This window comes from Hemiscyllium ocellatum, chromosome 28, assembly GCF_020745735.1.
Source record: "Hemiscyllium ocellatum isolate sHemOce1 chromosome 28, sHemOce1.pat.X.cur, whole genome shotgun sequence".
Classification (NCBI taxonomy): Eukaryota; Metazoa; Chordata; class Chondrichthyes; order Orectolobiformes; family Hemiscylliidae; genus Hemiscyllium; species Hemiscyllium ocellatum.
This window is the reverse complement of record NC_083428.1, coordinates 3,244,721-3,388,899: the sequence shown is the minus strand read 5'-3', so window position 1 is coordinate 3,388,899 and position 144,179 is coordinate 3,244,721. Positions and strand designations below refer to the sequence as shown.

The 144,179-nt window shown below is 44.6% G+C and overlaps 4 protein-coding genes across 6 annotated transcripts in view; 2 read left to right on the top strand and 2 right to left on the bottom strand.

Annotated features, from left to right (window-relative positions):
* Nucleotides 1–7, bottom strand: part of dda1 (DET1 and DDB1 associated 1) — a 12,737-nt gene extending 12,730 nt beyond the window's left edge. The window contains exon 1 of the mRNA XM_060846201.1: nt 1–7. This exon is cut by the window's left edge and continues 43 nt beyond it. The gene's annotated coding sequence lies outside the window, so the exon portion shown is untranslated.
* Nucleotides 8–2,364: 2,357 nt separating this feature from the next.
* babam1 (BRISC and BRCA1 A complex member 1) lies at nt 2,365–18,352 on the bottom strand. Its single transcript, XM_060846024.1, has 8 exons — nt 17,672–18,352; nt 14,856–14,914; nt 12,710–12,830; nt 12,327–12,405; nt 11,488–11,512; nt 9,921–10,050; nt 4,431–4,517; nt 2,365–3,766 (listed from the first exon to the last, which is right to left on the bottom strand). The coding sequence occupies exons 1-8, from the start codon at nt 18,335–18,337 to the stop codon at nt 3,566–3,568; spliced, it is 1,368 nt and encodes a 455-aa protein (XP_060702007.1). The 5' UTR covers nt 18,338–18,352; the 3' UTR covers nt 2,365–3,565.
* A 6,361-nt stretch (nt 18,353–24,713) lies between these two features.
* Nucleotides 24,714–57,431, top strand: LOC132828938 (colorectal mutant cancer protein-like). 3 transcript variants are annotated; one of them, XM_060846151.1, is made up of 15 exons: nt 24,714–24,917; nt 30,837–30,988; nt 32,055–32,197; nt 35,517–35,668; nt 38,299–38,505; nt 40,162–40,305; nt 41,295–41,443; nt 42,612–42,752; nt 43,400–43,488; nt 47,796–47,952; nt 48,902–49,181; nt 50,452–50,631; nt 50,940–51,016; nt 52,175–52,297; nt 55,452–57,431. In XM_060846151.1, the coding sequence occupies exons 1-15, from the start codon at nt 24,912–24,914 to the stop codon at nt 55,624–55,626; spliced, it is 2,175 nt and encodes a 724-aa protein (XP_060702134.1). In that variant the 5' UTR covers nt 24,714–24,911; the 3' UTR covers nt 55,627–57,431. The 3 variants fall into 3 exon arrangements, with proteins under 3 accessions (XP_060702134.1, XP_060702136.1, XP_060702135.1); XM_060846153.1 differs by lacking the exon at nt 38,299–38,505; XM_060846152.1 differs by lacking the exon at nt 50,452–50,631.
* Nucleotides 57,432–61,944: 4,513 nt separating this feature from the next.
* Nucleotides 61,945–93,153, top strand: ccdc124 (coiled-coil domain containing 124). Its single transcript, XM_060846105.1, has 5 exons — nt 61,945–62,009; nt 78,030–78,202; nt 87,129–87,318; nt 89,821–89,932; nt 91,341–93,153. The coding sequence occupies exons 2-5, from the start codon at nt 78,044–78,046 to the stop codon at nt 91,540–91,542; spliced, it is 663 nt and encodes a 220-aa protein (XP_060702088.1). The 5' UTR covers nt 61,945–62,009; nt 78,030–78,043; the 3' UTR covers nt 91,543–93,153.
* The last annotated feature ends 51,026 nt before the right edge of the window (nt 93,154–144,179 follow it).

The following is a 144,179-nucleotide window of genomic DNA, read 5'->3' as shown; positions in this document are numbered from 1 at the left end:
GCTGCACCTGCCACGCCAGGCCCGCCTACTCCCGTACCGGCGCCCATTGGTCGGTTAGCGACTAGCGTCGAGAACGCGTACATCCATTGGATAGCGTGCCCGTCAATCAAAACCGTCCTGCTGCCATCAAGTTTAGCTGCGCCGGTTTGACGGCATTTCTGGTGAGGCACGTGATATAACCCAACCATTCTATTGGACAGCCACTATGCATTCTGGGCGTTGTAGTCCCGGTGGGACAAAACCCACTTCCGATCTCAACAGACGGAAGTACACAGAAACGACAACTCCCAGTAGACACTATGTTCAACGACCCCAGATACAATAGGAAACCCTAACACATTGTCTTGACCCATTCCCAGTTGTGATACATATCCAGTTATTTAATTTCTTCTTGTACTTTGTTCCATTTTACACCATGCAAATATTTTCTTCTTTTAGCAATCTGTATAGGTCTAAATCCCCCCACCATTGATAGGGTCTCCACTCATTAACCTCCCACAGCCCTGCTGTAGGTCAAAAGGAGATTTTAAAGCTATATTCCCTTGAACTATAAAGTTTCTATTGACATATTGATTATTTTTAAAATTCTACAGGATTCAATCAAATCATCCCACACCTTGTTCTTTTTGAGAAATAAGCTTGATTTATGTAACTACCGTTTCTAGACTAACCCTTGAAACATGGCAACTTTCAGCTCAATCTGTGTTGTACTCAGTAGGCCAATAAACCTTTTCAAAGGCATAAGCCCCAGCCACTTCAGGCATTCGCGATGTGGTCTAATAAGATATTGCAACTCTCCTACTTCATTGTCCATGATATATCCAACAGTGCAGCACAGATTACATGCTCAGGTCTCTGGAATAGCCAAGATCTATCAGTAAGTGTACCATGACTAAACCAAGGTCATTACTACACCAAAGGGTAAAGTTATCACAGTCTTACCAGACCACAAGGCTGCTCTTTCACGAGTGGGAGAGAGACACACAACTGGTGGTGGTTTAACCTGAGTCACCATACCTCAGGCAAGGGGAGTAGTTGAGAAGGAGAATACTTCATAATAACATTAGCTGGTGCAGAAATTGAACTCACACTGTTGGTGTCACTCTGCATCACAAAATGGCCATGTAGCCAAATGACCCCTAATACACAAGACACGTTTGCAAATGTACTTTGAATTGCATATAGCACAATCCAAACCTAATACAAGACAAATTCAGGTCAGCAAGAAATGAATCTTGGAGGGTTGAGAGACTTTGGACCTCTGCTTCAGATGGTGATGGAGGTAGGGTCATTGAATATTTTGTAGACCAGTGGATAGATGTGGTTAAGTTGGGCAATCAAGAGTTATTGAGGCTAGATGGGAATGTGGAATTCAAAACACAATCAGATCAGCCACAATCTTATGAATGCAGGCTCGGGGCACCTCAGCTCCTATTTCACATGTTTGTGCTTAAGAAGCAATCGACTTCTGCAGTGTAAAGGAATTTTAGGATCCCCTACTGAATAGCCTTTCTTCTCTGGTATTATCTGGTGATCTCTCTTCCTGGATCCAATATGAAAAATCTCACCAGCGCCACTCTCCTAAATGGCTCACTGTCTCTCCTTAAACAGCAATAAATACACTTCTCTATTGAAAGTACAACACTCCCAATCAACTACTCACTCTATAAGCAGCACCATAGCCTTGTCACATTTCATCACTGCAACTTAAGCCAACGTTATATCACCTTCAATGGAAAGACAGTAACAAAGAAGTAATGGCACTGTCTGATTATTCAGAGGCCCAGACTAATCAAGGTCATGGATTCAAATACCATCATGGCAGCTAGTGTTACATTCAATTAATTAAGTCTGGAATATGAAATTTAGGAATGATGATCGTGAAATAATAATCAATTATTGTACCAATCTGTCGGTGCTATGTCCTTTAGGGAAGAAAATCTGCCATTATTACTTCATTCCACCTTTTTGTAACTCCAGATTCTCAGCAATGTGGTTCACGGTTAACTTCCCTCTGGAATGGCCAGAGTAAGCCATTCAGTTCAAGGATAATTAGGGATGGGCAAGAAATGCTGACCCCTCCATCAATACCTATCTTACCTATAAATAAAAAAATCCTTCAGTTCTCACTCCACCACCATCGCTGGCAGAGCCCAGCAGGAGGATGAGAGTGTCAGACCAACCATTCAGATTTGTTTGTGGTGTTATACACCAGCAATTAGTAAGACAAGTTAAAGTACTCGAAGTGAAATAAACACACAATACAAAGGAATAGAAGAGGAGGATTAGGAGGACACTCATATGACATGGAGCTGGAATATCTATTTTTTAAAAACATTTGTATAACGTTGAAGATACAGAAAACACTTTCAGTAACTTTATTTCCTTGTTAAGAGCAAACAGAAATTAGCAATGAATGTTTTCCTTCAACAAAATTGTGTGGTTTAAACCATTTGAAACCCTTCACATCTAATGAGTTTGTCAACACAGCAGCCATGACACACAGTACTGTCACAAACACACTGGAATGGCACATTGGCCAGTTTGCATGCTTCAAGAGTGAACCAGATGTTAGAGGCCTCCGTGGTCTTTATCCAATAGTCCCATTAAATCTTGAACATCAACTGGAATCGGCAGACAAGATCCTGGTTGAATACCATGTCCTAGCCTGACACAGTGAGGTTATGAGCTCAAATCTCTGGAGAAGATCCTGAAGGCAAAGTGTTCCATCATAATCTGTAGTCTGCAGGAAGTGAGGATCCTCTTCATGCCACGGCTCAACCTCTTAATGTGACAGCAAGGAAAGCCCTTCAATGCACAAGTACCCAATGTGGCACTAAATGACACATCTAGCCAAAGCCAGAATTCACTGGAATTACAGGATCAGGCACCTATATAAAACTCTTACAGCCATTCCAGCACAGTCACTGTTTTCATGTGCAGAAATGTGGCAGCCACTTTGAGCACAACATCCCATCAGCTATATGACAGGAGGCAGAATATCTGTATTTTTATTGATGCTGATTAAGGGATAAACATTGGACTAGAGACTGGTCTGCACTCTACTGCTCTTCTTCAACAGCATTATAGATAGATGTCCATTACTGTGTAACCCTAGACAGAGCTGGGGTGAGGTGGCTGCATTCGTCGGGGAATAATCCAGATTGCCAGTGTTGGAGTGCACTCATTTGTGAAAATCTGTCCCATTATGTTTTGATGCCAATTTACCAACGATACTCAGCAGCAGCACTGCTTCAACCGTGCTGATCTCCAGTTTCACAGGAAAGTGTCATGAGTTATTATAGGCTGAATTCAACCCATAAAATCAGAATAATCCACTTGGAACTGAAGGGACGAAACAGCTTCATGATAAAGTTGATCGTGCATTATTGACGATTCAACTGAAGGAACACTCAGATTTATTAAGGATCTGAGTTTCTCTGGAGTAAACACTTGCACGTCAACTGTAACCAAGACAGCGTAATCACCCTGACCCACACAGAAACTTTCCTAATGTACAGATAGAGAGAGAATCTTAGTTCACTTCCCTTGTCATGTTCCCCTGTCAAACAGTTGCTTCTACTTCTACTCCTTCCTCATCTTCAAGCAGGCTATAAACCGCATGCATTTGGACTGGCCTCTGCAGCGGGTGTGCGAGTAACTTGGCCATGCAGTTGTGCAGTTCCACAGCCTGTCCAGCGAGTGACACATCATACTTGTAGCTGGTCCCCTTTGTGTCCAGGTTATTGAAAAACAAACAAACTTCCTGTACAACAAAAAATTCAAAAATTAAATGTGCATTCTGGAATCTCCCAAAAAAAATTAACTGTGATAACAGGAATTGTATTGATGGCAATTATATTTTCTGCTTCACTATATATTCTTAGCATTAGGATAATTCTAAGAATTAGGATAATAAGCAGGTCAAAGTTTTATGGTCGTGCTCCCCACTCCAATGACATGGACTGACCCTTCGCAGGGCAGTACCATATTGCACTGTCAGGTGGGGGAAAGACAGAAAACCAAGACTCCGCCTGCTCTCGCAGATGGACGGAAGAGATCCCATGGTACTACTAGCACAACAGCAAAAGAGCTCGCCCAAAATTTATAACCAATGTTTAATCCTGAGCTGAAAAAAAAACAAACAAGAGATTAACAGATCATTTATCCATTCACCGTTTGAGAAATTTTAGTGGCTACAACTTGGCGACTGTGTTCATCTCCAATTGTGACTACATTTGAAAAGTACTTCTTTGGTGTTGAAGGAATGTGGGACCTAGTGACACTCTGAAGATGCTGCATTAATATTCATCCCTGAGGAGAACACCTGTACCAAATTGGTTAAAAACAACAGAAACCGAGTGAGCATAGGAGCAGAAAAGAAAAAAAAGCATGAGATAGCATACACAAAATAACAAAACACACCCGACCTTACAGCTGGAGTCTTCGTCCATTTCCTCAGGGCCGTTGTGAATGTAAATCGTGTCAAAGAAAAAGTAAGGAGATTGCAGAATTTTCTGAGGAAAGAAATGAAGAAAATGCAAAGATTTTATTAAACATTGAGTAAAGTGTGAGAGTCACACTGACTAACAGACTGGCTCCTAATACAAATGTTTTTCTTTACAGTAGAAACTAAATTCGCCGTTCACTGACCAGTTAAACATCTCAGAATGTTTCACTAAAGGGACTGCAACTATTACAGATTTGTGACAGTAAAGGCAGCCCATTCCACCCACTGTATCTAGATTGGCTCTCTGAGCATTTTAACGTAATGCCAACCTCTTGCTTTTCCCCCACAACACTGCACACTGCTTCTATTTAAATAACTATCTATTGCCCCTCTTGAATGCTCCAATTGAACTGGCCTCTACCACGTTTCCAGGCAGTGCATTCCATGCCTTAACTTAGAACATGAGACCATAAGATACAGGGGAAGAATTAGGCCATTCAGCCAATCATGATTGCTCCATCTTTGATCATGGCTAATATGTTTCTCCAACTTCCTCCTGCTACTAATCAGGAAGCTATCTATCTCTGTCTTAAAGAGAGTGACTTGGTCTCTCCAGCCTTCTATGGCAATGGTTTCTACAGCTTCATCACACTCAATTTCTCCACATCTCAGTTCTAAAAGGTCACCCCATCACTGATGCTGTGTCCTTGGGGTCCAAGTCTCTCCTATTCGTGGAAACATCGTCTTCACATCCACTCTATCCAGGCCCCTCAGTATTCTATAATTTCAATCAGATCCCCACATCCTTCTAAATTCCATCAAGTATAGACTTGGGTCCTCAACTGTTTGTCATATTACAAGCTCTTCAGGCCTGGGATCATTCCTGTGAACTGCCTCTGGATTCCTTCCACATCCAGCACATCCTTCCTTATATACATGGTCCAAAACTACTCACAATATTCCAAGTGCCATCTGACCAGAGGCAGATTCAGCTTCAGCAGCACATCCCTGCTCTTGTAAGCTACAACCTCTCCAAGTGAATATTAACATTGCATTTCCTTTCCTAATTGCTGACTGAACCTTCAGGTTAACCTTAACAGAAGTCTGAACTAGGACTCTCTTAGACTTTCCAAAGCCTTTCACAATTTAGAAAATAGACTACGCTGCTATTCTTCCTACCAAAGTGCACACATTCTCACTTTTCCACATTGTGTTCCCTCTGCCACTTCTTTTCCCACTCCAAGCCTATTCAAAATCTTTTTGCAGCCTCCCCATTTTCTCAACACTAGTTGTCCCTCCCACCTATCTTTGTATCATCTGCAACTTAACAACAATACTCGCAGTTCCTTCGTTAATATATAATGTGAATAGTTGAGGTCCCAATACTGGCTCCTGCAGAACTTCACTAGTCACTGCTGCTATCTTGAAAAAGAACCCTCTATCCACACACTCTGACTCCTGCCAAAGTCATAAGTCACATGACTCCAGGTTATTGTCCAACAGGTTTATTTGAAATCACCAGCTTTCAGAGCACTGCTCCTTCATCAGGTGAAGTGACTTCAGACTTTGTCCACCCCAGTCCAACACTGGCATCTCCACATCATTCTGCTAATGCCAACCACTCCTCTATCCATGCCCCTAACAGCATGGACTGGGGTCTTATTCAGCAGTCTTCTGTATGACACCTTGTCAAAGGTCTTCTGGAAATCTAAACAGATCATGTCCACTGGCTCTCCTTTATCTAACTTGCTTGTTACCACAAAGAATTCTAACAGATTTATCAGGCGTAGCCTCCCCTTGACAAAGCCCTGCTGATCCCACCCGATATTACCGTGTACTCCCAAATACTCTGCAATCTCATCCTTAATAATACACTCTAAAATCTGAAAAAGGGTTCTCTCACCTCACATTTGCTTCTTTTGCAAATCACTTTAAAACTCTGCCCTGTGAACCCAATCTGTTTTTGGGTGGAACAGTTTCTCTCTATTTACTCTTTAGAGGCACCTGATGATTTTGAAATCTTGGATCAAATCCCCTCTTAACATTCTCTTTACAAGGAGAACAAGTCCCACTTCTTGAATCCTTCCTCATGAAGTTGTTCATCCCAGCAACTCTTCTCTAAAACCACTCCTGCACATTTTCAATGCATTCACATCCTTCACACAATGTATGCCCAGAATTGTACACAAAACTCCAGCTGAGGTCTAACCAGTGTCCGATATAAATTCACCATAACTTCCTGGTTGTGTCTACCATATCCCTAATTATCTGATGAAGGAGCAGCACTCCGAAAGCCTGTGATTTCAAAGATACCCGGTGTGACTCTGCCCCTATTTATGAAGCCTAGGATACTGTGTTTTGCTAACAGCTCTCTCTACCGCCTGGGCCCTTTAACTACATATTTATCCAAAACTCTTTGCTTCTGCCGAATCTTTTAAAAACATTCTGGAGCCCGTTTACAAATCAATTTGTTCACATGTCAACACAATGCAGAACAATGGAAAAATGCCGTTCGTAAGTACAGGAAATGTTCACATGTTGGGTTTTTCAAATTTAAAAGCAGTATATAGGTTGGCCTTTGTAAGTGCAAACATTTGTAAGTCAGGTATTCGTAAATCAGGGATTCCCTTGCCGTGTCTCTCCACACTCCTTGGACCTCACATTTTTCCACATTGAACTGCACTGACATCAATCTGCCTACTCCATCAAGTTGCCAATGTCCATTTGAAGTTCTGATGTGGAGGAGCCAGTGTTGGAACAGTAGGGACAAAGTTAAAAATCACACAATACTACGTTCTCGCCCAACAGGTTTATTGGGAAGCACTAGATTTCGGGGCGCTGCTCCTTCATCAGGTAGCTGTGATAAAGCTAGACAGCTACCTGACAAAGGAGCAGTGCTCCAAAAGCTACTGCTTCCAAATAAACCTGTTGGATTATAACCTGGTATTGTTTGATTTTTAACTTTTGAAGTTCTACACTGCTGTCCTCAGAGTTTCCAACTCCCCCAGGATCTGTGTTATCCACAAACTTTGGAACTGTCCCCTGCACAGCAAGATGTGAATCATAGAACATAGAACACATTCACAAAATATAACAGCAAAGGCAAGTGTTTCAATACTGACACCTGGGGAGAAGGAATAAGAAAATAACAAGAAAGGAACAAAAATTTACAAGAACGTTGTTGGAGACAAATATTGAGACTTATGAAACCAAGGAAAAGAAATGAGGTTGAGCTACAAATTAGCTTTAATCTAACTGAATGATAATGCAAAGTCAAGGGGCTAAATTGGATCTTATTCTAATCAACTGTAGATTCAGTCTCTTGGGAAGTTTTTAAAAGGTTGGTGCACAATATAGGGTAACATTGTTTTACATCATGGCACAGAAACAGGCCATTTGGCCCCACCAGTCCATGCTGGTGTTTATGCTCCTCTCAGACCTCCTTCCATCTTTCCTCATCTCAATCCATCATCATAAATTGATGGGAGAGTAGACATGATGTTATCCAAGATTACAAAGAAATCTTGATCAATTGGACCAATGAGCAGAGGAGTGGCAGATGGAGTTGAATTTGGGTAAATGCGAGGTTTTGCATTTTGGTAAAATAACCAAGGGCAAGACTTATACAATTAACGATAGGGCCCTGAGTATCATTGTAGAATAGAGAGAGCAGGGGTTCAGGTCCATAATTCTCTGAAATTTGCATCATTGTGCATAGGGTGTTTTGCACGCTTGTCTTCATTGCTCAGACTTGGAGTATAAGAGTTGGGATGTTATGTTGAGGTCGTGGAGGATGTTGGTGATGCCTCTTTTGAAATACTGGATACAATTCTAGTCAACCTGTTACAGGAAGAGAATTATTAAATTGGAGAAGGTTCAAAAAAGATTTATCAGGATGCCGCCAGGAATGGGACGTTTGAGTTATAAAGATAGGTTGGATCTTTTTCGTTGGAGGTTGACGGGTGACCTTATAGAAATTCATAATATCATGAACAGCATGGATAGGGTGAAAGCAAAGGTTTTTTGCATGGGTTAGGGAGTTCAAAACTAGAGGGCATAGTTTAAAGGTGAGAGGAGAAAAATTTAAAGGGAACCGGACAGGCAACATTTTCATGTAGAGGATGGTTTGTATTTGGAATCAACTGCCATAGGAAGTGGTGGATGCATATACAGTTACAGCATTTAAAAGCTATTTGGACAGGTACATGAATGGGAACGGTTTAGAGAGATAATGGCCAAATGGTGCTAGTTTAGTTTTGGAAACTTGGCTGGCATGAACTGGTTGGATTGAAGAGTCTGGTTCCATGCTGCATGACTGTGTGACTTTATTCCCTGCTCCCTCATGGACTTGTCCAACTTCTCCATACCCCATAAATATATTAATACAATAACTACATTCTCATCACTCTTTAGATAAAGAACTTTCTTCTGAATTCACTATTAGATTTCTTAGGGACTACCTACAGAGGAACCTAGATTATCCAGCAAGATCACAGTGTGCTGGTGCTCAGCTAAACTATGTTATGCAGCATTTGATTATCTGGAATTTGATTAACCAAACAAAATACTCCCCACCTGTGTCCTTCGGATAATCAAGGGTCCTCTGTATATGGACAGCCTTGAGTTCTGTTCTTTATGTAAAAGACAACATTTCCCTTATTTCCAATCCATCAAATCCTTCTATCATTCTATATACCTCAATTAGGTCACCTTTCAAAGTTCTTCTCAGTTCAAGAGATGAGACACCCAGCATATTAATTCTTTCCTAATACATAATCTCACACATTTCTGCTATCATCCTTGTAAATCTTCTCTGCACGTTCTCTAGTGCGTCTGTATCATTTTGCATATCAGTACTGCACGCTGGATCCAAGTGTGGGCTAAACAAGGCTGAATTTCAGATTAGCACAATTCCTACATTTCAATTCTATTCCTCTCAGAATAAAATGCTTAGACTTTTTAAAAACAGTCTTGCTATGCTCTTTTAATGATTTCTGTATTTATTCCAAGGTCCCTTGGTTCCTCTAACTGACTTTCCCACCCTATTTCTAAGACCCGAGTGATCTCAGTCTTGGATCCAATTAAGGATGGAGCATCCAGTGCCTTCTGCAAACTGAAGCAGAGAATTCCTGATTCACAGCCCTCTGTGTGAAGTCCTAAGTGGCTAACCAAGGAAATCCCAAAGCACTTCACAGCTAATGAGGTATATTTGAAATGCACAAACGAAGGGAAAGGTGGCAACCATACCTATGCATACAGCAGGATTGTGCAAATACATAGGATCATCATCCAGATAACTAACGTTTCCCTTTTGAACTCTTTCAGGAAGATTGGTCATGAGTGAAGCTGCAGAAAGTGGGTGCCCCTGTCCCAACATCATTCAGCTAAATTTTGGCTGTGACTGGGGTGGGAACAGAGACATGAACAAAACAAGGTTCAAGCAGGAACAGAAAACTGTTTTGTTACTCACATTGAGTCGCTCGATGGAAATAGACTGCAGGTGGCAGGGTGTTCGAACGTAGACCAGGATCATCCGTATGATGTACGGTGGTGGGATAGTCTGAATATTTTCCGTTACTGGCAACTCAATCTTCTGCTGTCTACAGGATTAGATTTTTAAAAAAAGATTTGATCAAAGTAATAAACTCAAAGTAGATAATGTCCTGTGTGAGAGTGAGAGAGAGTGTAGATCTCAGATCAACAGTGTCAAAGCTCCACCAATGGTCTCAATTTGGCCTATTCCTCAAGTTGGCTGAACATTGGGAAATTAAGCTGTTTGGCTGTGATTTCCTCTCCAACTCCCACACAACAATGTCAAATAGCATGTAGACTTCTCAATCTAAATGTGGCTCTATCAAAGGCAGGCAATCATTGCTGAAACATCATTCTCCAGTATCTGCTGTACTAGACACTCTATTGGGTTTTGTTAAGACTGGTAACCTGCTTCTAATATTTTCCTCATACATCATATTCAGCCATTGCTCAATGGGTAGCACTCTCCAGTTTCCAAAGGTAGAAGTTATCGTCTCACATCCAGAGAATAAAATCTTGTCTAATACCCAGTATAATAGCAGGGGAGTGCTGCACTGTCAAAGGCGTTGCCTTTCAGATGATTATTAAACAAATGTCCTGTCTAACACTGCTTCCTTAATGTCATTGTGGGTGTACCTACATCAAATGGACAGTAGCGGTTCAAGGAGGCAACTCACCCCACTTTTACAAGACCATTGAGAGATGGGAAACAAATGCTGGCCCACATCCCACAGGTGATAATAAAAAGATGAATGTAAAAGATAAAACCAAAAACCTGCGCATGCTGGAAATCAGAAACAAAAACAAATTGTTGGAGAACCTCAGCAGGTCTGGCACTATCTATGGAGAGAAAACAGAGGTAACATTTCTGGTCCAGTAACCCTTTATTAGCATTTGTTCCCCATCCCCAAATGCCTTCAAACTGATTGGTTTGCTCAGCTGCCTGTTTATGTGGGACAGACCAGGCAAGGACATTAGTGAATCAAACAGGTTGTTACAATAATCACTGATAGTTTCATGGTCACCTTTACACTTATTAAACTAGATTTGTTAAATGAATTCAAATTTCACCAGTTGACAGTGGGATTTAAATGCATATCCTTAGGACCCTTTCTAGATTACCAGCTCAATAACATGACCACAAAACCATCATCACTCCATCATTATTATACCGTTGTTCCTAAACAATTGTTCTCCACAACTTGCAGCTATTTCTCTTCCATTACAACACTCATTTGAAGTTCTGAACGGTGCTACATAAATGCAAGCCTGTCTCTCATATGATCTCTGAGGGAAGACCCTTTCTTCAGCCACCAAATTGCAGCATCCTAATCTGAAGTCAGCTTGAACCAGATTTAATTCCACACCGATCAGTAAGCTCCAAGGTTAGCTAATGTTTATCTTTTTAAATAATGAGAGAGACCAGAACAAAACTAAAAGATCAGCAGAAACCTAAACAAATTCCATATTCAGCTAAACTTCACATCATAATCACAAACACTCACATGAGGTTAAATAGTCCATCCAGATCTGAAAATAGACTTTAAGGAAAACAACAAAGAATTATATATCATCAAAACAGAAACAGACCATTCAGTCCAAAAGATTCAGCATCCACATTTTACAATGTTAGATCTATCCCCACCAGTACTGTACCCCAGAGCTATACAGTAACAGACCTGTCCCCACCAGTACTGTACCCCAGTGTTATACAGTAACAGACCTGTCCCCACTAGTACTATTACCCCAGTGTTATAGTGACAGACCTGTCCCCACCAGTACTGTACCCCAGTGTTATACAGTAACAGACCTGTCCCCACCAGTACTATTACCCCAGTGTTACAGTGACAGACCTGTCCCCACTAGTACTGTACCCCAGTATTATACAGTAACAGACCTGTCCCCATCAGTACTATTACCCCAGTGTTATAGTGACAGACCTGTCCCCACCAGTACTGTACCCCAGTGTTATACAGGGACAGACCTGTCCCCACAGTACTGTACCCCAGTGTTATACTGGGACAGACCTGTAACCAAAAGTAATGAATCTCAGTGATTGGAAATTGCAAATGTTCTCTTCAGACTGAAGCCAGGTTCAGAAGGCCAGAACTATATCCACGCTAATGGAGATTATTTTCACGATATAAAACTTTGCTATCTGGTTGCGCTTTAGTGAGTTCCTGATAATAATAACGCAAATAGCATCCTGGAGCGGGGGATTCTGAAGCAGTGTGCCCTCCGGTCTACACATTAAATGGATACATAATTGGAGAGAGTTTGAAGTAAACAGCCTGCAGTATTTTACTCCATCTCGGGAGTTTTGGGATCTGTGACAAAAGGATACTGAAGGACTCACAGACATTTGTATCCAGGTCGTACAGGCAGCTACAAACTTCCCGAGGGTCCGAAGTAAATCCCGACAACTAAAAAGTGAGAGAGGGGGATGAGTAAGGAGGAAAATACTGAATGTTTCTAATGTATACGACATAGATACTGCATTGTAACACGATCTTGAGCCATTTCTGTGCATTTAGTTTCATTCTTGAGCCTTCCTATGGCCTGATCTTAGCAATACACAAACAGGGGGAGACAGACCGAGAATCGCGCTCTGAACAATAGGGTGAATTTAAATGTTGACCATACCACGGTGATTACATTCGGGATTTGTACAATTGTGCAAGTTCTCTCTGATCCCTCCCCTAATTTACAGCAGTACATTGTTCTTACCCAGGTCACCTCGTCATTAACCACCACGAGAGCGAACTCATGACGTTTGTCAATCTTGTGCTTTGTCCGGACAAACATTTCGATCATTTTCTGGGCAATGTTTAATGCGTTTGTTTTTGAACTGAATAGACAAAAAATAAATTAAACCAAATCAAATCCAATCTAATCCAATGCTCCCAATCTTAAATCACAGTCAGCCCAATAACACCTCCACAGACGAATAACCTCACTATGCCAAGGGCACAGTAAACCTAACCAGTATTATAGAATGTTTCAACAGGAGGCCAATCTGTCCATCATAACATCTCTCTTAAGAGCTACCCATGTGCCTCTCTTTCTGCCCATTTTTCCCTTCTGAGTACCCATCCAATGCAGCCCTGTAATTTACTACTGAATCAGCTTCTGTCTCTCGCTTATCAGCCGGAACCTGAGTGTAGTCAGGGTCTTGCTGTGTGTGGTAAATTGTTTCAATATCAGAGAGATTCAGGGCGGTGCTGGATGCAACATCACCATGTCTGATCTTTTGGAGAGGCAAGAGAAGGTCATTGACAATGCAGCTGAAAATTGGTGAATCTACAGCAATCTTCAAGCATCTCAACCACTCACACAGCAATGCACTGGATCCAAGATGATTGGTCTCCAACAACCACCACCTGCCACCCCAGCCAGTACAGAGCTTGCTGTGATGTCTATAACAATGTTACTAGAATTTCTTGATGCCTCATTGGATTAAATGCTGCTTTGATACAAAAGAAGAGACTCATCACCTCCTGGGATGCAGCTCTTTGATCATGTTCGAGCCAAGACTATGAGATCCTGACTGCCAACAATCAGTTTTGGGTCTATCAGGTTGTTAGTGACTGTGGCTCTGTCAATAATTGACAGGGGCAGTAGTTTGTCGATTGCATTTGTCTTGCTTGTTGAAGACAATAAACTGGGCATTTGTTTAAAACTTTGTTAGATACAAGACAGCGTTGTAGCTGCACTGGAACACCTTGTCTAAAGCTACAGCTAGTTTGAGTACATAACCCTTCAGTATTACAGCCAGGTTATTTCCAGAGCCCAGAACCTGGATGCACTCCGTATATTCAGCTGTTTCTTGCTATTCTGTGGAGTGGTACAAATTGGCTAACGACTGGCATCTGTCGTGTTGGGGTCTCAAGAATAAAACCAAAAAACTTTATATCCAGAGACTTGAAGTCAGATCCAGCACAGAACAGCAGTTCCATATTAAATTGCTTTCCCCAGATTAGATTCCATACAGTGTGGAAACAGGCCCTTCGGCCCAACAAGTCCACACCTACCCTAATCATAGCTCCACTCTTTAGCCAGTTCTGCAGTAAAACACTGTTGAAACTACCTTCCCCTGTGGCAGCACACTCACCCCACAGCCCAATTCAACTGTTGTCAAACCTAAGTTTTCACTGATTAGGTTAGAATCAAACTCTACAGCCCAGAAACCACTGGACACAGACATACCATCAAGTTCGTCCAATTATTGCCAACAAAGTGGAACTTGCTATCTCAGGGAATAATAATGAAGATACATTTAAGGAGGAGCTAGACTAGCCTATGAGGGAGATGGGAATATAGGATTGGGGGGGGGGGGGGGGGGGGGTTTAGATGATGAAAGATGGCAGAAGGCTCAAATGGAGCATAAACACCAGCACAAACTGGTTGGGCAGAATGGCCTGACTTTGTGTCGCATATCCAATGCAATCTGATGACAATCTTTCATTCCCAGTTCACATGGGACAAACCAATCAAATAACGAACACTGATTCCCAAAATCACATTTCACAATGTGACTTATAAAAGATCCTCAGTACAAGGCAGTTATACTCCACATGAACTTCCTACTGTACAAATCTAAAATATTTTTCCCTTCCTTTCCCAATTTCCCCTTAGGATATTAATACAATTCACCCTGACTGCTCTCTGTGATTCTTCCACATTCTCACTGCTCTCTAGGAAAGAAGTTGTATTTCCAGTTGTTTTTAGTTTTATGAGCTGCAGTTTTGCTTGCCACAATTTACCCATCAAACACTACTATACTGTTAAAGAACTCTAAGAGGTCATCCCTCAACTCCATGTTTTCCAGCGAGTCCATTAATTGGCTTCAAGTATTCACAGCAAGCAGACTAACCCATTCATCGAATCCAGCTTCTGCAGTGACATCTCTTCTGAAAGGTCCAAACAGATGATCTGTAATGAGAATGGAAGGGAGCTGGAGGTGTGTCTCTTCCTTTTCATGCAATAAGCAAATAAATGACACACAAATCAACTAGAGTAACCCAAACAAATCACCCATCTAGTAATCCCTGAACAAGTGATGAGAGAGGAGACTAAAAGTAGACAACAGGAGCAGCAGTAGGCCATTCAACCCCTCAAGCCTGCCCTCCCATTCAATATAATCATGGCCCCTTGACCCCTTTAGCCACAAGAGCTATATCTACCCCCATCTTGAAAACACAATGTTTTGGTATCAACCACGTTCTCTATAAGAGACTTCTGCTGGCTCACTACTCTCAGGATGAAGAAATTTTTCTTCACGTTAGTCCTAAAGTGTTTATCCTTATCCTATGACCTTTGATTCTGGGCTTCTCCACCATCATGAACATCCTTCCTGCATACTGCACATCATATTTATTTTCTTTGACATTTAGAATATTTAGAAGAATGTTAGAAATATTCTTAAGAAGTGTAAAACAGAATCAACATTTCAGAACTTAAGAACTTAGTAGCAGGAGGAGGCCGTTCAGCCCCACAAGCCTGCTCCACCATTCAATACAATTGTGGCTGATCTCATCTCAACTTTCCTGCCCACTCACCATAACCCTCTTCAACCGGTCACTAATTAAATATCTGTCTATTTCCTCCCTCAAATTATTCAGTATCCCAGCGTTGACCAAACTGTGGGAGAGGGAATTCCATAGATTCACCGTCTTCGAGAGAAGCAATTCCTCTTCATCTCTGTTTTACATCTGTTCTAACCTTCCAGCCTCTGAAATTCCATCAGATGTCTCCATTGACCTGAAATATCATTTTATGTTTCTCTCCATACATGCTGCCTGACCTGGTAGGTATTTCTAGCATTTTCTGCTTCTATTCCAAATTTTCAGCACTCCCAGTATTTTGTTTTTGCCACTTGTTTTGGTTTTATTCTTTAATGCAATGTTATTGCCCATCCCAAACTGCTCTTAAATTGTCCAGTAAACTGATAACACCACTATACCACCACCAACTAACAAAATATTTAAAGTCTTCACAGATTGGAGACTGGGAGGATGTGCCCCTCTGAATAGAGAACCTCTGAAAGGGTGGCACAGTGGTTAGTACTGCTGCCTCACAGCGCCAGAGACCCAGGTTCAATTTCCAACTCAGGCGACTGACTGTGTGGAGTATGCACGTTCTCCACGTGTCCGCGTGGATTTCCTCCGGGTGCTCCGGTTTCCTCCCACAGTCCAAAGATGTGCGGGTTAGGTAAAGGGTAAATGTAGGGGTAAGGGTGGGTTGCGCTTCGGCGGGTCGGTGTGGACTTGTTGGGCCAAAGGGCATGTTTCCACACTGTAAATAATCTAATCTAGAATTAGTGGTCGCAGAATAAAAGTTCAGACAAATTAACACCAAGATGAGGAGAAATTATGAATCTTTGGAATTCCCTAATCAATACATTATGGATTCTCTGTTGTTGAGTATCCTAAACACGGAGTTTGATCAATTTTGGGGATGAAAAGAATTAGGGGTATGGGATAACATAGGAAGGGGGAATTGATCAGAATCCCTACAGCATGGAAACTGGCGCTTCGGCCCAACAAGTCCACACCAACCATCTGAAGAGTAACCAACCAAACCCATTTCCCTCTGACTAACGCACCTATGGGCAATTTAGCATGGCCAATTCACCTGACCTGCACATCTTTGGACAGTGGAAGAAAACTGGAGCACCCGGAGGAAACAGGGAGAATGTGCAAACTCCACACAGGCAGTCACCCAAGGCTGGAATTGAACCTGGGACCCTGGTGCTGTGAGGCAGCAGTGCTAACCACTGAACCACCGTGCCGCCCCAGATCAATTATAATCTTATTGATTGGAGCAGACATAAAGACCTGAATGGTTTATGACTTCTATCTAGCAGCTGCTATACTGCTCAACTTGCTCTCTCCAAACAGAATACCCGTTAGGGAAACAGAAGAATTTTAGACTATGTTGTAATTCATGGTTTGGGTGCTGCTAGTGAGTCCACATCTCGAACTGAGTCAGGAAAAAAAGGTGTAACTCAACAGTTCCAATCAGGATCCAGTACATAACTACCAATTAATGTCTGTGCTATACTGATTGCCAGTTATTCTTGCCTATTTCCCAGGTGATCTATTTCTTTCATCTCTCCTATAAAGTAGTGTGTACCTTCAGCTTACTCTTGCTGCACACAACTAGAACACATGAATTTTCAGACAGAATAATCCATTCAGTTCAATTCTCTTCTAAAAAATGCCTAAATTCCACAATCCGCCTAAATCATTCAAGTGATTGTGATCTTATCTCTCAACTACTTCAGATAAATAAGGCAACACTTTAAAATCTTATAATACACATCTCTGATGGCTGAAGTTCCTTTGATCAACAATAAATCGCATTTGATAGGACATAGGATCATTTTTAACATCTACAATATCTTAGCAAGTTTTGAGAAGATTTGTAGCTAAGGTTGAAGTTCTGGACGTAGGTGTGACACCACAGGAAATGACAGCACTAACCGAAAGAAAGCCAAACATATAAATAGAAAGCAGGAAACATCAGCAGTGCTTTGTCCAGAGGCTCACTGCAGATGTTACCTAGTATGGTGACAGAACACCTGAAATTGAACCTTGCAGCTCAGAGAGCAAACCTACATCCATTTACAATGTCTGCTACTTTTGGTGAATCAAAGAGTTCCTGAAATACAACCCCAACAGAACTCACCACTTTCTCTGGGCAGTTAACTTTTGGAGTCTTGATCTGAGTCTCAGACAGGGCCTGGCTCTGGAATTGTGTTGGTAGCTGGAGTTGAGATTGAAATTGGGGTTGACTTTGGGATTGGGGCAGGAATGAAGGCTGCCCTGTGGTCGCCGACTGGTTTTGAAACTGGGGCTGGCTTTGAGACTGGGGCAAGGTCTGGGTCTTGGACAGGAATTGGGTTTGAGATTGGGATTGGGGCAGGGACTGGGTTTGGTTTTGGGGTTGGCTTTGACCTTGATATTGGGATTGGGATTGATTTTGGGTTTGGGTTTGGAGCTGAGGTTGAGGTTGTGGTTGTATTTGGGGTTGGGTTTGATTTTGGGGTTGGGGTTGGGGTTGGGGTTGGAATGGGGGCAGGCTGTGACCCTGGGCTTCCTGCTCCTGAGGCCTCCTGCGGCTGCTCCTGGTCCTACCCCCAGTCCCTGGGCTCTCAGTCCCGGCTTCTCCATCCCCTTCCCTACTGCCGCCGCCGGCCTGCGCCCCTTGCCCGGGCGGATCCTGCCTGTCCTCCGCGCCCTCGGGGTTGGAGCGAGTGCTGGGTCGATGCTCCATTGGGCCTGAAGCCTCGGACTCAGGTTCAGGTTCAGAGCCAGCAGGAGCCTCCCTCCCATCTTCAGCGGCCGCCGCCATCTTCGCGACCGTCCACAAACCGGAAACGCTGGGCGAGGGGAGGGGTGGATACAGACACGCCATGTCTTCTGGGAGTTGGAGTTCCAATCGCATCTACTCCTTCCTCTGTGGCTCGGAATGGACTACAATCCCAATGTGCAACGGGGCTCCGGCCCTGGTCGCAGGACCTTCTGGGGGTTTTTGTAGTTCTTCAGCCCTTTCGCCCAATTGCAGCCAAAGGGGATTAAACTACATTTCCCAGAAGACACTTTGGCCTTCTGCCTATTTCCAAGTCTATTTAATTATTGATCCCTGCAAAACCAATTTCCTTTTAATGCACATTATTAATTCCTGCATAAAATATTAATAAATGTTAGCAAATAAGATACTGGTCCATTATTTCCACTTTAATTGAAGATGAAAGTGGACTTATTGTTTCTCAAGCTGTACAATTGTTAGTAGGGAGCAGGGAGGTTGATCAATTCTGTTTGTACGAGAAAGTGAGGTCTGCAAATGCTGGAGATCAGAGCTGAAAATGTGTTGCTGGAAAAGCGCAGCAGGTCAGGCAGCATCCAAGGAACAGGAAATTCGACGTTTCGGGCATAAGCCCTTCTTCAGGAATCATTCCTGAAGAAGGGCTTATGCCCGAAACGTCGAATCTCCTGTTCCTTGGATGCTGCCTGACCTGCTGCGCTTTTCCAGCAACACATTTTCAGCAATTCTGTTTGTAATCAATCATAGAATCCATACATTGTGGAAGCAGGCCATTCGGCCCATGGAGCCCACACTGACCTCACTGAATACCATCCCACCTCTAATCCCTGTATCCTTCCAATTAGTATGGCCAGGTCACCTAGCCTGCTCGTCTTTGGACTGCCCCCCAGTCCATCACCAGCTCCTCCACATCACCTTTGGACTGTGGGAGGAAACCCCGGCACCGAGAGGAAACCCACGCAGACATGGAGAGAATGTGCAAACTCCACACAGTCACCCCAGGGTGGAATTGAACCCAGGTCCCTGGCACTCTGAGGTGGCAATGTTAACCACCCTCCATTGTGCTGCCCTGGTCTATTACAAAGACATGGGATTTTCCAGCATTGCCTAATGCCTGTGTTTCTCCTGTTAAAAACTGCTTGCAGATGTACTTGAAAATGTGAAAACTTTCAGCAGTAAGACCATCTGGTTCACTCTTGTTGTTTAAGGATGGAAGCTGCCATCCTTAGCTGGTCTGGCCTACATGTGACTCCAGACCCACAGCAACGTAGTTGACTCCTAACTGCCTTCTGGGCAATTAGGGATGGGCAAGAAATATGGAATGGAGAGTGTGGTGCTGGAAAAGCACAGCAGTTCAGGCAGCATCCAAGGAGCAGGAAAATCGACTTATCGGGCAAAAGCCCTTCTATGAGGAGGAGAACTTCTTCAAGGTCAGCATCCTTGGAGGAAGAAGTTCTCCTCCTCTCAGAAGGGCTTTTGCCCGAAATGTTGGTTTTCCTGCTCCTCAGATGCTGCCTGACCTGCTGTGCTTTTCCAGCACCACACTCTCAACTCTAATCTTCAGCATCTGCAGTCCTCACATTCACCTAAGAAATTTGGAATAACCAGCGATTCCATCATCATGTGAATGAATAGAAAAAAGGAACAGATGTATGCCATTCTGCCCCTTTCACCTGCTACGCTATTGAATCGGATTGTGGCTGCTCCCACATTCCTCATGTCCATTTTCCTGCAGTATCCCAATGATCCTTGATTCCCCTACTGATCAAGAATTATCTAGCTCAGCCTTAAATATACACAAGGAATATAAATATCACCATTCCTCCACTATCACTGGATTGAAATCTCAAAACTCCCCTCCTAATAGCACTGTGGGTATTGCCATGCAACATGGACTAAACTAGTTCATAAAGGCAGCTTATCAAGGGCACTTAGCAAGAGGCAATAAATCGCTCCATCATTAGCATCCTTGTCTTCAGCTGCCTGGATCCTAAGTTCTGAAAGTGGCTTCAAAAAGATCTGCACCCTATTACCCTTCTCTCTCCCTCTCCTTTAAAATGCTCCTTAAAACCTACCTCTTTGACCATACTTTGAACGAATACCTCCTAATATGGCTTGTGTTAAATTCTAGGCAAAAGTCTGGATTAGAGTGGCGCAGGAATTGAAGGGCTTTTGTCCGAAACTTCGATTTTCCTAGTCCTCAGATGCTGCCTAGCTTGCTGTGCTTTTCCAGCGCCACTCTAATCTGGACACTTGTGCTAAACTCTGTCTGGTGATGGCACTGTGAAGCACCTCAGGACTTTAGCACCTTAAAAAGTGCTGTATAAATACAAATGGTTGTATAACGTGAGGCGTTTATATTATTCACCAATCAATTAAATAGTGCGTGTCATTTCAGCTACAAGCTATAGTCCAGACTTTCACCTCTCTTTAGCTGAAACCCTCAACCCTGGCAACATCCTTGTAAATCTTTCTATAAAGAAAGAATAGTCATTTCGTTGCTGCAAAAAGAGACATACTGTTGAAGCTTTTCCTTTTGTACACATCAGGACAGATGCAAAAATGGCCAATTCCAATTTATTTGGCAATGACAAAAGAGGCTGACTGTTAGTCAAGTTCCCACAGATCGGGCAAGGCACTGCTGTGAAAATTATGCTTTAATTTCCAAAATATACAATATCTGGAGGTGTATAAAATTATGAATGGATTATGACACTCTGGAGGCAGGAAGCATGTTTCTGCTGATAGGTGAGTCCAGAACCAAAGGACACAGTTTAAAAATAAGGGATGGGCCATTTAGAACAGAGTGGAGGAGAAACTTCTGCACCCAGAGAGTGGTGGGTGTATGGAATGCTCTGCCCCAGAAGGCAGTGGAGGCCAAGTCTCTGGATACCTTCAAGGAAGAGATAGATAGAGCTCTTAGAGATAGTGGAATCAAGGGTTATGGGCATAAGGCAGGAACAGGATAATGATTGCAGATGATCAGCCATGATCATAATGAATGGTGGTGCTGGTTTGAAGGGCCGAATGGCCTACTCCTGCACCTATTTGTCTATTGTTTCTATTTCCTGATTAGGGTAGGTCCTTTATACGACTATATGTAACTTCTACCAAGTGTAAGTCAGGAAAACCTTGTGAGCCTGACTAATCATCCCAAACTGATTCATAGCGAACCCTCAGGATTAGTCAGTAAATGCTGTGAAATTGTGGAATCACAGGAATGATCATTGGAGTGCTGAGAGGTAATTCCCATCGAGATAGGCTGAAAGGGTTAGAGCCTTTATTTCGAGGAGAGAGCTGAAGGGTTAACCTGCTAGAGGTTTTTAAAATTCAGCACAATATTTTTAGCAAAAATGTTTCTGCTTGTGGTGGAGACCAGAACTAGACATCAGTAACGTACAAATAAATCATCAGGGAATTCTTCAGAAAATTCTTTATGCAGAGAGTGTTTAGAATGTGGGACTCTCTCCCCCACAGGAAGCAACTCATTGGTTAGGTCACGTTTGGGATACTGTGTTCAGTTCTGGTCTCCCTGCTATAGGAAGGAGGTTTCTAAACTTCAAAGGGTTCAGAAAAGATTTACAAGGATGTTGCCAGGGTTGAGGGTTTCAGCTAAAGAGAGGGGCTTTTTTCCCTTGAGCTTCGGAGGCTGAGGGGTGACCTTATAGAGGTTTATAAAATCATGAGAGGCATAGATAGGATAAATCCCTGGGGTGGAGGAGTCCAGAATTAGAGGGAATAGGTTTAAAGTGAGAGGGGAAAGATTAAAAGAGATCTTAGGAGAGATCCAAGATGGTGGCGACTCAGCAAGTCTGAGTCTACAGAGCCCTTCCCAAAACCTGGGAAAAGTGGGTTTCCTGCCCCCATCACACTTGCCAAACCACCCAAAAAATTTCTTTAATCTTAATTAGTTGCTGAATATTATATTTAAACAGTCTAATACTGAGTGGATAATGAGTAAATCAAAGGGACCCCGCAGCTCTCAGAAAACAAAGACCCCTCCCCCACCCTCCTCTCCTCCTCCGGCTGCAGCTGATGTAAAAACAGGCCTTGAAGAGATGATTGCCAGGCTGGAAACGACACTCGTCAATTTCATTGTAGAATCCAGACAGAGATGGAATGCATTCGAAGAAAAGCTGCAGAAACAGAATCACTCTATCGGAGAATTACAGGGCCGAGTGGAGGGGGCGGAACTAAAGGCCACGACCTCCGAGGCTGCAGCTCAAACAGCTGCAGAACAGGTGCCAGCTCTGGAGCAGAGAGTCCGGGCCTTTGAAATCTACATGGATGATATTGACAACAGAAATCGGAGAAAGAAAATTCGGTTGCTGGGCCTTCAAGAACAAGAAGAGAAGGGACAGTTAGCAGTATTTCTGGAGCGATGGCTGCCCCAGCTTTTAAACCTGGGGGCTGAAACTGACCGGGTAAGGGTGGAGTGGGCCTACCGGGTCGCAGTACGCGGATCTGGCCCAAACCAGCGCCCACGCCCGGTCCTGTTCCGGCTGCAGAGTTATAGGGAGAGGCAGATACTCCTGGATGCCTCCAGAAAGCTTGGAAAGGATCCTAAAGCTATGATTCATGAAGGATCCAAGATTATGTTATTTCAGGACTTCTCCCCGGCTCTGGCACGAAGGAGGAAGGCGTTTGATGAGGTGAAGAAATGTCTAAGGAACTTAAATATTCAATACACCTTACGATACCCAGCGACGTTATGCTTTAACCACGAAGGATCCGAGTATAATTTTAGATCATCGGAAGAGGCCAAGAAACTTTTAGACTCGGTTAAATAAATCGTAAGAGACAATTTATGTTGGCTTGCCTCTCCCACACTCCGTGGGGAGAAATGGATACTTTATTCTACGTTACTTTTGCCTCTGGGAGCGGGGTTGTCTTCCTTGCTATGTTATTATACTTAACTGTAATCTGTTGGAGTTGTAATTTTATAGTTATGTGTGTTTGTACGTGGCATTGATGCTAGCAGATATACTCAGGTATGGGTGGGGAGGGGTGGGGGTGGGGCGCTCACTGTTAACTCTAGCTCGGTATTATATCTAAATCCTATTAAGGAGCGCCCGGGTTGAGGGTGGGACACTGTTTGGGAGAGGATATGGTGGAACATTGGAAAGGTAGTAAGGCCCCCTGAGAACAAGGGGGAAGATCTCCATTCAAACATGTTTAATTTTTTTTTGTTCTTATTGTTTGGAAATAACTTCCTTTTTATCATACTGTTATGAGTGTATTAGAGAACATTTTCTCTTATTTGAAGGATGTAAGCGACTCAACTATACACTCTGGATGATTGTGGATTAGTTGAATTTTGATGATTATATATTTAAGATCTATTTTTATATTAATGTTTGTGCTTGAAAATTCTGCTTATTTTTGTAAATTTGTCAAAATGTTAAATTCCCAATAAAAATATCTATAAAAAAAAAGAGATCTTAGGAGCAACTTTTTCATGCAGCGTGTGCGTGTATGGAACGAACTGCCAGAGGAAGTGGTGGAGGTTGGTACAATTACAGCATTTAAAAGGCATCTGGATGGATATATGAATAGAGGAGGGGTTTAGAGGGATATGGGCCAAGTGCTGGCAAATGGGACTAGGCTGGGTTGGGATATCTGGTCGGCATGGACGAGTTGGGCCGAAGGATCTGTTTCTGTGCTGCACATCTCTAGGACTCTATGTCTGCATTGAGGTAGCTGTCGGTGGTAAAGCAGTGGTCAGTGCTGAGAGCGGTAGTGAAACCTGGTATTGATCAGCAGCAAAGGGACCATTGAGTCTAAGCAGGACTTAGCCCAGTGTGGAGGGAGGGGGGAAGGTGTGTGTCTGGTGCAAGGAGGCCAGGGTCTGGGGGGTGGGGGAGGGGGGTGGGGGGAAGTGGTTGGGTGTGGCAGCAGAGGGAGCTGAAGCCCAGCGTCTGCAGTCCCATGTTTAAGAAAGGACTGTAATGTTTCATTTTTTTAAACTTCTTTGTTTTTCTACCTTTATGTGAAGAAGAATTTTTTTAAAAACTTATTTCATTATTTTTCCAGTTCTGTCTCAAGGTACCAAGATACTTTGCACTTTCGATGGCTCCAGGAATGGTGACATGGTAAATCTTGATCAATTCAAATCAATATCAATATATTTAAGAGAAATCGAGCCACGTAAGTGGATAAGGACTTGAAAAATATGTTGGTAGCATAGGGTGTAGGGACTGGGAGGAGGCTCATAGGGAACATTAACACCAGCAGCAAGTTGATGGATTGAGTGACTTGTTTCCAGGCCTTTGTCTTTCTGACAAAGTGATCGTCTACCTTTGACCTGAAAGAGGAAATTCAAATTCAAAGGATGTTGACTTGCAACAGCCCCAGAGGAAGGGCGATTCTGAGTTTTGTTGAGACAGGAAATCTCCGAGTTTGCTGTTTCCATGGATTGTGTTTGCCAAGTCCCAAAAAAATCACATTTGGTCGAGCAACCCGACAGTCAGTGAAGGGAAAGGAGCAGGAATAGCGAGAGGTGACCAAATTCCAACCTAACCTTTACCCTTCACCACTGGACCTCCCAGAGGAAGGCTCAGCAGGAGGAACTGGACCATCGAAAGTGCAGTTACCATTCACAATGGAGGTACAATCCTGCAAATATCGCGCAATCTATCGCTCAGATCTGTGGCTCTTCAATAAATCAGCGAACAAATCCCTAAGCCATTGGGATCTGTTGCTGTGTGTGGGGGTTGGTTAGCCCTGAAAGTGAGGTTTTAGCCCGGATTTATAGAATGGTTAAATTTCACAGTGGCTGTGTCCATACACACCCACAGAGTGTGGGTCCAATCAGAGCTGGGATGGTGGACTCCCCGCAATACAATCTTCATTCCCACAAGGGGTTGAACACTGGACTGTTTCCAGGGATGAGAAATTTAAGTGACATGGAGAGACTGGACAGGCTGAGATTGATCTCCTTACAGCAGAGAAGGTGAGGGGGTTTAATAAAAATGTTGCTAGGATTTGATGAGACCCTTCTGTTAAATGGTAAAAGAAAACTACAAGTAAGTGATCTGCATTTCTATAGCAACCGAGGAAGTCCAGATGTGCTCTCCAGCTGATAAAGAACTTTTTAAAAATGTTGTGACATAGGAATCACAGCAGAGACTGCAGTGATTCAAGAAGGCAGCTCACCACCACCTTCTCAAGAGGCAGCTAGGGACAGGGCAATAAATGCTGGGCCCAGGCAGCGATGTCCATGCTCCGCAAGAGAATTAAAGTTTGCGTAAAGCAAGATCCCACAAATAGCAATGGGAATAGATCACCGGTTTACTTAGTGACAGTGTAAATTTATTGTCTTCTCCTTGATCTATGGGGAGCTAGGGAAGAGTTAATAAAGGTGTCAGCGACCAGAAGGATACAGATTTAATTTGTTACAATCAGTGAGGAGTCGTGGAATACCTCTGCTCCCTTCCCACTCTGTGTTTGACCAGATCGGGTTGTTAATACTTTTAAACAATGTATTAAGATGCGTTCGTCAACACCTCTGGAACAGGTGAAACCTGACCTAGAGAATGGGACATTACCATGAGGTCTAATAGGTTATTGTAAAATGGATGCACTCACCAATTCACTGAATGTTTGATGATTTAAGTGCTAAATGTTACACAAACAAGTTTCCTTGTGTTTTAAAAGAAGTGTTTATTGTACTTAATGCGGTGTAAGTAAAAATAATTTTTAAATGCTCCAATATACTCACTTACACACATTTGCCAAGCTCAAACACAGAAAAATAGGTGGCAATGGGGAAGGATAGATTAAATGATATTTCAAAATCCAAGACCTTATAGAGGTTGAAAAAATCATGAGGGGCATGGAGACAGTAAATAGACAAAGTCTTTTCCCTGGGGTGGGGGTGTCCAGAACTAAAGGGCATAGGTTTAAGGTGAGAGAGGAAAAATTTAAAAGGGACCTCAGGGGCAACACTTTCACACAGAGGGTGGTGTGTGTATGGAATGAGCTGCCAGAGGAAGTGGTGGAGGCTGGTACAATTACAACATTTAAAAGGCACCTAGATGGGTATATGAATAGGAAGAGTTTAAAGGGATATGGACCAAGTGCTGGCAAATGGGACTAAATTAATTTGAGATACCTGGTCAGCATGGACGAGTTGGACCAAATGGTCTGTTTCTATGCTGTATAGCTCGATGACTCTCTGACTCTGAATCGGACATAACTGACATGATTTTGAAAGGTTGATGATTTGTGTGGATCCAGCCAAGCTCAGTGGTCCTTCTGGTTTAGTGTTGAGGTAATTCTCACACTATATCTGTCCTGCTGGAGACTACAGCTGTTGGGTGAAATTATTTAAAGATATTTGCCTGTGCCACATATGGACAGTCACAATGCAGACAGAGCTTGAGCTTGTAAAATAGACCAGACCGCCTCAATATAATTTAAGAAGGTAGTATAGACCCGCATGTTTTCTTATTTTAAAGGTAGATGTGAAATGCCATGTTCCAGATGAGAAGCTGCTGGTCAAACTACTCAATGTTAAGCAAAACACAATTTATTTAGACAAGAGACCTTGGAGAAAGTGAGGACTGCAGATGCTGGGGATCAGAGCTTAAAAATGTGTTGCTGGAAAAGCACAGCAGGTCAGGCAGCATCAAAGAATGGGAAAATCGACGTTTCAGGCATAACCTTGGAGTGCAGGTTCATAGCTCCTTGAAAGTGGAGTCACAGGTAGATAGGATAGTGAAGAAGGCGTTTGGTATGCTTTCCTTTATTGGTCAGAGTATTATGTACAGAAGTTGGGAGGTCATGTTGTGGCTGTACAGGACATTGGTTGGGCCACTGTTGGAATATTGTGTGCAATTCTGGTCTCCTTCCTATCGGAAAGATGTTGTGAAACTTGAAAGGGTTCAGAAAAGATTTACAAGGATGTTGCCAGGGTTGGAGGATTTGAGCCTCAGGGAGAGGCTGAACAGGCTGGGGCTGTTTTCCCTGGAGTGTCGGAGGCTGAGGGGTAACCTTACAGGGATTTATAAAATCTAATTGCCTTTATAGATTATCTAGAGTGTGGAAACAGGCCATTTGGCCCACCAAGTCCACACCAACCCTCTGAAGAGTTACCCACCCAGACCAATGCACCTAACACTATGGGCAATTTAGTACGGCCAATTCACCTGACCTGCACATCTTTGGATTGTTGGAGGAAACTGGAGCACCCAGAGGAAATCTGCACAGGCACAGGGAGAATGCGCAAACTCCACATGGATAGTGGCCCAACACGAGAATCAAACCCAGGTCCCAGGTGCTATGAGGCAGCAGTGCTAACCACTGAGCCACTCTGCTGTTCCAACAGTGTATGAGGGACATGGATAGGATAAATAGATAAGGCCTTTTCCCTGGGGTGGGGGAGTCCAAAACTAGAGGTCATAGGTTTGGAGTGAAAGGGGAAACATTTAAAAGGGATCTAAGGAATAATTTTTTCACACAGAAAATGGTGCGTGTATGGACTGAGCTGACAGATGAAGTGGTGGAGGCTGGTACAATTACAATATTTAAAAGGCATCTTGATGGGTATATGAATAGGAAGGGTTTGGAGGGATATGGGCCAAGTGCTGGCAAATGGGACTAGATTTATTCAGGATATCTGGTCGGCATGGATGAGTTGGACTGAAGGGTCTGTTTCCATTGCTGTACATCTCTATGATTATAAAACTACAGTTAAAATAATAATGAAAGAGGAATTTAGAATAACTTAACTATTGGTAAACTTAACCAGATATTAGATACCGTAACTATTACTAATTAACTGTTCCAATACAGTAACATCCCATAAGCACACCCCTTGGCAAAAGACAAATTCAGACACAGATTCTCACATGCAGTTCTCTAATTCAGGAGGAAAACACATAAAGAGAAAAATCAGGGAAATTATCAGCCAGGAGACTTTCATAGAAGCTTTCAATGCTTTTGAGTTCTCAAAGGCTTCTGCTTGAAACCAACACTTAAAACCCAGCTAAAGGGAGAAAGCCTGCTCTGGGAGAGCTGGCCACGCCCAGGCTGCTTCCATTGTTCCAAATAAACCCCAAGGCCCCACAAATTGTTTACTTTCTCAGAGACAGCTCCATATCTTAACTTTACAATCTCTCTACAAAAAACAGGACAAAATCACCTCTTAAAGTGACAGCATCATTACAAGGTGAAGAGAGAGAGAGAGAGAGAGAGACTGAGAAAGAGAGAGAGAGAATAACCTCCAGGCTGGGCTCCTCTATTCAGTTCATTTCAACACTAGCTAGTTTCTCTTTGGTCTTGGAGCCTGTAAAATGCAGATTTGGATTTGTGACCATAATTCTTTCTCTAGATAAATGATGCAAAGTTGGAACGAAGGTAGTTATACTTAATGGTGAGTTGGTTTCTGTAGAGCTCTGTTTGTCACAATTCATGTTCAGAGACAGCAAGTCAGTCAGGCATTGATCTTGAATGATGGTCGTAGACAGTTTCATCATAATATGTCCATCCATTGGAGGGCATCCCAACAAGGCTCATTCAATTTAGAATGTTCTGGAGACTTGAAGTAATTCTGAATCTCAAAAATCACTTGACACTTGACAGCTATCATAACAACTTGTTGTTTCAGTCCTTTTACAATGTGGTGATTTCAACATACAGTCCATAGAGTCATAGAGATGTACAGCAATGGAAACAGACCATTCGGTCCAACTCATCCATGCCGACCAGAAATCCCAACCTAATCTCATCCCACTTGTTAGCATTTGGCTGATATCTTCCAAATCGTTCCTATTCATATACCCATCCAGATGCATTTTAAATGTTGTAATTGTACCAGCCTCCACCATTTCCTCTGGCAACTTATTCCATACACGCACCACCTTCTACATGAGAACGTTGCCCCTTAGGTTCTTTTTAAATCTTTCCCCTCTCACCCTAAACCTATGCCCTCTAGTCTGGACTCCCCCACTCCAGGGAAAAGACTTTGCCTATTTACCCTATCCATGCTCCTCAGATTTTATAAACCTCTATAAGGTCACCCCTCAGCCTCTGACACTCCAAGGAAAACAGCCCCAGCCTGTTCAGCCTCTCCCTATAGTTCAAAACCTCCAACTCTGGCAACATTCTTATAAATCCTTTCTGAACCCTTTCGAGTTTCCCAATATCGTTCTGATAGGAAGGAGACCAGAATTGCATGCAATATTCCAAAAGTGGCCTAACCAATGTCCTGTACAGCCGCAACATGACCTCCCAACTCCTGTGCTCAATACTCTCACCAATAAAGGAAATCATACCAAATGCCTTCTTCACTATCCTATCTATCTGTGACCCTACTTTCAAGGAGCTATGAACCTGCACTCCAAGGTCTCTTTGTTCAGCAACACTCCCCAGGACCTTACCATTAAGTGAATAAGTCCTGCTCTGATTTGCCTTTGCAAAATGCAGCACCTTGCATTTTTCTAAATTAAAGTCTTTCTGTCACTTCTCAGCCCATTGGCCCATCTGAAAATGTGTTGGTGGAAAAGCGCAGCAGGTCCTGAAGAAGGACTCATGCCCGAAACGTCGACTCTCCTGCTCCTTGGATGCTGCCTGACTTGCTGCGCTTTTCCAGCAACACATTTTCAGCTCTGATCCCCAGCATCTGCAGACCTCACTTTCTCCCCTTGGCCCATCTGGTCAAGATCCTGTTGTAATCTGAGGTAACCTTCTTAGCTGTCCACTACACCTCCAACTTTGGTGTCATTTGCAAACTTACTAACTGTACCTTCTATATTTATATCCAAATCATTCATATAAATGACAAAAAGCAGTGGACCCAGCACCAATCCTTATGCCACACCACTGGTCACAGGCCTTCAGTCTGAAAAACAACCCTCCACCACCACCCTCTGTCTTCTACCTTCAAGGTACATAAGGACAGTCTTTTATTATGTAATGGATGGATAGGTCACACATGAACTGGTCACACACATGGGCTGGTCACACACACGGACTGGTCGCACACACGGACTGGTCACACACATGAACTGGTCACACACATGGGCTGGTCACACACACGGACTGGTCGCACACACGGACTGGTCACACACATGAACTGGTCACACACATGGGCTGGTCACACACACGGACTGGTCACACACACAGACTGGTCACACACATGAACTGGTCACACACATGAACTGGTCACACACACGGACTGGTCACACACATGAACTGGTCACACACATGGGCTGGTCACACACACGGACTGGTCACACACACAGACTGGTCACACACATGAACTGGTCACACACATGGGCTGGTCACACACACGGACTGGTCACACACACGGACTGGTCACACACATGAACTGGTCACACACATGGGCTGGTCACACACTTGAACTGGTCACACACAGACTGGTCACACACACGGACTGGTCACACACACGGACTGGTCACACACATGGACTGGTCACACATGGACCCCTCACATACCCACACGCAAAGCCTCACTGCCCACTGCTGTACCATGGTGTGAATATTGTTTCTTTCTGTTGGTGCAGGGTCCAGACTGCCTGTTGGATGTGAAGACAGAGACACCACCGGAGGAAGAGGCATTAACTGTTCTCCACTATGAGGAGCAGATCACAGAGTTACTTGTTGTTATTGCTGAGTTGAATCGGAAGATTGATAGACTGACAGTATCAACCATCAGGTGAACACAGATTTCTGTTCCCCTCACTCCAATTCTGGGGGAGGGGGGAGGAGGGCAATGGAGCATTAGTCCCAAAGACCCAGTGGGCTAATTTGACCAAGAAAATATCGGAATGTACTCTTGCAGGACTCACACCCATCTGTCAGCTCCTTCCTGCCAATTCAGCTACAGTTAATGTCAGGCACATAAGAGAGGAAACTTACATCGATATAGAGCCTTTCACAACCGCAGAATGTCAGAAGGGCTGAAGTTCATATCACAGGACAAGCAATCCATGAGGTTAGGTTAATGTTCAAATCCACACACCCCTCCCCACTGCACCCCCACCCCTCCCCCCCACCCCCACCCCCGGCAGATGGTGAAATTGGAATTCAGTAAAATCTGAAATAAATGCAAATGAGAAGCATTGACATTAAAAACCCATCCAGGTCACAAATGTACTTTAGGAAAGGGAATCTGCTGTCCTTACCTGGTCTGGCCAACACGTGACTCCAGACCCAGAGTGATGTAGTTGACTCTGAAAAGACTGAGCAAGACAGGGGCAATTATGGAGGGACAATAAATACCTGCCTTCCCAATGACACCCACATCCCATGAAGGAAACAAATTCCTATCTCCAATCAGCAAAACCAACCCATAACCATGACCTTCCCCTGATTATACTCCACTCTCTCTTTGAGTGACCAAGAGGGTGATTGGTCTGGAGTGACCGAAAAGGAATAATAAGCTTAGGGTGACCAGCCCAGATGACCAGTACTGAATGTCCATCCCATGACCAATCACTCTGTCCAGAACAACCCTTTGAGAGTGACAAGCCCAGAGTGACCATTCCACACCAACTCAGACTGACCGCTGCCTTTACAAAGTTTGGCTGAAATCACAGGTAACAGCACCCTCCTGTGGTGAGAGCTGCTCACTGCTGATCCACTCCAAGTCCAGTTCTCCTTCCAGCTGAGCTTTGTTATTTCCATTGACATCCCAATGGCTGGACCCCCATCTCCAGACAACGTCGGTGCACTTTGCTCACTGTCAGTTCACTGACATTTTCCCTTATTTTCCTGTGCAGGGAGGAAGATGAATACCTGGACACTTTCTCAGACATTAGTGACTCTCTGTATTTTGAAAACAACACGTGTCTCCATCCAGACCCAAGTCAACCAACAGTCTCCAATTGCCCAGGACAACCTTGTCAACTACCAGGGAGTGCTGGTACGTAAGCAAGACCTCGGTGATTATCCAGGGGGTGGGAGTGGCGTCTTTTCCCAGTACAGGAAGAGTGTCTCCTTGACAGAGTTACCAACTTCTGATTGAGACCTGAAATGAATTGCCCATCTCTCTGCTTGATTGAAAAGAGAATCGCAGGGGAGCTGTCTGTGGTCAGTTAATATTTACCACCCACTCAACACCAAGAAAACACATTACTTGCTGTGTTTCTGGGAGCTTGCTGTTCCAATGACTTTGGGAAAAATCTGTATTTTGTTTTCTGTACAACCTCTCTTTTAAAACTACAGTGCAACTTGGAAATATTCCAAAAAGATTTCCAAGCAGGCGGCTCAGTTCAAAGAAATGCCCATGTGACTCTAGGTTGCTATGGGGATGAAAAACTAACAAGGAAAAGGATAAATAGAAAAATAATTTTTAGTGGTGTAAGATCTCAGTGTATGTTTTGTGGCAGACATATTGGAACAGATCCTGATGTTTGACGGTTATATGGGAATGCAGCAGGGGCTGTGTTACTTCCTGCATGTGTTATATGTTGGAAAGGAAAGAGAGTCAAGGACAGGAAGAGCAAGTGGTTGTGAATTGGGGGAGCCCCACTGCTGCTATTTCAGTTGTGCAAGTTCTATATAGGGTCTGAAAAGGGAGTCTGTGGGGATTCTAAGCTATCAGAATTGACATGATCTGAGTGTGAGAGGGTTCATAGCTGAGCACCTGTTAACACTAATAAGGTTGAGGGAGTTCAGATGGAATACAATGGCTGATGAATGTGAATTCAAGGACTGGAACTATTTCTTTATTCACTTATGGGATGTGGGCATCACTGGCTGGGAAAGCATTTAATTGCCCATCCCTAGTTGCCCCCCTTGAGAAGGTGGGGGAATGAGCTGCCTTCTTGAACTGCTGCACTCCATGTGCTATAGGTAGACCCACAATGCCCTTAGGGAGGGAATTTCAGGATTATGACCCAGTGACACTGAAAGAACGGCGAGATTTTCCAAGTCAGAATGTTGAGTGATCTTATGATGGAGGAGGGATCATTGGTGAAGCAAATAAGGATGACTGGGCCAATAGAATGGGAATGAATGATGGTACACAATGATACATGAGTTGAAAATGTTGTAAGATCGCACACAATACTACACTGGGACAGGGTGTCATGTGAGAACTACAGATGGTGTATCTACATTGGACTAACTACTCCAAGTGAAACCTCGCCTTTTATTTGATGTACTCTTTGTCTATTAATTAATTTTTGAATGGTGTCGATTATATGGTTGCAGCAGAAGTTTTAGTAAGTTGATCACAGTGAGGATTGTAACATCACATTTCAAAATACTTTCCTCGCAGGAAAACCCGTCAGGTCAGCCTGAAACGTCGAGCCCCCTGACCTGTTGGTATGTAGTTAAACCAGAGGAATTGACTGTAATCAAAGCTGGAGATCTTGTCTGGGAATCAATCTAACAAGCAGTTGTTGAAATAGTGACGTCTAGTTTGGCATCTCGTGCCTGTCCCACACTCTGAGCCTCAACATTCTTGGAGTGAGATATGAAGGAGATAGATCCACTTTAAGACATTGCCATTCGATCCTGTAGTTTCCCCTATACAGGAGAGAATTTCTGGAATCTTTTTGGGAGTGAAGTCAAGTTAATATCCAACCTTTCTCAGGATTGATCAGAATCTGTCCCTTTCCATCTCTGCAATCTCCTTCAGCCCCACAAACCTCCAGGAGCCTTATTTTCCTTGGACTGTCGATGGTGGTTGTCACTTTAACTGTCTGAGCTCTGATGTAATATTTTATTCCTTTTACACAATAAACGATACACTGGTATCTAGCTAAAAGTACCAGAAATACTGTCTATTTGTGACTTGAAATTCAAGTGGGACTGTGTGGTGTACACATTAGCTGTACAAGGCTTTGTTACTTTTTGCACCATTAAGGTGGGTGTCAGATTAGCAGCAGAAATCTTTCTATTAAAAGGGAATCTGTCCAGCAGCAGCTTTCGGGATTAGCATCTTCACAGGTCTGTGAGGTAGTGCCCGCAAAGAAATCCTGAACAGCTTGCAAGCAAACACATTTCTCATACTTCTCTCTCTGTGAGAAAAAGACAAAAAGAACTGAAAGATTCTAGAGAAAGACTCCCAACACTAGGAAAGACCTAGGTACAACTGATCAGCTACTGAATCAATGATGAAATAACTGAGGTCAGTATCCTAACACCAGGTCAGCCTTTATTTATTTGTATATAGTACACTGGCTGTGACCAGTCAGCTTGGAGTCAGTCTCCTGAACTGAGGAAATTCTACATTACCTTTTATTTTAAAATTAAAAATGGTTAGACCTGTACTTGAAATAACTGCCCAGGGGCCAGTATCTCATCACCAAAACACTCCTTATTTTTGAGTGGACAGTACACTGAAGTCAGTCTCCTGAACTGAGGAGATTCCACATCTCCTGGTATCACACGGTTATAACAGTCAGCCAGGGCTCCCTGATTGGCCCAGATTTCCAACCCCAATCAAGGATCTCAGAGTCAACTGGTTCCAATCATGACAAAGATCAACAATTACTCAACTGACAACATTGTGTCATCAGTGTTATAATCACAACCCTGTGAGCAACAAATCATCCCATATTTGTGAAGAGCACTTTGATTGACATGTGTTTTCCCTCTCTATATTTCCCACCCCTAATACTTGAGTCAAACTGTCTGTGTTTTGTCTCTCTTATTTGTGAATGAGTGTGAGTCTTTTAAAGGACCACAGATCAAGTTGGATGGTTGTTTTGTTAAGGAGTAGGTTTGTTTACAATACATAGAGTTATTTTCACGTCAATGACAAAACCTGGTATGAAATGCTTTTGTCCTGGATAGAACTCTGTCAAGCAACGTGGTCAGCTGGTCATTTCTTTGGGTAGCTACACACTTGTGATGGATTGTGGAATGGTGATGTTCCATTATTGGTCCATTCTTCCCAAATGAATTGTGATTACAAACCTCAAGAATTCCACCTCCATCTCCATCCCTCCCATCTCTGTACCTCTCCCTCCTCTTTTAAATACTCTTTAATCCTATTTCTTTGATCAAATGTTTATTCTCTTGTTTCTAATGTCTCCTTCTGGCTGAGTGTGTTTAAAAACTATGCAGCATCTTGGGATGTTTCACGACTTTAAATGCGCTTTATAAATGCAGTTGTGGATGTTGATTCTGGTATACTCTCACCATGAGGCTGTGATTTACTGCCTTCGATGTCAGGCTGGGGTTTCCTCACTCCCCCCATTACCCTCCTTTCATCTCTCTGTTTGTTGCAGGTGAACCCGGTGAGCTGCCACAGAAACTGCAGCAGGTATTGACAGAGCTGGAGGAGACAGTGCGCATCTGCAGAACAGAGATCCCATTGTGCTGTGCTGACCCTGGTGAGGAAGAACAGTCAGCACTGGCACACTGGTCACTGGTCACTCAGGTAAGGACAAAGGGAACTTGGTCAGGGTTTGGACAGTGGAATGTTTCACTGTGACTCAGAACGGTTGGAGAAAGAGAAGATTAAGAGGAGACCTTCCAAATGTTGAATTTATTCTCTGTGGTAGATTTATAGGTTTTGTTTCCTCTTTTGATGGAGTCTGGAACAAGGAGGTGTAAAGATAGTATTGTCAGTTATTGTGTTCTAATCCCAGCTGATTATAATATTGAATGATATCTGGCTTGATAGATATTTTTTATCAATGTGATGGTCATTTACTGAAACAAAGTTGTACAAAGCTGTCTTTAACAATAAAACAAATGTTTATTATACAAAAGATGAAAACAAAAGGAAACAAACTAAGCTATCTAGGGTTAGATCACTGTTTGGAAGATCTTAAAAATAAACTTAGACAAATAAAGGCTCACCCCATTTGTCAAGCACTGTCCATTTTATACATTTCAATCTGGGGACACCCCTTTGAACCAAATGTATAAGTTTGACTTAACTGTGTCTCCTGAGTCTTTTCATGTCAATCATGAAGTCTTCATCCATAAGTCTCACAAAACAGAGAGCTTAGACTTGCTCAGTTTCTAGTAAAATACAGATTTCTAACTAAACACTGCTGGTTTGGAAATTTCACAAAGTAAACTTTATGCTTAACTTTTTCCTTACTGTTTGATACAACTTTCAAGGAGACAAACTATATTTGTTCATGACCCTGGCCTGATCTCTTTGGAATTACCCTAACGTCTGTTTTATTTTATTATTCCAAGCCAAAAATAATGTTATGGCCTTCAATGTTTACTTCACCTGTTGTAAACAACCACACAACATTCCAGGTGGTCCCATTCCCTGACATAAGCTAAATTAAGTCAGTCTTGGAAAGGACTGTTCAATCATTTACGCTTTTTAAACCCTTCGTAAAACTAATCAATCCCTTATGCCACTATTTCAAAATGCTAACTCCAAAATGATAAAAATAAATGTATAAATCTCACACCTTACTTTACAATGGATTAAGTTAAGAATTTAGGAGGAACATGGTTATACAGAGAGTGGTGAGGACGTGGAACCCATTACCCCAGAGAAGTTGAAGCAGAAAATTATGTGGGTTTAAGTGGAAACTTGATCGCTAAAATGACAGAGAAGGAACAAGGGATTTGTGGAGCGGGACAGAAAGAAGTTGAGTTGTGGAGACTATCATGAATTTACAATTATTGGAGTGAATATCCAGTTGCTGGGCTGTTCCTCATAAGATGTTACTGTCAGGAATTCAGGTGGCAAAGAGTTAATTATAGAGCTAGAGGAGGAGGTGCAGAAGCTAAAGAGAAACAATTTTTATTGGTTGGGGAAACAAGGACTTGGGGCAGAATCGAGGGATTCAAGCCAGACTTTCAGGAACCATGTTGACACATAAAGGATGGTACTACTTGGAAATCTCTTTTGCAAATAGCAATCAATATTGTTTATTTAAAAACTGAGATTGATAGATTTTATATTCACTTGTGGGGCATGGGCGCCACGAGCTGAGCCAGTCAAGTTGCTCCCGTGAGAAGGTGGGGGTGAGCTGCCTTCTTGGACCCCTGCAAACTCTGTCCTGTGGGTTCATCCACAATGTCCTGAGGGAGGGAATTCCTGATTTTGGGAGTGCGGTGCTGGGAAAGCTCAGCAGGTCAGGAAGCATCCGAGGAGCAGGAGAATCGGCATTTCGGGCAGATTCCTGATGAGGGGCTTATGCCCTAAACGTTGACTCCCCTGCTCCTCGGATGCTGCCTGACCTGCTGTGTGTTTCCAGCACCACACTCTTAACTCTAAGCTCCAGCATCTGCCGACCTCACTTTCTCCCAATTCTTGATTTTGACCCAGTGACAGCGAAGGAATGGCAATATATTTCCGAGTCAGGGGGGTGAGTGGCTTGAGGAGAAACTTGGTTGGGGGTGATGTTCTCATGTTACTGCTGCCATTGTCCTTCTAGATAGAGGTGGTTGTGAGTTGGGAAGGCGCTGCCTGAGGATCTTTGGTGAATTCCTGCAGTGCATTTTGTAGATAGTGCACACTACTGCTACTGAGCGTCAGTAACTATAGAAATGAAGGGATATGAATAATGGGGTGGGAGGATGGACTTATGCCTGAAACGTCGAATCTCCTGTTCCTTGGATGCTGCCTGACCTGCTGTGCTTTTCCAGCAACACATTTTCAGCTCTGATCTCCAGCATCTGCAGCCCTCACTTTCTCCTGGGAGGATGGAAGAAGGAGGTAGAGGTGGGTCACAGATTAGTCATTCTCTCATTATGTAGAAGAATGGGTTTGAGGGGCTGAATGCCCTCAGCCTGCTCCAGTGTAACATTTCCACGTGCAGTCCCTCATTCTCAGCACCCAGTGAAGTGGGGGTAGCGGGGGAGGTGATGGGGCTTCCAGTTCCCCTTGTACCAGTTGCCTCTTTCCCCCATGATGCTCTTACCCACCCCATCAGTATCTGTTCCCGCACCCACCCCAGGGAATGAGAGTGTTTAGACCACATTGCCTCCTGGGACACAGCTACACAATCCAATGGTGTGAATGGGATGAGATGTTGCTGTGGGTTATATGTGTGCCTGATTGTGGCCACAAACCTCTCCCCATCCCTGCAGACGATCGAGGAGGTGGAGCAGGAGTTGGGTGTTGACCTGAGCCCTGAGTTGCAGGAGGAGAGGAGCCAAAGGGAGGCCGAACTGGATTGTCTGAGGGAGAAGAATCAACATCTGTCTGACCAGCTTGTCCAGAAGGACCAGGAACTGTGGCGGGTTTCCAGTGCCCTCGCTGGGATTCAGCAGGACAGGGACAAACTCCAGCTCAAGGCAAGTTACTCACTCTCCATCCTTTCCCATACGCTGTCACCAAGCACAGGCATCAAGGCTGAATGGCCTCCTTCGGGTAGTATCACAGAGGCTGGGCAGAGTCAGTGTGACTCGATTTCCAATGCTTTGCTGTGAAGGGTGGGGGAAGCGGATTGAACAGGAACATCCAAAGGGGAATGGGAGAAACGATGGGAGGAGAGAGGTTTGCAGGGCACTAGTGGTGAAAGAGCAGTGTGAGTGGGATAAATCAGTCAGAGAATGGGCACAGAGAGGAGGGCATGCTGCTAGTGATACAGAAACAAACACGGAAACCTAAGACACTCGATCGGTCTGGCAGCCTCTGTGGAGAGAGGAAGAGCATTAATGTTTCAAGTCCAGTATGACCCTTCCTCAGAACTCCAGTGTAGAGTTACTAGTTTCCATCCAACATCCTCAATATGTGATTAGATACAGAGTAAAACTCCCTTAGTACTGCTGCCTCACAGTGCAAGGGAACCGGGTTCAATTCTAGCCTAGGGTGTGTGGGGTTTGCACATTCACCCTGTGTCTGCGTGGGTTTCGTCTGGGTGCTCCAGTTTCCTCCCACAGTCCAAAGATCTGCAGGTTAGGGTGAATTGTCCATGCTAAATTGCCCATAGTGTTCAGGGATGTGTAGGTTAGATGCATTAGTCAGGAGTAAATATAGGATAATAGGGTAGGGGAAAGGGTCTGGGTGGATTAATCTTCGGAGGGTCTGTGTGGATTTGTTGGGCCAAATGGCCTGTTTCCACACTGTAGGGATTGAATTCCACACTGCCACCATCAAACACTCTAAGGCGATGGACAGCACGGCGCTGGGTACAGAGTAAAGCTCTCTCTATACTGTACCCATCAAATACTCCCAGCTCAGGGGAAGCATGGGGTAAGATTCAGAGTAATGCTACCTCGACAGTGTCCCATCAAGATTTGACTGGCAGTATGTCACCAACAGGCAGTGTTTGTGATTTAAAATCACTGTGCTCATAGCATTTTGATTATTTATATTTTCAATGCTATGTGTGATTATTGGAGTGTGCGTGCTTGTTTGTCTGTGTGTGTGTGTGTATGTGAGAGAGAAAGAGAGAGAGAGTTTGAGTGTGTGTGAGAGAGAGTGTGAGTGTGTGTCTGTGAGAGAGAGTGTGTGAGTGTGAAAGAGAGTGTGTGTGAGAGTGTGTATGCGTGCGTGTGTGTGCATGTGTGAGAGTGTGCACGCATTTGTGTGAAAGAGTATGTGTGCACACGTGTGTGTGTATGTATGTGTGCATGTGTGTGCGTGTATGAGCATGTATGTGACAGTGTGTGAGTGCGTGTGTGTGCACATACGTGTGTATGAGTGTATGTGTGAGAGAGTGTGTGTGTGTGTGAGAGTGTGTGTGAGTGTGTGAGAAAGTGTGCATGTGTGTGTGCATGTTTATGTGTCAATGTGTGTGTGTCAATGTCTGCACGTGTGTGTGTGCATGGTGTGTGTGTGCATGTGTGTATGTGCGTGTGCACGCACGTGTGTGTGTATGTGTGTCTGCGTGTGCATGTGTGCGTATGCATGTGTGTGTGTGTGTGTGTGTGTGTGTGTGTGCATTGGAAGGTTTCGGTGCGATTAGATGCTGACTGACTGTTCCCTGTTCCCTGTTTCTGTGTCAGGCTGATGACCTGCTGTCATGTCTCCAGAGTCTGCAGCAGAACGTGACGACCTCACCACCCCCCAGCCCATTCCCTAGTATCATGGACACGGGCACAACTGGATGCAGCACAATCAACACTGAGCTTCAGGCTCTTGGGAACAATGTACGTCTCAGGAGAAACAAGGAAGCAGTAAATCAGAACAAAGAACTGAGGAGACTGGAAAGCTGAAACAAAAACAGGAAGGGCTGGATAAGCTCAGTGGGTCTGGCAGCATCTGTGACAAAGTTGGGGGGAGGGAGGGGGAGGTGTTGGGCAGAGACAGAGTTAACATTTGAGTCCAGTAATGCTCCTTCAGAACTGAAAGCAGCTGAGAACTGGTGGTATTTATACTGTTCACAGGGAGGTAGCAGGAGTGTGAGTGGATTACTTGGGGAGAGAGCTGAGAGAGAGAGAGAGAGAGAGAGAAAGGACAGGCAAACAAAGGGGTTAATGATAAGCTGAGTGGAAGATAAATGCTGATGGGAGACATGTAGATAGCTGAAAATAGGTTGGCCATGCTGGGAGGAGCCCACACGGAACAGGAGCTCGGGGTGGGGCTGGGGGTTTGGAATGAACATGGAGGAATGAGTGCTTGTCGAGACATTCATTTCGGAATAAAGAAACCATGGTGTGAGTTTGCTTGCAACAGGATGGTGTGTTAATTCTCATGGTATCCCATTGTAAATAAATAATTGGGCACGGATATCATGGTATTGAAGAGTCCAACAGAGCTTTGTTGCTGTGAACTATTTGGTACAAGCATCACATTTCTCAGGCGTAGGTGTCTGGGTTAATGTTCACCTATAAGGTGACATGCTACTAGAAGAGTGTCATGCTTTAAGTGGTCCCAGGGTTAGATGGAGTATGAGACCGTTTATCCCTCAGTTTACTTGCTAAGATGCAGTGCTGGTACATTGAGCAGGTCTGTTAGGGGGTACACAGACATACTGTTCACAAGATGAAACACAAGACTGACTTTGAAGATGCAGACTGTGGCTGTGTACAGCTGCGCGGGGCTTGTCAGTCAGATGTGGGCTAGGTGGAGGGAGACAGGGACAGGGTAACAAACCGACATAGTCAATCTTCACACTTGGCCCTGGTTTGTGCTTCAGGATCCAGGGCTCATGGTCGAAAGGTTGATCCAGTCATTCCAGGATTGTTCTGGCATCCAAGACATTTTCCAGTTCCTTTGCAGATACGGATCCAACGTTTCCAGAGTAAGGATTCAGGATTCAGGAAGAGAAGCAGATCAGCTGAGGAAGTAAGAAACTGGTTTAATTCCAAGGAATTTTCTGGAGGTGACCTTGCTGATTAGACTGGGATTTGTGACTAACCTTCCTGATTCCTTGGGGATAATTGAGGTGGGCCCTGTTCATGAACTGTGGGATCAGGCAATGCAGGACGAGGCCGGTTCGATTATCACTTTCAGCTCTATGACATTTTACTGAACCATCTCACCTCATCCTGCCCCCAGTAACTTTACCCCAGATCACTTATCTCTGGAAATACAGCAACCTTTTTCAACATTATTATCGATTCTGCCTCCTTTCACAACTCACCGCGTGAAAAAAGCTCCCCTCATTTTGTTTTCTGAATGAATTGTCTTAGATTTCTCTCTCTCTCTCTCTCGTTACTGAACTTTCTGCTGCTGGGAACCAGCTGAGGTCTCACCAGTGATTGAGAAAGGTTTAGCGTAACTTGCTGGCTTTTGTTCTCTATCCCCCTGTTAATGTCAAGTGCTACTTCTAAACAATCTTCTCAACTTGTCACTGTTACCCTCAATGACTTGTGTAAATATATCCCCAGGTCTCTCTGTTCCTCCACCCTGTTGAAAATTGATTATTTCATTTGTATTGCTTCATCTCAATCTTCTCAAAAAAGTCACTGCATACTCTACGACATTGATCTCAGTCATCAGTAACTTTCTCTGTTCTCCTGAAGTTTGACCCTATCCTTTATTATATTTCTGAGTGTTTTATCACCTGTAACTTTTGAACTTATCCTGTGTGCACCCAACTGCAGGTCAGTCGCAAATATTAGAAAGAGCAGTGATCCAGATACTGACCCTGAGGGAGCACCACTGCGTACCTCCCTCTCTGTCTGCAAAACACCATCCTCCCCTGCTCTCTGCTTTCTGTCCCATGGCTTATTCTAGAAACAGGTGTAGGCCATTCAGCCCCTCGAACATGTATCTTAAACTGAGCCCCTTTAACATCATGAACTTGAATTTTAATAAGAGGTCTATTCCAAGGGGCTCTGTCACACACTGTTAAATTGCTGCAGGCTGTGCTGAAGATGCTGCTGAGAGGTACGATTCCAGTATTTCACCCTGTGATGATGGAAGAAGACTGACATACGCGTGACTCAGGAAGGGGTGTGAAGTGAGCTAAGTTCTCTTTCTATCACGACACTTGCTTTTCGTTTTGCAGCTGCATCGATGAGTGGAAGAGCCGCAATGAGCAGCTTTCCAGGGTCCTGAAGGAATGCAAGGGAGACTGCGAGTGGCTCAGTATGTTACTGGGGAGACTCGAATCCAATGACACTGCACTGCGCTTGGCTCTACAGTACAGGTGGGCTTACAGTACAGCTCAGGTTACAGGACAGGTCAGTACTGAGGGAGTGTCACACTGCCGGAGGGTCAGTGCTGAGGGAGTGCTGCACTGTCAGAGGGTCAGTACTGAGGGAGTGCTGCACTGTCAGAGAGTCAGTGCTGATGGTGTGCCGCACTGTCGGAGAGTCAGTACTGACGGTGTGCCGCACTGTCAGAGGGGCAGTGCCACAATGTTGGATTTGCATTTTGCCAGGTTCTCCTTAAATGAATCAACACTATTCACTTCAACCAATCTCCTTTGTGGAGAGTTCCACATTCTCATCACTCTGTAAGTAACCAATTACCTCCTAAATTCTTTGGATTTATTGGCAATTCTCCTTGGTCCATGACCCTTGCGCTGGCGAACTGCACCATCCTCTTAAATCCTTAAAAACCTCAATTTGGTAATCTCTTTGTTTCAGTGAAACATGTTCTCATCTGGTCACTCCTGATACTCATGACCCTCCCAATTCCAAACCCACCTTTGTAAACATTTTGTGCATGTTCAGCTGCCTCTCTGAGGCTGGTTTTGAAAAACTGAGACCACAAATGGTCTGACAGAACTTTAACATAACTTCCTTTCCATATTAGTCTTCCAGAATGAATGTCTGAATCTTTGTTTTCCAGCGAGGAGTGTGTTGATGTCTATGGTCTGCTTCTGGCAGAGGTTCAAACTAAAGGGAGCTCCCTGGAGACAGAGATCTCTGAGGCACAGGGTAAGCAATGTCAATGAGAAATCCTGTGAACTTAGTGCACTCCCCTCAGATCGCTCACCTCTGCATGAACTTTGAACCTGCTGGACGAATGGGAGGAGGGGATGACGACAGGGACACCGCTGGTGAGATGGAGAGACACAAGGTGTGGTGGGGTGGGGGTGGGGTGTGCATGGAATTCTTTCCATCTGTGGGTACGGAATGTCCCTCCTCCTTCACACCTCTGAATGACAGTGTGCCATGGTGCTGTCCAAGGCCATTCGGCCCATTACCTCTGCCAATGAGCATGACTTAGTGCCATTCTGAAACCTTCACTCTATCTTCTTGTACATTGTTTCTACGTAAATGGATCAGTTGAAGCCACTCCACCACATTTCTAGTGCCTACTAGTCCCTGACTCAGAGTCATAGGGATGTACAGCACAAAAGCAGACCCTTTGGCCCAATTTATCCATGCCGACCAGATATCCCAACCCAATCTAGTCCTGCATGCCAGTACCCGGCCCATCTCCCTCCAAACTCTTCCTATTCATATACCCATCCAGATGCCTCTTAAATGTTGCAATTGTACCAGCTTCCACCACATCCTCTGGCAGCTCATTCCATACACGTACCACCCTCTGTGTGAAAAGGTTGCCTCTTAGGTCTCTTTTATATCTTTCCCCTCTCACCCTAAACCTATGCCCTCTAGTTCTGGACTCTCCCACCCCAGGGAAAAGACTTTGTCTATTTATCCTATCCATGCCCCTCATGATTTTATGAACCTCTATAAGGTCACCCCTCAGCCTCCGACGCTCCAGGGAAAACAGCCCCAGCCTGTTCAGCCTCTCCCTATAGCTCAAATCCTTCAAACCTGGCAACATCCTTGTAGATCTTTTCTGAACTGAAGTTTCACAACATCTTTCTGATAGGAAGAAGACCAGAATTGCACGCAATATTCCAACAGTGGCCTGACCAATGTCCTGTACAGCCGCAACATGACCTCCCAACACCTGTACTCAATACTCTGACCAATAAAGGAAAGCATACCAAACGCCTTCTTCACTATTCTATCTACCTGTGACTCAACTTTCAAGGAGCTATGAACCTGCACCTCAAGATCTCTTTGTTCAGCAACACTCCCTAGGACCTTACCATTATGTGTATAAGTCCTGCCAAGATTTGCTTTCCCAAAATGCAACCCCTCGCAAATGTCTGAATTAAACTCCATCTGCCACTTCTCGGTGCATTGGCCCATCTGGTCAAGATCCTGTTGTAATCTGAGGTAACCTTCTTCCCTGTCCACTACATCTCCAATTTTGGTGTCATCTACAAACTTATTAATTATACCTCTTATGCTCACATCCAAATCATTTATATAAATGACGAAAAGTAGTGGACCCAGCACCGATCCTTGTGGCACTCCATTGATCACAGGCCTCCAGTCTGAAAAACAACCCTCCACCATCACCCTCTGTCTTCTACCTTTGAGCCAGTTCTGTATCCAAATGGCCAGTTCTCCCTGTATTTCATGAGATCTAACCTTGCAAATCAGCTTCCCATAGGGAACCTTGTCAAACACCTTACTGAAGTCCATATAGATCACATCTACCACTCTGCCCTCATCCACCCTCTTTGTTACTTCTTCAAAAAACTCACTCAAAAGTTTGTGAGGCATGATTTCCCACGCACAAAGCCATATTGACTATCCCTAATCAGTCCTTGCCTTTCCAAATACATGTACATCCTGTCCCTCAGGATTCCCTCCAACAACTTGCCCACCACCGAGGTCAGGCTCACCAGTCTATAGTTCCCTCGCTTGTCCTTACCATCCTTCTTAAACAGTGGCACCATGTCAACCAACCTCCAGTCTTCCGGCATCTCACCTGTAACTATCGATGATACAAATATCTCAGTAAGAGCCCCAGCAATCACTTCCCTAGCTTCCCACAGAGTTCTAGGGTACACCTGATCAGGTCCTGGGGATTTATCCACTTTTATGCATTTCAAGACATCCAGCACTTCCTCCTCTGTAATATGGACATTTTTCAAGATGTCACCATCTATTTCCCTACATTCTATATTTTCCATGTGCTTTTCCATAGTAAGTACTGATGCAAAATATTCATTTATTATCTCCCTCATTTTCTACGGCTCCACACCAAGGCCGTCTTGCTGATCTTTGAGGGGCCTATTCTCTCCCCAGTTACCCTTTTGTCTTTAATATATTTGTAAAAACCCTTTGAATTCTCCTTAAATCTATTGCCAATGCTATGTCATGTCCCCGTTTTGCCCTCCTGATTTCCCTCTTAAGTATACTCCTACTTCCTTTATACTCTTCTAAGGAGTCACTCGATCTATCTTGTCTATTCCCTTCATATGCTTCCTTCTTTTTCTTAACCAAAACCTCATTTTCTTTAGTCATCCAGCATTCCATATACCTACCAGCCTTTCCTTTCTCCCTAACAGGAATATACTTTCTCTGGACTCGCGTTATCTCATTTCTGAAGGCTTCCCATTTTCCAGCCATCCCTTTCCCTGCGAACATCTGCCCCCAATCAGCTTTTGAAAGATCTTGCCTAATACCGTCAAAATTGGCCTTTCTCCAATTTAGAACTTCAACTTTTAGATCTGTCTGGAAAAGTTCTGTTCTCACATCACATTTCCTTCTTTTGTGAAACACCTGTACCCCTTTCTTCATGTCCCATTTACAAGTGGGAACAGTTTCTCCCCATCCACACTACCCTGTTCATTCATGATTTTGAAAACCTCTATCAGATCCCCTCTCAGCCTTCTTCTCTCTGAGGAGAACAGTCCCAACCTCCCCAATCCATCCTCATCTTTGAACTTTCTCATTCCTGAGCCATCTTTGTAAATCTGGTCTGCGCACTCCCCTCCAGCAGGACCCTGAGAACTTGCACTCGCTCCCCCTTAGTCCGTGATTCATTCTGATACCTACCAATGGGGTATTTCAGAATACTGTACACAGAATAGGTACAGTCCAGTGAGTGAAAAATATTCCAAAGGACAGACCCACAATTCACAATTAACAAGAAATGTCAAAGATAGTATCGAACTAAAAGGGCAATTATATAATTATGCAGAGATCAATGGTAGGTCAGAGATTGGCTGAGTGAGTAAGAAAATTAATAAGAAGGGAATAATTGGAATATTAGGGAAAGCAAGACAGAACTATAAAACAGGCAATAAGTGTTTCTCCAAGAAGCATCAACAAAGCGTACACAGAGCATATAAAAAGCGAAGCTGGAGAATTAACAATGGAAATAAGGAAAGAGCCAATATATCTGATGGATACATTTCAGCAGGGCCTCACTATAGAGGGTGCAAGTAACTTGCTAGAAGCAGTAATAAATCACAAAATGGAAAGGAGGGAGGAGCTCAAGAAAATCATAATCACCAGAAACGTAAGTGGAACTGAGTAAAATGGTGGAGCTGCAGACTGGTGGAGTTGGAGCCCAGAAAGAGAGAAAAACAGCTGAGCAGACAAAGGAATTACCGAAGGTCAGCCCAGGACCATGAATAACTGCTAATGGGGACCATTAGTGGCTGACAATAGGTTGTGTGTGGTAGTAGTGAAGGGCTCCTGCTCCTCGGATGCTGCCTGACCTGCTGTGCTTTTCCAGCACTCCTCTAATCTTGACTCTGATCTCCAGCATCTGTAGTACCCACTTTTGCCCTGTGTGTGGTAGTATCCCATGTGATCACAAGGCCTGGGGTGTGGGCTTCTTGGGCAAGGAAACAGGAGAAGGTGCACAGGCCTGGAAATTACTGAACTCAATGGTGAGTCCTGAAAACTGCAGGGTTCCCAAGCGGGAAATGAGGTGCTGGTCTTCCAACTTGCGCTGACTTTCCCTGCAGCACTGCAGCAAGCCTGAGACAGAGATGTTGGCCAGGGAACAGGGTGGTGTGTTGAAATGGCAGGCATTGGTCCCCAATAGCAGCTATTCATTTCCCCATTACCTTTCCCCATTCCTTAATCTGCCCCAGTGTTTTTCAGTCAATCTGGGCTCCCTCTGCATCAACCGTTTACTCCACCTCCCCCCTACACACAACCCCCAGCCCCATCTTCAGCAAATATACCAACCTTTTCCCAGCTACCAGCAGTTAAGAAGGGTCATTAGACTTGGAGCATTGACTCTGTTTCAGTCTCCACAGATGCTACAAGATAATCTAATCTAATCTAGTCTGCTGAGTTTTTCCAACAATTTCTGCTTTTGTTGTCTATCAGATAAATGTAACTTACTGAGTGTGGGTCATGGATGGTTCTGGAAGGTCAGTCGTGACTAATTGCTTCTCCAACCTTGTCTTCAGCAAACCGGTGTGTGGACAGAGGTGGGCGATTTGGCAGGAAGGATATGGAAGGATTGCTGGGGGAAGGTGGAGGGGAAGCAGCTGAGGATGTTCACAGTATTGATCTACCAAACACTGATCATCATCATCAGGGTCCAACTGAATACACACAGCGCAGGTGAGGTTAAATATGAGGTGTCTCAACAGTTTACTTAGTAAATGGGGAGTTGATGGCCTAGTGGCCATCACTGGAATGTTAATCCTGAGATCCAGATAATGTTTTGGGGACCTGGGTTCGAATCCCACCACGGCAGATGGTGGAATTTGAACTCAATAAAAATCTGGAATTAAGAGTCTAATGATGACCATGAATCTATTGTTGATTGTTGGAAAAACCCATCTGGTTCTTTAATGTCATTTAAGGAAGGAAACTGCTAACTTTACCTGGTCTGGCCTACATATGACTCCAGACCCACAACAATGTGGTTAATTTTCAAATGCCCTCTGGGCCAGTAGGAATGGACAATAAATGCTGACCTAGACAGCAAGGCCCTCATCCTGTGAATGAATAAAGAAAAAAAAATCTTTCTCTTAACAACAAATACAAAAATCACAGATTTGAAATTTCCCACTCATTCCTGGCTTCAGCAGCATTTTGGGGGGAGATTTCCTGATCTGACAGGAAGTAATAATTGTCCTTAGGTCACTAGGGCTAACTCCTAGGTTGAGTGAATTATCCTCTGGGGACGATCAAGCAGACTGGGCCCATTATTCCCAGAGTTGAGAAAAATGAGAGATGATCAGGGTAGATCCTGAAAGGGTCTTCCCCCATGTGGGAATCGACAGCAATTCGGAATCAAAATATGTGTCATTTCTGACTGAGTTGAGAAGAATGTTCTTCCCTCAGAGTTGAGAACCTGAGGAATTCTCTGTCCCAGGAGAGGATAAAGGTTGTGGCATTGAGTATGTTTGAGACCGACATCAATAGGTTTCTGAAGTCCGGTGGAATTCAGGGAAATGGGGTTAGTGCAGGAAGAAAGCTGAACCTCCATCGTCCTGTTTAAAGGTGGAGAGGATTTGAAGACTCCAGCCCCTCATTCTCATGCTCTAACCTGTGGGTCTTTCAGCCTCGCTGGGGAGCTGGAAGGGGACAACACCACAAATCACTTGAGAGGAGACATTGTGAGGCTCAGAGGTAGCCACGCTGCAGTAATGAGAACTGTTCTGGAAGTGGGAGACATACCAGCCCACCTGAAGCGATACGGCGAGGGAATGTCCCAAAGCTGGGAGTCTGGAGCAGCAGTACGGGGTCTGCTTGTCCCTGGGATCAGTGCACAGTCGCCCAGAACAGTCCGTCAACATAAGATGGAGAAGAAGGAAGTGCTGCAGGAACTCCTGACTGTCAGGGTGAGAACCCCTGGGGAGACTCTTGTTGGGCAGTAAGGGTAGGCAACCAAAGCAGGTGAGGGAATTAATTTTCAGGTCAGCCATCCTCGACCTGAGTGTCCGAACTGGCTAAAGGGGCTCAATAGCCTCCTCCCAAACCTACTGAATTAGATTAGATTCCCTACAGTGTGGAAACAGGCCCTTCGGCCCAACAAGTCCACACCGACCCTCCGAAGAGCAACCCGCCCAGACCCATTCTCCTACATTCACCCTGACTAATGCACTCGCACTATGGGCAGTTTAGCATGGTCAATTCACCTAACCTGCACATCTTTGTGATGTGGGAGGGAACTGGAGCACCCAGAGGAAACCCCCACAGACACAGGGAGAATGTGCAAACTCCACACAGACAGTTGCCCGAAGCGGGAATTGAACCTGTGTCCGTGGCACTGTGAGACAGCAGTGCTAAACACTGAGCCACCATGCCATCCAACTGTAGATTCTTACAACAGGAGGCTATTCAGTCCCTTGTGCTGGTTCCCACTCACCCGCTCTTTCTCTATAGCTTTGCATTATATACTCTTGTTTTGAAAAGTATTACTGAATCCTTTCAGGCAGCACATTCCTGATCACAGCAGCTCACTGAGGAGGAAGAACTTGTCTTCATCGCTACCTCTGATTCTTTTTTCTGATTGTTCTCCATCTGTGTCCCTCTGGTCACAACCCTCCCCAAGCGGCCACAATAAACAATTTCCCCTTATTTACTCCATCAGATTTCCCTTGAGAATTTTGACCAATGTGCAAAATGTCTCCATTAAATGTCTCCTCATTGTTGTGGTTCTGTTCGCCGAGCTGGGAGTTTTTGTTGCAAACATTTTGTCCCCTTTCTAGGTGACATCCTCAGTGCTTGGGAGCCTCCTATGAAGCGCTTCTGTGCTGAAGCTTCACTGGAGGCCCCCAAGCACTGAGGATGTCACTAGACAGGGGACGAAACGTTTGCAACAAAAACTCCCAGCTTGGCGAACAGAACCACAACAATGAGCACCCGAGCTACAAATCTTCGCACAAACCTTGAAATGTCTCCTCAATATTTTCTTCTCTAAAGAGAACAATCCCAGTGTCTCCAGTCTCTCTCCCAGCCCCTAGGTGACACTGAAATAGGTAGGAAAGTAAGAAATCAGAAATTTACAAATAGATATGGATAGGTTAGGGGAATGAGTTTGACTTGTTATGAAACAGCTAATCATACGTTGACAGTCTATTGTTCTGCTCCTGTCTGATGGCTCTTCAGGATGAGATGGCCTGGCTGAAGGGTCAGCTGGGCTGGGTTAAAAGGGAGAAGAGGGACCTGGAGCAGAGGCTGCGATTACAGAAGTCCCAGGAGGAGGCTGCAATCCTACTCCTTGCACATTGGCAAGCGGAGAGAGATGACTGTCTACAGCAGCAACCTACCCCAGTCTGCAGCAAGGAGGTATGTCCAAGAGCAGGGTTACCCGTCAGTGCACAGGCATCTTATTAATAGGACGGCAGTATTCCTGCTCCTGACCACTGTCCAGTCACCACCTTCTGCAATGTGTCAGGGTTTCAGTCTGAGGTTTTGATGCTCCTTTAGAGAGATCGTGCCACTTGTGGGCTTACAGACAAAATCCGGTCACTTTGATAAACTACCAGGATTGGAGGTCCAGTGGATATCAACAAGGGATCATACCCCAAGGGGCAGGGGGGAGAGAGAAACTGCCAAAAATAAATCAGAGCTAATTGACTCTGCTCCATTTATAGGAAACTGCACCAGAACCAGATGTGCTTACAATGGCCAGTGACCAACTGGAGTCAGAGCTCACTGCCGTTTCCACTCGGTAAGTACACAATATACTCAAAAAGTGACTGCACAGGACTTTATAAACTCATTAAAAAGTGTGTCTATTGATAAATTATGCCAGTGGGACAGACTAGGAGGAATGGGAGGCAGGAGTTTAAACAATACACCGAATGGTGGGTAGGATCCTACATTCTCACAAATCTTTGCTGTTGCACAGACTTCCAGAAGCAAAATCAACGTGTCGGGGAATGTTGGTAATTCATTTCCAAGGAAGCAGAGAGCCTCTGGAATATGCTTTTTTCCTAAATTCATTATGAATTACATGGATGTTGCTGACTGGGCCCAGCATTTATTGCCTGTCCCTAGTTGCCCCTTGAGCAGGTGGGGGTGAGCTGCCTTCTTGAACCGCTGTGGCCTGTGTGCTGTTGGTAGACCCACAATGCCCTTAGAGAGAGAATTTCAGGAGTTTTACCCAGAGAAGGAACATTGAAGGAACAAGGATATATTCCCAAGTCAGGATGGTGAGTGGCTCGGAGGGGAACTTGCAGGGGGTGGTGTTCCCATGTATCTGCTGCCCTTTTCTTTGTAGATAGTAGAGGTTATGGGTTTGGAAGGCGCTGTCTAACTCCAGTTCAGTTTCTGGTCAATGGTAACCCCCAAGATGTCAGTAGTGTGGGATTCAGTGATGGTAACACCATTGAGTGTCAAAGGATGGTGGTTAGATACTCTCTTATTGCAGACTTCATTGCCTGGCACTTGACGAGCATGAATGCTACTTGCCACTTATTATCCTGTATCCGGATATTGTGCGGGTCTTGCTGCATTTAGAAATGGACTGCTACAGTATCAGAGGAGTCACGAATGGATAAGGACATTGCTAATTTTGAAACATTGAGTCTTTAGCACTACTGTTAGAACATTGTCAGGGCCCACGGTCTTTGCAGTGTCCAGAGGTGCCTCAAGCCATTTCTTGGTATCATGTGGAGTGAAAATTAGTATCAAAGATGCTGCTTTGATGGGGAGCCTTACTCTGCATCTAACTGTGCTGTACCTCTTCTGGGGTGTTTGATGGGACAGTGTTGGGATACAGTAACCTTTCTCAAAGGTGTTTAGGAAACCCATTCACCAAGTTCCAATGTTGTAATCGAATCTGTTGTTTGTGAAAGGATTCAAACTGATGTGATTTGCCTCACAGACAAAATGAACTGAGGGAACGGGCTGAGGTGCTGGTGACATCACTGGAGAAGCTGCTAAGAAGCAATCATACACAGAAGGTTCAGTCTGAGGAACTAGCCAGTGAGCTGAGGAAAACATACAGGTATGCATTAAAACAGGGCCATTGAAATTTAAATGGACTGGTGTGTAACAGCGCTCTGGGTGTGGGTATTTTGGTGAGGAAGATCCCAGGACCTGAACGGGGAATGGTGAGTGTTTTTCTATTGAGCTCAATAAGACGAGGAGTTGGAGTAAAGGATGATTTAAACTGCATAGAACCGGGGTCGGGGAAATGTGTACAATTACACAACAAAGGGACCCTCTGGTATTACAGGGTAACTTTGTTGTACTGATACCTCATTTGGGAAGGAAGGTACAGGGTGTATAAAGATTTTTAAAAAGCAGCGAATGGAGTCAGGGGAGAGGGGAAGGTGATAAAAAGGACAAATTAATGACTCTTTACTTAAATGCACATAATATGCAAATCAAAGTATGTGGAATAACAGCACTAATAGAGAGGGTAGTGAGTAGGATCTTGTAACCATTATGGAGACATGGTTACTGGAGATTAAAGCTGGAAGTAAATATTCAGGGTGGGTGACTTTTCATAAGAACAGGCAGGAAGGAAATGTTGGTGGGATAGCTTTGTTAGTACAAGATGGAATAAATACAATAGCAAAAAAATACCTTTGACTGGAAGATGTAAAATCCTTATCAGTGTAAATCAGAAATAACAAAGGGAATGAAGACACAGCTGGGTATAGTCCCTAGGCCCCTTCATAATAGCTACACAGTAGGACAGAGAATAATCAGGAGATAATTAGGGCAAGTTGGAAAGATGTTAATCATTGATGACCTTCATCTTAATGTGTTCTGGGAAAACCAAATTAGTAGAGATTTCCATGAGGAAGAACTTGGAATAGTTTGCAAGAACAAAATGTTGTGGATCCATGGATCAGGTTATTTTGTGCTGGTAATGTGTAGTGAAGCATATTAAATAATAAATAATCTCAGAGTAAAAGATCTCCTAGGAAACAGTGATCATAACATGATAGAATTTAGCAGTTTGAGAGTGAGAAATCTGGGTCAGAAATAACTATACTAAACTTAAACAAGAGTGATTACATAGGGACATGGGAGGGGCTGGCTGGAATGGACTGGGAAAGCAGTTTGGCATAAAATATGGTTGAAGATAAATGGCAAATATTTAAGAAACTGGTTCATGTCTCACAATAAAGATATATCCCAGTGAGGAAGGATTCTATATAGGGGATAAACCAACCATGGTTAAGCAAGGAAATTATGGATAATATCAAATTGAAAGGTAATAACATACAGTGTGGCAAAGATCAGAGGTAAATCAAGGGATTGGGGAAGTTTTAACAGCCACAAAAGATAGCCAATAACAAACAAACCTTGAAGGTAAATAAGCAAGTAATATAAAAATAGGTCATGAGTTTTTTGAAATTTATGAAAAGGGAGAAGCCAAATTGAACATTGGTTCCATACAGAAAATAATAACTGGAAATAAGGAAATGGCAGAGAGGTTGAGTAAATACTTTGCATCTGTCTTCACAGGAGACAGAATGAGTAGCTTTCTACAAATACTAAACAATCTGGGGACAATGGGGAAAAGGAAATAAACACAATAATTATCAATAGAGAAAAGGTACGAGGAATACTAATGAGTTTGGAGGTTGATAAGTCCTCTGGACCCGATGGGATGCATCCCAGGATGTTAAAGCAAGTAGCAATAGAGATATTGGATGCACTGATAGTAATCTTTTGGGAATTCTTAGATTCTGGAATAGTCCCAAGGATTGGGAAGCATCCAATGTAACACTTTTACTCAAAAAGGGAGACAGAAGGAAAGGCAACTATAGACCAGTTAGTTTAATATCTGTCACAGGGGATGTGAGAGGGTCCATTATAAAGGATGTAGCAGTAGAGCCTTCTGTGATATGGTCAAGCAGAGTCAGCATGGCTTCATGAAGGGGAAATCTTGCGTGACAAATTCTTTAAGGAGGAACACACAGGAAAGGGCTGTGGATGTAATATATTTGGATTTCCAAAAAGTGTTTGATGAAACATTGCACATAAAGTTGCTTAATCAGAGAAGAGCCCACGGTATTGGGGATACCAAACTGGCACGGCTAGAGAATTGGCTGAATGATAGAAGACCGAGGGTTGGGAGAGGGTTATATTTTCAGGATGGCAATCCATAATGAGTGCAGTGCCACAGGGATCAGTGTGCTAGGGCCAGAATTATTTACGATTATTAATGACCTGGATGAGGGAACGTGGATGTACTCTAGCTGATTTTGCATATGATATAAAAATAGGTGGGAAAGCATAGAACATCGAATAGTACAGCACAGGAATAGGCCCTTTGGCCCATCATGTTGTGCTGAACATGCCGCCAAATTAAACTAATCCCTTCTGCCTGCCCTTGGTCCATATCCTTCCCTTGTATATTCATGTGCTTATCGAAAAGTTTCTTAAATGCCCCTATCGCATCTACCTCCATTCTCGACCCTGGCAGCGTGTTTGTCACACTCTCTGTGTAAAAGGTCTTGCCCCTTACATTTCCTTTAAACATTCCCCCTTTCACCTTAAATGCATGCCTCCTTGTATTAGACGTTTCAACTCTGGGAAAAAGATTCTGACCCTCAACCCTATCTGTGCATCTGATAGTTTTATAGACTTCTATCAAATCTCCCCATCAGCCTCCACCGCTCCAGAGAAAACAACCCCTGAGTTTTTCGAGCCTCTCCTTACAGCTCATTACCAACCACTTCTACCCCCTCTCCAAAGTCTCCACATCCGTCCTGTAATGTGGTGAGCAGAATTGAACACAATAGTCTGAGTGTGGCCTAATCCAAGATTATTCAAAGTCAGTCCAAAAACACCTGTTCTCAATTTAACCCTTTCAACCCCAGGATCATTCTGAGCAACCTAAGTGGTTCCCCCACCACCCCCCCCCCCCCCCCCCCAAACCAAGGTCAGGATCTGCCCCCCGTCCTGAGGAATGGGACCTAAAACTGCAGCCAGTTACTCTGGATGTGGTCAGACTGGAGATGTATCCAATCTTATAATTTCCACTGTTTTACATTCCAATCCCCTCGGAATAAAGGCCGACTTCCCATTCACTTTCTGCATCGACTTTCCGCGGTTTTTACACAGCATTTAGTGAGGTTGCTAAAATCGATGCTTGAATTAGTAACAATCTGATGAAAGCTCTCGTTTCTGTGATGCAGCAACATGTCGACAGCCTACCGAAACGCCAAGAGGAAGTATGAGAACCAGCTGAGGAAGCTGGAGTCACAGGCGAGCACCATGTGTGAACGGCAGGCAACTCAAACTCAAGCCCTGGAGGAGAAGGTGACGTGTCTTCGCAAGGTGCTGGAGCATGCCAATGGCACACCATTATAACGGCGATCCCAGCTCCAGGACAGCACCATCAGGGCAACCCTGAGTCTGCTGTATTCCCACAACCTTCCTGACAACTTTTGACGTTTGGACAGCATTTGTATAGAACTTTGAAGATGAAATAGTGGGAGAAAAGGGGGAAAAGTGAACATTAGCTGTGGGAGATTATATGGCTGGATAGGACAGAGTGCACCTCAGTTGGATAAGGAGTGGATTGAACCAAACAGCCTAATTTTATTCAGGGCTTCTCCTAAGCCCTTTCACTGAATCTGGGGTAAAATTGATTTCCCTGAAGTTTCTGTTGAAACATTTCTGCTAACACTTTCTGTCATGACCTCCAACCTTTCTATTTCAGCCCAAATCCAAAGCAACTTCATGCCGTGAATGTTTTACTGAACTTTTGCACTCACCACAGGCGTGAAATATTCTTTGTGTTGGTATCTAATGCAGGTAAAGAGCTCACAGTCTTAGAGACGTGTAGCATGGAAACAGACCCTTCAGTTCAACACGTCAACGTCAGCCAGGTTTCCCTAACTAAACTAGGCCCATTTTGTCTGTGTTTGGCCCATCTCCCTCTAAACCTTCCCAATTCATGTACCTGTCCAAATGTCTTTTAAATGTTGTAACTGTACTCACCTCTACCACTTCCTCTGGAGGTTTATTCCACATATGCACCATCCTTTGTGTGAAAAAGTTGCCCCTCAGGTCCCTTTTAAATCTTTCTCCTCTCACCTTAAACCTATGGCCTCTCGTTTTGCACTACCCCCACCCTGGGGAAAAGAACTTTGCTAGTTACCTTATCCATGCCCCTCATGATTTTATAAACCTCCATCAGGTCACCTCTCAACTTCTATGTTGCTGTGAAAAACATCCCACTCACAGAGTCATAGAGCACGGAAACAGTCCCTTCGGTGCAACCAGTCCGTGCTGACCATAATCCCAAACTAAACTAGTCCCACCTGCCTGCGTTTGGCCCATATCCCTCCAAACATTTCTTATTTATGTACATATCCAAATGTCTTTTAAGCATTTTAAATGTACCCACATCCATCACTTCCTTTGAAACTTCATTCTACACATGAACCACTCTCTGTGTAAAAGAGTTGCCCCTGAAATCTTTTTCAAATCTTTCTCCTCTCTCTTCGAAAAAATGCCCCCTAGATTTGAACTCCCCCACTCTGGGGAAAAGACACCCGCCATTTAAGTTATCTACACTTCTGACCATTTTACAAACCTCTATAAGGTTTATTATTCAATCCCTCCAATGCTGGTAACATCTTGTGGTGTAGCAGCTGCATTCCTCGCTCTGAACCAGGAGGTCTGTGCTTCAGTCCCAACTGCTCCAAGTGTGTCTCATGACACATCTGAACAGATTAATTAAAAAAAACAATCAAATGCAGAAAAATGATGCAACTTTGATGTGGGCTTGTTCCATGTTCGAGGAATTGTTGAGGAGCTGCTGAAGGGAAGTGAGCCAGCAATCTCTGACAGACTAATGACACAGATTCCTGAAGAGCTGATGCCTGAAACGTTGATTCTCCTGCTTCTCGGATGCTGCCTGACCGGCTGTGCTTTTCCAGCACTACATGCTCAACTCTGGAGGATCTCCAGCATCTGCAGTGCTCACTTTCTCCCAGCTATCTCTCACAGAATCAGATGGAATCCTATAATTTGTGTAAGGTTCTTTTTAAAATGCTCACAATTTATTGGAAAGTGCACTGGGGGAGAATATGTTTGAAATTCCATTGTAATGTAAAGCACTTAATAAAAACAAGACTTGTGTGCGTCACCATAGTCTTACCAAACTATAGGGGCTGCTGTCTCATTAGAGAGAAGCAACTGGTGGTGATTTAACCTGAGGGCCACCAGACCTTAGGCAAGAGAACAGGTTGAGAAGCAGAGTCCTTCATGGCAACCTCAAACCAGTAATAGGAAGTGAACCCATACTATTGGTATCATACTGTTCTGTGAACCAACTGTCCAGCCAACTGAGCTAAACTGATTCCCAAAAACAAGACTGAGGGCTACACATCTAAGTAGTGCAGAAGAAAAGGTGAGCATTTTCAGTGACTTGGAGATAGTGAGGCGTGCAGATGCTGGCAAGTCAGTGTTGATAAAGTGTGGGGCTGGAAAAAGCACAGCAAGTCAGCAGCATCAGAGGAGCAGGAGAGTTGACTACTGAGCCATTGTGCCACCCATGGTCAATGGAAACGTGTCTAAATCAGGGTGATAATAATCCCTAGCTCCTGTGGAGCCCAAAAGTCGTCTCTGTCCCCTCAACCTAACGAGAGCTGATTGGGAAGAGCTGATGGTGCGGTTGCTGTGCCGTGCAGTCTGGTCGTCAGTGGGAGGATACCAGTGACATCACCAGTGAAACTCTTGATGGCCGAGCTATCAGCGTGACCGAGTGACTCATGGGTCAGATGGGTCTCGAAGGGTTTTCACCAATAGCTCCTTCTCCCGAACCCTCCCACATCCCAGCCTGCCGTATGGCTGTAGGAGCTGTTTCCACCAATCTCTTTAAATATAGAATCCTACAGGGTCTGATTGGTCCACTTCAATACAGGAAAAACTCTTCCTTGGTCTAACTAGAAGAGTCTTGTGTTGATAACAAAATATAGATATTTTTTCTTTTTTTTAGAAGAAAGAGGGCCCCGATTTGTTCAATACATTTATTTTAGGGACTGTACCACTGTAGCACAAGAGGACCCTTAAGCCTTTCTTTATGTTTCTTTCAAGTATTTTTATATACATATAGATAGATAGAAAAAGACGCCTTTGTGAACAGAAACAAGATACAGAGCATGTTAGTAACTAGTTTCAGCTTCCTTTGTTATGATGGGTGTTGTTACACAGTCTTTGAAGAGGCCCTGCTGTTAGGTTCCCCTTCCTCAAAGATCCTAAACTATTCTTCCCACAAGGCCATATGACAACATTACAGTGAGCGGTGATTATGTTTTGGCTCAGTATTAACCCTTTCAGACCCATGTCAATGATCCAAACCATAGGATGTGTGATAGATTCCAGTTTCAACTCATTCCCAAGCCCAAAATGTGAATTTTAAAACCTGATCCACAGTTTTATGAAGTGGAACACCCAAAGCCCCTCGACACTAAACTGTTAGAAGCACAGAAAATAGGTTCAAGAACAGTCCCTTTGTGTGTCTGCTTCACTGTTCAATATGAGCACAGCAGATCCTCATACCCATTGGTCCCTTTAGATCTAAGATCTATATCTAACTCCTTCCTGACAATATTCAATGTTTGGGTCTCAATCTCTTTCTGTTGCAGAGAATGCTACAGGGTAAAGAAATTTCTCCTCATCTCAGTCTGAAATTAATGCCAGGCATCCATAAGTCCCTAAGCTGACACACCAGGGCTGAGGGAATGCTACACGGTCAGAGACACCACGTTTCATACAAGATGTTTTAAACAAAAGTTTCATCTGCCAGCTCAGTTCAATGTAAGAGATTGATAGCACTATTTCAAAGAAAAAGCAGGCAGGTTCTTCCTGGTGTACGGGGGCCAATACATAAATTTGAATTGACATCAGGAAAACAATAATGTCTCGTCATCGCTGTAATATGAAAAAGGCAGCAGCAAATGTGCACAGCAAGCTCCCACAAACAGGGCAACTAAAATTCAGATAGGACACTCCTGCATATTTTGATTGGAGCAGCAGCAGCAGGTTAGGATGTAGTGCAAGACAGACAGAATCTGTAAGAGGCACTGCTTCTAAAAGTGTTGTTAACATGAAAGAACTGTGGATGCAGTAAATCAGAGGCAGAATAAGAAATTCCTGGAAAAGCTCAGTACATCTGGCAGCATCTGGGGAGAGAAATCAGAGTTAATGTTTCAAATCAAGACAGCCTTCCTCTCCAATCACAGGTCTTTTCCTCCTGTGCATTTTTTCCCCCAATCATGTTTTTTTAACCTTGCTGGGATATCTGATTTTCTCAATCAATGGCACAAGCTGGGGATTGGGCAGGATCCCTCACGGGGGCTGTGGTAAATGCTCATAGCAATTTGCAGAGCACCTCCTCAATGCAGGTAGCAAGCTGGAGGTGGCAGGGTGAATGATGCAGGTCTCACTGAGCCAGGTTGTGCTGCCACTCAGCTCCAGATCTCAACAGCGGTCAGGATGGGGCACAGGCTCCAGTTTCCACAGAGTGAGCCTTGCACCCAGAGCAGGGTTAGAGTGGTGCTGGAAAAGCACAGCAGTTCAGGTAACATCCAAGGAGCAGAAAAATCGACGTTTCGGGCAAAAGTTCTTCAAACAGGAATACAGCTAGCAGTAACAAGTATACGCAGCTGAAGGGTAAACAGTTCATTAAAAAGGCACCTTATTATTGAAAAAGAGGGAAATTTCAGTAAAGAGGGATCTGAGTGGCTGTGTGCATGAATCTCAGGAAGTTAGATTAAGAAAGGCAAATGCAATTTGGCACTTATTGCTAAAGGAATGGAATTTAAAAATAGGGACATCTTGTTGCAATTGCACAAGACACTAGGGTGACAGAATCTGGAAGACTGCAAACTGTTTGGTCTCTAACTTGAGGCAGGATGTATTGTGTTGGAGGCACCCCTCTGTGGTGAATGTGCCACCAACAGAGGTACAGCTGCAAAAGAATCTCTTCCAATTTACGCTCAAGAATCCTTTAAAAATAATTACAAGCTCAGTCAAATGAAAATAATTAATTAATTTGACAAAAATCACAGTTTCAAATTCTAGATAAAACATTTATTGTGATCTTCAGTAAAAATGATCAATCTCAGCAGCTTTGCTTATGAAAATACAATATTTGAAATCAAATTAGAACAAAATTTTAAAACCTAGTACATTTCAAAATACCCCTTTTGCATTCAGTGATTAGAACTGTAAAGTGGTCTGAAATAGATCAACTGGCTTGACATTTGAGAAGAAACTGAATCCACTTAGTCTTCCGATCCTTAACTGTGATGTCTATCCATAAGATTTATTTTGGAGCACTGGCTGATAATAGTTGATAACATAAAACAGTCAAAATGTGTTCAGAAAAGGGTCTCAGTTCCCATCTTACACAGTCCAGAGAAACCCACAAAAGCTTACATCTGGAAACTAGCTGTCCACATTTGCTTCCTGGACCTCACCAATCCTCCTGCATCTTATTGGAGTCCTCAGGCTGGCTATTGAGCTGCTGCAGGTTGGGAAAGTTGAAGTTAGGCTGGTTGATCTTCTCCAAGAAGGAGGTGAGGAGGCGTTTGTTGAGGTGGTCAGTTTGAGTCAGCTCCAATTCCCCATTTGGCCTATGCCTGCTCCCCTCTGGCTCTTGGGTTGAGTTTGGGAGGCTTGGCCTCTGCTCTTCCTCTGGACTCTTCCTTTGACCCAAGTTCAGGCTGGTTTGAAGGGCTACATTCTCCATCTCTTTGTGCCTCTTGGTGTCATTGCTGCAGGGAGGCCTGGAACCCTCTTGTGCATCAGCCTTGTTCATGTCTTCCTCCATCGTCCTCCCAGGCCCCGGCCTGAGCAGCTGTCAATAAAGTTTATTAAAAACACGGCGCCATGTTTGTGCGGGGCTCATCAACCGGAAGTGTCTGGATAAAACGCTTAAAAGAAACAAAAAAGACATGGTTGAATCGGTAAGAGAAGTAGAATCTAACAATTGATGTCAAATGTCTCTAGATGTTTACATTTATCGGAGCATAAAGCTATTACTTTCAAAAATATCAAGAACAAATTGCTGTATTTATATTTGTGAACCTCGGCCTGAAATTAGAAGATAATTTAAATAGTAGGGGTTAAAATTGGCGAGGAATACATTTTCATGAACTGGGAAAATGTGATTTAGGGACAAATTCTGTGAATAATTTATAAGAGATCACCCATCGCCCCTCATAAACATGGCGTTCAGTCCAGAGGGGCAATCTGTACTTTGCCCCTCACAAAGTTGGAGGCAAAGGCGTGTGACGTCACCTCGCATTTTGCCCCTTACAAATATGGCTGCTATCCAACTAATTTGACCGCTTCCTGAAACCATCTGCCCCTCACAAAGGTGGAGTAAAAGCGGAGGACGCTTCCAGTGTTATCTGCCACTTAAAAATATGGCCACCATTCACTCAACATTGTCGCTTCCTTCAGCCATGTGCCCCTCACAAAGATGGCCGCGGACGCCCGCCTTCCATACAGGAAGCGAGATCCTTGAGGACCCCAAATTGTCCGCCGCCTCTGCAGCCACCCTTCCAATCCACAGCGAAGCACAAGATAAATTATTGTCACAAATATTGGGAAAAAAGGGCCCTGCTTTAATGAACTGCGCTCAGCACACAGGCACCTGAATAGATAGGTTCTTGTCGTCATCAAGAGGCGCCAGTGACAGAGAGTCAGCTGCTGGAGCGAGGTGCCTTGAGTCCGTGAGTAATTCTACCTTTGATTAAACACCTTCAGTCTTTAAACTTTTTCGTTCTTGGACTATTTGTTCTTTCATCATCGGGGTTTGGTGATGATGTGCCCCAGATGGTGAGGGCGGGGCGGGGCGGGGGGAGGTTGTTGTCATGGTTACCAGGTGGGGTGAGCTCTGCCTTGGCTGTAGTTGCCATAGAAACTTTCAGTCTGAGCCTATTATTTTTTGTCAAATGCCAAATGCGGCCTCACCCAGTTTAGGGTTAAAGATTCTGCTGCATCCCCGCCATCGTTCCTCCTCCTCCTCATCATCATCATCATTTCTGACCTGCAGTGGATTCCCTACATTGGCTGCAATTCAAGTTTACCAGCCATTTTTCTTTGGGGAAACCCTTCTAGCTTTAAGTCAGACCTTTTATGAGTTCACCTCCCTCTCTGAAGACCTGATCTGTGTAATCAAGGCTGAACATCCCCAAGAGCAGCACCGAGGTGGTGCTGCGCTGTTGGAGCTGTAGGTTTTATAGATTGTTTTCACAGACTGTTTGTGAAAGAGTCTGTGACCATTTTGGAAAAGAACTTGGGAGTTTTCCCTCAATCATTGTCACTAAAACAGATTACCTGGTCATTTATTTAATTGCAGTTTGTGTGATCCTGTGGTGTGCAAATTACTTTACAACAATGACCACACTTTGAATGATACTTGGTCGACTGTACAACTTGTAGGAATGCACAGAGATTGTGAAAAGTGCTGCAACAATGCAAATCTTGTGCCCTCCTCTTTCAAAACTTTAAGTAATTCTGGGATTCCAGAGAAGATCTATAGGAATTTACTAAAATGAGAGCTTATCTTGATTTAGTATTTTTTTGAAGTAGAAAAATTCCCAGGTGCTTCACAAAGACTGAATCTGATAAAAATAAACAAAAAAAGGCAGTGAAGAGGGTAAACTGAACCTTAGAATATGAATTATGGGGGTAGTTTACTTCAATAACTGTTAATGTTGATGCTGGAGATGACACAGTTCATGAAGGACCGTGTTGACCATTTGTTATTTTAAAATTCATTAATATATGGAAATCTTAACAATGACCAGGACATTGCTGGAGCTGGTCAGTTTATGAATTGGATTTTCATAATCAATTCTTCAACTCTAATTCTGCAGCATAACTTGAAGATGTGACAGTGGGAAGACTGGGATCCTGGTCAACCACAGGGACTGCTAGTGTCTCTCCGAAGTCACGAAACACAAGAATTGAGGGAAAGGAATGATAGAGAAGGAAATCGGCTGAATTAGAGTCAACATAGATACAGAAAAAGAAATAGAGAGAGAGAAAGATTTGATTCAGAGGGGAAAATAATTCTTGAAAATAAAAAAATGAAGTTATTCAGGAGCAGTTTCCTATTTGCCTGAGTGAGATTCCACAATTTCAATTGTTCCCTTTCTGGACCTCTGAGAATAAGTGATATAACTTTCATTAGCAAAACCACAAAGCTATGAAATATCAACCAGAAATTTCTATTTTGGGGTTAATTCATATTTACTTTGAATACATAACAAATTCTTGAAACTCTTGGGATAGGTGATACCACGATCTGTTTTCTAACAGTGGAATAATGTCAATTATACAGCATTATACAGCAATTCACTAACTCTTGGTATGTTCACAAGTTGGATTCGCTTTATTCACAGGATGACAGTGTCTCTGACTGGGCCAGCCTTTATTGTCTATTCTCATTGTAGTTGAGAAGGTGCTGGGAAGGAGCCTTCTTGAACCCTGTAGACCTTGTGATATTTGTATAATCACATTGCCATTAGGGAGGTGGTTGTGGAATTTTGACCCAGTGACCGTGGGAGAAGGGCAATATGGCTTCAGCTCAGGATAGTGAGTAATTGGAGGGAGCTTGGAGGACATGATGATCCTATGTATTTGCTGCCCTTGTCATTCAAATCTAATGACAGTGGGGATTTCAGGTTTGGACAATGTTGTGGAAGAAGCCTTGGTGTGTTGCTGCATCTTGTAGATCATATACACTGCAGCTGCTGTGCACTGGTGATGGACAGAATGAATGTTGAAGATGGTGGATGTGGTGCTAATCAAGTGAGCTGCTTTGTCCTGGAAGGTGTCAAAGCTTCTTGAGTGTTGTTGTAGCCATACCCATCCAGGTAGGTGTGGAGTATGCCACCATCTCTGATTCATACCTTGTAGACGGACAAGCTTTGGAGAGTCAGGTGGTGAGTTACTGGCTGCAGGAGATTTGGTATCTGACCCACTTTTCTTTTTTTTCTTTTTTTTCTTTTTCTCTTTTTTTAAAATTTTCTTTCGAAAACACCCAGGTGGCCAGTGACGAGCAGTGCCCTTCACATCAAAGGGCAATGCTGTGCAATCAGTGAGTGAAGTGGGGGGCAGGGGGCAGGGATGGATCCCCTCTTTTTTTTTATTTAACCCCCACACTACCATCTAACTGCGATAGTGCTTATTTTTCCCCAGCACCCCTGGTGTGTGTGTATAGGTGTGAGACACAGTGAGAGACACAAAATGCACAAATCTTTATTCAATTTCCACCACCAGGAAGACAGGAAAACACCCGGGTGGCCAGTGACAAGCAGTGCCCTTCGCATCAAAGGACAATGCTGTGTGATCATGACCCACTTTTCTAGCTGCAGTAATTATATCGTTGGACAATAGCAACTCCCAGGATGACAATGGTGGAGAATACACCGATAGCAATTCCACTGAATAAAAAGTGGGATTCTTTCTTGTTGGAGATGCATAGTGCCTGTCATTTGTGTGATGTAATATTACTTGCTCCATATCAACCCGTTTCCTGAAGAAGGGCTTATGCCCGAAACGTCGATTCTCCTGTTCCTTGGATTCTGCCTGATCTGCTGTGCTTTTCCAGCAACACATTTTCAGCTCTGATCTCCAGCATCTGCAGTCCTCACTTTCTCCTGCTCCATATCAACCCAAGCCTGAATGTGTTCCAGGCCATGGATATTTCAGTATTTGAGGAGTTGCAAATCATGAGCAAACATCCCCACTGCTGATGATGGATGGAAGGTATTAGATGAAGCAACTGGAGATGATTAATTCTAGGCATTGCCGTGAGGAATTACGGTGTCTTGTGTTATAGTGATAGTGTCCCTACATCTGGAGACTGTAGATGCACCTGGGCCTCAGGGAGGCCCAGGTGCAAGTCCCATCTGCTCCAGGGGTGTCATGACATCTCTGATGCCATCATGATTAGATGATACCTACCCTGAGGAATTCCTGCAGTGATAGCCTGGAGTTGATTGATCTCCAACAACTACCTCAGCCTCTCTTTGCCAAGTATGGCTCCAACTGGTAGAGAGTTTTCTCCTTGATTCAGCTTGTCTGCAATTTTGCTAGGGCTCCTTGATACAATACTCAGTCAAATGTTGCTTCCCCCAGGGCAGCCATCCTCCTTTTTCCCTGTTGAGTTCAACTTTTTTATGTATGGCCCAAGCCTGTAAGAGTTCAGGAACCAAGTGGCAGAACCAACTGAATGTCATTGAATAGGTTATTTTTGAAAAGTATTGTTTAATAGCACGGTCATCAACAACAGCTTTCATCATTTTGCTGATGACCAAGTCTAGATTGATGGGGCAGTAAATGGCCGGGTTGGATTTAATCTGTTTTTTGTGGACGGGACATAGCTGGACAATTTTCCACATTGTCGGATAGATGCCAATGCCAGTATTGTAACTGTATAGGAATAACTTGGCCAGGGGTGCAGCTAAATCAGGAGCACATGTCTTTGATATTATTGCTGGAATATTGATAGGGCCCATAGTCTTTGCAGTATCCAATGGCTTCAGACATTTCTTGATATTGTATGGAGTGAATCGAATTGGCTGAAGTGTGGTATCTTGGGAGAAGGCCAACATAGATAATGGCCTTGGTATCCCTGGCTGAATGTTGTTGCAAATGCTTAGCCTTATCACTTGTCCCCTGCGTGTGTGTATATATACACACACACACACACACACACACACACACACACACACACACACACAGCTGAAGATGGAGATTTTTATGAAGTCTTTTCCTCCAGTGAGTTATTTCATTATCCACCACCATTCATGACTGGATATGATGGGACTTCAGAGCCTAGATCCGACCCTTTGGGTGTCAAATTGCTTAGCTCTGACTATCATTTGCTGATTTGGCTGTCTGGCTTGTAAGTATACTTGTGTTTAAGCTTCGGTTAAAAAATGAGGTCTGCAGATGCTGGAGATCACAGCTGAAAATGTGTTGCTGGTTAAAGCACAGCAGGTTAGGCAGCATCCAAGGAATAGGAAATTCGACGTTTCGGACATAAGCCCTTCATCAGGAATGAGGAGAGTGTGCCAAGCAGGCTAAGATAAAAGGTAGGGAGGAGGGACTTGGGGGAGGGGCGATGGAGATGTGATAGGTGGAAGGAGGTCAAGGTGAGGGTGATAGGCCGAAGTGGGGTGGGAGCGGAGAGGCCAGGAAGAAGATTGCAGGTTAGGAGGGTGGTGCTGAGTTGAGGGAACCGACTGAGACAAGGTGGGTGGAGGGGAAATGAGGAAACTGGGGAAATCTGAGTTCATCCCTTGTGGTTGGAGGGTTCCCAGGCGGAAGATGAGGCGCTCCTCCTCCAGCCGTCGTGTTGTTATGTTCTGCCGGTGGAGGAGTCCAAGGACCTGCATGTCCTCGGTGGAGTGGGAGGGAGAGTTAAAGTGTTGAGCCACGGGGTGGTTGGGTTGGTTGGTCTGGGCGTCCCAGAGGTGTTCTCTGAAGCATTCCGCAAGTAAGCGGCCCGTCTCCCCAATTTAGAGGAGGCCACATTGGGTGCAGCGGATGCAATAGATGATGTGTGTGGAGGTACAGGTGAACTTGTGGCGGATATGGAAGGATCCCTTGGGGCCTTGGAGAGAAGTGAGGGAGGAGGTGTGGGCGCAAGTTTTACATTTCCTGCGGTTGCAGGGGAAGGTGCCGGGAGTGGAGGTTGGGTTGGTGAGGGGTGTGGACCTGACGAGGGAGTCACGAAGGGAGTGGTCTTTGCGGAACACTGATAGGGGAGGGGAGGGAAATATATCCCTGGTGGTGGGGTCCGTTTGGAGGTGGCAGAAATGATGGCGGATGATACGCTGTATACAGAGGTTGGTGGGGTGGTAGGTGAGAACCAGTGGGGTTCTGTCTTGGTGGCGGTTGGAGGAGCGGGGCTCAAGGGCGGAGGAGCGGGAAGTGGAGGAGATGCGGTGGAGGGCATCGTCGATCACGTCTGGGGGACTCTGCGGTCCTTGAAGAAGGAGGCCATGTGGGCTGTGCGGTGTTGGAACTGGTCCTCCTGGGAGTAGATGCGGTGGAGACGAAGGAATTGGGAATATGGGGATGGAGTTTTTACAGGGGGCAGGGTGGGAGGAGGTGTAGTCCAGGTAGCTGTGGGGGTCAGTCGGTTTATAGTAGATGTTTGTGTTGAGTCGGTCGCCCGAGCTAGAAATGGAAAGGTCTAGGAAGGGGAGGGAGGAGTCTGAGACAGTCCAGGTGAATTTGAGGTCGGGATGGAAGGTGTTAGTAAAGTTGATGAACTGTTCAACCTCCTCGTGGGAGCACGAGGCAGCGCCGATACAGTCATCGATGTAGCGGAGGAAAAGGTGGGGGGTGGTGCCAGTGTAGCTGCGGAAGATGGACTGTTCCACATATCCTACGAAGTAGCAGGCATAGCTGGGGCCCATGCGGGTGCCCATGGCAACTCCTTTAGTTTGGAGGAAGTGGGAGGATTGGAAAGAGAAGTTATTCAGAGTGAGGACCAGTTCAGTCAGTCGAAGGAGGGTGTCAGTGGAAGGGTACTGGTTGGTGCGGCGGGAAAGAAAGAAGCGGAGGGCTTTGAGTCCTTCGTGATGGGGGATGGAGGTGTACAGGGACTGGATGTCCATCGTGATAATAAGGCGTTGGGGACCGGGGATGCGAAAATCCTGGAGAAGGTGGAGGGCGTGGGTGGTGTCCCGAACGTAGGTGGGGAGTTCTTGGACTAAAGGGGACAGAACCGTGTCGAGGTATTGGGAGATGAGTTCGGTGGGGCAGGAGCAGGCTGAGACAATGGGTCGGCCGGGGCAGGCAGGTTTGTGGATTTTGGGCAGGAGGTAGAAACGGGCGGTGCGGGGTTGTGGGACTATGAGGTTGGAGGTGGTGGATGGGAGATCCCCTGAGGTGATGAGGTTATGGATGGTCTGGGAGATGATGGTTTGGTGGTGGGAGGTGGGGTCGTGGTCAAGGGGCGATAAGAGGAGGTGTCCGCGAGCTGGCGTTTGGCCTCAGCGGTATAAAGGTCAGTGCGCCAAACTACTTCACCAAGTTGCCTGGTGCTGTTCCTGGTATGCCCTCCTGTACTTTCCATTGAGCCAATGTTCATCTTCTGGCTTGTTGGTAACGGTAGATTGGGGGATGTGCCGTGTCACCTCAGCTATTTAATCATTTGATTAAAGCCTCGGACAAAGAGGTCAGTTTTAAGTTGTGTCTTAAAGGAAAAGAGAGCTTTAGAGAAAAAAGTCCTGAACTTAGCTTTGTGCAGCTAGGTATTAGAGGGAGTAGTAAACAACAACATGATCTTTACAATGAAGACATTGTTTAACCAGGAGTGTGTGTAGATCCGCGAATGTAGCAGTGATGGGTAAATGGACCATGCTGCGAGGAAAGGACATGTGCATCAATACTTTGGATGAGCTGAACTATATGGAGGGTGGAATCTCGGAAGCTGGACAAAAGCATGTTGCCTTGTGGCTTGACTAGTTGAACAAAGATATGGATGAAGGTTTCAGCAGGAAACGTAGTGAGGTGAATGTGGAGCCAGACAGTGTTGAGAGTTCAAAGTAAGTGATGACTGTAGGAATGGTATCGATGTATGTTCGAAAGCTCATCTTGAAGGCAAACCAGACCCCCAGCTGTATGTTTAATACAGTAATAACAGGAAATGCCATTGAACCCACCATTGTGTATTGACCCTGAGTTTACTGGGAGGGTATTATCACCTATTCCTGGTCATTCTAACCTTTGAGAATGTTGTGACATTCAGTTAGATCTTGGATAATCAGTGGAGATATTTTACCTCCATCTGCCCGTGGTTTCTTAATCCTTTTTTCTTAACCATAACAGTTTAGTTTTAAATTATTTTAATAAGTAATTTATGAAACATTAGAGACATACAAGGAAAACAAAATGAGGGAACTCATCTTCAGACATACTTTACACAACTTTAAACAGCACTGGGTCTACAACAATAAAATTGGATAAAATACTGAGTTTATCCTTACACTGTTACAGGAAACGGCAACCGTTGAGCAAGCTATGCTAGTTTGAAACACTGAAAACAATGAAACTTATTACAAATTTTTAAAAGCTACATTAGGAGCCAACCACAAACAGAATTTTAAAAGAAGTTTGATAAGATGGATTTTTGGGGATCGAAAATCTGGCTCGGTTGAGTATTCCTACTGTTGCAGATTGTACTAATATCCGTACGATTCAGATTGTTCTGTGTAATCTGGTCATTTTTATTATTTTAAAAATGTGTTGCTGGAAAAACGCAGCAGGTCAGGCAGCATCAACGGAACAGGAGAATCAACATTTTGGGCATAAGCCCTTCTTCAGGAATGAGGAGGGTGTGCCAATCTGGCTAAGATAAAAGGTAGGGAGGAGGGGCTTGGTGGAGGGGCGTTGGGGATACGATAGGTGGAAGGAGGTTAAGGTGAGGGGGTGGGGGCAGAGAGGTCGGGAAGAAGATTGCAGGTCAAGAGGGCGGTGCTGAGTCTGAGGGTTGGGACTGAGAAAAAGTGGGGGGAGGGGAAATGAGAAAGCTGGAGAAATCTGCATTCATCCCTTGTGGTTGGAGGGTTCCTAGGCGGAAGATGAGGCACTCTTCCTCCAGGTGTCGTGTTGCGATGGTCTGGCGATGGAGGAGGCCAAGGACCTGCATGTCCTTGGCGGAGTGGGAGGGGGAGTTAAAGTGTTCAGCCACGGGGTGGTTGGACTGGTTGGTGCTGGTGTCTCAGAGGTGTTCTCTGAAACGTTCCGCAAGTAGGCGGCCTGTCTCCTCAATGTATAGGAGGCCACATCGGGTGCAGCGGATGCAGTAAATGATGTGTGTGGAGGTGCAGGTGAATTTCTGACGTATATGGAAGGATCACTTTCTCCTAGTTCATTTTTATTATTTACAATCAAATGTAAAAGATTAAGCAGCAAATGAGAAAAATGAAAAGTGCTAGAGAAATTCAGGAGGAGAGACAAACTGAGTTAAAGTTTTGTTCCAATCTGATTCTTATTCGGAACCTATTGGATACAAAAATATTAACTCTGATTCTCTCTCCATAGATGCTGCCAGACCTGAGTTTTTCTAGCACTTTGTTTTTATTTTAGGTTTCCAGTGTCCACAGTATTTTGCTTTAATAACATATATATTAATTAGATTAGATTACTTACAGTGTGGAAACAAGCCCTTCGGCCCAACAAGGCCACACCGACCCGCTGAAGTGCAACCCACCCATACTCCTACATTTACCCCTTACCTAACACTACGGGCAATTCAGCGTAGCCAATTCACCTGACCCACACATCTTTGGACTGTGGGAGGAAACCGGAGCACCCGGAGGAAACCCACACAGACACGGGGGTTGTTTTGAAATTTGAAATTGACCATCAAGCTGGGATGTTTTGGGAGGGCGAGCTCTGACATCACCCCTGAATGGCCTGGCACCAATTTGAAGGTGTTGCCCTGTGCTCTGGTTTCCCCATGAAAGGAAACATTTTTTTCTCTATTGCTTTGATCTGCAACTTTTTAAATTTTCATTACTTCAATTGGACTAATTCATAACCTTCTCTGAATGTGGGAATAAGAGACCAATCCGTGCAATTTGACTGAATATTTAACCATTTTGAACCTCAGCAGCTTTTCGGTGAAACACAGAAAACAGGGACAGGAGTAGGCCATTCAGCCCTTCGGGCCTGCTCTACCATTCAATAGGATCATGGCTGCTCATCCATCTCCGTATCCTGTTCCCACTTTCTCCCCAATTCCCTTTGATCCCTTTTTAAAATGAAGAACTATATCTACCTCCGTAAAAACATTCAATGTTTTGGCCTTAACAATTTTCTGTGGCAGAGAGTTTTACAGGCTCCCCACTCTCTGGGTGAAGACATTTCTTCCCATCTTAGTCTTAGATGCCCTATATTGGATCCTTAGACTATGTCCATGATCTGGACCCCCTTGCTATCAGGAATCCCTTGCGTTTAGCCTGTGTGGTCTTGTTAGACTTTAATAGGTTTCTGAGGTTCTCTCTCTTCCCCAGCAAGCACAACCCCCTCCCACCACCCCAAGTTATGCCAAACACCTGTGAATATAGTCCTAACTGATCCAGCCTGACTTCATACAAAATCTTATCACCCCAGGAATCAGTCTGGTAAGTCATCTTCATTGCTTGGCAGATGATGGAATTTGAATTAAATAAATGTCTGGAATTTAGAATTTAATGATGACCATGAATCCATTGTTGGTTGTTGGAAAAACCTGCCTGGTTCATTAATGTCATTTTGAGGAAGGAAACTGCCATCCTTACCTGGTCTGGCCTACGTGTGACATCAGACCCACAGCAATGTGGTTGACTCTCACCTGCCCTCTGGGCAATTAGGGATGGGCAAGAAATGCTCCACTAGGCAGTGACACCCTCATCCTGTGAATGAATAAAGAAAACTCCCTCCATAACCAGTCATCCTTCCTCAGGCAAGGAGATCAAAAAGCAATTTTTGTGAATCTGTTTTGCACATGCTCCAAGGTTCATACACTCCTTAACCGGTGCATAATTATGGTGAACTGTTAGACTGAAATTGTTTCCATGGCAGCCCTTAAATCTATTTATCAGAATTGTTTGGAGGCATATGGAGTTTGACATTGCCAAGTGCTTCCTTACCTCCTTTGTGAAATGAAAGCCGTGGAGAGGAGTGTGCCGGTGCATGCGGGATGATTGAATATTTTTAAGTTGGAAGGAGATGGGTTCTTTTCAGGCAGGGGAGTTGAGGCTGGATGGAAATGTAGAATTCAGAACACCCAGCCGCCAGGATTACGTTGAAGAGTGGAGCAGGCCTGAAGGGCTGAATAACTAAGTTCTGCTCTTAATTTGGGCGTTAGTAGTGAGCAAGCATAAGATGTGTGAAACACTCTGAACAGCATCACGGAGCCACAGAATTGTTATGTTGGAGGTGGAAGCCGTTTAGACTAAGATGTGTTACATAAATGCGATACCGTCCACGCTTCACATCAGCTCTGAAGAGTCATCTGGATTCAAAACATTACCTTGCTCTCTCTCCATGGATGCTGCCTGACCCGCTGGGATCTCCAGCATTTGTTGTGTTCAGTAGATTCCCAGCATCTGCAGCAATCTGCTCCTATATAATGTGTAAACTAGTTCTCTGAATGAGCATTCTGACTTAATGCCATTCTCCTGCTTTTCCCTGTGATCCAGCAAATTTGTTTCTATTCCTAGAAACGTGGAGCAAGTATAGGCCATTCAGCCCTTCAAGCCTGTTCCATCATTCCACATGATAATGGCTGATCATCCAACTCAATGCCGTGTTCTAGTTTTCGCCCTGTGTCCTTTGATCCCTTTAACCCAAAGTGCTATATCTAATTCCTCCTTGGAAACATGCAGTGTTTTGGCCTCAACCACTTTCTGTGGCAGAGAATCCCACAGGCTCCCTGCTCTCTGGGTGTAGAAATCTCTCCTCTTCTCTGTCCCAAATGGCCTATGCTGTATCCTGGTTCTAGACTCCCTGGTGGAGAACATCCTTCCTGCATTTAACATGTTCAGTCTGATTAGAATTTTATAGATTTTTGAAATCTACCCCTTGTGCTTCTAAACGCAAGTGAATGCAGTCCGCACCAATCCGGTTTCTCTTCATCATGTCAGTCCTGCCATCCCAGGAATCGGTCTGATAAACCTTTATTGCACTCCTTTCGTAGCCAGGACATCCTTGGAAGGAAAGCAAATAATGGATGCTAGTCCATTCAAATAATCATCCAGTACCATTTGAATGCCTCAATTGAACTGACCTCTGCCAGTCTTCCAGGCAGTGCATCCCAGACCTGAAATACTTCCAGAACTTTTTCTCACCTTGCATTTGCTTCTTTTGCAAACACTTGAAAGCTGTGCCCTGTAGCTCTTGATCCTTTTTAATGGGGACAATTCCTACCTTTCTGTCTAGAAACGTTATGATTTTGAAATATTCGATCCAATCTCCTCTTAGTCTTCTCCCCAAGGAAAATAATACCATCTTCTCCAATCAGTTTACGTAACTGCTCCTTCTTGTCCTCGGACTGGTCTTGTAAACCTCTTTATTTGCTCCAATCTGTTCACATCCTTGCAAGATTGTGGTGCTCAGACTGTACACAATCCTCCAGCTGAGGTCTCAACAGTTAGCATACAGCAATCTAGAGGATAGGCCATAAATGCTGGCTCAGCTAATGATGCCCTCAACTGGTGAATGATTAAAAACATAAGTTCTGTATTCAGAAACAAAAACAGAAATCATTGGAAAATTCAGGAGGATCCACTGACCCTTCTTCAGTTCTGTATTCATATATTCAAATGAAGAACAAATCAGGTTTATGCAGCACCCATCACATTCTAGAAACATTCCAAAGTACTTCCACTGTCTGCCCAAGAGAAACACTGAGGTAATATACCAGTGAGGAAAGATCAGTCTCTATATAACACTGGAATACAGTACTGGTGGGGACAGGTCTGTCAGTGTATAACACTGGGGTACAGTACTGGTGGGGACAGGTCTGTCAGTGTATAACACTGGGGTACAGTACTGGTGGGGACAGGTCTATCAGTGTATAACACTGGGGTACAGTACTGGTGGGGACAGGTCAGTCCCTGTATAACACTGGGGTACAGTATTGGTAGGGACAGGTCTGTCCCTGTATAACACTGGGGTACAGTACTGGTGGGGACAGGTCAGTCCCTGTATAATACTGGGGTACAGTACTGGTGGGTACAGGTCTGTCACTGTATAACACTGGGGTACAGTACTGGTGGGGACAGGTCAGTCCCTGTATAACACTGGGGTACAGTACTGGTGGGGACAAGTCTGTCAGTGTATAACACTGGGGTACAGTACTCAGGACACAGGTCTGTCACTCGAGATGGGAATAACTTGTGGTAATGTGTTGAGCTTTCATTGGCCTCCATGTTCTGTGTGTTTACATTGAAACAGCAGTTGGTGTTTCATGAAGCATGACTCCAGGCTGCATTGAGATGGCAGAAACACAATGGGCCAAATGGTCATCAATTGCTGTCTCAATCAACCTGGTTCAGAACCAACCCTGACAGGTGCAGGATCCAGTCTGTGATTCCTGGTGTGAAAGAAGAGGCAGCTTCCACCAGTCTTAGTGGAGTTAGTCAGCAAAAACGTGATGGACTGTTTAAAAGCCACAGATTCAAGAAATGCAGGCAGCACAAGTTGTGTCCTGTGGCCAGTGTTGGATGAATTTTGAAGAGGCTGTATATTTGAAAAGAAATGATTACTCCTTTTTTTAAAAGGAATGGGATAAATACTTGAAAAGGGGAAAATAATCCAGTTTTAGGGAAAGAGCAGGGAGTGGGGTAACTTGTTTCAAGAGCCAGGGCAGGCACAATGGGTAACTGGCCTGTTGTCCTATAAAGTACTGTTCTATTCATCTGTTGCTATATTTTCCTTTCGTTTGACAGTGTTTGAGATACGTGCTTTGCACAATGGAGTAAAGTTCTTAGAGATTTGTGCTTTTGCTCTGTGAATTGGCCCTGCCTTCTTTCAGCCAGGTTTTGTCAAAACTGCAAAGTCATTCTGTGCTGCTTGACCCCAGGCAGATCCTGTTCCGTATTGTTGAACGTCCTGATTTGTGTCTGTCTTTGAGCCACTGTATATTCCTTCCAGTTTCTCCCCTCTTCGCCCTCCATCTCGACCCTGGTGAGTGCTGACTCTGGCTGGGATTTATTGTGTGTCTGGGTGTTAAATTTAAAAGGTTGAACAACGACTTAATCGAGGTATTTTAAAATGATCAGGGAATTTGATGGATAAAACAAATTCTGGATAAAACAAAACAAATTCTGGATAAAACAAAACCAATTCTGGAGATCTGAAACAAGAACAGAAACTCAGCAGGGCTGGTAGCATCTGTGGGAAGAGGGCAGAGTTAACTGATTGAAGAGTTACTGGACTCAAAACGTTAACTCTGTTTTCTTCTGAAAGAGTTGAATGGGTAGATTAAAGGAAACTGCTTCCTCTCCTAGGGGAATCCCGATTCTTAGAAAACAAAACTTTAAACTGAAAGACAGAGCCTTTTCAGGAGAGAAATCAGTAAATGCTTTTTTCACAAGATAACAGTTTGTGAAATTTTCTTCCCACAAAACACTGGCTTAATTATAGTTTTTAAAAATGACACCAGAAGAGTTTTGTCAATAAAGACATTAAGGTATGTGGTGCAAAGGTGAGTGCAAGGAATTGAATTGTAAATAAGCCATGGTAGTGAGCTAGAACAGGTGGAAGGGGATGAATGGCCTCCTATCTCTATATTTTGTGGATACAAGTAGTTCTTCTATAATGCGATGGTTGTGTTCTTGTTTAACCCCGCATTATAGAAAAGCTGCACTTTAGAAAGAGCACTTGAAGCGTTGGCAATGTAATCATGTTGCAGCCAACACACATTTTAAAAGTTCGTGCTTTAGAAAGAGTGTCCTCAATTTGTCAATTGCATCACAGTAAATACATGTTAGCAAAACGCACATTATAGCAGAACGACCTGTATTCTCTCGGGGAGCAGTAAGGCACATGATCAGATTTTCGATGATCGCTTCATTAATATTTTACTCTGTTGAAGATGCCACAGGCATACGTATTGTTATCGTGAGTAAAAATCTCTCTTTAGAGAGATGAGAATCAGGGAATTCAGTGAGAGACCCCTTGTCTTTAAGACTTAGGATGGTGATGATGAGGTTTGTTTCTGGCTTGGTGCATTGAGAGTCTATGGAATTCTCTTCCCCAGAGAGCATTGGCGGATCGTTGAGTATTTTTAAGATAGAGATTTGTGATGAACAAGACAGTCAAAGATTAAACGGTGTGGGCAGGTGAGTTGAGTCTGCAGTCAGATCAGCCGTGAATTTATCAAATGATGGAGCAGTATTCAGAGGCCAAATGGCTTACTCATGTTCCTGATTTATGTGTCTTATCGATAGTGTCGTTTGGGTGAAACTTTGTGTTTGGTTGAATAATAAGCTTTTAAATATTGAAGAATAGAGGGAGGTCACCTGGAGTCTTGGTAACATTTCTCTCTTAATCACAGCCACAAAAGGTGCCCATGAACCAGCTGCTCATCTTGTCGCTGATTGATGCATCAAGGATGGGGCAATCAGCAGCAAGATGAGCGGCTGGTTCATGGCCACTTTTTGCGATACAATGCAGCAAAATGCACGTTTTTCTGTCACCGATGCTGTAGGCTTTCAGGACTTGGCGGTAGAATCCAAGAGGGTTTGCAGCTCAGAAAGAGGCCATGTTGGCCATCCCATCTGTGCCAGCTGTTTGGAAGAGCTATCCAACTGAATCTTGTGTCCTAAGCTTTACCCTGTACTCCTGCAAATTAGTCCTCTTCAGGTGCAAATTCACCAATGTTTTCAAAGTTTCTGCCAGACCCAGATTGCTCCAGGCTTTCTCAAATCTGCATTCCAAATCTGAACTGACCTGTGGTGGGGCTGGGTGGGGAATATCTTGCCCTATTTCCTCATTCACTCTCAATCCACTTGCTCTTTAAAACCCTCTGCTTTTGAAAATCTCTATTAAAGTTCCAGTTGAACTTTTCTGCTCTAGGGAGAATAATTCCAGCTACTCCAGTCTCTCCAAATCATTGAAGTCCCTCGTTCCTGCTGACATTGTACTGCAACTCCTCTGTAACCATCCAAATGTTTTGTACAATAGAATCATATCATTCCTTTAATGTGGAAGCAGACGTTTTGGCCCATCAAGTCCATACTGACCCTCTGAAGAATCGTCCACCCAGCCCCATGATCCCCAGCCCTTCCCTGTAACCCTGCATTTCTCATGGCTAATCCACCTAGCCTGCTTGTCTCTGGACTGTGGGAGGAAAGCAGAGTACCTGGAGGCAACCTACACAGACACAGGGAGAATATGCAAATTTCACACAAGCATTCACTAGGGGGTGGAATCAAAACTGGGTCTCTGGCGTTGTGAGGCAGCAGTGCTAACCACTGAGTCACCGTGCCACCCATATCATTACTCAACATGAACTTAATCTATTCCCTCACTTGAGCTAATCTCTGGGTTTGTTTTGTATGGGCGTTGCATTGTAGGAAAACCATTTCCAACATTTTTTTTATTGAGTCACTCCATGAGTGGACCACAGCATTTGATGTTGACACTTTTTAAGGCTATCCTGAGGAAGGCATTAGCCTTCAGTTAAAACTGAATCTCTGTTTCCCCTCTCCGCTGGAAGTAAACGATCTCTACTTTGAAGGCAAACAGGGAATATCTTCCAATAATAAATGCAAAATCCTGTGAATGCTGGAAATCTGAAACAAAGAGAGAAAATGCTGGAGAAACAGAGTTTCGACGTTTTGGGAATGTCATTCCCAGACATTGATTGTGCTGCTCCTTGGATGCTGCCTGACCCGCTGTGCTTTTCCAGCACCGCTCTGATCTAAACTCTGGTTTCTAGCATCTGCAGTCCCCACTTTTGCCTCGATTATTTACGGTTCCTACACAGCAATAGTCACTACAATTCAAAAGTACTTCATTGACTCTAAAGTGCTTTGAAGGTTCTGGTGGTCAAGGAAAGACAATATGAAGTCTTTTTGATCAGATTGCTACTGATTGTGTCTGACTGCATTGGTCAGTTATTGTGGGACTGCGGGCCTGTGTCTGACTATCCTCCACAACTCAAGGCCAACTCCACTTTCTACCCTTCCCCAGAGTGTCTCTGAAATCTGTGCCCTTTCTTCTGACAGGTGGCAGCGGAGGGATGCCCAAGAAGTTTCAGGGAGAAAACAGTAAATCAGCAGCTGCCAGGGCTCGGAAAGCAGAGCAGAAGGCAGCAGCAGACGCCAAGCGACAACAGGAGCTCGAAGACGCCTACTGGAGAGATGACGACAAACACGTGGCAAGGAAGGAGCAGCGGAAGGTATGTTACCTCATCTCAGCCCTTTGCTGCTCTCAGACTGTGTCTTTGTCTTTGTTCCAGGCAGAGACACCTCCCCCCAACACACACACACACACACACACACACCACTGCTGAGTAAGAGGCCAGCTTACAGTGTATGCTTAGTTAAATCTCACCCTTAGCATTACTGTCTCCCTCAAGCACTCCCAGGACAGGGACAGCATAGGGTTAGATACAGAGTAGAGCTCCCTCTACTCTTTTAAACAAAAAAACAAAAGGTACCATGCACGGTAAATGGGCCTCTTTTAATCTGAAAGTAAAGCCACCTGAGCATCGTTCCCATCAGACATTCCCAGACAGGGACAGCACGGAGTTAGAGTAAAGCACTGTCTTCACTGTCCACATCAAACATTTCAGGGCAAGGACTGCACAGAGATAGATATAGAATAAAGCTCTCTCTACACTGTTTCCATTGGACAGGGACAGCACAGGGTTTAGATACAGAGTTAAGATCCCACTGTTCTTTGAAGTAAAGCCACAAACTATGCTGACCCCATAACTCACTCCCAGGGCAGGTACATACAGGGTTAGATATAGAGTAAAGCCTCTTCTACACTGCCTCCATTAGTCACTCCCAGGATATAGACAGCATAGAGTTAGCAAGCGTAAAGCTTCCTCTATTCTTTTAACAAAGTAAAGCCCTCTTGATACTATCCCCATCGAACATCCCCAGGAAATGGACAACATGAGGTTAAATACAGAGTAACACACACTCTACTCTTTTAAACTGAAAGTAGAGGTCTCTCTATGCCAGCTACATCAAACATCTGAGAACACCTAGAGATATGAGGGCAGTGTTTCACTGTTGGAGGTGCTACCTTTCAGATGAGACATTGAATTGAAGCCCCATCTACACTCTTGGATAGAGCGAAAAGATATCACACAGTATTTCCAGGTAGAGAAGAGGTGTTCCCCTACATCCTTGGATCAATATTTATTTCACAACCAGAGATACAAAAGCATTCAATCATATTCTGCTGTGGGATCTTGGCTGTGTATAATTTGATTATAATTATTATTTTAGGTTAAAGTGACTGGACTTTGTTTAAAAAAAGGTTCTTGGCTGCAAACTACTTTGACACATCCTGAGAATGTGTAAATTCCTCCTGTTTATAAATGTAAATCCTTTCATGTCAGCTGCTGTGTATTTTTGGCACTGTCTCCCTGTGGTGTACGCGCACCCTCGAGGCAGTGTATCTGAAACACTGGTAGGTAGAGACTGTTTAGAAAAGCCAGTTCTGGAGCTATTGGACTGTGTGTATTTGCAGTTGTAGGCCATTGCCACTGAGTGGCAGAACTGCTCCAGTTATTGCTGCCAAAGCCCTTTATCCCAAATCATTAAACCTATGTCCTGAATTTGTGGAAGAATTCCTCTGCAGCTTTCTCTGTCTCTGTATCCCTGTTTATCTGTGTGTCCCCCTCTCTCTGTCTTGGTCTCTCTCTCTCTCTCTCTGCCTCTGTGTCTCTTTCTTTCTCTCTCTCTCTCTCTCTCTCTCTCTCTCTCTCTCTCTCTCTCTCTCTTTGTCTCGCGTTCTCTCTCTCTCTGCCTTTGTCTCTTGTCTCTCTCTGTCTCTGTCTCTCTCTCTGTGTCTTTCTCTCTCTCTCTCTCTCTCTCTCTCTCTCTCTCTCTCTCTCTTTGTCTCGCGTTCTCTCTCTCTCTGTCTCTAGCGAAAGATAGTGATCCAGAACAACTTGTATTTGCACGTAGCCTTTAATGTAATAAAAACATAGACAGTAGGAGCAGGGGTTGCCCATTCAGCCCCTCGAGCCTGCTGTGCCATTCAGTATCATCATGGCTGACCTTTGAGCTCATACCCTACTCCTACCATTCCCTGTATCCCTCCATCCCTTTAGCCACAAGAGCTATTATCTACCTCCTTAAACATTGACTCTCCGAAGAGCATTCCACCCAGATGCACCCTCCCTACCCTACCCTATCCCGCATAATCTATCTAGCCTGCACACCCCGGGACTTTCCAGACAATTTAGTATGGCCAATCTGCTTAACCTGCACATCTTTGGACTGTGGGACAAAACCCATATGGATACAGGGAGAATATGCAAAATGCACTCAGTTAGTCACTCAAGGTTGGGATTGACCCCAGATCCCTGGTGCTGTGAGGCAGCAGTGCTAACCACTGAGTCACCGAGCCCAGCATCCCTACCCCTCCACACAACACACCACCACTTGATCTTAGCCAGTTGCTGGGAGAGGGCTAGGGTTCATAACTAGGGAAGAGAGTGAGGAACCAAAAACAGTTGTTTTAGTCTTTCCAGTAATGGATGGATGTCAGATAAAACTGTTCCACTGTTGCCCAGTTGAGAGAGATGATGGTGAGAAAAAGTTCGGTACATGTTGAGAGAGAATCCACGTACCTATTCAGCAAGACAAGGTTCTGGGTGACAAGTAACATTTGTGCCACACCAGTGCAAGGCAGTGATCATGTCCTACAAGAGAAGATCCTACCATCACCTTCTGCATGCAGTTGGTGAAGGAGTCAAATGGGATGTTGGCCTTCATAGTGAGAGGACTCGAGTACAGGAGCAGGATGTCTTGCTGCAACTGTACAGGATATTGGTAAGACCACTCTCGGAGTATTTTGCCCAATTTCAGGTCTCCTTATCTGAGGAAGGATGATCTGGCTATGGAGGGACTGCAAAGAAGGTCTGCCAGACTGATTCCTGGGATGGCGTGACTGAGGTACAGTGAGAGACTGGATTGGTTAGGACTCTCTTCACTAGAGTTTAGAAAAATGAGGGGGGAGTCTCATCAAAACAACATATAAAATTCTAACAGCCCTGCTCTGGGTAAACACTAGAAAGACATTCCCAATGACTAAGGAGTCCAGAAACATGGGTCACAGTCTAAGGCTAAGGGGTTTTAGAACAGAGCTGAAGAGAACTTCTTCACCCAGAGAGAGGGGTAAGCCTGTCACTGGAAACTACTGAGGCCAAAACATTGAAGACTTTCAAGAAAGATGTAGATATAGTGCTTCAGACTAAAGGGATCAAAGGACTTGGGGAGAAAGTGGACACAGGACAGAATTGGCTGATCAGCTATGATTATATTGTATTATGTAGCAGGCGCAGAAGGCCGAATGGCAGCCTCCTATTTCTTGATGTTCAATGGTATAACCAATGCTGAATCATTCACTATTAATATCCTGGAGGTATCATTGACTAGAAGCTGAATTGGACGAGACATATAATTATTGTGGCTATAAAAATAGGTCAGAGGCTAAGAATCCATGTTGAGTAACTTAATTCCAGTCTCTCTGAAGCTTGTCCACCATCTATAGGATATAAGATGGAATAATTCCCACTTCCCTGGATGAGTGCAGCTCCCATGGTACTCAAGACGTTCAACATAATCCAGGGCAAAACAGCCACTGGATTGGCACCATATCCACCACCTTCAACATTCACTTCATTCACATAATACACACTGCTATCACTGTGTGTCTATCTACGAGATCCACTGCACTAACTCATCAGGGATCCTGAGAAAGCAACTTCCAAACCTATGGCCTCAACCATCTAGAACAACAAGGGCTGCAGATCATAGGAACACCAGCATCGAGAGTGTAGTGCTAGAAAAGCACAGCAGGTCAGACAGCATCCAAGCAGCAGGAGAATTGACATTTTGGGCATAAGCATGTCCCAGAATATCTCTGGGACACACCAACCAATTACCACACCGCCCTGTGGCTGAACACTTCAACTCTCCCTCCCACTCCATCAAGGACATGCAGGTCCTGAGCCTGCTCCACCTCCAAACTGTCACCACCTAACACCTGGAGGAGGAGCGCCTCATATTCCACCTTCGGACCCTGCAACCACATTGGATAAATGTGGATTTCATCAGCTTCCTCATTTCCCCTCCCCCCACGTTATACCAGTCCCAAGCGTCCAACTCGGCACCTCCCTCCGGACCCGACCATCACTTCCCCCCCTCTGACCTATCACCTTCCCCCTCACCTTCATCCATCTATTGCTTTCCCACCTACCTCCCCCCAACCCCACCACACCTCTCATTGATCTCACAGCCCCGAGCCACAAGCCTCAATGCTCAAAGCTGCTTCATCTTGGAGAAAGTGTCAAAATTTACTTGTCTGTGGTTGGGACAAAATCCTGGCATTCCCTCCCTAACAGGATTTTGGGTTTACCTACATCCCAAGGCCTGAAGGGGTTCAAGAAGGCAGCTCACCATCATAACCTCCAGGACTCTTAGAGATGTGAAATAAATGCTGGGCCAGCCAGCAGCATCCACTACCCGTGGATGAACAAAAGTTAAAGCTGCATCTCCACAGCACTGTGCCTTTGGCTGGTGGTGTTAAAGGGCAACAAGTGGGTGAGAAAGAAGAGGGGACCAAGGGTTAATCAAGAGCTAATGGTATGGCAGCAGTAAGATTAGCAATTGCTGCTGGTGATTGGGTAGGAGTGGGAATCGGGTGAGGGCAGCCTGGCTGACCGTAGAGAGCGATTGGAGGACGACGATGTGGTCATTGGGCCAGGGGCGGGTTAAGAAGGAACGGTGAGGGAACATTAACCTTTGTAACAATTGCACAGGATATCATTTTGTGATTTTGATATCATGGCAGTGACAAAGATCTAAAGATGGACGCAGATTTGGGAGGGGACGGCATGTTCATTTTGAAGCAGAGGGTAAGGTTGGGAATATTTAATTGAGGGAACGTCTGACATGCAGAGCTTACTGGTCGACTTTTCCCCTTTCTCTAACCCAGGAGTTACTAGTCAATTACTAGAGGTCACAAGTTCAAGATGAGGGGGGGAAAGTTTAAGGGGGATGTGTGTGGAAAATTCTCTACATGGAGGGTGGTGGGTGCCTGGAACGAGTTGCCAGCGGAGGTGGTAGAGGTGGGCATGATAGCATCATTTAAGATGTGTCTAGACAGATACATGAATGGGCAGGGAGCAGAGGGATGCATATTCTTAGAAAATAGTGACAGGTTTAGATAAAGGACCTGGATTGGCGCAGGCTTGGAGGGCCTTTCCTGTGGTGTAATGTTCTTTGGTCTCTGGTCAAGGGTCAGCAGCAAGAATACAGGCTGATTTCCCCCTTCTGTCCATTTCCCCCCCCCCCCCCAACCAAACTCCCCCTTCTGTCCGCAACACCCTGCCAAACACATCAGAATGATGTGCTCCCCCACTCCACACTCATTGGTCAGACTTGCCCCTGCAGTAACTGCATTCGCTTTAGGATTGCAGCTCTTGTTAGAGAGATCGGGTTCAAGGTTAATGCAGGTCTGATCCAGTCAGCAGAGTAGGAGATGCGTTCTATCTCTCTCTCTCGGGCTGGAATTGAAGAACGGAGGAGAGTAACTCGGTCACAAAGCTCAGATACAACAAGCTGTCTCCATGTTCCACTAAGTACTGAGTGCTGATTCTTTAACTGTGTCACTGTTGAATTTTTCAGGAAGCTACCCCTTTCTGCTCCTTGTTATACTAATGAGTTTTGAGCAGTGCTTTTCCTTAATCACTCCAGAGCCTTGGGTTGTAAGAAGTGGTGAATCCAAGAGAGCAGTCTCGTGTTACGTCCAACCTTTTGTGCAATTGATCCTCGCCTTCATGAATATAAAATGCAGATTCCAACAAACCCTCTCTCGCCATCTTTCCGCTTCACCAAATTAAAAAGCTGCAATTTAACCCAGACTGGGCACTCTGCCCTCCTAGAATTGCTAACCCCATCCTTGGGCACCACTTCTCTGCTTGTTGAGTCCACCACCCATTGAGTTAAAATTCATCCTTCAAATATGCAGAGCCAATTTTCTTTTAAGAAAGAAAGATTTACATTTTACCCTGTCTTAGGCAACCTCCATGTTGCAACAGTGCAATTCAAAAAGCTGCGTACTTTTCTGAATTGTAGTCACTGTTGTAATGTAGAAAATACAACAGTTAAATTGTGCACAGCAAGATCCCATGCCCAATATGATAACAATCTGTTTTAACAGTGTTAGTTGAGATAAATATTGGCTCCAGAGCACCACAGATGACCCCTTGCCTCGTGCTGGTTTTTTTTGCAATAGTGACCATGGAATCTTTTACAACCATCTGAGAGGGCAGGTGGAATTTCAGCTTAACTTTTCTCCTGGGAGACAGCACCTCTGACAGTGCAGCACTCCCTCAGTACTACAATGAGAGTGTCAACTCTGCTGATCAGATCCGCTGTCACTGGATTGGCTCTGAACGCACAGCTTTCCATCTCAGTGATGGGAGCGCTGCCTCCCGAGTCGAGTTAAATTCTGAGCAGTTGGATCGAGGGCATCATGAAGAGAGTGGGTAAGTATTCTAGAGAGTGTATTGGAAGGACTGGGTGAGCTGGACATTGATTTTTCATAAACATCTAACCCTATGCTGTACCGTTGGGAACAGTGTTGAGGGACTTTATTTGTATTTTAAAAGAGCTTGAGAGAGCTCTATTCTGTGTCTCTAACCCTGTGCTGTCCCTCTCCTGGGTGTGTTATGGAATGTGTCCTGTTAGAGGGCTACCACGATGAGATTTAGTTAAGTCCAACCCCTCAGCTTGGCCCCGACACCCCCCCCCCCCCCCCCCCCCCCCCCCCCCCCCCCCATTCCCTCCTTGTGGGCTGGGCTTCACGTCATGTTTTTTTCTCTCTCTAGTTCTGCTCTGTTTCTGAAATGGCAAAAAAAGTTTTCTTTTAAGATTGCTCACAGTGTGGAAACAGGCCCTTCGGCCCAACAAGTCCACACCGACCCACCACCCACCTAGACCCATTCCCCTACACTTACCCGTTCACCCAACACTATGGGCAATTTAGCATGGCCAATTCAGCCTACACATTTTTGGATTGCGGGAGGAAACCGGAGCACCCGGAGGAAACCCACGCAGACACGGGGAGAATGTGCAAACTCCACACACAGTCGCCTGAGGCGGGAATTGAACCTCTGGCGCTGTGAGGTAGCAGTGCTAACCACTGTGCCACAGTGCTGCTGGACCCTGGTCTTTTCTATAACTCATTTAAATGATCAATGATTGTTTTTTAATTTTTTTCTTTCTGAAATTCATGTTATCTGTTAGGGAACCATCGTATGTACTGTACGTGGATTTCTAGAAGGAATATGATAAGTTGCAACATCAAAGATTATTGTAGAAAATGAAGGCCCATTGATAGGGGTGGAAGGTTTGCTGGCTGATAGGAAACTAGGACGAGGTATACATGAGTCATTGTCTGTTTGGCAAGATGTAATGTGTGATGTGCCACAGGGGTCAGTGCTGGGGCCTCCTCCTTTTACAGTTTCTATAAAAATGGATACAAGAACTGAAGGTCTAAGGAAGGATGTTCTTACTGTAGAGTTAGTGTGGTGAAGGTTTACCCAATTGATTCCTGTGATAGCAGGACTAACACTTCATAGAATCCCTACAGTGTGGAGACAGGCCCTTCAGACCAACAAGTCCACACTGATTTCCCCTACCCCCTATTTATCCCTGACTAATCTACACATCCCTGACCACTATGGGCAATTAAGCATGGCCAATTCACCTAACCTGCACATCTTTGGATTGTGGGAGGAAACTGGAGCACCCGGAGGAAACCCATGCAGACACAAGGAGAATGTACAAACTCCACCCAGACAGTGGCCCGAGGCTGGAATCAAACCTGGGTCCCTGGTGCTGAGAGGCAGCAGTGCGAGCCATTGAGTCACCGTGCCACCCCAAGGTATGGTAGCCACGTTTGCTGATGAGACAAAGTTAGGAAAATAAATTGTGACGTGGGTATGAGGAGGCTATAAAGGGACATTGATAAGTAAAGTGAATGGGCAAAGATGTGGAAAATTGAGGATACTTTAGGAAAAGTGTCTTCTTGCCTACTTGGAAGGGATAATAAAACTGAAGCATATTATCAAAATGGTGAGCATTGCAGAGCTCTCAGATGCAGAAGGACCTGGATACCCTTGCACATGATTTGCAAAAGATCAAGTAATCCTGAAAGCTAATATGATTGTTTATTGTGAGGAGAACCAAGTGCAAAAGGAAGGATATTATGCTTCAGTTATACAGGGCACTAGCGAGAACCTATTAGAAGGACCATATTAGAAGTATTGGTCTGCTCATTTAAAGAAAATTATAAATGAATCAAAAGCAGTTTAGAGAAGGTTTGCTCGACTATTATGCCCAAAACGTCTACTCTCCTGCTCCTTCCTGACCTGCTGTATCCATTAGTCCAGTATCGACTAATACTGGATTGCGAAGTTTATTTTTTGAGGATTAGTTGACAGAGTAGGCTTGTATCCATTTGAGTTTAGAAGAGTAATTGAAACATATAAGATTCTGAGGGATCTTGACAGGGTAGATGAGGAAAAGATGTTTCCACTTTGTGGAAACTCTTGTGGGATCACGCTTTCAAAATAAGGAGAGATCCATTTAAGATAGAAATAAGGAGATTTATTCTCTCTCAGAATTGCGAGCTTTTGTTTCCTTCAGGAAATGAGTTCCAGAATCTTGGAATACATTTAAGGCAAAAGTAGCTTATTATTGACAAGCAAGAGTATTAACGTCTATTGTAGGCAGGGGAGAGTGCACATTGCAGGCAGGGGAGAGTGCACATTGCAGGCAGGGGAGAGTGCACATTGCAGGCAGGGGAGAGTGCACATTGCAGGCAGGGGAGAGTGCCTAGCAAATTACTTGGATCACCCGTGATTTTTATTGAATGGCAGAGCAGGTTTGTGGGGACTGCTTCTAATTCCTATATCCTTCAGCTTTTCCTTTTACTTGTGTCTGTACTGTTCCTGTCCACTGGGTTGAAATGAGCATTCCCACGTGTGTTGACCGCTGTTGCATTGCTGTCCTTCCTCTTGCTGACCAAATGGCATCTTCATCTTTTCTCCCCTTGGCCTTTGGTTACAGATGGAAAAGGAGAAGAAGCGGGTGGAGCAGCTAGAACGCAAGAAAGAGATCCAGCGACTGCTCGAGGAGGAGGGGAGCAGCATGAAAACAAAACCCACGAAGCCAGTCACAGCGCCCAAGATAACCCGGGCTCAGATTGAGGAGACCCTCAAAAAGGACAATGTGGGGCAAAGCACAGAGGAAGGAAAAGGTATCACAGTGGTGTCTGGAGTAGCTGTTATACACTTAGCAGTGGGTTTGGCAACCCCTTTCCTGGGTCTGGTGTTATCAATTTAAGCTCCTCCTGGTCCACAAATGCCTCTTTCATGTTTTGAAATTAACCTTACAATTTTATCATCTCCTGGTTCCTAACCTCCCCTACCCCTACAACCTGCCCACAAATCCACATGCTTGCACACAATCCCATTTTGTTTGTATGGATTCATGGGAATTCAGCATTTACTGCCCATCCCTAATTGCCCCAAAGGCAGTTAAGAGTTAGCCACGTTGCCGTGGGTCTGGAGTCACATTAGAGCAGACCAGCACAGCTAAGGACAGCAGTATTCCTTCTGTAAATCAGATGGGTTTTTAACAATAAATTGATGATGGGTGGTCACGATTGGGCTAGTTTTTAATTCCAGATTTCTTTTTCTTTTAAAATCAACATCTATCCCATTGGGATTCATTCCAGGTCCCTGGAATATTGGGCCTGGGGTTTGGGATTATTTCTCCAGTGATACAACCAAATGCCAGCATACCTGCCATCCGTTCTGTTCCAGCTCCCTTTACTGATGCTCTGGAATTCCTCCCTTACAAATAAAACTCACTGCCCCTTTATCCTACCCTCTTTGTTAGCCAAGCTTTTGGTCATTATTCCCCCTCAAGGAGGGAGAGTCGATGTTTCAGGCATAAACCCTTCACCAGGAATGAAACATCAACTCTCCTGCTCCTCAGATGCTGCCTGACCTGCTGTGTTTTTCCAGCGCCACACTCTCGACTCTGATCTCCAGTGTCTGCATCCTCAGTTTCTCCTCACCATGATTCCCACTGTCTCCTTTGGTTGGCTGATAGACTACCCACCTGTGAAACCCATTTGAAAGCATTGGTACATTGAGGGGTGATATATAAATGTAAGTTTTTTGTTCACTGCTTTCCTGTCAAGGCTGATCTCAGTCTGAGTAGATTTGAGGTCTGATCTTAATGGTGAAAAGTCAATGTGTATCATGTAGCTCCATCTGGTCACTTGTCAGAGAGAGTTACAGCTCCTCTGTCTGACTTGATGGATCTTAGTGCCAGGGACCATTTTTCTCCTTCATATCAAATGATTTATTAAGCCATCTCCGTTTTCTGAGATACACTGTATTTCTTTAACTGTCTGCAGACTCACTACTTGAATAGAGTTCCTGACATGCCTCGGTTGATTGACCTCATTACATTTTTTGAAAATGACAGACCAATCTGGATAGATACATGGTCTGAGGAAAATACAAAGGGCTTTATCTTGTCTCTAACCTGTGCTGCACTTACCTAGCAGTATTTCTCCAATGCTGACATCTCTGTAAAGGATGGATCATGTACTTTCTAGATGGTATGAAGTTAAATGCCTACAGTACATGTCCAGAGTGACTTGGAAGTTCAAGAGCATAAATCTTTAAAATGTCACAAACAGGTGCAGAAAATAATAAGAAACAACTAATGGACTTTTATTTGCTCCCCAACACATAGCCTAGTGGTATTACTATTGGACTATTAATCTAGAGACCCAGATAAAGGTCTGGGTTCAATCCTGACACAGCAGATAATGAAATTTGAATTCAATAAAGAAAATCTGGAATTAAGGTGTCTAACGATGACTGAAGCCATTGTCAATTGTCAGAAAAACCCATCTGGTTCACAAATGTCTGTTAGAGAAGGAAACTGCCATCCTTCCCTGGTCTGGCCTACATGTGACTCCAGACCCACAACAATGTGGTTGACTCTTAATGCCCTCTGGACAATTAGAGAAGGGCAATAAATACTGACCTAGCCAGTGACGCCCTCATTCTGTGAATGAATAAAAACAAAAACTGTTTAGAGGATTGGAGTACAGAGATGCAGTAATACACAATCCTAGGTGAACCCCAGTGCTGTGGGCAGATCTCAGCACCTTAGGAAGGGTAGACTGGTCTTGGAAGGATTACAGTGTAGATTACAAGAACAATAACTGGACCTAACGATTAAGTTATGAGTAGAAAATGTACAAATTAGGCCTGTTTTCCCTTGAATTTAGAAGGTTAAACAGTGACCTGATAAAAGTCTTCAAGATCTTAATGAGAAAAGACAGGGTAGATAAACTGTTTCGACTGGTTGGGGATCCTAGAAATAGTGACGTGGTTTGAGAGTTCGAGCCAGATAATTCAGGAGGGATGTTGGGAAGTACTTCTGTACACAATGGCTGGTGGAGATTTGGAATTCTCTTTCACAAACAGCAGTGTATGCTGGATCAGTTGTTGGCTTTAAATTTGAGAGAGAAATGTTTTAATAAACAAAGATATGTAGGATTTTGGGTCAAAGGTCACAGATAAGCTATGATCTTATTGACTGGAACAGGCTCAAGGGGCTGAATGGCCTACTCCTGTTCTGATGTCCTTCTGTGCGATTATACAATATTAAACCCTGTAGTAGAGAAAAAAAGAAAATTACTGATTGTTGGAACTTGTTTTTTAAATTGCAGTGAAACAGATGAGCCATTTAGACATGCCATTAGAGGAGAATATTAATCGCATTGTCCCCAGCGAGGGGGATGTGGATGCAAGGACCATTGAAGATGCTATAGCTGCCCTGAGGTAAGTGCAGCGACTCTATCCCTGTTTGATCAGATCTGGAATAACCCTCTTGGTTCTAGACTTCCTGAGCTGATAAATAAGGATGGAGCACAGATTAAAAACAGCCTAAAGTCTGTGATGTTAAAAGGCTGTTAGTCTGAAGCAGGCTCCCTCATTCTCTTTGAACCTCCCCCTGCCCACAGACCCACCTCCACCACCATAGAACACTAGCATACAAGTGAGGAGAAGTTGTGTTTAAGTTGTATAAAGCACTGATTAGACCACTCTTCGGGAATTGTGAGTGAGTCTGTGTGCTATGTTGCAGGGGTTCTGACTAGCCTCTGAGGGACCCCTATCAGGAATGATTCTAACCCACTAAGGGTTAAGCTGTGTGCCAGTGTTGTGTGTTCTGTCTCCTATAATGCTGCAATTTCTCTTTTTCCCTTTCAAATACTGACCAGTTCTTGTTTGAAAGCTCTCAAAGCATCTCTTTTCACGTTCTTCGGGAACATGTTCTCTATCACAACAACTCGCTGTCTGTCCTAATTTCTCCCATAGCTTCTCCTGCATCTTAAAATCTATCTTCTCTGGTTACTGATCCTCCTACCACTGGAAAAGTTTCTCATTTAATCTAACAAAATCCTTCATAATTTTGAACATCTCGATGCCATCCTCCCCTAACCAGCTATACTGGGAGGAGGAGAATAACCCCGGCAGAGAGTCACTGATTGCCAGTCTCTCCACATAAAGGATGGTCCTTAGCCTTTGTGCCATTCTAGGGAATTTCCAGTGCACCCTCTCCTTAACATCCTCCCTACAGTTTGGGACTGAGAACTGAACACAGTACTCCAGATAGGGGCCAGCCCATCTTTTATAAAGTTTCAATGCAGCTTCTTGCTTTTGTGTTGTTCTCCCTCCTCCTGGAATTCCCTGTGACTCCATTGTGGAATTGGAAGCCAGTTTTCCCAATTCTGTGCTCATTATTCTCTGACTTTTCTAACACATTGGAAGTAAAAGTAGCGACCAGCAAGCACCAGGCAGCCTGCAGCAGCACACTGTTGACTAATATCGCTGTGTCTTATTAATAGCAGAAACCTTGCACTCTCTCTCACACTGACACAACACAGCATTGACTCAAACACATGCTGACGCATTAACACATTTGTACCTTTGTGCATGTATTAACATAAGAATCAGTGCACGTGTACACACATGCACACACACACATACTCCTGATCATATCCACCCCTCTCTCACACACTGACAATTCGCACATGTGCCAACACACATCCCTTGAGTGCACATTGATAGTTTGTGTGTACATATCATGCCTCTTACAGATGCTTGTTATTGATCACACGTGCACTTTGACTTTCTCATGCATTCCGAGTGTCACATACATTACTAATCATCACCGCTGTGATTTCAGCACGGGCCAGAGTGTGGATCATCACCCTGAGCGACGATTGCGCGCTGCCTTCAATGCCTATGAAGAGATAAATTTGCCACGATTGAAAAAGGAGAATCCTAACATGCGCTTGTCACAGCTCAAGCAGATGCTAAAGAAGGAGTGGATGAAATCACCTGAGAACCCCATGAACCAGTTGCATGGAGCCTACAACACCAAGTAATGAGTCCAGGAGGAAGCCTGTCTTGTGAACTTGAACCTAAGCATCAACATTGACCCGGTGGCTTGAATGTGATATCAATTGGGTTTCTTTATTTTTAAACAAAAAAGCAAATAGCATAAAATAAAAGGAACTGCATCACTGTCCCAGTGGCTGCACTTTCCTTTAAACATCCATTTTACTGTCCAGACGTTCTTTGCTGCAAAGTTTCAACAGTGTATTTGTACGTGCCAAATCTCCCTACCCACTTAACACAACCCTCACCCACCCCGATGACTCAATCCCCTCACCGCAAACACCAGCATTGGTTTTAAAACCAGTGCCATTTCCATTGACAATACAGGAGTCCCTAGCTGGGAGCTCACTTGCTCTTGAACTTGGCTCCTCTAGTCATTGAGGAGACGTGTTGGGGTGGGAGAGGGAACAGGTGAGGAGTTTGGGTGTTGGTTAACGTGGGGTGAGAGTGGCTCAATTTGAAAAGGTATAGTTAAAGTAGCTGACCTGTGTCAGGGTCGGTGTGGCCAATACAAGCTCCTGTTGTTTCCCCAATTTTAAACATCAAACCTGAGCAGACCCTGGCTTTCTTGGGTGAGACAGTAGTTCTTTCTTCATTTGTTTTGGGAGGTTGGAGTAACGGTGTCAGGAGGTGATTGCCATCGGCAGCTCTCAGGCTCAGCAGGCGATTGATAAGTGGGGAGGGTGGGGCTCAGTGGGTGGTCAGTGATGGAGGAGTCAGGTATAGTTGGAGGGTTTGGACATCGACGGTTGTCTGATATGAGGCTTTCAGGGCTCTTGGTTGTTGATGTTTGCCTTTATACAAACTATTTGATGGCAGGAAGATCACCATCACCTTTCCCTTCTGTTGGTTACAGTGTGTACCAGGTGAGGGAATGTCCCATAAAGCTTGTGCAATGTTGGTTAATTAGCCCCTTTTACAGTTCCTTCTCGAGAATTCTGGTGAGGATTTTAGATATTGACCCTGCAGGCATCTATATTTTTGAGATCTGCCACCAGTGGTCATGTCTGGGAGAAGGTAGGGGCTGCTGTTATGATTGCTACTTTGCTGATACTTTATTGATGCAAGAGGGAGTGATCTTCAACTCTCCCATTCTAGGTGAGGCCAGGCCAAAGTACGTGGGGTATAAGTCACCAAGTCTCTTAGGACTGTTGCCCACCTAATCCAACTTTTCCCAAGGGCTCAGCTGGTCTTTACGGTCACCCTGACCTGCCTCCTGGCACCCCCATCCCTAAACACGCCAGTGATGGCTGACTGAATCTATATTAACTTTGTTAGATTTTCTCTCACTTGCTGTGCTGGTCTCGAAGAGAACTGGATCGGGTTTTTGGCATTGGGTGTAAATCTCGATCAGAATGCAGTGGGGAAGCAGGGAATGACAGGCAGGGGTAAGTGGAATGCCCGTTGGTGATGAACTAACGCATAATCATCGGGGGTGGCCAAAATTAAATGCAACAGGTTTATAAGAAATGAAATGATTGCATTTGTTCACAGTATGGTGCATCTCAGAGTCTGGCTGAGTGAGGGAGAGCAGAGAGCTTGGAGAACATTTGGTGTGTGTGATTTCCAAAGTGAAATTAAATACTGAAATGAACAAATTGTTCTTTGTGTGGGATTATTTCATCAACCAAGTGCTAAATAAAGAGATGCTTAAAAAAACAGATATCAATGAAACTGAATCACTATCTTCTGAAAAAAATCTGAAGATTTTTTTGGTCAATTTGTTAAGGAGCAGGATGCTGCTGTAGCAGATTTGAATCCTTCTTCCTGTTTCAGGAGCCCATTGCTCCCCTCAAATACTCCCAGTTTAGGTTCAGCACAGGGTTACATACAGTGTAAAGATCGCTCTATACTGTTCCCATCAAACACTCCAAGACTAGGTTAGATACAATATCCCAGACACCACCATCACCATCCCTGGATATGTCTGTCCCACTAGCAGTGTAGACCCAGCAGAGGTGATGGCACAATGGTACAGTCAGGAAGGGGTTGTCCTGGGAGTCCTCCACATTGAGTCTGGAACTCATGAAGTGTGTTGGCTTTCCATTAAACATAAGTAAGGAAACCATGTACTGTCCTCCCTTGGCTGATGAATCATAACTGCCCCGTTTTGAACAACAGGAGGAAACATGGAGAGTGGCAAGGGTGCAAACTGTACTCAGGGTGGAGAATTTCAACATTTAGCACTGAGAGTGGCTCAGAAGTAACTCTACTGAACAAGCTGATTGGGTCCTCAAGGACATAGCTGCTAGACTGGGTCTGCAGTAGGTGGTGAGGGAACCAACAAGAGGGAAAACATACTTAACCTCATCCTTTCCAGCCTGTCAGCTGTAGATGCATCTGTTCATGACCGTATCGCAAAGAGTGACTGCCGCACTGTCCTTGCAGAGACAAAGTCCTGCCTTCACATTGGGAATACCCTCCAACATGTTGTGTGGCATTGTCATCGTGCTAAATAGGACAGACTTAAAACACAGCCAGCAAATCAGGACTGAGCATCCATGAGACACTGTGGGCCATCAACAGGACCATCAACAGTATAGAGTTATTAGGGACATTTAAGTGACTGAGCTGAAAATGTGTTGCTGGAAAAGCGCAGCAGGTCAGTCAGCATCCAAGGAACAGGATTCTTGTCCAGCACATTTAAGTGACTGCTGGACATGCACATGGATAGCAGTGAGCTGAGGAGTGCATAGGTTAAGTTATCGTATTTTACATTAAGATTAAACCTCAGCACAACATGGTGGGCCTAAGGGCCTGTTCTGTGCTGTACTTTTCTATGTTCTATGTACACCAGTGCAATCTGTAACTTGGTGACCAGCATATCCCTCACTCAACTGTTTCCATCAAGCCAGGGGACCAACCCTAGTTCGATGGAGGGTGCAGGAGGGCGTGCCAGGAACAGCACCAGGCACGCCTGAAGATGAGGTGCTAACGTGGTGAAGCCACCAAAAAGGCCTACGTGTATGTCAAACAGCATATGCAGCCTGCGATAGAGCAAAGCGATCCCACAACCAACAGTCTAGGCCTAAGTCCTGCCCCAACCAGTGTGAATGATAGTGATGATTAAACAATTCACTGGAAATGGAAGCTCCACAAATATCCCCATCCTCAATGATGGAAGGGCTCAGCATCTCGGAACAAAAGAGAAGGATGAAGATTTCACTGCAATTTTGAGGCAGAAGTGCTGAGTGATCTTTCTCTGCCTCCTCCAGTGGTCCCCAGTGTCACAGATACCAGCTTTCAGCCAATTCGATTCACTCCAGGCAATATCAACAAATGGTTGGAAGTGTTTTGCTGGAAAAACACAGCAGGCCAGGCAGCATCCAAAGAGCAGGAGAATCGACGTTTCGGGCAAAGCCCTTTATCAGGAATGGGGCTGTGAGCCGAGGGGGTGGAGAGATAAATGGGAGGGGGGAGTGGGGGCGGGAGGAGGGATGCTGAGAGTGAGATAGTTAGATGGAGGGGGTGGGGTTAATGGTGATAGGTCAGAGAGGAGGGTGGAGGGAATAGGTGGGAAGGAAAATGGACAGGTAGGATAGGTCATGAGGGCAGTGTCGAGTTGGAACTGGGATAAGGTGGGGGAAGGGAAAATGAAGAAACCAATGAAATCCATATTGATGCCGTGGGCTTAGAGGGTCCCAAGGCAGAAGATGGGGTGTTCGTTCTCCAGGCGTCGGGTGGTAAGGAGGCCCAGAACCTGCATGCCCTTGGCAGAGTGGGAAGGGGAGTTGAAGTGTTCAGCCATTGGCCAGTGGGGTTGGTTGGTGCAGGTGTCCTGGAGATGTTCTCTAAAGCACTCTGCAAGTAAGTGTCCAGTCTCCCCAGTGTAGAGGAGACTACATCAGGAACAACGGGCACAATGATGTGTGAAAGTACAGGTGAAACTCTGATGGATGTGGAAGGCTCCTTTGGGGCCTTGGATGGAGGTAAGGTGTGGGCGCAGGTTTTGCAATTCCTGCGGTGGCAGGGGAAGGTGCTGGGGGGGAGGGCGCGGAGTTGTTGGGGGCATGGATCTGACAAGGGAGTCAGGGAGGGAGTGGTCTTTACGGAAAGTGAATAGGGGTGGGAAGGGAAATGTATCTGGTGGTGGGGTCTGTTTGTAGGTGGCGGAAATGGCGGAGGATGATGCGACGTATGTGGAGGTTGGTGGGGTGGAAGATGAGGACAGGGGATTCTATCCTTGTTGCGGTTGGAGGGGTGGGATTTGAGGGTGGAGGTGTAGAAGTGGATGAGATGCGCTGGAAGGCATCATCAACCATGTGGGAAGGGAAATTGCGGGCTTTGAAGATGGAGGCCATCTGGTATGTTTTGTGGTGGAATGAGTCATCCTGGGAGCAGGTGCAACGGAGGCAGAGGAATTGGGAATAAGAGATCACATTTTTACAGGAGGCAGGGTGGGTTGCAACGTAATCCAGGTAGCTATGGGACTTGGATGCTGCCTGACCTGCTGTGCTTTTCCAGCACCAAACTCTCGACTCTAATCTACAGTCCTCACTTTCACCTGAATGGTTGGAAGCACTGATCCTGACAATATTCTGTCAATAATACTGAAGTCATGATCCAGAACCTGCTGCTCCCCTAGCCAAGCTGTTCCAGTACAGTTACAACACTGGCATCTACTCAACAATGTGAAAAATTGCCCAGGTATGTCCTGTACAGAAAGCAGGGCAAATTCCACCTTCTCAATCATCTGTAAAGTGATGGACGGTGTCGCCAACAGTGCTATCAAGTAGCACCTGCTCAGCAATAACCTGCTCAGTGACACCCAGTTTGGGTTCTGCCAGGGCCACTCAGCTCCTGATTTCAGTTCAGCCTTGGTTCAGACATGACTTAAAGAATTCCAGAGGTGAGGTGAGTGTGACAGCCCTTGATGGCAAGTCTGCATTTGACAGAGTGTGGCATCAAGGAGCCCTGGCAAAACTGGAATCAATGGGTATTGGGGGTAAACTCTCCACCAGTTGAGTCATACCTGACAGATATATAGTTGTGGTTGTTGGAGATCAGTCATCTCAGTTCCAGGATATCTCTGCGGGAGTTCCTCAAGGTAGTGTCCTAGGCCCAACCATCTTCAGTTGCTTCGTCAATGACCTTCCCTCCACCATAAGGTCAGAAGTGGGGATATTCGCTGATGATTACACAATTTCAGCACCATTCATGACTCCTCAGGTACTGAAGCAGTCAGTGTTCAAATGCACCAAGACCTGGATAATATCCAGGCTTGGGCTGAAAAGTGACAAGTAATGTTTGTCCCACACAAATGCCAAGCCATGACTATCTCCAATAAGAGACAATCTAACCACTGCCCCTTGACTTTCAATGGTGTTACCATCACTGAATTCCCTCATTATCAACATCCTTGGGGTTACCATTAACCAGAAACCACACAATCACAACGGCCAGGAGCAGATCAGAGGCTAGGAATGCTGCAACAAGTAACTCCCCTCCTGACTCCCCAAAGCCTGTCCCCCATCTACAAGGCACAAGTCAGGAGTGGGATGGCATACTCTCCACTTGCCTGGATGGGTGCAGCTCCATCCAGAGGCTTGGCACCATCCAGAACAAATCAGTCTGTTTGATTGGCACCACATCCACAAGCATCTCTGCCCTTCACCACCGACGATCAGCAATTGCAGTATGTAACATCTATGAGATGCACTGCAGAAATTCGTCAAAAATCCTTAGTGAGCACCTTCCAAACCCATGACTACTTCCATCTAGAAGGACACAGGTGCTAGATACATGGCAATAACAAAATACCCTCTGCAAATTCCCTTCCAAACCACTCATCATCCTGACATCCTTTCAGTGTCACTGGGTCAAAATCCTGGAATTCCCTTCCTATAGGGCAGTGTGGTCTACCTACAGCACATGGACTGCAGTGGTTCCAGAAGGCAGCTCACCATTACCCTCTCAAGGGGAAACTAAGGATGGGGCAATAATTGTGCTAGGTAGTCAATGACATCTTTATCCCATGAGTGAATTTTAAAAAGTAAATTTCCCTTTGCAATATTCTTATCAATCACTCTCATGGCAAGTATAACGTCAAGTTAGATGCAGAGTAAACAGAATTTATATTTCCATCAATAGTGATGCAGAGTAACACAGCTTCTAGTCTTTTAAACTAAAATTAAAGCTCACTTTACACTGTCCCCATCAAACTCCCAGAATAGTTGCAGCATGGGGTTAGATATAGAGTAAAGCTCCTTCTACACTATTCCCATCAAACACTCCCAGGACAGGTACAGCACGGGGTTGAATACAGAGGTAAAGCTCCTTATACACTGTCCCCCGTCAAGCACTGGATTAAATACAAAATAAAGCTCCCACTACACAGTCCTCATTAAATATCTTTGAGAATAGAACATGATGTTAACTACCATTTGGGACTAAGTATCATGTTAGCTAACAGATTCCAATGCTTACCAGAACCACTGGAACTACTCCCCTGTTTACGATCAGCTAAAACTGCGCAGGTTGGGAATTATGCTCAGCAGCTCAAATCACTCATGACAACAATGGGAGTTTAGCTCCCCAAGTTAATCCAAGTGTGCCAATTGCTTTGAGTTTTACTGTCATAGCATGTGATTATTCACCTAATTTCACCCTTTGATTAACTATTTGTATTAGTGAAAGCCATGCCACACTATCCTCATGGTAAAAGGTTGAAATGAGACTTGGAGAAAATGATTTGAGGCAGGTCATTCTGTTTTGAAAAGAAATAGGTGAACTCATAATTCAGTAGCAAGTTATTTTTGATTTCCAGGCATGTTTTGCTCTGTGTGATCATTTTAAATTATCCCCTCAGCATTTAACTTCATTAATGAGAGAGAAATTTCCACCTTGGATGAAATGAAGCAAAAGTTATCACCGACATGGGAATTCTCACGATTAAAATAGAGCGGAGGTCAAGGCAACCTCTATTCTGCACTGCCATTGGACTGACGCTAACCATTACAGAGCTCCTGTGGGCTGCAGAGAGAACATAAAGAAATGGATTTAATTCTCATGAGAACTTTCACAATAATACCCTGCTTTCTGTTAAGGAGGATAGTAACGGTCTCAGTTCAATAGTTTTTCTGGAAAACTGTACCTCTGAGAGTGCAGCACTCCCTCCATACTGCAGTGGGTCCATCAGCCTCAATTTTATGTTCAAGGGTCTGCAATGGGACCTGAATCTAACATTTACTGTCTCAAAGGCAATCTGCAACCCACTGCGTCAGGTTGATGGTATGATGACAGGGATATTAGCTCTCCATCCTGTTACTCACTTGCCCAGAACCTGTTTCTATTCCCAATCTATGCATTAACTAATGTTCTGACCCATTTTATATTTATAAAACATTGCTGTAACAACATAAAATTAACAAATTATGGTAACCCCACCTACGTTATAAATTCAGGTTCTGCTAATTAAAAAGAAATTTCACATAATTAAAAATGGAAAGTAATTAGTACTGTACATCTCTACCTTTTTATTTCCCTAAACTTATTATTGATTTATTACTATTGGCAGATCCACACTGAGTAAATTAATTGTTTTTCTCCTGAGCTTCCCACCAGTTGTTCCTTTGGGTGCTATAATGTAGGGAGTGTTTCCTAGCAGTGAGTGGACTGCACTATCTTTAATCTCTGCTCTCTCCAGCGTTCCAAATGTTTAGCTTGACGTCACTTTCACTGAGCTGTAAAGAACAACAATCTCATATTTGCCTGGCACTTTCTCAGCCCCAGACTGATCCATTTCTCTATCACCTGTCACAGCCTGAGGATGCCCCAAAGTGCTTCATAGTCAAAAATGTGTAGCCACTGTTATAATGCAGGAAGTGTGGTAGTCAACTTGCACTAGATCCCATAAACAGCAATTTTCCAAATGAATATTCTGATCCAATCCAGTGATGTTAGTGGAGGAATAAATATTGATCAGGACACTGGGGATAAGTGTGTTTTCCAATAAAGTCAAACTGTGAGCCAATGGCTTTGAGCTGTAGGAAAACAGATTTAATAAACTCTGGAATGAGCTGCAAAGGGCTATCTCTACACAATGGTCATGTTAGAGCTGACTGTCACTTGATAACTCACCAAAGTTGCTGAGTCTCATGTTCAACCCGAGTACCAGGTTGTTCGACTAGGGGTGGCATCACAGCAGAGCCCATGCATTAGCACGCCGTCTGTGCTGACTAGAACAAGGTTAGCCAGCTCGACCTCATAGGATAGGAGTTCCCCAATTGGGGCTATTTGCCTGAAATAATCAGGGAACCCTGGCTGACAGATAAAAAGGGGCATATCAGAGATGCTAATACTCTGGTAGCTGACACTGAATGAGGCCAACAGCCATGCTCAGACAACAACTCACCAGGACAAAGGACCCGATACCCAGAATGAGCAAAACCAACGTAGTGTACAAAATCCCATGCAAGGACTGCATAAAACACTACATAGGACAAACAGGAAGACAGCTAACAATCCGCATCCATGAACACCAACGAGCCACGAAACGACACGACCAGCTATCCTTAGTAGCCACACACTCAGATGACAAACAACATGACTTCGATTGGGACAACACCATTATTATAGGGCAAGCCAAACAGAGAACAGCCAGGGAATTCCTAGAGGCATGGCACTCATCCACAAATTCTATCAACAAACACATCGACCTAGACCCAATATATCGGACACTGCAGCAGACAGCAACTGTCAACCAGAAGCGGCAGAGACAAACCAGTATAAATGCCAGAGGAATCAGCACAGAAGCGCTTCACAGAAGGCTCCCAAGCACTGAGGATGTCACCTAGAAAGGGGACGAAACGTTTGCAACAAAAACTCCCAGCTTGGCGAACAGAACCACAACAACATTTCATATGTTAATAAAGGGTGACTTGGTGACAGATACCGACCTCTGTAGAGTTATTTCACTGTCCAGTAAGGTGGACTGAGTGCTCAGGTGCCATTCACCTTAGCCCATGTATTTTCCCATCTGGAGAGGCACTGAGGCTGAATGAGATAGCCTAATTATTCCTGAAGCTGAGATGGAAGATCTATTTGTGGCTGTACAGGACATTGGTTCATCCACTTTTGGAATATGTCACTCAATTCTGGTCTCCAGATGTTGCTAAACTTGACAGGGTTCAGAAAAGATTTACAAGGATGTTGCCAGGGTCAGAAGGTTTGAGCTACAGGGAGAGGCTGAAAAGGCTGGGGCTATTTTCTCAAGCATTGGAGGCTGAGGGGTCACCTTACTGAAATTTATAAAATCCTGAGGACGTAGATAGGGTAAACAGAGTTGGAGGAGTCCTCAGTCTAATCTAGTCCTCGGTAGTATAGTGTTGGCCAGGCAGCATCTCAGGAATAGAGAATTCGACGTTTCGAGCATAAGCCCTTCATCAGGATGAAGGGCTTATGCTCGAAACGTCGAATTCTCTATTCCTGAGATGCTGCCTGGCCTGCTGTGCTTTGACCAGCAACACATTTGCAGCTGTGATTCCTGATGAAGGGCTTATGCTCGAAACGTCGAATTCTCTATTCCTGAGATGCTGCCTGGCCTGCTGTGCTTTGACCAGCAACACATTTGCAGCTGTGATCTCCAGCATCTGCAGACCTCATTTTTTACTCGGTAGTATAGTGGTTTGTATGCCTGCCTGTCACGCGGGAGACCAGGGTTCAATTCCCCGCTGGGGAGGCTGTTGTGTTTGGGTGGCACAGAGGCACAGTGGTGAGCACTACTGCCTCACAGCGCCAGAGACCCGGATTCAATTCCTTACTCAGGCAACTGTCAGTGAGGAGTTTGCACATTCTCCCCGTGTCTGGGTGGGTTTCCTCCCACAGTCCAAAGATGTGCAGGTGAATTGGCCATGCTAAATTGCCCGCAGTGTTAGGTGTAGGGGAATTGGTCTGGGTGGGTTGCTCTTTGGAGGGTCGGTGTGGACTTGTTGGGCTGAAGGGCCTGTTTCCACACTGTAAGTAACCTAAACTAGAGGGCATAGGTTTAGAGTCAGAAGGGAAAGATTTAAAAAAGACCTAAGGGGCAACCTTTTCAGATAAATGCGAGGTGCAGCATTTTGGGAAAGCAAATCTTAACAGGACTTATTCACTTAATGCTAAGGGAGTGTTGCTCTACAAAGAGACCTTGGAGTGCAGATTCATAGCTCCTTGAAAGTAGAGTTGCAGGTAGATAGGATAGTGAAGAAGGCGTTTGGTGTGCTTTCTTTTATTGGTCAGAGTATTGAGTACAGGAATTGGGAGGTCATGTTGTGGCTGTGCAGGACATTGGTTAGGCCACTGTTGGAATATTGCATGCAATTCTGGTCTCCTTCCTATCAGAACGATGTTGTGAAACTTAAAAGGGTTCAGAAAAGATTTACAAGGATGTTGCCAGGGTTGGAGCATTTGAGCTATAGGGAGAGGCTGAATAGGCTGGGGCTGTTTTTCCTGGAGCGTCGGAGGCTGAGGGGTGACCTTATAGAGGTTTACAAAATTATGAGTGGCATGGATAGGACGAAGTCTTTTCCATGGGGTGGACGATTTCAGAACGAGAGGGCATAGGTTTAGGGTGAGAGGGGAAAGATATAAAAGAGACCTAAGGGGCAACTTTTTCACACAGAGGGTGGTACGGGTATGGAATGAGCTGCCAGAGGAAATGGTGGAGGCTGGTACAATTGCAACATTTAAGAGGCATTTGGATGGGTATATGAATAGGAAGGATTTGGAGGGATATGGGCCGGGTGCTGGCAGGTGGGACTAGATTGAGTTGGGATATCTGTTCGGCATGGACGGGTTGGACCGAAGAGTCTGTTTCTGTGCTGTACATCTCTATGACTCTATAACTAGAAGTCACATGACACCACATTATAGTCTAACAGGTCACCTGATAAAGGAGCAGTGCTTTGAAAGCTTGTGATTTCAAATGAACCTGTTGGATTATAATCTGGTGTTGTGTGACTTCTGGCTTTGTCCAAACCCGGTACCTTCACATCACATACTTAACTAGAGAGACAGAGATCTACAGCACAGAAAATGACCCTTGGGCCCATCATGTTTGTGCTGGTCAAAAACAACCACTTGTCTATTTGATTCCCATTTTTACCACTCGATCCATAGCCTTGTATGTCTTGTCATCTCAGGGGCACAATTAAATATCTCTTCAATGTGATGAGCATTTCTGTTCCTAGCACCCTGACAGGCAATGAGTTTCCGATTCCCACCACCATCCTGGTGAAAAAGTTTTCCCTCGCATCTCCTTTACACCTCCTGCCCCTTACCTTCAATCTATTTTCCTTGTTATTGATCCCTCCATCAAAAAAAGAAAGATTCATGTCTACCCTATCTATGCCCTTCATTATTTTATACATCTCAAACATGTCCCCTGTCAATCTCTTCTGCTCTAGGAAGAAAATTCCAGTCTGTCCAATCTTTCTTCGTAAGTGGAACTCTCCAGCCCAAGCAACATCCTTGCTAATCTCCTCTGTACCCTGTCCAATGCTATCACATTCTTTCCATAATGTGGATTAACCAACTATTTATTTCGATTAATTAGACTTTTGCTACAAGTCAATAGTTACAAACACTTATAAACTCTCCCTTAAACACACACAGATGTATAGACAGGAAAAAAGAGATAGGCATAGAGAGAAACAAAACTGGGAAGACATTTTGATATCTTTGTCCACAAATTCTGTTGAGTTGGTTCATGCTGGCCTGAAAGTCTCTTCCTGGTTTCTCTTTTCTGACTACTTCCACTGGTTTGCAAAAGATACAGGGTTGAAAATATGTTGCTGGTTAAAGCACAGCAGGTTAGGCAGCATCCAAGGAACAGGAAATTCGACGTTTCGGGCCAGAGCCTACAGGGTGTCTGGTTCACTTCTAAAATGTCTCTGATGTATCAATGAGAATTTAGAGCTTACTGTAATCGCTGACAGAAAGGTGAACCGGCTTTCTCCAGGTTTAAAGTGATAGTTGACTGCAGAGAACAGTGAGACTGCTCCTGAGATCAGATCCCTTCTCAGTATCCTGTTCCTAGCTCTGAGATCTTCAGCTTTATTACAACCAATCACAGCCATTGAGAGGCAAAAGGCCTTTTGTCATTGACAACTAATCCATAGACCATAGACCAATTAACTTCTTATTTCCATCCAGAGCTATGCAGAGTCTCTTGGCTCCCATTTCAGTTATTGCTTGTTCAACCAATTATTTACGATGCTTACTATGAGTGTCAGGTTATTCACATTTCAAAACATGCAGCCATCCTTCAAAACATTGTTTTTTTTTAACATTTGTTTCTCATTTCACCCCACAACTTAAAAACACACAAAATAAAAAGAAATGCCATTTCAAAAACATTTCATCACAACACATGATACAAAAACAACTAAACACAGGACATACGTCCATTCATTCTTCCTCCTGCAGGGTGACCACACAACCTCGCACTCGGTGCTGAGTCATTGTTACTAACTCAATCACTGCAGCTTATAAAATGTGGAGAATGCACATCGATTGAATTATGTGAGAAGACCCCAAAGCTTCAAATTCTTTATCAAATAAATAATGGCTGATCCGTCATAAACCCTAGAAAATGCTCAGCTGCAGGTTAGCATTAATACTCAACTCTGCTCCTATTTAAACCAGTTTAGTAGTGTTACAATTATACTGGGGTACTGGGAATTTTCAAACAGGGGTTCACATACCACCACAAGTATTGGGAATTTGAACTCAATTTTGAAGAAAATAATGGTGAAGCAGCCAGACTGTTGCAACTTGTTCAATGTTACTGTTTGAGAGAAGAATTGTAAAACAAATTATGTATGGGATATGGGCAGTATTGGCCAGCCCAATATTTATTACCCATTCCGAGTTGGCCAGAGGGGAGTTCAGAGTCAACCACATCACTATGGGTCAGAAGTCACCTGGTCAGGCTGGCTGGTTTCCTTATCTGAAGGACATGAGTGAACCATAATGGTTTTTAACCACAGTGGTCATCCTTAGACCAGACTTTTTTGTTAAATTGATTTAATATTTCTCCATCTGGCATGGTGGAATTGTGAATGCATGTCCCAAAGCAGTAGCCTAGAGGTACTGGATTACTAACCCCAGTGGCATTACCACTACATCACCTCCTCTTCTTCCAACCTGCTGTCATTTTCTGATGTGGGCCTATATATGACTCTCCTGTCTCACACCAATGTGATTTACTCTTTACCACCCCCTGTAGTGACCCAATAAACCACTCAGTTGCTTTTAGCCAGCTGCAGAGTATCTCAAGGAAGTGTACATTAAGGGCCTAGTGGTGTCGTCACTAAACTGTTAATCAAGAGAGCCAGGTAATGTTCTGAGGAACTGGGTTCAAATCCCACCACAGCTGATTGAGGAATTTAAATTCAATAATTAATCTGGAATTAAGAATCCAATGCTAACCATGAATCTGGTTCATTAATGTCGTTTATGGAAGAAAGTTCCCATCCTTACCTGGTCTGGTCTATATGTGACTCCAGACCCACAGCAATGTGATTGACTCCTAACTGCCCTCTGGACAATACATTCTGGATTAGTGGTGCTGGAAGAGCACAGCAGTTCAGGCAGCATCGAAGGTGCAGCGAAATCGACGTATCGGGCAAAAGCCCTTCATCAGGAATAAAGGCAGTGAGCCTGAAAGAGTAAAAGCTAGAGGAGGGTGGGGGTGGGGAGAAAGTATCATAGAGTACAATAGGTGGGTGAGGGAGGGGATGAAGGTGATAAGTCAGGGAGGAGAGGGTGGAGTGGATAGGTGGGAAAGGAGATAGGCAGGTAGGACAAGACCAGACAAGTCATGGGGACAGTGCTGAGCCAGAAGTTTGGAACTAGGGTGAGGTGGGGGAAAGGGAAATGAGGAAACTGTTGAAGTCCACATTGATGCCTTGGGGTTGAAGTGTTCCGAGGCAGAAGATGAGGCGTTCTTCCTCCAGGCGTCTGGTGGTGAGGGAGCGGTGGTGAAGGAGGCCCAGGACCTCCATGTCCTCAGCAGAGTGGGAGGGGGAGTTGAAATGTTGGGCCACGAGGCAGTGTAGTTGATTGGTGTGGGTATCTCGGAGATGTTCCCTAAAGCGCTCCCTAAGGCGCCCAGTCTCCCCAATGTAGAGGAGACCGCAACGGATACAATAAATGATATTAGTGGATGTGCAGGTAAAACTTTGATGGATGTGGAAGGCTCCTTTAGGGTCTTGGATAGAGGTGAGGGAGGAGGTGTGGGCACAGGTTTTACAGTTCCTGCGGTGGCAGGGGAAGGTGCCAGGATGGGAGGGTGGGTGGTAGGGGGGGCGTGGACCTGACCTGGTAGTCACAGAGGGAACGGTCTTTGCGGAAGGCGGAAAGGGGTGGGGAGAGAAATATATCCCTGGTGGTGGGGTCTTTTTGGAGGTGGCGGAAATGTGGGCGGATTTATGCGAAGGTTGGTAGGGTGGAAGGTGAGCACCAGGGGCGTTCTGTCCTTGTTACAGTTGGAGGGGTGGGGTCTGACGGCGAAGGTGCGGGATGTGGACAAGATGCATTGGAGGGCATCTTTAACCACGTGGGAAGGGAAATTACGGTCTCTCAAGAAGGAGACCATCTGGTGTGTTCTATGGTGGAAGTGGTCCTCCTGGGAGCAGATACAGCAGAGGCGGAGGAATTGGGAATACGGGATGGAATTTTTGCAAGAGGTAGCGTGGGAAGAGGTGTAATTCAGGTAGCTGTGGGAGTTGGTAGGTTTGTAAAAAATGTCAGTGTCAAGTCGGTCGTCATTAATGGAGATGGAGAGGTCCAGGAAGGGGAGGGAGGTGTCAGAGATGGTCCAGGTAAATCTAAGGTCAGGGTGGAATGTGTTGGTGAAGTGGATGAATTGCTCAACCTCCTCGCGGGAGCACGAGGTGGCACCAATGCAGTCATCAATGTAGTGGAGGAAGAGGGGAGTGGTGCCAATGTAATTACAGAAGATCAACTGTTCTACGTAGCCAACAAAGAGACAGGCATAGCTGGGACCCATACGTGTGCCCATGGCTACCTGTTTGGTCTGGAGGAAGTGGAAGGATTCAAAGGAAAATTTGTTAAGGGTGAGGACCAGTTTGGCCAAACGAATGAGAGTGTCGGTGGAAGGGTGCTGTTGGGGACGTCTGGAGAGGAAAAAAACAGAGGGCTTGGAGGCCCTGGTCATGGTGGATGGCGGTGTAGAGGGATTGGATATCCATGGTGAAGATGAGGCGTTGTGGGCTGGGGAAACGGAAGTCTTGGAGGAGGTGGAGGGCGTGGGTGGTGTCTTGAACGTATGTGGGGAGTTCCTGGACTGGGGGAATAGGACAGTGTCGAGGTAGGTAGAGATGAGTTCAGTGGGGCAGGAGCAGAACCGGGCAGTGCGGGGTTCCCGGACTTTGAGGTTGGAAGCTGTGGGTGGGAGATCTCCTGAGGTGATGAGGTTCTGTATGGTCTGGGAGATGATGGTTTGATGATGGGGGTGGGGTCATGGTCGAGGGGGCAGTAGGAAGAGGTGTCCTCGATTTGGCGTTTGGCTTCAGCGGTGTAGAGGTCAGTGCATCAGACTACCACTGCGCCCCCTTTATCCACTGGCTTGATGGTGAGGCTGGGATTGAGCAGAGGGATTGGAGGGCTGCGCGTTGTGAGGGTGAGAGGTTGGAGTGGGGGAGGGGGGTAGACAGGTTGAGGCGGTTAATGTCCCAGCGGCAGTTGGAAATGAAGAGGTCGAGGGCCGGATATAGGCCAGCGCGGGGTGTCAAGGTGGATGCACTGTGTTGGAGGTGGGCGAAGGGGTCCTCGGAAGGTGGGCGGGAATCCTGATTGTGAAAGTAAGTTTGGAGGCGGAGGCCTGGAGGAAGAACGCCTCATCTTCTGCCTCGGAACACTTCAACCCCAGGGCATCAATGTGGACTTCAACAGTTTCCTCATTTCCCCTTCCCCCACCTCACCCTAGTTCCAACTTCCAGCTCAGCACTGTCCCCATGACTTGTCCGGACTTGTCCTACCTGCCTATTTCCTTTTCCACCTATCCACTCCACCCTCTCCTCCCTGACCTATCATCTTCATTCCATCCCCCACTCACCCATTGTACTCTATACTACACTCTCCCCATCCCCCACCCTCCTCTAGCTTATCTCTCCACGCTTCAGGCTCACTGCCTTTATTCCTGATGAAGGGCTTTTGCCCAAAATGTCGATTTCGATGCTCCTTGGATGCTGCCTGAACTGCTGTGCTCTTCCAGCACCACTGATCCAGAATCTGATTTCCAGCATCTGCAGTCATTGTTTGTACCTCTGGACAACACATGCTGGGCAAGCCAGCCACATCCCACAAAGGATTTTTTTTTAAATCAGTTGGAGGCAAGCGATAATTCATGGGATATGGGTGTCACTGGTATCCCACAAATAAATTTAAGAAGTCCCTTTAACAGATGACAACTACATTCCAAAAATTAATCTTTCACTGGCAAATCTGAACAAAATTTCACCTCCTCCATCACTCCCAAACTCTGCAGTTGGAATTGAAGACAAAGCAATGAATTTGGAGGATGCAGCGCGGAACTGGGTGAGTTCTATTGAAGTCTGATTTTCCTGTCATTGATGGGGTCTTTAAATGAAGTGGAACATGTCAGCCAAGCATCTCATAGAGACTCCGTCATTTTGTATTCTGCGTTAATGCTCAGTGGTCCACTTCTAACTCAGAGGGCCCTGGTAAATCACGTTTTATATTAATAGCTAATACCTCGAGCAGTGTCCTGACATACATATCTGAGAATGAATAGAGAGGCTTGCTGGCCCCTTTTTTTCCAATGTCTCGATCACAGAAGCTGGTTCCAGGCAATGACAGATGGAAACAGCACCAAGGACAAAAGGAATCAGATAAACTAAAGAGCAGCTATTCTGTATTCAGATCAGCATCACTTCCCTGATCGCTTTAAACAAATCCCACAGAGCAGTTCAAAAACATTCTTTCTCACTTTTCTAATCCCAGAATGTAATATTACTCTGTATCTAACACTGTGGTGTCTCTATCCTCGGAGTGTTGGATAGGAGACGGTGTAGAGAGAGCTTTAGTTTCTGTCTACATTTAGTTTAAAAGTGTAGAAGGAGCTTTACTCTGTATCTAACCCCGTGCTCTCCCTGTCCTAGGAATGTTTGATGGGAACATTGTAGAAGGAGCTTTACTCTGTATCTAACTCCGTGCTGTACCTGTCCTGGGAATGTTTAATGAGGACAGTGTAGAGCAAGCTTTACACTGTATCTAATTCTGTGCTGTTCCTGTCCATGGAGTGTTCTATGATTTAATGCCAGGCAATCCATGGTTTCAATGGGCTGAAGGCCAGAGAACTTAAAATAAATTGATGCAAAAGCAAAGGGAATGTTTTGTGAATGACTGCATGGGCATCAATAATGCCCCCTACGCGCACGCGCACGCGCGCACACACACACATGCACACACACACACACACACACACCCTCCCCCAGCTTTCCTTCAGTCTTTCCTGAATTGTTCTCAAACATTCTTCTTGGAATGACCATAGCTCCTTGGATCTCATTGCTATGGGCAACCTCTCTAGCAATTAGTTCCGTTTCTGATGAATGTTTATATCTGAGACTGGTTTGTTAGCTGTGAAAGGAGATTGTTTAATTGTATCTCGGAGAGATCTCTCCCACCACATTGCTGACTCCAGTCAGATTTACAGAACCCGTTTTCTCAATCAGAAGCCTGTGAGTAAACTTAGTGTCACAGCTATCAAAAGATCTATTTACAGCGACAGAATATGTTTGTCAAAAAGTTTTCAGGTCAGAAATCCATGAGAACATGCTGAGATGACAGGAGTTTTGTTTCGCACAAAGTCTGCAAGTCAATCGAGATCTTTCTGAAAGGGAAATGAAAAGAAGTGCACCTTTTGGTTGTGGAGTCTCTGTCACTATTTCTGGGATTTCTTTGTTAGCTGCTTAAAGTGACTCCACTAGGCCCAGCTGGAACAGAAATGGATCATTTCCCTGTCACACACTGCTGTCAGATACTGGGATTGATTTTACTCTTAATCTCAACCTGAGAGTGATTCTAATTGGAATTTGCTCCTCACTGCCAATTGATTTTACATCTCCCTCTCTCTCATGCTCCTTCTCACTCATTCTTCCTACTCTCTCCTCTCCCTCCATCTTTCCATCCCTCCTGCCTCTTCTTCTCCCTCTCTATTCCTCCCACTCTTTTTCTTGCTTTCCCTCCCTCTCTATCCATCTCTCTCCCACCTTCCCTCTCCGTCTCTGTTGCCTTTTTTCTTTCTCTCTCAACCTCCCTCTCCCTGTCTCCCTTTTTCTCTCTCCCCAATCCTCCATGCACTGTCTCCCTCTATCTCTCTCTCTCTCCACCTCCCTCCCTTGTTCTCTTTTCCCTCTGCTTCTCTTCCTCACTCTCTCTACCTCTCCTTCTATCTCTCCCCTCTCCCTCCTTCTTCCTCCCACTCTCTCTCTCCCCACTCCTTGCCTCTCTCTCTCTCTCTCTCCCATTCTCTATCCATTCCTTCCCCCTTCCTCTGTCTCCCATCCCTCTTGCTCCATCTTTCTCCTCCCTCCCTCCCACCATCTCTCTCTCTCTCTACCTATCACTCTCCTGGTGTTGATGCAGAGCTCAGTTGTAAACCAGCTGCAGGAATAGCAATGGAGTGAGACAGAAGCAGTACATCCTCCGTCTCTAGAGAAACGCACAAAGACATTATAAACTGGAGCAGTCTTTCGAAGAACTTAATGAATGGATTTGCTCAAAGTCATTTAAACATTTCATTCACGAGGCTGTAATTAATGAGTACAGAATTCCATTCTCCACTTGTCTGCTCTGATTAAAGTGTTAATAATTCTCACTGTTGGTAAAAGCCCTTCTTATTGATCAGCACATCAAGCAATCTCATCCCAGTTGACAAGGTCATACAGTTGTTGCTGAGCATTGAGTGAATTTCAGTTCACCTCTAATTTTCATCAGTGCTTCATCCTCCTGCCTTCCAGCCTCTGGTACCATCGCTCATACCTGGTGCTGGCCTCCATCCCCTTCAGTCCACTGTTAGGGACCATGTCTGCAGCTGCCTAATCCCTCAGTGTGGGATTCTCCCCCTAACCCTCGCTGCTTCCGTCCTGAAGGATTCTCTTTAAAAACGAACCTGTTTAAGCTTTTCTTCATTTGCCCGAGTATCTTGATATAGAGTCACAAAGTCATACAGCCATGCCAATTATAATCCCAAACTAAACTAGTCAAACCTGCCTGCACTTGGGCCCATGTCCCTCCAAACCAATTCCTATACATATATTTATTCAAATGTCCACCACTTCCTCTGGAAGTGTATTCCATACACAAACACTCTGTGGAAAAATCTGCCCCGCATGTCTTTTTTAAATCTTCCTCCTCTTACCTTAAAAATGTGCCTCCTGGTCTTGAAATACCTCACCCTCGAGAAAAGACATTCACCTTATCTATACCCCTCATTATTTTATTAACCTCTATAACAACTCTATAGATCTCATTATTTTATAAACCTCTATATGTCATGTAGTTCAGTGTCAAATTTTGATCATTGCTTCTATGAAGAACTGTGACACATTTCGTTAAAGGTAAAAGTTATTGTTGCAATTGTACTTTGGTTTTATTACACTGGGAACTGAAATCATGCAACTTCTCAGCATTCAAAGTGGACCCGGGGAGTGGTTGAGGGGAACAGTGTAGATAATGTTTAAGGTGAGTCACTCGGTAGCACTATCACTGACTGAGCTGAGTAGGTTGTAAGTTTACAGAGTTAGTCTATATCTGCAGCAGCTGGTGAAGGAACCCAAAGAGGGAAAAGCCCACATGACCTTGTCCTCATCAATCGACCGATTGTAGGTCGATCTGTCCCTGAGCTGAAAATGTGTTGCTGGAAAAGCACAGCAGGTCAAGCAGCATCCAAAGAGCAGGAGAATCGGCGTTTCGGACATGAGCCCTTCTTCAGGAATCTGTCCCTGACGCTAGTGGAAGAATTGAGCAGTCCAACATTCCCTCCATGGTGATTGGTTCCAGAAGTTACTGCTGAGCATATACCTCAGAGACCTGTGGAGATGGAGTGTTGGGGTTGCATTGGGAATCCCCTCCATCGTGTTGTGTGGCACTACCTCTGTGCTAAATAGGAGAGACTTCAAACCAATTCGAATCTCGGCATCCATGCCATGCTGTGGATCCTCAGTAGCAGCAGAACTGTACTGCAGCACAGTCTGCAACCTCATTATTTTCTTAATCTTTGACATGGAGCCTTGAAGATTTCCTTTGAGTGTGTGGATGGGCAGGTTGTGAAGCTACTGAATAATTTCACCAGCTTCAGATTTCTCCTGCTTTCTCTGCAGTGACCTTGGTTTCCAAAGGCAGTTTCTTTTCAGATTCCGCCCACTTGTCCATGATGCTCCCATCTGTCTGCCTGCTCCCACGGGGAAACAATCTGCAGAAGAAAAGCTGTCCCCATCACCAGAGACACATCCAACATGAGTCTGAAATGCGACTGAAGTATTTTCAGGATAAAAGGGGAGGACAGAAAGAGAGATGGGAGGGAGACAGGAAAAGAAGAGGGAGAAAGAGAGAAAGAGTAGGAAAGAGGGAGAATGAAGAGAGAGCAAAGAAGAACAAGGGAAATTGTTAGACAGAGAAAGGATGGGAGAATGGAGAGAGGGAGAGGGTCAACGCAAAGAGGGGAGGGTTAATGGACAGAGAGTGAAGGGGAGAAGGAGGAGAGATGCAAATAGTGACAAACAGAGAGAGTTGTGGAAATAAGAAGGAGAAGAAGAAAGGGAAAAGAAACTGATGGAAAGTGGTGGAGAGAGGAATTTGAGAGGAGAGGAAATGGAGAGAAGTACAAAGGGGACAGAGAACAGAGAATGTAAACCAGAGGAGGAGGTAACACACACAGCTGTAAAAAGAAAAGATGGAGTACACAACCGATGGCAGAGAGGGAAGAAGGAGCTGAGAGAGAAGATAAAGCAGAAGAGGGAAACAAGATTGAGGAACACATGATTTAAATCTGGGAGCAAACATATCTCTGAAGCTTGAGTGATAGTGTTGGTGGGCGGGAGTAGTGTCAGGGTTGGGGGAGTAGTCAGGTTAGTCAGTGTTGACATCATTTATTGACTGTCTGTTCATATCAAACTGACCATAGAACTAGGACTGAGCTAATCTGTGTGCATCTTCAAACCATACCCTCTGATAGCTCAATCCAAAATGTGATATTTCAGGGGGTTTCCACTAGACCTGATTTTTTTTGGGGGTGGGTGATGGGAGTACAGGGCAGATCAAGCTGTCCTTATTAGATTGAAGAGCTCTATAAAGATTGGGCCTTTGATCAGTTTTGTTGTTGGATGAGTCGGGATTTTGGAAGAGACTGAAAAATAAGAATTGTTGTTTAATTAGATGGCTGTAGCATGTTCACAATGATGCAACAGGTGTTATAAAGGGTCACCATGAAGAGATTGAAAGCAAATGCTTTTTGTTCCTCTGGCCAACCTTCACCTGGAGGGGATCTTGCAGGGAGTGATGGTCCCATGTACCTGCTGCCCTTGTCCTTCGAGATGGAAGTGGTCATGGGTTTTGAAGATGCTGTCTAAGGATCTACTGTTGCTACTGACCATCAGTGCTGGAAGGAGTGGATGTTTATGGATGTAGTGCGGCTGCTTTATCCCGGATGGGGTCAAGCTTCTTGAGTATTGTTGGAGCTGCACCCACCCAGGCAAGTGTGGAGCATTCTGCCACACTTCTGACTTGTGCCTTGTAGATGGTAGTCAGGCTTTGAAGAGGCAGGAGGTGAGTTTCTACCTCAAACCTACCGTGTTAGGTAGCACTTTCATAGTCTGAATCGAAAGGGTGTGAGTTAGAGTACCAGTGTAGAGTTGGTGATCCAAGCCGACTCTGACTGGGCAGCACTGAGGGAGTTCTGCACTGTTGAAGATGCTTGCTTTCCAGGCTCCATCTATCCTCGCAGCTGGGTGAAAATGATCCTATGGCAATATTTCAGAAAATAGCATGGAGTGTTCTGACCATGTTGTGAATCCAATATTTATCACTATTTCAACATCATGGAAACCCAGACATTTGGTTGATATCAGATTGCTGTTTGTGGGAACTTCCCATGTGCAAATTGGTCGTGATGTTTTCCACATTACAACAGTGACTACACTTTGAAACATTCTTCTATGTCTGTTTCGGCTCAGTGGTGTTGTGTTAGCTGTTTTATAAATGCAAGTTTGTTCCCTCTTCTAAGTTCCCAGTCTAAGCTTAGGTACATACACAGTGCAGCAATACACATGAATTACATTATCTATGAGTTTGTATGAACATATGTGTATTAAATGTCTGTATTCAAAAGCACACTTCTACAGACCATGAGAACTTCCAGTTCCTTGACAACCCATCACTTTAAGCAGCATCTCCCACTGCCTTACAGCCAAAGAAATTCATTGAAGGATAGTTTCTGTTGTGAAACTTCAAATGTAGGAAACATTGGACAAGAAACTGCCAAAGACCAATGTTCCCCGTGATACAAGGACAATGGAGTTATCATAGCTGTTATAACCGCTTAGATCTGATATTATTCCAGTATTTTTTTTTACCTTCTCCACTACCTCTTTGTAATATAGAGACCAGAACAGAGAATGTTTTCCATAATCAGTTGTTGAGGTAAAGACTAGAATATCACCTGAGAGGAAATTGGAAAAGTATTTTGTAAGGTGTGACTAGGAAGGAATAGGAATGGGAGTAGGAACAAGAATAGAAGGAGAAGGAACTTCTCCAAGTGAAGACCAGCATAGACATGATGGGTGAATGGCCTCTTTAGATGATGACAGTGCTGCCCACCAAGGAAGGGTTGATAAAGTTCTGTGAATCATCTTTAACCAAACACTTATTATTATTTAAAAAAAACAAAAAATATGCAGATGGTGGAAATCACAAACAGAAATTGCTGGAAAAGCTCAGCAGGTCTGGCAGCATCAGAACTGTTTTGAGAAAGGGTCACTCAACCTGAAGCAGTGACTCTGATTTCTCTCCACAGATGCTGCCAGACCTGCTGAGCTTTTCCAGCTGGTTTTACTTCTCATCATTTGCTAATGTCGATTTGTTTTTTGTTTCTTTTGTTTGAAAAGTTCAATTTTCCGTTTCAATTTTCAGACTAGGCTGGGACAACCAGGAGGTTATGACACAGTTATTGAAATAGAAACAATGTTCAGGGTTTCAGGGATAAGGCAGGAGATTGCCACTAAATCTAAATGCTCAGAGGGCCAGTACAGACATGATGAGACGAATGTCCTCCTTCCGTTCCTGTGATTCATTGTGTTAATTGAATTCCAATTTTTATATTTTAAGAAGGGACAGACATTACAGATTTGTGTTGAATGGCTGGAGAAACTGGAATTGTTCTCCTTAGAACAGAGAGGGTGAAGAGGAGACAAAATTCAGGTGTTCATATTGGGGAAAGTTAATGGTATAAATAAGGAGCAGCTCATGAGGCAGAATGGCAGCGTCCCAACCTCTAAGCTAGGAGTCTCGGGTTTAAGTCTGACCTGCTCCAGAGCTATGTAATAACCATGTGTGAACGGGTTGATGAAGAGATTGTGTAAATAAGGAGACAGTGTTTCCGGTGGTGGGTATCTAGAGTGAAACAATATAAAATAATTAGCAAAAGGAACTGGGGAAAGTTGTGAGTCGTGATACCTGACAGGTCAATGGAAACACTTTCAATAGTAATTCCCCAAATTGGAGAAATACATGAAGAATGGGCCTGTTGGAATTGCTCTCTCAAAGCCTCTGCTTTGATAAGAAGCTCTGATTCACTGCTATCAAAAAATAATGAACACTCCATGTTTAGCTCTTAGCCAGGAAAGATTTAACTCACTCAGGTCTGGGTCAGAGGGGAAGGTCACTTTGCTGAGAAAGTGCTAACACAAAAAGCCTGCACATTACTGACACACTGCATCACCCTGCCTCCACACAGAGCGATGTGCGGAGCACTCGGTCACTCCCGATGAGGCAGTGCTGGGGCATTATTGATGGAGTGTCATATAATTTTCCACAGTGTACAGCGAAATTCACTTTCCCTTGTTGCTATTTTAAACGCAAATAAATTTATAATTGATCAACCTGTTTTCTTTTTAACTTCAGTGTCTGGAACCTTTCACCATTAACAGATTGAGAATACAGCGTCACCAAGATGTTGAGTAAAAGGTGGCAATGTTTAAACAAACAGGGTGGGGCTAGACCCTTACCAAGATTAGTGTTCACTCAGCTATCTGGTTTGTGATACAGAGGTTACTGTGAAGGTGCTCCTTCTTAACCTTACCTGAGGCAGGGTGACCCTCAGGTTAAATCACCACCACTCACAGAATCCTTATAGTACAGGAAGAGGCCATTGAACCACACTGCCCCTCCGAAGACCCAGCCTTAACCCTATCCTGTACATCTTTGGACTGCAGGAAGAAACCTGAGCACCTGTAGGAAACCCACGCAGACACAGGAGGAATGCGCAAACTCCACACAGACAGTCACCCAAGGGTGGAATTGAACCCGGGTCCCTGGTGCTGGGAGATAGCAGTGCTAACCACTGCGTCACTATGCTACCCCATGTCTTGCTGTAATGATCTGGTAGGATTTTGGTGACTTTTCCTTGCTGATATGTTTGGTAGTTTAGGGGGTAGGGGGTGGGATTAGGTTTACCAGGCTGGACTGATGTGTTCTCAGTTCGCAGTCCCCTCCCTCCACCACACACCCTCTTCCCAACGTCCCCCAGGACCCTGCAGTTGGGGTTGGCTTGTTCTCTACCAGTCTGGTGACCAGTTAAACAATTCCCCTCCCAAAAACATTCCTTCGATCTTCATTTGATGATTCTATGTGTGGGTGGGTGTGTCTGTGTAGGAGGGTGTGAGTATTTGGGATGGGGGTGTGTGTGTGTGTGTGTGTGTGTGTGTGTGTGTGTGTGTGTGTGTGTGTGTGTGTGTGTGTGTGTGTGTGTGTGAGAGAGAGAGAGTGTGGATGTGAGTGTGTGGGTGTGAGTGAATGTGTGTGTGTGAGAGAGTGTGGGTGTGAGTGCGTGGGTGTGTGTGTGTGCGTGAGAGAGAGAGTGTGGGTGTGAGTGTGTGGGTGTGTGTGTGAATGTGTGTGGGTGAATGTGTGTGTGTAAGAGAGTATGGGTGTGAGTGCTTGGGTGTGTGTGTGGGTTTGTGTGTGTGAGAGAGAGTGTGGGTGTGAGTGTGTGCGTGTGTGTATGTGTGGGTGTGTGATTTTGTGTGTGAGTGTGTATGTGTGTGTGCATGTATTAGTGTGTGTGGGTATGAGTGCGTGTGTGTGGGAGGGGAGGGGAGGGTGTGGGTGTGGGTGTGTGATTGTGAGTGTGTGTGTGTGCGTGATTGTGAGTGTGTGTGGGGGGTGTGAATGTGCGTGGGTTTGGGTGTGAGTGTGTGATGTTGTGCCTGAGTGTGTATGTGAGTGTGTGTGTGTGGGTGTGAGCGTGTGTGTGTGGGAAGGGGTTAACTTCCCCTTTGCACTGATTTGATGAGGCACAGACTTTTCCGTGAGAGATGGAAAAAATTGTGAACACTGAGACAGACAGTGAGAGACAGAGAGAGAAAGGGACACATCCACCAAAATAAATGGGGGAGAGACACAATGGTGCAGGGAGAGAATGGCTGGCAGAGAGAGAGAGAGCACTGCAGGTAAATACGGAGAGAAATCTCACCACACAAAGGGAAGGGTTAGGAAGGTGGAAGCAAGGAAGAGACACCATTAACGAGATATAGAGAAAACCAAGAGTCAAAGAGAGACAGAGAATAATGAATAGCAGAGAAAGAGGGGATGCAGGATAAATGCAGAGAAAAGCAGCAAAACAGGACAAAGAGAGAGAGAGAGAAAATCAAACATGAGCTAGAGAGAGGTTAATGTTGTTAAGGTCTGACTTTAATTTATACCCTGACTGGAAACTGCCAACATTTGAAGGGAAGCCCATTACTGAACCTCCCAGTGGAGCCCTGGATGAAAATAACTCGGGATTCCCCTGCCTTTCAGAATCCAATTTCAAATCCACTCTCCTTGTTTATAAATCCTTCTGTCAGCCGTTGGCTTGCTCATCAGAAATGATGGTGGTTGCCATGACGACCAGGCTCTTTCAGAGATTGTCCGGGGGGATTCGGCAAATGAGAAAAAATGAGGAATTACCTGAAAGCAGCAGCTGGGAGGTGGAGGAGCTGGGGATGCCCAGAGATGGTGAGCTGTCTGATACTGAGGCACTTCATGTAAAATACATTAACAGTTCCAAATGACCCTGACTCAGAATAAAACCACAACCTGGAAGAGGCAAAAAAAAATCCCCGCATTCTGCTTCTTCATTTCATTTATTCCTGCAGTTGCCAAACCTGCAGTATTGCCTGGGAATCTCCAGGGATTAAAGGTTTATCTCCCAGAGTGGAAGTCTGGAGAAAATTCAAAGCGGGGTATTAAAGCGAACACGTTGAGCATTTTATTCTCTGTTCCTTGGGTCATTTGACATCCCTCCACCCCCCCACCCCCCAAGAAGATTCTGGGGAAGGGGAGAAGTGTTGTTTGACAAATATCGTCTAACCAGGTAAGGGAGAGTCTGTTTGTTGTCCAGTTGATAGAGGAAGGTAAGGCACTGAACTGCTGGATGTGCTGAATAACCAATGGTTTCGGTGCGTGTGGGTGTGTGGTCAGGATATCATGGCCTTTAATTTCCAGAAATATTGTCAATCAGACTTGGCAACGCCCGTTTGTGAGATTGTACACTCAGAAGCAAGTACCCTATGCAGGGATCTCTTGACATTTAATATTATTATGGGGGTGAAAATGTGTTGCTGGAAATGCGCAGCAGGTCAGGCAGCATCCAAAGAACAGGAGAATCGACGTTTCGGGCATAAGCTCTTCTTCAGGGCATTTCCAGCAACACATTTTCAGCTCTGATCTCCAGCATCTGCAGTCCTCACTTTCTCCTATTATTATAGGGGGTCAAAGAGGTAAGGGCTGGTTAACAATACAGTGATGGCAACAACATTGGTTCAATTCTTGAACTGACAGAGGTTGCTACAAAGGGCTCCCTGTTTGATTTGATTTATTATTGTCACATGTACCGAGATACAGTGAAAAGTATTGCTTCGCGTGCTAACCGGGCAAATCATACCTTCCATAAGTCCATCAGGGTAATAGAATAGGATGCCGAATATAGTGTTATAGCTACAGAGAAGGTGCAGAGAAAGATCAACTCTAATATATGAGAGGTCCATTCAAAAGTCTGATAACAGCTAGGAAGAGGCTGCTCTTGAATCTGTTGATGCGTGTTGTCAAACTTTTGTACGTTCTGCCCAACAGAAGAAGCTGTAAGAGGGTAAAACCAAAGTGGGAGGGGTCTTTGATGATGTTGGCTGCTTTCCCAAGGCAACAGGAAGTGTTGATGGAGTCAGTGGATGGAAGGCTGGTTTTCCTTATCAATGTCTCCTCCATCCTGAGGCATGGGGACTGTCAGAGTAAACTACCACCACCACCTGCAACTACAGTAACTTTACCCTTACAGCGAAATGCTGCAGCTATTTGGACAGCAAGATCCCAGCCTCAAGACAAATGACCAACTAGTAAGGAAAGAAAGTCCTGCATTTCAATAAAGCTGAAAATGTGTTGCTGGAAAAGCGCAGCAGGTCAGGCAGCATCCAAGGAACAGGAGAATCGACGTTTCAGGCACAAGCCCTTCTTCAGGAACCTGCTCCCCCCTTATTTTGACGCTATGCCCCCTAGTTCTAGTTTTAACCTCCAGTGGAAACAACCTCCCTGCTTCTATTTTCTCTATTCCCTTCATAACTTTATATGTTTCTGCCATTCTTCTAAATTATTTCTAAAATTATCATTTTGAACAGCTTTACAAAATCTCCGGTAAACCTTCTCAATTATGAGCAGAAGTCCCAGCAAAGTCCCACATTCCAGGGATCATTCTAGTTAGCTCCTCTACCACCCCAAATGGGGATGGGCTTTCATCTTGAATGACTATAGTCCACATGAGGAAGGTGGTCCTATGACGAATGTTGATTAAGTCAACGGTGATGAGGGAACAAGTCACCCATGCCCAATTATCTCAAAGGAGAAGAACAAGGTTTGGAGAATGTATTGTCGAAAGAAATATCATATGTGCCATCTTTAAAGTTTCAAAATAATGTTCTAAAAGCAGGGGTCAATGTATACATGCTATTATAGCTCTGGAGCAGTTAGCACTTGAACCAGGGCTTTCTGACTCAAAGGTGGAGATGCTATCACTGCCACTAGAGCCCCAACATTCTCTCTGAGCCTGACATGTTATGAATACAAAGGGTTAACTTATGTACTGAGTACAAGATGAGAATTGCCTGTGATGGTTCCAGTGGTCACCCTTTCAAAATGTGAAAATAACTCAGATAATTCAAATTAAATCAATGTATCATGCTTCAGTTAATAAAATACCTCAGCAAAAATAATACTTTAAGCACTCACATTCATTGGCTTTGTTGCAAAGAGTTCATCAAAATCCTCCTGGGTCACTTTGGCTGTAGCATCATCATGGGATCCCACTCTGGATCAAATTTGACACTTTCAGTTTCAGTTTCAGAATCAATTCTCCACAAACGTTTTGTCCTTTGAATTGGGTATTCCATGCTTATTGATTGATCTGAATGTTGCTGATTATGCTGAAATTTAGGGGCATTTCTGGTGTTGCTGATGTGGTGTAATGTATAAGATAAAGGAGTGTAATGGGTTACCTGTGTTTTCACCACTGTCTGATGATAGACCACTGGAATCTGGTCATTTTCCCATTGTGATCGTTTGGAATCTGGACAGTCCTGGTCTTCTGCTGCAAGACTGGGTCACTTTTGTTCCACAAAGCAACTCCATCAACTCATTGTGCTGATGTCTTTCATGGATTTGAGTTTGATTTAGTTCTTCACTTGCATTTCTGGTGCAATGTAACCATTCTGATAACTTTCAAAGACCCAATCCAATGGATGCTGCCAAAGGTTAGGCCAGTGACTGATTCTGATCTCATGGTCCATGTGGTCTTCGGCATCATCGTCAGGACTGATTTCTTTTTCCATTCCCACAAAGCTTTCACATGGAGAATGTGGGAATCCCCGGCCCACAGGGGATTTGATGAGTCAGAAAATGGTACAATTTTTAGGTTCAGACAGCTTCCCTCTCTCTGCTAGAGGTCCATTTCTGATTGTCACTCACCAAACTGAGTGTGCTCCTTGTGATCAAGTCTAAAGCTCCCATGTACCATCTTGGTGACACTTTATTGCCTTCTTAACCGTGTGCACAAAGACAAGTGTTATCCTTTGCTGAGGAGAAATATTAAAGTTGGCTGTTCATCTCAAGCTAGCTGTAAACATGCCATTTTTAGTGTACATAGTTAACCTATACACCAGGTATAGACTTAAACAGCATGTTGGTACTGAAAATTTGGGTGGTCTGATATGTTGGCTCAATTTATACAAAACTGTCTTCTCTGGTCATCAGATTAGAATGTAGTCAAAACCACAAGACTGTGATCAGGAGAAAATGGAAAGGAAAGACGTTACATCTTTATCAACTTGTTCATTTCTCACCTCTTGCCAAATTTCTCACCTTCCTTTCTCTAGACACCATTCTCCTGAGTAATTGCTATAACGTTTCCATGGAGGTGTGTCAATTGATAAAATGTAGCTTGTTTTTAAACTGTTCCCTCTCAGAAGCAATTGATAGTTTCTAAATGTAAGGAAATGTTGGTCCTAGATGTATTCATTATTCTGTGTCTCTGTGTATTGCCATCATATAGTCTTAAATAAATGGAAGTTATTAAATCCGACACCGTTCTGCTCAGCCTCCCATCCTCCAGTCTGTAACCTTGAGTTAATCCCAAACTCTGCAGCCCTCAGCCCATGCTGTTTGATCTATACTAGCTCCCAGCTCCAACCACACCTCTGTTTCAAAGCTGGCATTTTTGCTTCCACGTCCTCCCACGGTCTTTTCACCTTCCTCTCTCTATGATCTCTTTCAGCCCCACGACTCTCAGTGCTCCTTCCCATCCTGACCTCTTGGCCATCCCAGACTTTAGTTGCCCCATCTTAAACATCCATGCCTTCAGCTACCTGGGCTCCAAGATCTGGAATTCCCTGCTCAAGTGCCTCCCCATCTCTGCCTTTCTCTGTCCTCCTTTAAGATGCTCCTTAACCCCTTTGACTGAGCCTCTGGTGATCTTCCTTTGTGACCCAGTTTCAAATTTCATCTGATAGCAGTGACTTTAAGAAGTATTGAATTGTCTATAAAATGCTGTTTGGACATTCTTGAGATTGTGAGCAGCATTTTAGAATTCACGGTACAGACCATTGTGCTATAACACATGTTTCATTAGAACAAATTCGCTAGAATACAATTGACAAATTCATAGAATCCCTACACTGTGGAAACGGGCCCTTCGGCCCAACAAGTTCCACACCAACCTTCTGAAGAGTAACCCTCCCAGACCCATTCCCCTACCCTATTATTCTGTGTTTCCTTCTGACGAATGCATCTAGCCTACACATCCCTGAACAGGTCTGGCAGCATCCAGCTGAGTTTTTCCAAACAATTTCTGTTTTTGTTTCTTTTCTTTCTGACTTGCTTGAGATGGAATTATGACAACAATAAAAACATAATAAATGTCTTCATAACAATGATAATAAAACAAATACACATTAGGCTCAGTATCTGTCGAGGATTAGAGGCAGAAACCCTGATCACATTGGAGAAGTTCTTAAATGTGCCGTTGATGTACCAAGGCAAACAAGACTATGAGCCAAGTGCTGGGAAATGGGATTAAAATAGGTGGTTATTTATGACCCAGGAGCTGGGAAATCATGTTGAGGTTGTACAGGACATTGGTGAGGCCTCTTCTGGAATACTGTGTCCAGTTCCTAGCATCCAGTTTGAGGAAGGATATGATTGAGCTGGATTGGGGTTCAGAAGAGATTTACCAAGATGTTGCCAGGTATGGAGTTATAAAGAAAGGCTGGATAGGCCGGGACATTTTTCACTGGAGTGGAGGAGGTTGAGAGATGACCTGAAAGAAGTTTATAAAATAATGTGGGCTTATAGTTAGAGTTAATGGTAGTTGTCCTTTCCCTAGGCTGAAGAATTTCAGACTAAGGGGCACATTTTTGAGGTGAGAGGAGAGAGATTTAAAAAAGCCACGAGGGGCAAACGTTTTACACAGAGGGTAGTTCATGTAGAAAATAAACTTCCTGAGAAAGTGATCGATGTGTGTACAATTAAAACATTTAAAAGACATTTGGATAAGTACATGAATAGGAAAGGTTTGGAGGGATATGGGCCAGGACCGGCAGGTGGGACTAGTTCAGTTTGATTAGATTACTTACAGTGTGGAAACAGGCCCTTCGGCCCAACAAGTCCACACCGACCCGCCCCCACCCAGACCCATTCCCCTACATTTACTCCTGCAGCTAACACTACAGGCAATTTACTGTGACCAATTCACCTAACCTGCACGTTTTTGGACTGTGGGAGGAAACCGGAGCACCCGGAGGAAACCCACGCAGACAATGTGCAAACTCCACACAGTCAGTCACCTGAGTCGGGAATTGAACCCGGGTCTCTGGCGCTGTGAGGCAGCAGTGCTAACCACTGTGCCACCGGGTATGTTTCTGTGTTGCGTGATTCTATGACCGGCACAGACTTGATGGGCTGAAGGGTCTTCTTCTGTCCTGGAGCCTTCTCTGACTATCGTTGCTGTGACACTCAAATACTGATTTGCTGCAGTGTCTGTGATGCCTGACAGTCACACCAGGGAGATATATTTCAACGCAGCTCATTGCACTAGCCTCCAGGAGACAAGTTGCTGTAATTAGTTTGTTTCCATACAAGAAAGTTTATTGCTGTTGGCAAGCTGAGGGGTACATGGGTTCAAAGTCCCAGCTTAATTCATCTTGGAGATTTGAGTGGGTGAAATAAAGGTCAAAACTCATTGCTCTGGCTTGTAATCAATCCTTTGCAGAATCTTATATTTTGTGAAGCTCTTGCTCTCTCTCATTCTGGCTGTACAATCGACAGATTGGAATCAGCCGTTGCATTATTGCAGTTTCTTCATGTGTTTTTCCTTCTCAATCGCTGACCTTCATGGTGGTTTTCACAGCAATGTGAGGGAACTGATTCTCAGTCAGCAACGCACACATCTTTTGCGATGGATAATGACTGCGCCATGTTGGACCCAATGAGGCATGCAGAAAGGATTTCACTTCACTGTGCACACACCCCGCGTTTCTCCCTTGTGATTAATAGTCAGCTCTTTGTCGTGTTTTGAAATAGAAACCCATAGATTCAGCAGCGAAGCACTGTCAATGACAGGTCATTTGTACTGAGCCAAGTCGAAACATAAATAAGATGGATGTACTAGCAAGGGCATCCCACCCCAAGCGTGACAGCTGTTTGACAGAAAGGCAAGGTTTGCATTTATATAGAGACTTTCACAACCTCAGACCATCTCAAAATACTTTACAGCCAAATAAATACTTTCACAGTATAGTCGTAGTAATGGAGCAGCCAATACACACACAGCAAAATCTCCCAAACAGCAGTTATAATAACAATAACTGGATGATTGTTTTTTGTCACCTTGCTTGAGGGATAACTATTAGCTCCAACACCTGGATCACCTTGAAATGGTGCTGTGCAACTTTTAACAAGACTTTGAGTTCAAGTTCACAGCTTAAGGACTACAGTACTCCCTCATCACTGCACCAGGAGGGTCAGCCTGATGTTTGTACTCAACTTGAGGGAGTGAACTGACCTGACCCTTCTTCCAGTATTAGTGTGGTGACATATTTATTGTCCGTTTAGACAGGTTAGCAAGGTCTCTGTCTTATGTGAAGAATTCTAGTGGTGCGTTGTAAGTTTAAATCTCTCTGGGAGGAAGTAAGTTCCAGGCATTTTTAATTTGTTAGAAGCAGAGTGATCTGCAATATTTACTCTGAATTCCCCAGGTTGATAGACCCCAGTTATGAATGATTGGAGACCATCTCTCTTGTATTTATTTGCTCATGCTTGCCTGGCAAGCATTTCACAGCAAATTAACTTTCACAACAGTGCGTTAATGTAGCTAAATCACTACGCTCCTAATCCACCTGAATTTGAAAAATGCTTGGCATAGTTCCCAGGCCATAGAAAGAGTGTTAATCACTAAGAAAATGTTTAGCTGTGTTCTGTGAAATTAATGTTCATCGAATTAATCCTGGAGTACTCATTAAGATGCTAGTTATGGCTCCAAGATGCAATGATTAGACTGGAATGTCTTCTTGGAGATGCTTGTTCTCCCTTCCTCCTGTCCCACGCAATAATAATTGGTGCCTTTACAGGAAGGGATCCAGTAGCTTCTGGAAGTTTCCAGGGCCTCTGCAGGACAATGATTTGCCCTCACATCTCCAGAGGAGCTGGGATACAAGACTGGTCACTGCTGCTCCCTTGCTCCTGGTGGAAGACAGCACCACAGGGCACCCAACACAATGCTGTTCTTGACCAACGTTCAGGATTCTGAAAACAAGCATGAAATCCTGGCCTTCTCCTCTCTAAATCAAAAGACTGTGGGCTCAAGCAGCACTTTAGAGACTTGAGCACCAAGCCTCTTCCCAGGTTGATCCCCTTCTCAGTGCAGTGCTGACAGAGTGCTGCACTCCTCAAGTTGTCGTCTTTTATATCCAACATTGAACCAAAACCAGGTCATCTGGTCCTCCTAATTAATTAAATCTGCACCTCAACTGCATTTAATCTGCTCCGTATTCCTTGATACTGTTTGTCAAACCATAATTCTATTAATCTCAGTCTTGAAAAGTTTCTTTGTCACTTGCTGCTGTTCACAACAGCAGTCGTTGACTCAGTGGGGAGCAATGTTGTTGCATCTGAGACAAATAATTCCAGATTTCCATCCCATTCCAGCGACTTGGGCCTGGATTTCCATGAAGCAGATAAGAGACTGTGGGAAAAGATTTGCTAACCCATGATAGGCCCACAAAAGCAAATTGGTCTAATTGTACCAGGACACCCAGAATTCCCCAGCAGCTCACAAACTGGGTCAGACAGTCCCCAGACAATGGAATACGCTTTAAGCTCCCATGGACATGACAGAGATCTCAAAGCCCTAAGGACAGTTTCACAATCCAGCAATACCAAAGCCACACAAAGAGCAGGACAGACAGACAGGCACCACAGAGCAATGGAAGTACCACCACTTCAGAAAAGACTTTAACACCTCCCTGTGAAGAGGAATGGAACCATGATACTGTCAGGATGTTGCAGTGTGTGAAGGAACAGGACATTCATTCGATAAAGGGTTTTCCAATTAGCATCTTTGCAACTAAATTACTCCATTTCCAGAAACATTGTAGTTTCCCATATCTTAATCAGTGTCATTGTGCAGCATTACTATAAAACTGGTCTCATCCTCAGCTCTGGGAGGAGAAATCTGATCTGTCTGTGCAGACTGTCAGTTTTGTGTCAGCCTGGGTCAATTTCTCTTCCAGCAATATCGCTTGCAATCAACTGTTTGTCAATTTCACTTCGAGCTGTGTTTTGTGATCTCTAGCCTATTGGGCAAATTTCTCTGACAGAGATATAACTCAAAGAATTCCTAACTCTGCAAACTCATCAACATTAAGGAGGCACTTGCTTGATATATTTTCATCCTGGGAGGAGGCAGACAATGGAGGCAGTGGATGGTAAGGCTGGCAGGTTAGAATGTTAGTGACAGTCAGGCAATCAAGCTGTGAACCCTCACAGGGCAATGCTGGTCATGTTGACACAACCTGTAGAGGAGGTTAGCATAGAGTCATAGAGTCACATTGCATGGAAACAGACCCTTCGATCCAATCAGTCCATGTTGACCACAATCCCAAACTAAACTAGTCCTACCTGCCTGCTCCTGGCCCATATCCCTCCAAATCTTTCCTCTTCATGTATCTATCCAAAAGTCTTTTTAACTTTGTAATTGTACCCACATTCATCACTTTCTCAGGAAGGTAATTCCACACATGAGTCACCCTTTATGCAAAACAGTTACCCTTCATGTCTTTTTAAAATCCCTCTTCTCTCAGCTTAAGAATGTACCCCTTATCCTTGAAATTCCTCATCTTAGGGAAAAGACACCACCCATTATCCCTAGATAGAATTACCCTCGTGATTTTATAACTTTAATAAGGTTATCTCTCAACTTCCTTCGCTCCAGTGAAAAACGTCCCAACCTTTCTTTATAACTCCATACCTGGCAACATCCTGGTAAATTTCTTCTGAACCCTCTCCAGCTTGACAATATCCTTCCTGAAGAAGGGCTCATGCCCGAAACATCGATTCTCCTGCTCCTTGGATGTTGCCTGACCTGCTGCGCTTTTCCAACAACAAATTTTCAGCTCTGATCTCCAGCATCTGCAGTCCTCACTTTCTCCTAATATCCTTCCTATACCAGGGTGACCAGAACTAGACACAGTATTCCAGAAAAGGCCTCACAAATGTTCTGTACAATGTCAACATGACTTCCCAACTCCTAGACATCTTTAGAACCTTGTAATAACTTATTCTTTCTTTGTTATGGTTTCATATCAGAGCATGTGAAGTGGATAATGCCTTTTTGTCAGTAAAACTATGTATGACTGCAATTGATTGACAGCGTTAAGAGGAAGTATAAGTGGAAACAGGTCTTCAATGGGAGGGTGGAAAGAGTTTTTGATTTGACTCCCCACTCAGGACTAGGGTTACCTGGAATTCGGGAGTTAATTGAAAAGCCTTGATCTACATCAGAAACTACAATGATATTGCTGAGGGTGGGTGGTGGGTGCTCACTCCCAGTAATGGAACCAGCAAGAACAGGAATATTATAGAACATAGATGTTGCGCCGACCTGTGAACTATTGTCAGCTCGTCCCCCTACACTATCCCAAAATCATCCATGTGCTTATCTAAGGATTGTTTAAAAGTGGCTGAGTTGACTACATTAGCAGGTAGGGCATTCCACACCCTTACCACTCTCTGCATAAATAACACTCTCTGACATCTGTCTTAAATCTATCACCCCCCAGTTTGTAGTTATGCCCCCTCGCACAAGCTGACATCATCATCCTATGAAAAAGACTCTCACTGTCTACCCTATCTAATTCTCTGATCACCTTGTATGTCTCTATAAAATCCCCCCTTAGGTCTTCTTGTTTCCAATGAGAAAGGACCCAAGTCTCTCAGTCTTTCCTCAAAAGACCTTCCCTCCAGACCAGGCAACATCCTGGTAAATCTCCTCTTCCCCTTTCCAATGCTCCCACATCCTTCCTGTAATGAGGCGACCAGAACTGTACACAATATTCCAAGTGTGGCCGCACCAGCGTTTTGTATAGTTGCAGCATGATATTGCGGTTCCGGAACTCAATCCCACTACCAATGAAACCTAACACACCGTATGCCTTCTTCACAGCACGGTCCACCTGTCTGGGAACTTTCAGGGATCTATGCACATGGACTCCAAGATCCCTCTGCACATCCACACTACCAAGAATCTTTCCACTGACCCTGTACTCTGCCTTCCTGTTATTCTTCACATTTAGCTGCATTGAACTATCTGTGCAGTGGATACCTGCATCCTAATCACATGCCAATGAAATTTCTGGAAATGAGAATCCCAGAATCAGGTCCTGCCCACTATTGTAAGAACCTGTCAAATCAGCCCCACTCCACAAAAATCTGGACTTTGAGTCTAACACTGACATCCCAGCGAAGTATTGAGGGAGTGCTGCATGGTTTAAGATATTGTTGTTTAGGTGAGTCACTGCTGCTGCTCATGTCCTATGGGTGAATTTAAAACATTACCAGTAAGTGTTCACAGAGCTGGTGTTACAATACACCTTACAATTGTTAACTGACCATATGGGAAATACTTATACCCACTTAGTGCATCATTAATAGCCCTTCTTAAAATGTGTCATTACCCCTCAATGATACACTGACATGGTCATCATGTCAAAGAGACAATATAGTTCATAGTAAATCCATTTTGTATATTAACTCCAGACCAGGATTTCTGTCCAACCATTTTACCTACCGCGTATGAGTGAGTGTGTGTGTGTATGTGAGTGAGAGTGTGTGGATGAGTGAGTGTGAGTGTGTGTGTGTGCACGCGCGCACGTATGTGTGTGTTTTCATGACTTTGCGGTTTCCTGAAGTATGCTGCAGGCAATGAAGCAGTTTTGGAAAGGGTACTCACCAACATAAAGTAGTGAAGTATGGCAACCATGTTGTGGACAGCAGAATCCCACAAGCAGTCATGGATTATTGACAAAAAAACCATTATCTACTTCATTTGATGATCAAATGAAGTGTAAGTTTGCCACAACATCAGAGAGAACAATCATGCTTTTTGTCAAATAGTCAAATACATTCACTTGAGAGAAGGGCACGGCTGCCTTCATTTTCTTTATTCACTCGTGGGGTGTGGCACCACTGGCTGGGCCACCATTTATTGCCTGTCCCTAGTTGCCCCTCGAGAGAGAGAGAGAGTGATGGAGAACTGCCTTCTTGAACCGCTGAAGTCCATGTGCTGACCCAGCGACAGTGAAGGAACCGCAATAACGTTCCAGTTTGGGATGGTGAGTGGCTTGGAGGGGAACTTGCAGAGGATGGTGTTCCCATGTATTTGCTGCCCTTGTCCTTCTAGATGGAAGTGACTGTGGGTTTGGAAGGTGCTGTCTGAGGAACTTGGTGAATTTCTGCAGCGCATTTTGTAGATAATACACACTGCTGTTACTGACCGTCAGTGGTGGAGGGAGTGGATGTTTGTGGATTTAATGTCATGAAACGGGCTGGTTTGTCCTGGATGGTGTCAAGCTTCTTGAGTGTTGCTGGAGTGGCCCCCGTCCAGGCAATTAGGGAGTATTCCATCACACTCCTGACTTGTGCCTTGTAGCTGGTGGACAGGCTTTGAGGAGTCAGGAGGGAGTTACTCACTGTGGGATTCCTGATCCCTGACCGTGCAATGTATTTATATGGCCAATCTGCTTAGTGGTAACCCCAGGATGTTTATTATTGATAGATTTGCTTGCTCTGAGACTACACCTTATGTTTCTTCGAGAGTCTGCAGGAACACACCAAGAAAATTTAACTTTGTCTGAGTGAACCCTGATAATCCCAAGTTACACACGAATCTTTACTGAACAGTTTTTTAAATTACCCAGAAGCCCTGGGTGACTCTCAGGACCAAAGAGATTGGTCTTGGCTGGACATTCCAAAAGGTGGCAGGTTGTGTTGTAGCTTTCTGTACGATAGCCCAGGAAGCTTCCAATTCACACTCAGCTAGCTGCTAGAGGCAGTGATGTGATGCAGTCCAGATCATCTTTTCTTTAATGATATTGATTGAGAGACTAATATCAGTCTGGAACACTGGGGAGAGCCCCCAGAATCCCTCACCCTTCTCAGATAATGGCCGCGGGGCCCATCTGTCCCCGGAGTGGGTGGATGGAACCAGACTATCTCCTATGAAAGACAGCGCCTGTGGCAGTGCAATGTTGGCAATGGAATTCAGCAGAGAGTCCCCTGCAGCGAGTTTAGGAAGCAGCTGGCAGCGTTGGGGAAGCCCTCCACACGATGGGTGATTGGAGCTGGTTGATGGCTTGATGATGGTTTCAGACACTCACCAGGAGGTGCCTGGAGGATGTGTGAAGAGACATTCACAGTGAGCTCAGCTGGCAGGAATCCCTGCCACGCTTGGCTAGTACTGAAATGCTTTGACATTTTGCAATCACATCCTGTCAAGGCAGATTAAACCCTTAGTTTCCAAGCCACAGCCTGCACGCTCCCTGTCCACTGTCATAGGCTGAACCAGACTCTTCACAACTGAAATATTTTATATGCAGCTGACACCAGCTCCCCCGATCTCTCTCACAACCCGTACTATCACCCAGCTCCTATCCAGCCTCAGCCCAGCTGGTGCTATAACCGTCAACCAACACTTCACCTCAAGATCTCTCTTCATTCCTAATTCCCAGCTTGTGGCTTTTGGGAAGTTCTGTCTTTCAGAGCTCTCATACTTGTAATGTCATTCACTCTAAATGTATTCACCCAGTTCCCCTAGGGCTTGCTGACCTACACTGATTCCCAAGCAAACACTGCCTTGATTTAACAATACTCATCCTTGTGTTCAAAGCCTCCATAGTTTCACCCCATCCTAATGTCTATTGGCTCCTCCATTCTGACTTCCTGAGCACCTCAATGATTACTCATCTATTGTCGGGCATGTATTAATCTGGCTGGACCCCTAAACCTCCCTGTCTCTCTTCAGTTATTCTTTGAAATATCTCAGAGGCGCAAGATTTAGCATTTTAAAATGCAGGTGTTGCTGGCTGCTCAGCATTTATTGCCTGTCCCTAGTTGCCCTTGAGAAGGTGGTGTCGTTCTTGAACTTGCAGGGCTAGTGTTCTCATGCATCTGCTGCTCTTGTCCTTTTAGATGGAAGTGACAGTGGGTTTGGAAGGTGCTATCTGGGGATCTTTTGGTGAATTTCTGCAGTACGTCTTGTAGATGGTACACCGTGCTGCTACTGAGCATCGGTGGGGGAGGGTGTGGATGTTTGTGGATGTGGTGCCAATGAAGCTATTTTGTCCTGATGGTGTTGAGCTTCTTGAATGTTCTTGGAACTGCAACCATCCTGGCAAGTGGGGAGTATGGCATCGCACTCCTGACTTGTGCCTTGCAGATGCTGGACAGGCTTTGGGGAATCAGGAGGGGAGTTATTCCCAGCCCCTGACCGGCTCCTGTAGCTGCTGTGTTTCTGTGGTGAGTCCAGTTGTGTTGAATTGAATTGAATGTATTGTCCCGTGTACCGAGGGACAGTGAGAAGCTTTGTCTTGTGAGCAATTCAGGCAGATCACAGAGTTAAGTAGCACAGATAGTAAATAATAGGTAAACAGCGGCAAAAACAAACCACAGGTACAGGCGAATGTTAAGAGTTTGTGAATCCATTCAGTATTCTAACAGCAGGAGGGTAGAAAATCTTTTGAAACTGCCTGGTGCATGTGTTCAGGTTTCTGTACTTTCTCCCCAATGGTAGAGGTTATAGATAAACATTGTCAGGGTGGGATGGATCTTTGAGAATGCTGGCGGCCTTTCCTTGACAGCAGGCCTGGTAGATGGATTCTGTAGATGGGATGTTGGCCTTTGTGATTGTCCGGGCCAAGTTCACCACTCTCTGTAACCGTCTCTGATCTGGAATGGTACAGTTGCCATACCAGGTAGTGAGGTAAAAACAAGGACTGCAGATGCTGGAAACCAGAGTCTAGATTAGAGTGATGCCTGTCTTGAAGAAGTTCTCCTCTTCCCTGTACAAGAATCTCTATTTTCTCCCCACCCCCACCCCCCTCTCATTTATCTCTCCACTCTGCAGGCACTCTGCCTCTATTCCTGATGAAGGGCTTTTGCCCGAAACATCGATTTTCCTGCTCCTCGGATGCTGCCTGACCTGCTGTGCTTTTCCAGCACCACACTGATCTAGTGATACCAGGTAGTGATACATCCAGACACAATGCTCTCCATGGCGCACCTATAAAAGTTGGTAAGGGTATTCACCGTCATGCCAAATTTCCTCAGCTGCCTGAGGAAGAAGAGACATTGTTGGGCCTTTGTAACCAGTGCATCCACATGGAGAGTCTGAGAAAGCTTGTTGTGGATGACCATTCCCAGGAGCTTGACACTCTCCACTTGTTCCACCTCTGTGTTGTTAATGTGTAGGGGGGCCGAAAGTCAATAATGAGTTCTTTGGTTTTGCTGGCATTGGGAGCTAGGTTGTTCTAAGTGCACCATTTTTCCAGTTCTTCCACCTCCTGTTTGTTGTCTGTTTTGTCAAGGTTTTGACTAATGATAATCACCAGGATGTTGTAGTCAGGTTTTCAGTGATGGCAATGCCATTGAATGTCAAGAGACAAGGATGGTTAGATTCTCTCTTGGTTGGAGATGGTCACTTGCTGACACTTGCAGGTGTTCCAGTAACTGAGATGAAACCAGTACCTTTTGTCAACCAGTCACTGTTCAAACAGGCTCAGTGAGGTCTTCAACAGAGCAACTCCTTGTCACCAGGCATGTCATTTGAAATAAATATCGCCAATGCCCAAAATGAACTTTCAATCATCTCTTTTAGAAAAACCACTCCAGGTATGTCACAGAACTTTAAATAAATTCCCACTATCCTTCAAAATGTTTCCAGTATTTGCACCCACAGCAAACTGATTATTATACTTCCAACAAACCAAGAGTCAATTTGAGAAGCATTTAATTGGCTGGAAAGCACTTTGGGATACGCTGAGGATTTGAAGGTTGTTATGCCAATGCAATTCTTTCCTTCTTTATACAAATGCAGTGAATGCAGAGTCTGTTGAATGCGAACATTGCCCCCACACAATCCAGTGGTGATTAACTGAAGCTCCATTCCCGTGTCAGTGTGTAAGGTAATATAGGTATGCACATCATTGACAATCCTGCTACGTTTCAGGACATTTCATGATATTTGAGATGCTGCTTAAATGTATAATCTTGATGTTTCTTTTCGTGTAAGGCCCCATTTGCGATGTGTGAAGTTTCATAAGGCCCTGCAGCTCTTTGTGATATCCAAGTGTAAGACCATAAAAATCAAGTGATATGAGAACAGAAATAGGTCATTCAGCCCATTGTGTCTGCTCCACCATTCAATGAGATCGCAGCTGACCTGATCATCCTCAACTCTTCTGTCCTGCCCCCCCCCCCCCCCCCCCCCGACTCTCCTTACTGATTAAAACGCTGTCTGTCTCAACCTTGAATGTACTTAATGACCCAGCCTTGACAGCCCTCTGCGGTAAAGAACTCCCCAGATTCACTGCCTGCTGGGAGAAGAAATTCTTCCTCATCACTGTTCTAACTGAGCGACCACTTATTCTGAGATGATACCTTCTAGTCTCATGTTCTCCTACAAGGGGAAACAATCTTACCACATGTACCTTAAGAATCTTATCTTTGTGTGTGTACATCAGGATTGTAAAATACTCATTCTTTTCATATTCCTCCATGGCGTTACCCCCCTGGAACTTCTTCCTACCTCACAATCCTCATGCAGACCTTCACATCTCCATAATCCTGGCTTCTTGACATCATTCAACCATTGGATTCTGAACCTCAAGTTGCAACTGACCTGGTCCTGGAATTCTCTCTCTACACTTCTCCAATTCACTTTTGTTCTCTAAAATTTGCCTTTTAGTTCCATTTTTCATTCTGGCCACTGGTACAGGCAGTTCCCAGGTTGTGAATGTGTTCCATTCTGGAGTCTGTTCACAAGTTGGAACACATAGTAACAACATAAAAAACAGGTGCAGGAGTAGGCCATTCAGCCCTTCAAGCCTGCACCACCATTCAATACGATCATGGCCAGTCATACAATCTCCATATCCCACTCCTGCACTCTCCCCATATCCCTTGATCCCTTTAGCTGCAAGCACCACTTCCAAATCCCTGTTGAATATCTCTAACAAACTGGCTCCAACAACTTCTTGTGGGGGAGAGCTCCACAGGTTCACAACTCTCTAAGTGAAGAAATTCTTCCTCATCTCAGTCCTGAATGGCTTACCCCTTAATCTTAAACTGTGACCCCTAGTTCTGGACTTTTCCAACATTCTTCCCACATCCAGTCCAACACAATGCAGGACAATATAAAACAGTTAGCTGTAAGTACAGGCAATGTCTGTAAGTCCAGGTCCCTGCATGGGATCATGCTCATATGTTAGCTGGTCGCACATCAGGGATCTCTGCATTTATATCTCCTCATGTAACTCCAGCTGTTTTCAAATGTGTTAGGATACATCTCTGGAGCAGGTGGGACTTGAACCTGCACCTCTTGACTCAGAGGCAGGGACTACCACTGGGCCACAAGAGCTCCTTTGCTGTGGTTTTATAATGATCCTGGTAAATGTTTCTGGGTGTCCTGTGTTCCGAAAGCTGGTGTGTAAATTGCTGTCATGGTGGGGGCTGCTGCAGCTGTGCCCCACTGCTGAGTAAAACCAATTGGCCTGGAATAAAACAAAATGCAGGCACCATCTTACACACGAACAGATGCTAGTTTTATTCGTGAAATGATAAATAATGAAGTGGGTCTGAAGTCTGTGCTGCTTCCTGTTGGTTCTGCTTCTTTGAGAGAGGGATCTCCAGTGAATGTGATCTGGTATCTCCATTTCAAAAGGCAAGTGCTTTTGTTTGTGGACAGTCTGCTTATCAGGTAAATGCTTTCTGCTTGTTACTGAATGATCATTATCCACTGTTCAGCATTTCAAAGCCACCAGCATCCACAACATAGAAAAGTACAAAACAGCATTTTTTTTCTCTCTGTGAAGATAGTTACGTAAATAAAAATGCAAAGTGAGAAAGGTTTCAGATCAGATTTGGAAATTTGTTTAGCTTAATGTCTAGGACTGGGCAAAAGGAAAATGTACACGAAAAATAAAGGCTTCCTTTGCATTTCCTTTACTAGATGCAACAATCATTGCCGTCTTAGGGCATCCATTCCCCTAAAGAACCAGATTTGAAACATTGCTGTCTATTCCCAGACCAAGCTCCTATTATTTTAATTTGGTCACTAGGGAGAATCAAAAGGGAGAGGCAGGAGAAGAGAGAGGGGTGCAGAGGCCAGAGTGGGAGATGAGGGAAGAGAGAGAGGGGGTTGATAAGGAGAGAGGAGGTGAGGGAGGAAAGAGGGGGCTAAGAAAGAGAGAGTGAGAATGTTGAGGAAAGAGTGGGATGAAGAGGAGAGAGAGGGAGCTAAGGGAGAATGAAAAGGGATTGAGGTGAAGAGAAGGTGTGAAGAGGAGAGAGAAGGGGTTGAGGGAGCTAGTGTATTGAGGAGGTAGTTGAAGAGGAAAGTGGAGTTGAAACTGTGTTGAGGGGAGGCAGAGAAGGAGGCGAGAAAGAGAGAGGGAGTTGAGGGAGAGAAAGGAGCTTGAGAGGAGACAGAGAGGAGTGGAGAGGAGAAAGGGAGATGAAGGACAAAGAAAAGGGGTTGACAGGGAGAGAGTGGGGTAGAGAGGAGAATGAATGTATTGAAACAACAGAAGCCAGTATCCTGTCACCAACTCACTTTTTACTTACACATCAAGCGTTCTTGACTCTAGTACTGTTGCCGCTGAACCAGCTCTCAGAGTGAACAGAACCTCTGACCATCCTGATTATATCTGTCAGCCAGGGCTCACTATTTGGACCAAGTTAACTGCCCCAAACACGGAACTCATATTCAATGAGGTTGACCTGGCTGACCTCATTGCAAACACTACAGGTATTGTGTGGGAAGGGAATGAAGTGGAGAGAGAGTCAGGTGTTGAGGAGAGAAAGAGTGGGTTGAGGGTCAGAGAGGAAGGGTATTGAAGGAGAGTGAGAGAGAGTTGACAGTAATTGGACAGGATTTAAGGAGGAGAGGTTCAAAGTTTGGGAGAAGATTTGTAGTTCGGGTGCTCGTTGTTGATGTGGTTCTGTTCGCCGAGCTGGGGATTTGTGTTGCAGACGTTTCGTCCCCTGTGGAGATAGTGTGAAATAGGAGAGAGATTGGCCGAGGGGGCGAGGGTCTCACATAGAAATGATACCAGATTAGGGCAGGTTTAAGCTGGACAGTAGCTTGTTTTCTGAAGGATTACCGATATCTGGATCTAGTTGTCAGTTTCTGTGGGATCGTTATAAATATCTGTATGATAAATCTGAATGGTTCCTGGCTGATGCCACAATCTGAGTTGGCAGCAGCTGTCTGTCAGGGATAGCACCATCAGTGCCACCTTCCAGACCATAGTTTTTAAACTTCCAGAAGGTGACCCCGTCTGCTCTTGGTGCAGGGTGACTGTTCATGAAGCTTCAAGCATCAGAATGGTGTGCTTTTGTTTGGATGGATCTGATTGTTTCTTCTCCATAGCTCAGCCCCTATCTTCACTGGCTCCCAGTGTCACAACATGGCCATTTTAACAATCTTACCATCCATTTCAAATTGCCCCATGACCTCGCTTTATCTTATTTCTGTAATCTCCTCCAGACATACAAACCTGTCCGCCTTCCCATCTTCCAGTTCTGGCCCCTTCGGCAGCCTCGATTTCCACCTTTGCTCCACCACTGGGGAACGTGCCCTCCACTGTCTCACCGAACCCCTCCATCTTTCTCTCATTTTTGTTTTTGTAATGTTTCCTAGAAATAACATGCCTGTTGATGAATACTTGTTTTGCTGGACCCATTTGACTAGCTTATTCTCAAGATGCTAATTTTATCTGAGTTGGAGGAAAGCCTCCAAAGAACAAGCTGAATTGGAGGAAATTTGCAGTAAAAGCGTTCATAGAATTCATAGAATCCCTACAGTGTGCAAAAAAAGGCCAACTGGCCCAACAGATTGACATCGACCCTCCGAAGAGTAACCCACCCACATCCATTCCCCTACCCTATTACTTTACATTTACCCCTGCCTAATGCACCTAACCTGCACATCCCTAAACACTATGAGCAATTTAGCATGGCCAATCCACCCTGACCTGCACATCTTTGGACTGTGGAAGGAAACCGGAGCACCCAGAGGAAATCCATCCAGACAGTTGCCCAGCTGATCTCTCCCATTTCTGAAGTGAACCCTCGGCATCAGTTCAGAGTGAAATCTATTTGTTCTTTTGAAAGAATGATTGAAAGAACATCTCAAGTTTGTATTTTCCGAGCAAGCTGTGTCTGTATGGATTCAGAGACAACCATGTCTGATTAAATGCAATTGGTGCAATAAACTCCAGAATGATCGTTTTGGCTTGGTGAATGACAGATTGGCTAACACAGTATCTTGTTTTTAGGAACTGAATCTCTGCAGAATCATCCATCTGTTTTTTCCTGAAGGGTGTGCGTGTGTTTTGGGGACTGGTGGAGGCATAAGCATTTATGCTTCTGTATTACTGACAGGGTATGCTTCTTATTCACTCAAGGGATGTGGGTGCAGCTGACTGAGTCAGCATTTATTACCCATTCCTAGTCATCCCTTGAGAAGGTGGGGGTGAGCTGCCTTCTTGAACCGCTGCAGTCCACGTGCTGTAGGTAGACCCACAATGTCCTTAGGGAGGGCATTCCAAGATTTTGACCCAATGACAGTGAAGAAACAGCGATATATTTCCAAGTCAGGACGGTGAGTAGCTTGGAGGGAACTTGTAAGGGATGGTGTTCCCGTGTATCTGCTGCTGTTGTCCTTCTTCCATCCTTGTCAATGGAAATGGTTGTGGGTTTGGAAGTTGCTGTCTGAAGAACCTTGGTGAGTTCTTTTTCAGGGTTAGGTTAGTCTCAGGGTTAGGGGCAGGATTAGGGTTAGGGTAAGGTTTAAGGTCAGGGTTAGGGGCTGTGTAGATCCAGTCTAGCAGCTATGTCCCCTTTATGACTGAACCAGCACGATCAGTAGTGCTGCTGCCAAGCCTCTGTTAACCGAGTATTGTATCTTTATTGAATAAGCTGTTTGTTTTAATAAAAAATCCAAAACTGTGCTTATTGCAAAACCTGTTGATAGCTGTTTTTGACTAAAATTCAGTACAGTTAATTAGACATGTTGATAAGTGGTGAAAGTATTTTTGTTTTATGTATTTGTTCAGTGGATGTGGACATCCCTGGTTGGACCAGCATTTGTTGCCCGTCCCTACCTTGCTTGACCAATGACATTGCTGTGGGTCTGTAGTCACATGTGGGCCAAACCAGGCAAAGATAACAAATTTCCTTCTCTAAAAGGCATTAGTGAATCAGATGGGTGTTTACTACAGTCAAGATGGTCCAGCTTCGATATTTTCATTCAAGTCATATATCAGCCTCTGCTATGGTGGCATTCCAACCCCCCTCTCCAGAAAACCAGCCTGTGACTGTGGATTACTAAATCCAATGACATTACCACTGCCATCATCATATTGATCTGTGGAGTGGGACCTGTGTGACAATGTACGTCTGCAGCCTCAGTCATAACACTGTGCCACCTCACCTGCACTATTCCAAAGCCATGAAGCAGGGCAGAATTGGAGGATGTTGTGAAAAAGGAAACAGGTGTCTTTGTGAAGATCTGTCACATCTGACACCAAGGTTGTGAATATTCTGATTCCATCTGAGGCCGTAACTATGGAGGATGAAGTTAATGGTTGTTGAAAGTAGAGTTTGTGACAAGGTCTGAAGATAATAACTTATCTTTACTGAATTCAATAAAGAATCTGGACTTAAGGGTCAAATGATGATCATGAAACCGTAGTCAATTGTTGGAAAAACCCACCTGGTTCACTAATGTCCTCCAGGGATGGAAACTGCCATCCTTACCTAGTCTGGCCTACATGTGACTCCAGACCCGTAGCAATGGGGTTGACTCTTAACTGCCCTCTGGGAAATTAGGGATGGGCAATAAATGCTGGCCTACCCAGAGATGCCTTTATCCATGAGTGAATTTAAAAAACAATTAGTTGAAGACCTTTTGTCTCATCCAGGCTGGAATTTGGACCTTGAAATCTGATGTTTTCAAGGCAGTGGAGGGGTCAAGAGAGATGGGGAGGAGACAGAGCTGGTTGTTGTCATTATACACGTGGAATCTGGTGCTATATTATTTCAGATGTTGTTGCTAAAGGGCAGAGCAATGCTGAGATATCAGGAATGAACAAGGATTGATACTGTATAGGCATGTACTATAGGCTAAAGCAGTTTATGTGAGTTTTGAAACTCCTTCCATTCTTTCCTATCTACCTTTAATAGCATTTCCCTCCATTACTTCGCCTCTTAAGGTTCTCTTTAACTGGATTGATGCCCCTGACAGGATTTCATGCATTGGCGAATGCAGCTGACAGTCCCAACGCCATACTGAGGACATACTATATTTTCAGAGGTGCCGTTGTTTTAAAGTCAGAGTCTCACAGATGTACAGCATGGAAACAGACCCTTCGGTCCAACTTGTCCATGCCGACCAGATATCCTAAACTAAGCTAGTCCCATTTGCCAGCATTTGGCCCATATCCCTCTAAACCCTTCCTATTCATATATTCAAATGTTGCAATTGTACCAGCCTCCACCACTTCCTCTGGCAGCTCATTCCATATACACACCACCTCTTGGGTGCCTTTTAAATCTTCCCCCCTCACCCTAAACCTATGCCCTCTAGTTCTAGATTCCCCCACCCCAGGGAAAATACCTTGTCTATTTACCCTATCCATGCCCCTCATGATTTTATAAACCTCAATAAGGTCACCCCTCAGCCTCCGATGCTCCAGGGAAAACAGCCTCAGTCTATTCAACCTCTCCCTATAGCTCAAACCCTCCAAGCCTGGCAACATCCTTGTAAATCTTTCCTGAACCCTTTCAAGTTTCACAACGTCTTTCTGATAGGAAGGAGACCAGAATTGCACACAATATTCCAACAGTGGCCTAACCAATGTCCTGTACAGCCGCAACATGATCTCCCAACTCCTGTACTCAATACTCTGACCAATAAAGGAAAACATACCAAACGCCTTCTTCACTATCCTATCGACCTGCAACTTGATGAGATATGAATATGAGGAATGCTCAGCTGAATGCAAAAGATTCCATGGCATTGGTGCAGCTGATGAAGGTATTGGCCCAGGCCTTGGGGAGAGCTTTTCTTCAAAACAGTGTCATTACATCTTGTACCTTCTCCTGTAGGGTAAATGTGACCCCAGTTTAACATCAAACCCTGAAAAACAGGCTTGCAAGAAATAGTGGCTTTGATGTTGAAAGCTGTAGAGAGTATGATTTTATTTACTAACTGCTAATTGCAGGCAGAATATGCATCAGTCTGTTACAAGAGAGATTTCAGTCTCTATCGTATTGTGTCCAGTTGTTGAAGCTTTTTTGAGAACGGATTTGTCAGTCTATATGTGTGCAACGAGAGAGAAAGAGAATATCATCTTCATATACTCCCCCTGTTCAATATTCATTGCAGATTAATTTAAGCATCTTAATTACCCCTACAAAAGGAGAGTGTTCTGGAGAGTTTGTGCGATTAGCTGATCAGAATTACACTGTAATAGACACAGCACTGAGCGAGGGGAACAAATGTAATTCAAAAACAGACTGTGTCGACTCCTGAACACAGACCATTGTAGGAGGTTACTCTGGCTTTGCAATCAAACATCGACATCTTACTCAATCGATTGGATTTGATTTCAAAGTGAAACTTGCTCGTGTGGAAGGTGAAAACTGGAGGTTAAACAGGGAGTTATGAGGTAGGGAATGTACAATTGTTCACATTTATGTTTTGAAAGATTTGATGTCCTCCCTCTAGTCAGGAAGGGAGACAGATTTATTTTAATCAATGACAGCATCATAGTCTCCTGGATCTCATTCCAAGCCTTTGCAAAAAGGGGCAGAAAATGGAAAGGTGCTGGGATGCACAACATCTGCTTTGAGGGAATGGAGCAGATAAACCATTCCAGATACTGTTCTTCTGGCTTTCTGGATCTACATGCCATGGGTCTGGGAGGAGGTGACAGATTAGGCATCAGTCATTTTCGTTCTCACATTTGAGATTGATTGTTCACCTCTGGGATGATAACTTTGAGTATAAGTGCTGGGAAGTCATGTTGAAATTGTACAGGACATTGGTGAGGCCTCTTCTGGAATACTGTGTCCAGTTCTGATTGCCCTGTTATAGGAAGGATATTAAATTGGAGAGGGTTCAGAAGAGATTTGAAAATGTGTTGCTGGAAAAGCGCAGCAGGTCAGGCAGCATCCAAGGAACAGGAGATTTGAAGTTTCGGGCATAAGCCCTTCTTCAGGGCTTATGCCCGACACGTCGAATCTCCTGTTCCTTGGATGCTGCCTGACCTGCTGCGCTTTTCCAGCAACACATTTTCAGTTCTGATCTCCAGCATCTGCAGACCTCACTTTCTCCTCCTTCAGAAGAGATTTACCAGGATGTTGCCGGGAATGGAGGGTTTGAGTTATAAAGAGAGGCTGGATAGGCTTGATGTTCCTTCAATGTTGCTTTAGTCAAAATCCCGAATTCCCTTCTTAAAGGCATTGTGGGTGCACCTCCACCCCCAATCCCAATTTACTATGGTCTATACAGAGCTTATCACCCGCAGAGTAATTAAATAATCCATTCCAGTAACAGGAGAGGCTGAACAGGCTGGGGCTGTTTTCCCTGGAGTGTCAGAGGCTGAGGGGTGACCTTATAGAGGTTTACAAAATTATGAGGAGCATGGATAGGATAAATAGGCAAAGTCTTTTCCCTGAGGTTGGGGAGTCCAGAACTAGAGGGCATAGATTTAGGGTGAGAGGGGAAAGATATAAAAGAGACCTAAGGGGCAACTTTTTCATGCAAAGGGTGATAAGTGTGTGGAATGAGCTGCCAGAGGATGTGATGGAGGCTGATACAATTGCAACATTTAAAAAGGCATTTGGATGGGTATATGAATAGGAAGGGTTTGGAGGGATATGGGCCGGGTGCTGGCAGGTGGGACTAGATTGGGTTGGGATATCTGGTCGGCATGGACGGGTTGGACCGAAGGGTCTGTTTCCATGCTGTACATCTCTATGACTCTAACACCAGATCCCATGAAAAAAGTGAACCACAAACCTTGACAATCGCCTGTGCTAAAGATTTCCAAAAACTCGCTCCTCTCTGAGACAAAACAAATTCCTCCCCCTCCCTGGCTTAACCAAGTGAGCCTTTATTGTGAGATTGTGACCTCTGGACCTTGACCCTCCCACAAGGGCAAACGACTCCCCTGTTATGCTCCTAAAGAACCTCGTATGCTTTAATCTGGTCACATGTCATTCTTCTTAATTCCAACAAGTGTAGGTCCAATCTCCTCACTGTCTCCACGTGAAATAGTCCCCCCACAGCTGGGATCAGCTGAGTGAACGTTTTAGATTAGATTAGATTAGATTACTTACAGTGTGGAAACAGGCCCTTCGACCCAACAAGTCCACACCGACCCGCCGAAGCGCAACCCACCCATACCCCTATATTTACCCCTTACCTAATACTATGGGCAATTTAGCATGGCCAATTCACCTGACCCGCACATCTTTGGACTGTGGGAGGAAACCGGAGCACCCGGAGGAAACCCACGCAGACACGGGGAGAATGTGCAACTCCACACAGTCTGTCGCCTGAGTCGGAAATGAACCCGGGTCTCAGGTGCTGTGAGGCAGCAGTGCTAACCACTGTGCCACCGTGCCGCCCAACTTTCTCTGGACTGTCTGGAATGCCAGGGGTCTGCTCCAGTGTCCCTGTATAGTTTTAGGGGCATGGAGACTTGTAAACAGAGCCCAGAAAGGAGGCAGAATCTTGACATTTGAGCCAGGCTGTTTAGGGATGACATCAGGAAGCATTTCCTCACACAAAGTGGACGGAAATATGGACCACTCTCCCCATGGAAGCTGGCGAGACTGGGTATTAAAGATTTCATAACTGTGCTTGATTGGTTTTTGTTCACGGAGGTTATTTGGATTACTCATCTAAAGTAAGGCAATGGTGTTGTGACACCCACGAGCCAAGTTTTAATTGATGGTGGTACATACTCAAGAAGATAGATGATCTCCTCCTAGTCCTATGTTCCTATATTTTGCCCAAATCCATTGCCTATGTCTCACCCAAGTGACTCTGGATCTGCGAGCTGCTGGTGACTAATCTTATGCTCATCTTGCTCAACTGGAATTCTGCATTATCCCGTGCAGCATGGTCTAAATGGGGTTTGCATTTTGGGACTTTGGGTTAGGGTGTGGGTTGCGGGGAGGTGAGGGTTAGGGTTAGGATTGGGGTTGTGGGTGTGAGAGAGGTAGGCTTGGGGAAGATGAGGATTGTAGGTTGTGGGTAAATGAGTGCTAGAGTTGAGGAAAGGCAAGGATTAGGAGTATGGTGAAGGTAATGATGAGATTTACAGTTTGGGTCGTAGGAGATGTGGGGTAGGGTTAAGTGAGGGGTAGGGTTGGGGTTAAGGGTTCAGTTGGAGGTGAAGGTTAGGGTTGGTTGAGGGCTAGGGTTTAGGGTTACGGTTGTGGGAGGTGAGGGCTAGGTTTGAGGGTTAGGGTTCGGATTGGGGGAGTGAGAGCTAGGCTTGGTGATTAGGGTTACGGTTGTGGGAGGTGAGGGTTAGCGGTTGAGGGTTAATGGTCAGGATTGTGGGAGGTGAGGACTAGGGTTGGGGATTAGGGTTCCGGTTTTGGAAGGTGAGGGTTAGTGGTTGAGGGTTAATGGTTAGGGTTGTGGGAGGTGAAGGTTAATTGTTGAGGGTTAGTGGTTAGGGTTCAGATTGTGGGAGGTGAGGGCTAGGTTTGAGGGTTCTTGTTCGGATTGGAGGAGGTGAAGGTTAAGGTTGGGGATTCAGGTTACGGAGAGAGGAAGGTGAGGGTGGTGAAGGAGAATTGGCTGATGCATACTTGTTTAAACTTCGCCTATTCCCGGACATGACAACACTGAGAATTGCAGTTCCTTTTTATTAATGTTACTTTCGAGCAAATCTTTTTTTAACACCCTCATCATTCCTCACAATGACACCCAGAGGAAATTGTGCAGCAACAGCGGGAAAATGGAAATAAATCTGTTTCAATTATTTATTTACCTCTGATGAGGGGA

Bases quoted from the DNA above. Each gene is read 5' to 3' on its own strand.
- babam1 (XM_060846024.1), bottom strand. From the start codon at position 18,337: ATGGCGGCGGCCGCTGAAGATGGGAGGGAGGCTCCTGCTGGCTCTGAA. The intron at 10,051-11,487 runs GTGAGTGTTTGT...CTAATCCTGTAG, and splicing joins GATGGACTATTTAACCTCAT to ACAGCAGAAGATTGAGTTGC. The intron at 3,767-4,430 runs GTCGGGTGTGTT...TTTGTTGTACAG, and splicing joins ACGAAGACTCCAGCTGTAAG to GAAGTTTGTTTGTTTTTCAA.
- LOC132828938 (XM_060846151.1), top strand. The intron at 42,753-43,399 runs GTGGGCTTACAG...TTTGTTTTCCAG, and splicing joins CGCTTGGCTCTACAGTACAG to CGAGGAGTGTGTTGATGTCT. The intron at 51,017-52,174 runs GTAAGTACACAA...TTTGCCTCACAG, and splicing joins CTCACTGCCGTTTCCACTCG to ACAAAATGAACTGAGGGAAC.
- ccdc124 (XM_060846105.1), top strand. From the start codon at position 78,044: ATGCCCAAGAAGTTTCAGGGAGAAAACAGTAAATCAGCAGCTGCCAGG. The intron at 78,203-87,128 runs GTATGTTACCTC...CTTTGGTTACAG, and splicing joins CAAGGAAGGAGCAGCGGAAG to ATGGAAAAGGAGAAGAAGCG. The intron at 89,933-91,340 runs GTAAGTGCAGCG...CTGTGATTTCAG, and splicing joins GATGCTATAGCTGCCCTGAG to CACGGGCCAGAGTGTGGATC.